At 63.7% G+C, this 104,881-nt stretch overlaps 5 protein-coding genes across 16 annotated transcripts; 2 read left to right on the forward strand and 3 right to left on the reverse strand.

Moving 5' to 3' along the window:
* The first annotated feature begins 7,325 nt into the window (after positions 1-7,325).
* JSRP1 (junctional sarcoplasmic reticulum protein 1) lies at positions 7,326-11,153 on the forward strand. 6 transcript variants are annotated; one of them, XM_080827991.1, is made up of 7 exons: positions 7,326-7,394; positions 8,369-8,532; positions 8,919-8,956; positions 9,116-9,236; positions 9,605-9,781; positions 10,396-10,484; positions 10,608-11,153. In XM_080827991.1, exons 2-7 carry the CDS (start codon positions 8,415-8,417, stop codon positions 11,055-11,057), a joined length of 993 nt encoding a protein of 330 aa, XP_080684117.1. In that variant the 5' UTR covers positions 7,326-7,394; positions 8,369-8,414; the 3' UTR covers positions 11,058-11,153. The 6 variants fall into 6 exon arrangements, with proteins under 6 accessions (XP_080684117.1, XP_080684113.1, XP_080684116.1 ...); XM_080827987.1 differs by having other exon boundaries at positions 7,349-7,394; positions 8,299-8,532; XM_080827990.1 differs by having other exon boundaries at positions 7,357-7,394; positions 9,584-9,781.
* A 249-nt stretch (positions 11,154-11,402) lies between these two features.
* On the reverse strand, positions 11,403-14,164 carry AMH (anti-Mullerian hormone; the record flags this gene model as incomplete). Its single annotated transcript, XM_080825260.1, has 5 exons — positions 11,403-12,266; positions 12,365-12,528; positions 12,618-12,747; positions 13,093-13,235; positions 13,756-14,164. 5 exons carry the CDS (start codon positions 14,162-14,164, stop codon positions 11,403-11,405), a joined length of 1,710 nt encoding a protein of 569 aa, XP_080681386.1.
* A 736-nt stretch (positions 14,165-14,900) lies between these two features.
* On the reverse strand, positions 14,901-24,767 carry SF3A2 (splicing factor 3a subunit 2). 3 transcript variants are annotated; one of them, XM_080820628.1, is made up of 10 exons: positions 24,698-24,767; positions 20,929-21,041; positions 20,523-20,685; positions 19,269-19,340; positions 18,232-18,278; positions 17,664-17,773; positions 16,556-16,605; positions 16,338-16,478; positions 15,884-15,952; positions 14,901-15,787 (listed from the first exon to the last, which is right to left on the reverse strand). In XM_080820628.1, the coding sequence occupies exons 3-10, from the start codon at positions 20,646-20,648 to the stop codon at positions 15,029-15,031; spliced, it is 1,374 nt and encodes a 457-aa protein (XP_080676754.1). In that variant the 5' UTR covers positions 20,649-20,685; positions 20,929-21,041; positions 24,698-24,767; the 3' UTR covers positions 14,901-15,028. The 3 variants fall into 3 exon arrangements, with proteins under 3 accessions (XP_080676754.1, XP_080676755.1, XP_080676756.1); XM_080820629.1 differs by lacking the exon at positions 24,698-24,767 and adding an exon at positions 21,413-21,602; XM_080820630.1 differs by lacking the exon at positions 20,929-21,041 and having other exon boundaries at positions 24,698-24,741.
* A 132-nt stretch (positions 24,768-24,899) lies between these two features.
* PLEKHJ1 (pleckstrin homology domain containing J1) lies at positions 24,900-27,576 on the forward strand. Of its 3 annotated transcripts, XR_013967757.1 has the most exons (7): positions 24,981-25,365; positions 25,459-25,526; positions 25,815-25,881; positions 26,679-26,769; positions 26,856-26,919; positions 27,018-27,154; positions 27,394-27,576. XR_013967757.1 is itself a non-coding variant. In XM_080819991.1 (6 exons), the coding sequence occupies exons 1-6, from the start codon at positions 25,272-25,274 to the stop codon at positions 27,081-27,083; spliced, it is 450 nt and encodes a 149-aa protein (XP_080676117.1). In that variant the 5' UTR covers positions 24,900-25,271; the 3' UTR covers positions 27,084-27,576. The 3 variants fall into 3 exon arrangements, 1 of the variants encoding a protein (XP_080676117.1); XM_080819991.1 differs by having other exon boundaries at positions 24,900-25,365; positions 27,018-27,576; XR_013967756.1 differs by having other exon boundaries at positions 24,974-25,365; positions 25,815-26,203; positions 27,018-27,576.
* A 552-nt stretch (positions 27,577-28,128) lies between these two features.
* Positions 28,129-89,845, reverse strand: DOT1L (DOT1 like histone lysine methyltransferase). Of its 3 annotated transcripts, XM_080819962.1 has the most exons (29): positions 89,739-89,845; positions 75,734-75,777; positions 68,052-68,126; positions 65,201-65,264; positions 63,703-63,931; positions 61,381-61,475; positions 60,803-60,865; positions 54,143-54,198; positions 52,038-52,117; positions 48,389-48,457; positions 47,595-47,701; positions 47,212-47,253; positions 46,202-46,312; positions 45,874-46,108; positions 45,240-45,353; positions 44,567-44,658; positions 44,222-44,323; positions 43,732-43,869; positions 42,896-43,021; positions 41,262-41,746; positions 40,957-41,092; positions 40,438-40,584; positions 39,260-39,374; positions 37,780-38,357; positions 37,269-37,471; positions 34,806-34,870; positions 33,463-34,392; positions 33,234-33,364; positions 32,619-32,754 (listed from the first exon to the last, which is right to left on the reverse strand). In XM_080819962.1, exons 1-28 carry the CDS (start codon positions 89,817-89,819, stop codon positions 33,273-33,275), a joined length of 4,674 nt encoding a protein of 1,557 aa, XP_080676088.1. In that variant the 5' UTR covers positions 89,820-89,845; the 3' UTR covers positions 32,619-32,754; positions 33,234-33,272. The 3 variants fall into 3 exon arrangements, with proteins under 3 accessions (XP_080676089.1, XP_080676090.1, XP_080676088.1); XM_080819963.1 differs by lacking the exons at positions 32,619-32,754; positions 33,234-33,364 and adding an exon at positions 28,129-30,634; XM_080819964.1 differs by lacking the exon at positions 33,234-33,364 and having other exon boundaries at positions 28,129-32,754.
* Between the last annotated feature and the right edge of the window lie 15,036 nt (positions 89,846-104,881).

Genomic DNA, 104,881 nt, shown 5'->3' on the forward strand with positions numbered 1-104,881 from the left:
GGCGACTCTCTGAGGGCGCGGGAGGCGGGGCGCCGTGGCGTCCACAGCGCAGCGTACGCGCCCCGCCCCCATCAGCCGGTCCTGGGGTCGGGGGCGCCGCGCTCTACGCGTCTTCGGGTGCTGGCAGTGGCGGCGTCTCCGCCGTGGCCCTTGTCGCCCTCGCCAGGGTCCCTACCCCAAGCGGGGCCCCCTCTCCCGGGAGGCTCGGGGCGACAGAGACCCCCGTATTCGCGGGCGGGGGTCCCAGAGCCCCCACCCCCCGGGGCGGAATTCCTTTCCGTGGTAACCTCGGAAGGGTCGGTCCCGCGGTGGGTTTCTGGGTTCGGTCTTGCCCGGTTCCGGACGGCCGCGGCTGAAAAGAACCTTCCATGCTCGAGACACTCGCGTTTAATGAAATGGAGCGCGTCGCTTCCGGGCTCAGCCAACAGCCCTCCTGCTCCCAGAGAAACGCAGACCCCTCCCCGGTCAGCGCGGACCCCTCCCCGGTCAACGCGGACCCCTCCCCGGTCAGCGCGGACCGGGTCAACGCGGACCCCTCCCCGGTCAGCGCGGACCGGGTCAACGCGGACCCCTCCCCGGTCAGCGCGGACCCCTCCCTGGTGAACGCGGACCGGGTCAGCGCAGACCCCTCCCCGGTCAACGCGGACCCCTCCCCGGTCAACGCATACCCCTCCCTGGTGAACGCGGACCGGGTCAGCGCGGACCCCTCCCCGGTCAACACGGACCCCTCCCCGGTGAACGCGGACCGGGTCAGCGCGGACCCCTCCCCAGTCAACGCGGACCCCTCCCCGGTCAGCGCGGACCCCTCCCCGGTCAACACGGACCCCTCCCCGGTGAACGCGGACCGGGTCAGCGCGGACCCCTCCCCGGTCAACACGGACCCCTCCCCGGTGAACGCGGACCGGGTCAGCGCGGACCCCTCCCCGGTCAACGCGGACCCCTCCCCGGTCAACGCGGACCCCTCCCCGGTGAACGCGGACCGGGTCAGCGCGGACCCCTCCCCAGTCAACGCGGACCCCTCCCCGGTCAACGCGGACCCCTCCCCAGTCAACGCGGACCCCTCCCCGGTCAACGCGGACCCCTCCCCGGTCAACGCGGACCCCTCCCCGGTCAGCGCGGACCCCTCCCCGGTCAGCGCGGACCCCTCCCCGGTCAACGCGGACCGGGTCAGCGCGGACCCCTCCCCAGTCAACGCGGACCCCTCCCCGGTCAACGCGGACCCCTCCCCGGTCAGCGCGGACCCCTCCCCGGTCAGCGCGGACCCCTCCCCAGTCAACACAGACCTCTCCCAGGTCAGCACAGACCCCTCCCAGTTCCACAAAGACCCCCTCCTGGGTGAGCACCACCAGCCCAGGCAGGAGTCCAGCTCCAGAAGCGGAGGTGGGAGCGGTTCCCGGTGGTCCCAGTGGAGCGCATAGCTTGCAGGTCCTGCTTCCTTTCCTGGTTTTGCTTTTCAGGCACAAAGGGAGGGTCTGGAGAGTTAGACGGAACTGAAGCAACTCTTGTATGTTTCTTTGTCTTCACAATTCATGCCTCTCGTTTTTATCTCCTTTTTATTTCAATCTGCTGTGTCCCTTTGGATTAGAGACACAGGCTTTCCCCAAAGAGACCTTGAATGATTGCAAAACCCACAGGAGCTGAGTCTGCCAAGCAGGTCTGCTGAATCCGTGTGTGTCTTATTAATTCCTTGCCAGGGGGAAATGCGGTATTTATATTCATACAGTAATTCCACGTAAAAATGTCTTATTGGCAGCTTCCGAACACGCATTACGAGAACGCCACCAAAACTCTAAGAATTGCGTGTGTTGGGCCAGCGCCAAGGAATTGTCCTGGGAAAGAATATTTAATCCATGACTTTGTGTAGCATTGAAGCCTGTGGTGAAGCTTAAAAACAAGCGGATTCTCACTTCGCTTTCCAATGGTTTTCAGTCGTTGTGCAGAGGGGCACGCTTTCGTTGCAAAGGCTCCCTCCAGTCCGCTCACGCTGGCAGGGGGCGGCAGTGTCCGTAACGACCTGTGGGACTGGTGTCTTGTTATGTCGCAGGCCCTGTCTTCCTGAGGTTGGAAGAGCTTCTGCGCTTTGAAATCTGGTTGGGTTTTTCGTTTGTTTGTTTTTTGGGTCCTTTGCCTCTTGTGGGCTCTCCAGTGTTTCGCACAGACGAGCGATTCTGGGCCAAGAGTCCAGAATCCAGACTGGCCACTGGTCACTGGGTCACAGGGTGTTTGCCCCACATGCCTGCGGCCAGAAAGTGACAGAGACCCCAGCTGACCCGCAGCACCAGTGGGCTCGAGACCGTCTCTGGTCCACTGCCCAGGAAGCACCTGGAACGGTGAGATGTCCACCAGAGCGCCTCCCCTGCCGGGACGGAGTCTGGAGAACGGGGTGTAGCCCTCCTCAGCCACAGGGAACCAGCAGGAGCCTTGAGAGACCCAAGACTCAGATGGGAAGGGTCCCCTCTTCATCGGCGGGCTTTGCGCTGTTGCTGGCCAATGTGCTCTTTAATTTGGGATCACTGTGGGTGGAAAGGGGCAAAAATGTAGCTTCCTGGTAAAAAAAACAAAAAAAAACAAAAAAAACCAAGTTGAGCAACTTGCAAAGAAGCAGAGGTTGAAGAATAAAAAGGGTGCTTGTGGGGTCAGGTGGGGCAGGGAATCCGAGTCGGGGAGAGTCGCTGGCGGGGTCGGGGACGGCGGAGAGGGCATCCGAGGGCTCTCAGCGCCCGGCAGGGATATGGGAACAGTGTCCCTCGTCTTCTTGAGGAGGGTGGGCTCTGGGTCTGGGGGATGGCCCCCTCTGCCTGCTGTCGGGGAGGTGGGGACAGCCGGCATGAGGAACATGTTCATTAGCTTTGGTGGCTGTGGCAGCGGGGAGGGGACCCAGGCACCTGCCACCACCAGGATGGGAAACCCCAAGGCCGGGTCAAAGTGTCTTTCCAGATTTCATCTGGCATCAAAAGGTTTGCTCGCGGTTGGATCTCGGTGACGGGACACAACATTCAGGTTCTCGGGTGGCAATGGACTCCCACGATGCATGGTCAGGCCGGTCACATCTGGGGGCCCTTCTGGACATGGGGGGGTGGGCACATCTCTGGCCCCCACTCCTCGGGGCCAGGAGCTCCCCACGTCATGGCAACCACGGACGTCCCAAGACATTGCCCCATGTCCCGCCAATGTCACGTTCTCCTTTCTCTGTCTATTCGGGGTGCACCTGTAAATGCTGGGTCTGTGAGGAAGGTCACCTCCACTCTCGGAGGACTGAGGGGTGGAAGGAAGTTTCCGGGTCAGGTGCTCAAGGCAGCCTGCCCTGGCTGGGCTTGCTGGGGACAGAGAGAGAGATCAGACCTGCGGGATGGGCCTTGCTGGGAACAGGAGCCTGTGAGAGGTGAGGGACCCCCTAGACTGCAGGGTAGGAAAGAGGGGTATCAGGGAGGGCTTCTTGGAGGCGGTGAGAGCTGAGCTGCAGGGATGGGACAGAGGAGATGTGGTGGGAGCAGGTCAAGGAGGGAAAGAGCCCATGTCCTGTGTCCTGGTGAATCACTATGGCCACATTAGGTATCCAGGGGCGCCAGGGAGGCTGGGGGCCTCATTCTGATTTTTGAAAAAGGATTTGCAGAGTATAGTTGTCTAGCAGCCCCCCAAAACGTCCATGTCCTAGTTCCAGAGTGGGTGGGTGGATCACGTCACATGGTTAAAGGGACTTTGAGGTGGGGCAGGTCAAGACCCGAGGTGGGGGCGACCCTGGGTTCCCGGGGGCCCAGCGTCCTCACCAGGTCCTCACGAGAGGGAGGCAGAGGGCGGGGGTCCCAGAGACGGGCAGACCCCGCGCTGCCGGCAGGGAGGATGGAGGGGGACCGTGGGCCAGGAAAGGGCAGGAGCCGGGTCTCCCTGGGCCCCCCAGGGCACCCGCCCTGCCCACGCCGGCTTCCGAGCCCGGAACTGTCGGAGAATCAATCCCTGTGGTTTTAAGCCACTAAGTTGGGGGCACTCATCCCAGCGGCCCCGGGGAGCTCCCACGTGGAGGGAAGCGAACCTTCGGCGTCTGGGTCAGCGGCAGCTGGTGGCGTGTGAATTTCAGCCACACGCGGCGGCTCTAGTTCGCGCTGAAGCGCGTCAGAACCTGCGTCCGGCGTTAAAATAAAACGCAGAGCAAGACGACGGCAGCGGGGCCGTGGCCGCGCGGCCGGAGCCAGACGGAGCGAGCTCGGCCGGCGTGCCCGGTGGGATGCGGTGGGAGGAGTGCGGGTGGGCGTGTGTCCGCTGGAAACAGTCTCCGCCATTTGGAAATTTTCATAATGAAATGCCAAAGAGTAAAATTGGAAGAAGGTCGCAGCTCCTCTCATCACGTCCAGCCTGGCCCTTCTGCGACCTCGGCTCCTGGGAACACAGAGGCATCAGGCCTGGGGCCCCGGCCCGATCGGCCGGAAAACGCACGAGGGTTCCGACGGGTGGCAGCCAGCCCGGTGGGCTCCGGGCCCGGGGAGGGCATCGCCGGCCGCAGTCTGGCCTTGAAGCCCCGCACGCTGGTGGCACAGGGAGCCCTTGGCAAACACGGGGACCCAAGCCCCCAAGGGGACGGATGACCCAGAGGCAAGGAGGGCTTATCTCCAGCCGGCAAACTGTTCTTTTTATCTCCTTTGTGGTTTCCAGGTTCGGGCTCCGGGACACGCCCAGGGTGGCGCGTGTCCCCGCGGAGGTTTCGTGATAGAAGGAAAACTGTCCCCAGGAGGTTGTCTGAAGGCGAAGGCGCAGCTGTTGTGGATCCTGCCCCGCCGGGCCCTCTCCTGTGTGTTCACCAAGTGTTATTTTCATTTCTCTAGAATTTCTGTCACTAAACACGAGCCTGGTGGGCTCGGTCCACAGAGCACGCCGCTCGTCGACGCGGGGTTGTGTTAGAGACCCATGTTGGGCGTAGAAATAACTTAAAAAGAAACGTATAAAGCCAAGAGAGTGCACGTTCGCTGAGGACACAAGATATATACGGGCCTGTGTCTCGCCAGACCTTTGCTTTTTTTTTTTTTTTAAGATTTTATTTATTCATTTGACAGAGAGAAACACAGTGAGAGAGGGAACACAAGCAGGGGGAGAGGGAGAGGGAGAAGCAGGCTCCCCGGCGAGCAGGGAGCCTGATGTGGGGCTCGATCCCAGGACCCCGGGATCGTGACCTGAGCAGAAGGCAGAGGCTTCTGCTGAGCCCCCCAGGCGTCCCTGATGTATTTATTTATTTTAGGGAGAGAAAGTGTAGACGCACACACGAGCGGGTGGGGGTGGGGGCAGAGGGAGGGAGAGAGAGCGTCGAGCAGACGCCCCACTGAGCGCAGAGCCTGGTTCGGGGCTTGATCCCACAACTCTGAGAACAGGACCTGGGCTGACACCAAGAATTGGGACACTGAGCCACTCAGGCCCCCTAGAATTTATTATTATGTAACCTTGGGTTATTTTCACACATTTTAATATTAAAAACCACCTTTTCTTACCGGTGACCAGTCTGCTACAGAAGGTCTCATAAAGCCGCTGTTAAGAAAGGAAGGGAGGGCGCCTGGATGGCTCAGTGGGTTTAAGCCTCTGCCTTCGGCTCAGGTCATGATCTCAGGGTCCTGGGATCAAGCCCCTCATTGGGCTCTCTGCTCCGCGGGGAGCCTGCTTCCTCCTCTCTCTCTCTGCCTGCCTCTCTGCCTACTTGTGATCTCTGTCTGTCAAATGAATAAATAAAATCTTAAAAAAAAAAAAGAAAAAAAGAAAGGAAGGAAGGGAAAGGCGGGATTCACCAGCTGTTTGCCCGCCCGTGTGCGCAGCAACGTGATCCGCGCCCAGCGTCCGTCCACAGATGGACACACACGGCGTGGTCCGTCCCCACGCGGGAACACGGTCCAGCCTCAGGAAGGGAGGGACCCTGACCCCTGCCATGATGTGGAGGGACCCCGAGGACACGGGGCTCCGCGAGAGCAGCCAGACCCAGAAGGACCCGTCCCGCAGGTCCCCACTCCCAGGAGGGCCCCAGAGGAGTCCCGTCCACATAGACAGAGAGGAGGGGGTGGGAGCCGGGGCTGGGGCAGGGGTGGGGAGTCCGTGCTTCGTGGGGACAGAGTCTCCGTGGGGGGGGGGGCGGACAGTTCTGGAGACAGAGGGTGGGGGTGGCGGCAGGACGGGGGAGTGTGCTTCCTGCCGCGGAGCCATACGCTGGGAAGGGAAAAGTGATGTTTCACGTTACGTGGATTTACCACAATAAAAAAATTAATGCATAAAAATCCAACGATGAACGAAATATTGACATTTTATATTTTCTTTTTTTTTAAAGATTTTATTTTTATTTATTTGACAGGCAGAGATCAGAAGTAGGCAGAGAGGCAGGCAGAGAGAGAGGAGGAAGCAGGCTCCCCGCTGAGCAGGGAGCCGGATGTGGGGCTCGATCCCAGGACCCCGGGATCATGACCTGAGCCAAAGGCAGAGGCCTTAACCCACTGAGCCACCCAGGCGCCCCGACATTTTATATTTTCTAAAGACAGGATCTGACACTGGGCTTGAGAGGCATTCCCCACACTACACCCCACTGCTCCCAGCCCTATTGGATGCCAAGGAACAGATAACACAGCGTGTCCCCCACATGTGGGAGTGTCCCTTAGCTGTGGGCAGGACCGAGGCCCCCACGCACGGCCCCAGAGACGGACCCCGAGCCCACGGCGCACAGGGAGGGAACCAGACACAGGAGGCCACACGGGGTGTGAGTCCACACATGTGACACGTCCAGACCAGCCTCCTCCACGGACGGGAAGGGGGCTCGCGGGGGCCGGGGGCTGGGGGGGGAGCTGGGGGAGGGGTTAGTGAAAGGGGAGGGGGTTGCTTTCCAGGTGATAGAATGTTCCCGAGCAGCACAGCTGGGCTGGTGGCTATGGAGTGGTCTTGAATTCGGGTTCTAGATGAGGAAACAGGCTTCTCCCATGGGGCCCTCCCTCAGGCTGCTGGTCCCTCGGGCCACCTCTGGCTGCTCCGGGAGCTTGTATCCCGTTGGCTTCACCACAGGGGAGCCCGGCCCAGGCTTCGGGGCTCATAGGCTGGCTGACCGGATTTGAGGGCGAAAGCAAGGTGACCCTTTGTGGTGTCCCCACCTCAGCTTCTCTGAGGCTCAGGGACAGGAAGCGAGCCGCCCGGGCCGCGGTGGCCAGCGGGGCAGTGGCTCTGTGCTGGAGTGGGGGCGGGGTCACCGTCTGGCCGAGGCTCAGTCCTGCGGCAAGGGTGGAGGCCGCCCCAGCCACCATCCCCCGCCGCCCTCCTCCCCTTCCCGCCACCGCCCGCCCCACGGATTGGCCCACGCCCCTGCCTCCACACACCTGTCGCCGTCCGTCTTGGGGCCACGCTCCCCGGGCTCCGTCTGTGCAGCTCACAGTGGCGGCCGTGGAGTAAGTGGGGCAGGGGGAGGCTTGGGCAGGGGACGGTCCCTTGTGTCTGGGGAGGGCATCTCTGAGGTCCACGGGGACCCCCAGCTCTTGCGACTGCCCCCCTACATGCCTAAGGGCACCTGCCCGCTGCCCGGTCGGGCCCCTCGCTCAGTGGCCTGCTCCGGCCCCAGGGAAGGGTCCCTCTTCTGACCAGAGACGTCAGAACACGCTAACGCTGGCAGCCAGGGGCGCGGGGGCCCCAAAACAGGGCTGTGGGAAGCCAGTTCAGCTGGGTTTGACCACAGGCTGCCTACGACCTCTGGCGGATGGCGCTCTGTGGAGACTCAGTTTCCCCATCTGTCCTATGGGAGCGGGGGTCGTGGGAGGAGGCTGGGGCCCCAACGCTGGGATCAGGAAGCCCCTGGGGGCCCGGGCCCCGCCCCTGCCTGTTGTGGCTGGAGTGAGGCCTGTCCCGGGGGGCTACAGCCTGAGCTTCTAGATTTAGGGGCTGGGGGCTGGGTTGCCAGGAACGGCTGGCTGGGACGGTTCAGAGACCCCGGGGCCGAAAGTCCGGGAGGGGCTGGGAGGCAGGTCGGCCTGTTTCCCTGGCCTCCGGCATTGGGTAAAAATAGTGTCTGGTCTCAGAGAACCTGAGCCGACCCTGGGGCCAAGGGTTCTGGTCTGGACCGTCTTAGTTCATCTGTGTGTGACCTTGGGTGGGTCCCAGCCCTCTCGGGGCCCCAGCAGCCTCTGCGTCCTCAGGGAGGGGTCCCAGCACAGGGAGGGGACGGGGGTAGGGGGGTGCTGGGCCACGCCCACCCCAGGGTGAATCTGCCCTGGAAAGGAGGTTCCAGGTGAAAGGACGGGCAAGGGCTGAGCTGAGAGGCAGGGATCCCCTTCATTTACGTACAAGGGGCGCCCCCAGGTCAGGCCCGGCCCACAGCAGGGGCTCAGCCAATGCAAGACACGTCTGACGCGAGATGCCTCCTCTCCAGCCGCTGCCCCCCAACTCCCAAGGATCCCAGGGGCTCAGACGTCTCCATGACGACCAGGGCCCTGCAGGAGCTGGACGGAGGCCTGGGCAGCTGCCAAGCAGGCGAGGACCTCTCCACGCTGGCCGACCCCTGCCCCGAGCAGCCCCAGGAGGACAGGGCTCGAGGTACCCGCAGGGGCTCGGGCAGGACGGAGCCCCGCCCCCGTCTACCTGCTGAGCCAGGTGGCTAACTGGCGGACCCAGGACTAAAACTCCCACGTCGGGCCAGCTCCAAGTCTGCTCCTTGGTTCCGACCCATGTCCACTAGTGCCTTGGGGGTTCTATAAGGAGCCCGAGAGATACAGGTCATGGGCCACGCAGGGCAGGATTCAAATCCTAGCTTGCCAGCGAAGTGCCGTGTGCCTTTGGGCAGGACTGCCTCCGAGCCCATTTGCTTTCTAATCTGTAGAATGGGAGGGATCCCCCACCCCTGGCCCTGCAGAGCCCCGCAGAGGGTGGGATGGGCCTGGGGAGCTCTCACAACCTTGACTCTCCCTCTTTTCCTCCAATAGCGACGCCCAGGCTGGCCGACTCTAGCAGCTGGCCCCATGTGAGTAGCCGGGGCCCTGGGGTTTCCGCCTGGGATGCCCCTGGAGTCAGGGACACGCTGCCCAGAGGGGTGGGTCTCTACAGCCCATGGGAAGGGTTCGGGTTCCCTTGGGGGAAAGAAGGGAAGGAAACACCCCGGGCCACTCGTCACTTCTCACAGGTTTCTCAAGCTGAGGGCAGCCCCCCAGCCAGTGTGGATGCCAGGCCCAAGAAGACAGAAAAGGAGCCTGTGGCCAAAGTGGCCCCAGGACCCGGGAAAGAGAGGCTGAAAGCAGGAGCAGGTAGGTTTGCAGAAGGCAGGGGTGAGGTGGGGGAGTGGGTATGGCCCAGCAAGCGGGGGGGGGGTGGGGGGTGGGGGCAGGCCCCGGGCTGGGTCCTTGGATCTGGGCGGAGGGGAACAGAGTGCAGTGGGGCTGCTGGCTGGCTTCTGTCCCCTGTCACCAGCCGTAACTAACAGGGCTGGAAGCCTCGCGAATTCGTGATAACACAGCGTGAGGCACTCCTGGTCTTCAGCCGGTACCTTCTAGAGTATCCCCCACATCCCAGGGAGGCTCTGAAGCACGCATGGCTTTATCCCCCGCCCAGGGCCGCAGGCAGGGAGGGCAGAGCCCCATGGGGTCGCGCCCAGCCCAGCCCTTGCTCCCCGCAGCGCCCAGGAGCCCCGTGCGCAGGAAGGCGCAGGCCTCGCCACCGCCGCAGCGGCTACCGCCACCCCCGGCTCCGGCCCTGAGTGACGAGCTGCCCTGGGGAAACCTGTCCCTCAACAAGTGTCTGGTGCTGGCCTCACTGGTGGCGCTGCTGGGGTCAGCCTTCCAGCTGTGCCGCGGTGAGCCTGGGCGCAGGCCCTCCCAGGGAAGCTCACGTGCCCCCAAGAGTTGGGCTGGGTACCTCCCCTCCGGAGGGGGGTCTTCTGTACCTGCCTCCCCCAGGCTGGTCCCCTTCTCCCTGGCATGGTCTCTGTGAGGGGTCCTTGGTCCCCCCCGCGCCCCACCTTGTGCACCCCCCATTCAGCCACTGACCTTGTGCGCCCTCCCTCTGTGCTGGCTCGGGGAGAAAGTGCCTCCTCCCCTGTCCCCCACCTGGGACCTTCTCCGGGGGGCCTTCCTCTCCCAGATTGTATCTCGGCGCACCCCTCTCCTCCGTGAGTGAGCAGGTCCTCACCCCTCATGGGCCTTGCCCCCCAGGACTGGCCCTATGAGCCCCCTTTGGGTGGTATGTGCCAGGGAGCTCCCACGGCCTGCGGAGAAACCGGGCCTGCCCTTTTGCAACTGGCACGAGGGAGATGTGGAGGGGAGGGGGCGCCACAGCCCCGGAGGTCAGGAGCCTTCCTCCCGAAGGCTTGGAGGGAGGGGAGACAGGACTCCAGGGTGGAGGGCTGGGCAGCGGGTTTGGTCTGCAGCTCCCCTCCCCCCGCCTGGGCTGACTCCCCTCCCCTCCAAGATGCTGTGGCTGGGGAAGCGGACGTCCCTGCACCAGTCCCTGAGCCATGGGTACCGCCCGGCGCAGTCCCGGAGCCAGCAGCAGCCCCGGTAAGCGCCTCCATTAAGTGACCGTGGGCGGCCGGGCGGGGTGGGGGGGGGCGGGAAGGGGCCTGGACCCCGCGCTGGGCAGGTGTGCGCTGACCGCAGCGCCTCGCACCACCCGCCTGGCAGCTGCAGCCGAAGCCCAAAGCCTGGGCGCCCCCATTAGGCCCGCCGGCACCCCAGGCGGAGGAGGAGGAGGAGGAGGAGGAGGAGGAGGAGGAGGAGGAGGAGGAGGCTGAGGTTCCCGGAGGACGGGAGGGTGCGGAGAGCGCTGCTGGGGAGAAGCGCGGGCACAAGGAGCCTCCGCGCAAGGAGAGGCCTCGCAAGGAGAGGCCGCCGCGGGAGGAGCGGCCGCGGAAGGAGAAGCCGCGGAAGCAGGCGAAGCCACGGGCCGCCAGGGAACCCCGAGGAGCCCTACCCCGGCGCTGGGAGGTGCGCGAAGGGGGCCACCGACACTGGGCGCAGGACTCCCGAGACTCGGGACAGAAAAGGAGACAGGCCTGGGACTCCCTGCGGCGCCCCGACGAGGCCCGGCCTCCAGGCCGCCAGAAGCACCGGGCGGGCAAGGGGCGGGACTGAGCCGGGCCCGGGTCCTGGGACCCAATACTCGGAACCCCCGCCCCTCGCCGTGCGTGGCCCCGAGGTTCCGCGAAATAAATTGAAAGTGGCAGCCCCAGGGTCGCTGGCTCCTTTGACGGGGGCAGCCTGGGCCTGGAGGGCCGAGAAGGGAGGCCCTCCAGCGGGGGGCGGGGGTGCGGGCTGGGGGCGGGAGTGGAGGCCCAGGGCGCTGGGGGAGAGCGGCCAGGTGGGGGCCCCGCCTGTCCCCACGCGCACGTACACACCAGCTGGTGCTCGCCGGTCTTTATTGGGGGTGGGGGGTGGGGGGTGAACCAGCACGGGCGGGCGCCCCGGGCCGCCCGGGGGTCACCGGCAGCCGCACTCCGTGGCCACCATGTTGGGCACGCGGTGCGCGCTGACGCGCTGCCCGGACAGGCGGATGAGCAGTTTGCCGGCGTAGGCGGTGGGCACGCAGCAGGGCGGGCGCGCCAGGGCGGCGCCGCGGGCCTGCATCTTCAGCAGCAGCACCACGTGGTTGCCGTAGCGCGGGTTGCGGTCGGACTGCGGCCAGCCGCACGCGCCCTGGCAGTTGTTGGCCTGGTACGTCTCCGGGATGAGCACGGAGCGCTCGGCGCGCAGGTCCACGCTCAGCTCGCGCAGCGCGCACGGCCCGTCCGCCCCCCCGGCCCCCGCGCTGCGCTGCGCCCGCGGCGCCCCGCTCCGCTCGCGCCCCCGCCACTCGGCGCGCAGCCCCTGCAGCGCCTTGAGCAGCAGCAGCGCGCGCAGTGGGCCGCCCGCACCCCCCGGGGCCCCGGGGCAGAGCGCGAGCAGGCGCTCCAGCAGCGGCGCGGCGGCGCGGGGCAGGCCCGGGAGCCCGCGCAGCTCGGCAGCCGCGGCCCGCAGCTCGGCGGCCACGCGGTGCGCTAGGCCCGCGGCCCAGGGCCCGGACTCGGGGCTCCGAAGCGGCGCGGCGTCCGCAGCCGCGGCCGTGGCCGTGGCGGGAGGCGGCAGCAGCAGCAGCAGCGGCTCCTCGCCATCGAGCAGGCGCTCCTGGGTCGCGGGGTCCGACAGGTTGAGGAGGCCCTGTGGGAAGCCGGCCAGCGCGCCCGGGTCCAGGGCCAGGCGCGGCGGCGAGGCCTGGGCTGGGGGCCCCCGCAGGGCCCGCACCAGGCGCGTGAGCGTCTCCAGGAAGGGGTCTGCGCTGGGCGGCGGCTCCTTGGGCCCCTGCTCCTGAGAGGGCCTGGGAGGCGGAGTTGGGAGGTGTGAGCGGTGCGAGGTCCTTCCCCTACCCGCCGCCCCCACCCCCCCCCCCCCCGCTGGACCTGCACACACCTGGGTGGCGGGAAGGGCACTTGGTCCAGGAGGCCGTGCGCGGGCACTGGAGTGGGCCCGGGCAGCGGCAGCAGGAGCAGGACGGGGGTCCTCCGCGTGAAGCAGCGCGCGTCGCGGCCGAACAGCAGCTCCTGCAGCTGGCCGGTGCTCAGGGGGGCACCTGGAAGGCCTGGCGCGACCCGGGGCGGCTCAGCGTTTGAGGAACTAGGGCGGCCCGCCCTTGCCAGGTCCCCGTCTTTGAGAGCCTACCGTCTCCTCGGGGTTGCAGGGTCAGGGTGACCCCAGGGCTGTGCCAGGCCCCCGCGGGGCGCTCCACAGCCAGCGGCAGGTAGCGCGTGTCCCGGGACCAACAGAGGTTCTGTGGAGAGGGCGGCTCAGCCCGGTTGGCGGGGGCGAGGGTGCCCGCCCTGCTCTGCCCGCTGCCCACCCAGGACACTCGGAACCGTGTTCAGCGCAGCTTAAGAACCCCACTCCCGGGGCGCCCGGGGGGCTCCACTGGCGAACCGTCTGCCTTCGGCTCAGGTCATGGTCCCAGGGGGCCAGCGTGGTGCCCCGCATCCGGCTACCTGCTCCGCGGGGGGCCTGCTTCTCCCTCTTCTCCCCCCAATAAACACGTAAATAAAATCTTAAAAAAAAAACCCAAACCCACCACCTCCATACCCTCTCCTCTGCTGGGCGAGGGCTCCTGGAGGCCCAGGAACTGCCCCATTGGGTGCCCTGGTACCTGGGTGCCTGGCAGCCTGGTCCCCGTGACAGTGACCTCAGGACCAGGCCCGGGGTACAGCACCAGCAGCGCCAGCTCCAGGGGACCGGCTCCTCCGGGTGGGGGCGCCTGGAACTTGAGGGTGACTGCTGGCTCCCAGCTCACTGTGGCCGGGACGGACAGGGAGGAGACGACACCTGAGGCCCTGGAGCCAGGCCCCTCCCCGCACCCGTCCTGCGTTCCTGCGGGGAGAGCCCCTGGCCCAACCGGGAGCCTTGGGGACCTGGCGGGAGAGGTCTGACACCCCAGCACGGGTCGCCCAGAGGAATGAGCAGCGGTGGGGGGGGGGTGAGGCTGCTCACGCTGGGCTCCCTGGGGTCTCCGCCTGGGGCTCTCATTGGGGGCAGCCCATTCCTCCAGTGGCTCCCAGGGACAGGCCAGCTCTCACAGCAGGGCTCCCTCGGCTGGACCAGCCCCCCTCCGCTGGGCTCCTTCCCTGGGAAGGGCGGGAAGGGGCAGGTCTGGGAGCCCAGCTTTAGGGATTTAGAGCCCCCACAGGAGCCCAAGGGCACCCGCCTCTGGGCCACGGGGGAAGCTGGGGCGCGGTCTGGTGTGGACACCTCCCTTCTCAGGAGACCAGGGGCAGGTCCCCTGCTCAGTGGCAGGCCACGGCCCCCCACGTACCTTCCTGCAGGTGCAGCACCGCCAGCCGCCGCCCCCCGGGCTCCCCCAGCCATGCCTGCAGCTGCTGCAGAGGGAGCAGTGCGGGCTGCCCCCCGCCGGCGGTGCAGACCCCGAACGTGGCCAGGTCGCGGGGCCCCCAGTGTGCCCGCTGCACAGCCTCGAGGAAGGCGTGCTCGTAGCCTCTCAGGGCCCCCACCACCCGAAGCGGGGCGCCGCTCCTGTCGCCGCTCTGGTCCAGGGTCACCAGGCACAGGGGGTCTTGTGGGTTCCCGGGCAACCAGTCCCAGTCTTGGTGGAAGATGAGCCCCGCCGTGCCCGGCTCTCCGGGCGAGGCAGGGGCCCCGGCTCCCCGCAGAGGCCCCGTCACCCACAGGACCAGGTCCAGCGGCCAGAGCAGCAGAGCCCGCATCCTGGCTGCCGGGAGGGCCTGGGTGGCTCTGGCTTATATGCACGAGGCCAGGCTGTTTGTGCGGGAGACGAGCCCCTATCTCCTCCTGGACTGTGACCTTGGGGACCAGTGCTTGGCGCCCCGGCACGGGCCAGGGCAGGCCGGGAAGCTCTCAAAGTCTCCTCTGTTCTGGCCACACCGCCTGTCTCCTCACGCTGATAGGAGGCGCAGCCTGTGTCCCTCTTGTCATACGTCTGTCCTTGACAAGCACCCCCCGGAGGCGGGAGTGGGACCAGGAGCAGGGGGTGTCGGCCCAGACTATCAGCAGCTCTGGAATCCGGGGACGGGGGGTGGGGTGGGGGGGGAGGCCTGGACCAGGGCAGAGAGCGATGTCCCACAGGACCGGGCAGTAGGCTCTGCTGGGGACCCCATGTCTTGGGTGTCCAGACCGCCGGGCAGGTGGGCCTGGGCAGCGCGGGTGGTCCCCCTGCTCAGCTGGGGCTCCCCGAGTGCTCGGTCACGCTGTGGGAGAGCGAGAAGCTGCAGCTCTCCCCTCCTCACTAAGGAGACCTGCTGCTGGCTGGGCCTGCCCTCACCCAGCAGCGTCCCATGGGGCACAGGGACACCAAGACGAGGACGCTGACGCCCCAACCCCCAGCGGCCCCTGCGTGCAGCGGGGCAGTGCAGGTGTTCACCCGCAGCGCGTGGCGCGCCTCTGCGCCGTCGCCCCCCAGCCGCCGACACAGCAGTCCAGTCCGGGCATTGGGGCAGACGTTTAATGAGCAGTGAGGACGCGACACGGGCCGTACACGAGGACCACACTCCGCTCCGACAGAGAACACAAGGACACACGACACAGGGCTGGCCTGGAAAAGGGGCCGCTCTTCAGTTGGCTGGGGGAGGGGGTGGAATGTTCCCAGGGCCTTCGGAGGGCAGGGGAGGCCTCAGCATGGGGGGCATGGGAGTTGGGGGATGGACCCCGGGATTTGAGGGGTGAACTCCAGGAGGCTGGGGGTGGACCCCAGGAGCTGGAGGATGGACCCCAGGAGCTGATGGGTGGACCCCAGGAGGCGGGGGGTGGACCCCAGGAGGCTGGGGGTGGATCCCTGGGGCTGGTGGGTGGACCCCAGGAGCCGGTGGGTGGACCCCAGGAGCCGGTGGGTGGACCCCAGGGGCCTGGGGGTGAACCCCAGCAGATGGGGGAGGATGGACGCCTGGAGCCGGTGGGTGGACCCCTGGGGCTGGAGGGTGGACGCCTGGAGCCGGTGGGTGGACCCCAGATGCCGGTGGGTGGACCACTGGTGCCGGGGGATGGACCCCGGGAGCTGGGGGGTGGACCCCTGGTGCCGGGGGGTGGACCCCAGACGTTGCGGGGTGGACCCCTGGTGCCGGGGGGTGGACCCCAGGAGCTGGTGGGGGCAGCTGGGGAGGGCCCGGAGGCCCCGAGGGTGCAGGCCCGCTGGGCGGCATGGGTGGCAGAGGCAGGCCTCCCGGCGGCGGTGGGGGCAAAGCCTCCGGCAGCGGCGGCCGCGGGGGCAGACCATTCATCAGGGGGGGTGGGGGTCTCTTCACTCCCGGCGGCCCCGCAGGGAGGCTGGGCGGGGCCGGCGGCTTCTCCATCTTGAAGTGGAACTGCAGAAAAAACTGGAAGGAAACGAAGAGGCTGAGTGAGGCCTTCGGGGCCCTGGGTGAAGGGACAGGCCGGCCAGGGCAGCCATCAAAGGCCCCAGACTGGCTCACCTGCTTGGTTTCGCGATTCCAGTGAGTCCAGAACTTGCCTTCGGCCTTATCGATCTCCCTGCTCGGCACCTGCGTGGGGAGGGGACAGAGGGGGCCCTTCAGGACCACCGCAGCCGACACGTCCAGGCCCGCAGGGACTTACCCCTTAACCCAGAAAAAGCCCAACTGGGACGGGATTTGGTTCTGGGGTAACAGACTAGCCGCACTACTTAGCAAGGCCGCCGCCCTGGGCAAGGAGCAGCTCGTGCTCTCATCTGCGTGGCTGAAGTTACGGGATCGGGTTATGGGATTCCTGAGCAGCCTGTCCACGAGAGCCTCTTAATGCCAGGAGCACCCGACCTCAGGACACCCAGCTCCCGACCCCCACGTCCTCTCCCACCCCTCCCAGGCAAGCGTGTGCCGAAGGAGCACCCGGGGCGCGGGCAGGAGGGCCGGGGGACCCCGCAGGCACCACCTTGAAGGCGATGGTCTCATAGGGCTCGGCGGCCATGAGCAGGTACTGCCAGCGCCGGTCAGGCGGCTCGATCCTCTGCTCATAGGCGGACATGAAGCGGTGGCGAGGCGTGACGCCCTCGGCGATCTCGGGGTAGTCGATCTGTGGGGACATGGCAGGTGGCAGCACCGCCCTGCGAGGGACACTCCCCCCACGACGGGGCTCGGGCTTCAGCTCACCTGGAAGAGGAGGCTCTGCTGGCCCATCTCCGTGTCCCTCTGCTTGGTCACTGCAACACACGAGGCTCTCAAGTCCAGGCCACCTTGTCCTACCCGAAGCCAAGGCGCCAGCGGAGTAGCCTAGCACCGCCCACGGACGGGGGGCAGGACACTGGGGGACCCGTACTTGGGTGGCTACTGCCCAGGGCCGGAGGGTCCCTGCCTGAGACCACAGGGAGAGGCGTGGGCAGTAGCCCAGGACGGCACGAGCAGGAGCTCTAGAATGGGCACGCTGTGCACAGTGAGGTCTGTACCCCAGCTGCTGGGAGGGTGCCCTCTGCACGAGAGGTCTGCGGCCAAGCTGCCAGGATCCGTGTCCCCACCTCCAGGCTGCCGTCCATACAGCTCCGAGGCACGCCACACTCACGCCCCTTCAGCCCTCAACTGTCCCCTCCTTTACTCAGGACACCAAATACCCTATTACGGCCGAAAGACGTTTAGTAGGCCCCCCCACCCCCCGCCCAAGGATTCTGTCATCCTTAGCTGCTCATGACGCAGACCTGCCCCCAGGCCTTTGCACTGCTGTGTCCTACCTCGAATACCAGTCACCGGCGCGGTTTCCACTTTTATTCGAGACACGCGCCTGAGAGCCGTTCCTCTCTTCCCTCCTACCGCCTGGGAACAAAGTCCCCTGCCTCCCGACCCAACGCTTGACCAACTTCAGGGCAGTTGACACAGGAACCCTCCTCTCCGCCCAAACGGTCCACTGAGTGAGCGGTTTCTTAATGTGGACCTTCCCCCCTCCCGAGGTCAAAGGAAAGGGACCTGTGGGCCCCTCACCCACGGCCACTCATCCCAACAAAAACTGTAAACAATCACCAGCTCCCCAAACGCCAGCGTAAGCCAAGGGAAGCCCTGACGCCGTGACTCGGCGGTCTGAGAAAGCTCTCAGGAAAGATGGGGCTCACGGTGCCAGTGGACCAGAGGGAGAGGGAGGTGAGGGAGGGCCCCCGGTCCGAAGAGAGGGGCAGTCTCCGTGGGGCTCAAGGACGGGCTGGGGGCTGGGGCCAAGGGCTCGTTCACGCCCAGCGCCAGCTGCGGGCCACAGCACACGCCTAGACAGAATCACCTTTGTAGCCGGGGCGGCCGATCTTCACAAACTTCTTCACCTCCACCTTGACCTTCTCTGGCGCCGGCTGGGCGGGGGCCTCCTTGGCCTCCTTGGCGGCTCGCCGGGCCCTGCAGGTGGGACGGATATGGCGCTGTGACCCTCCACACAGGCCGCCAAGGCCAAAGGCCCAAGTGCTGGGAGTCGTCCAACTCCCACACTGACCTTGGACTTTGTCTGAGACGCCAGGGGCGTGGGGGGTTGGCTGCGGGTCCTGGGGCTGCATGAAGTGGGGACGGGACAGGCCCGGGGCACCCTCTCTTCTCGTCACATTTCCCACTGCCCCTTACTAGGGCGTCTTACGCGAACCCCCGCTGCTTTCCTCTTGTGTCCCGGAAGCCTCACGCTCAAGCAAGCTCGGTCAGCTCAACCGCTGTGGACAGAGCTGCTCCCCCCCCCCCGCGTCCCCCCAGCAGCCCCGAGGCACGGCCGGGCTGGCCCGAGACCATCTCGCACCGACGACTCGAGGGACGCCTCGCGTGCCTCGGAGGCCGGGCCCCGGGCACTGGAAGGGGTCTGGGGCACTCACAGGTTGGTCTGATGCTTCTTCCCCTGGGTGTGCGCCAGGTAGCTCCCCTGCGGCGGGAAAAGCACACGGACAGCTCAGGACAAGGCGCGTGGGGCGGGCCAAGAGGAGCCAGCCTCCGCCCACCGGCTGCCACGGAACGGACAAGCTCTCGGGGCTTACACCGCGTGGAAGGAAGCGCACACAGAGCCCGAGAGTAAGTCTGTGAGCGTCAGAGGTCACGGCCTGTGGGACACGGCAAGTCTCGCCGCCTGCCTCGGGTGGGGGGCTCAGTGGACCTGGCCGGAGGTGGAGAGCACGAGGCACCAGCCGGCGGACAAGTGAACTTGCCCCGGAACCCTGTGCGTCTGTTCTGACCACAGCCCGGGGCACCCATCCCCAGAGAGCAGGACGGACTCTATGGATTTCTGGGCCAGTACAGGGACACTGGGCCACGACTGGGGACGTCTGTGGTCATCGTGACTGGGGGATGCTGCTCAGCAACCCCCAGAGAACGGCCCGACTCTGAGGGAGCCATGCCCAGGGGGACAGACGCTGACATACGCGACTGGCCCACTCAGCACTCCTGGTGCACAACTGAAAAGCTGCCAGGACGTGGGACAGTGTGGAGAAGAACGAACCACATCTATCCGTTACTGAATCAGGGCCACGTGAGCGCTCGTTAGACCATCACTGGGAGGACCTCGGGGTCGCTCAAAGAAGCGAGCTGCACCCACACCGACGAGTCCTCGACACCTGGGTCTGGAGCGTCCGGGGTGACGCCTGCCGTGCCTGCAGGCTGGCGCTCACGGGGATCCCCGACGGCGTTCAAGATACGTGGGCCGGACGCAGCCCTGCACGCCCTGGGCGGCGGCGGGCTCTGGGGGCGCAGACTGGGGAGCAAGCAGACCTGAGCCCCACCGCCCCCGCCACGCTCTGAGTGACACCCCAAAACGGGCAGCGCGGTGGGACAGGGATGGGAGCGGCGGGTGCTGCCGGAGCCGGGCCGGGCCGGGGAGCAGCAGGGCCCCGCCGGAGCGGAGAAGCTGCGGAGAACACACCTCGTTGTTGTGCAGCGTCAGACACAGCTTGCACTCGTACGAGCCCAGATGGTTCTTCATGAAGTACGGGTCCTGCACGGGGAGACACACTGTCAGCAGTCGTGCCCCGCGGTGAAGAGCCGAAGCCTCCCCTCTGTCCGGCCGGCAGAGAGGGCGGCTACTCTCCTCCCGGGCAGGCGTCCCGAGGACAGAGGACTAGCGGCGGCCCGCAGCCCAGGGCCCTGCAGGGTCTTCTGCCCGAGGCAGCGCTGTGGGACCAGCCGGGACCCCGCGGACACAGGCCACCTGCCAGGGTTGGGGGCCCACCGTGCTGGTTCCTGGCCCCACCTCTGGGGGCAGTTCCGGGCCTGGATGACAGCAGACGCACAACAGCACTGCTGGGCAGCTGCCTCCGGGGCTGGGACAGGGATCTGTCACCAACCGCACTGGCGTTCCAAGCACCACCGTAGAAGCCAGGTGTGGGAAGACAGAGCCAGAGGGTTACAACAAAGGCCCACGGACACCCCGGTCCGTGTGCAGGAGCTCCCAGGCCAGACAGGTGACTTTCCATAAACCCAGGCCGCAGGGGAGGCGCTTCTGGCCCCAGGCACGGAGCAGACCAGCTGGGGTTTGAACCCTAACCCACCCAGCGGCCGCGTCATCTTCCACAAGGATGGTCCTGCCTCGTCTCCTCAGGAGGCCCTTGGGGGCGGGGCTCGCCACAGGTCAGAGAGGAACCACACACTGGCTGCTGGGGGACGTGCCCAGGGCGACTCCGCCCCCAGGCCGTACTGGGTGATGTCTGGGCACCGCTGTGGTCCTCACAACTGGGACGCTACTCGGCTGCCAACAGCGCCCCAAACGTCCGGAGTGCCGAGGGGTAGACTCCGGGCTCCCCCCAGCTGTGGACGCCCAAGCGAAACGTCACCCTGTGCTGCTCACTGCTGAACCATCAAAACTCCTGTGATGCTATCACCGCCCTCGCCACTGGCAGATCTCACCGCTCCGGGAAGTTGGACAAAAGCAAACCCTTGGTGCAGTCACGGCCCCTCTGCACAGCAGGTGGTCTGTGGGGTGCCTAACTGGAGCCGCTCTAGGTCAAGTTCCCTCGACTGCAGGTCAGGACCCCAAGGCCAAGAAAGCTGGGCAGCAGGGCCAAGGGCACCAGGGACAGGGTATACGGAACTTGGCTCCGCTGACAAAAGTGGGGGGAGGGGCCCCGAGCCGGAGGGAGCCGCGGGGAGCCGCCTGCCCGCTGCCCAAGGCTCAACCCACCTTGTTGATGTCGATGGTCTCCAGGGCCAGCTGCCGGAGGCGCTCCCTGCGGTCTCGGTTGCTCTCCGAGGAGGAGGCCACGCCTCCGCTCCCGGTCTTGCCTCCGGGGCGATGCTGGAAGTCCATGGTGAGGGTGCCGGGCTTCACGCACCAACAGAGGGACCTGCAGGACCAAAGGAGAGGCCGTGAGAGCGCCGGACGGGTCAGGTGAAGACCCCCCTTTCCAGCTTCCTCTTCCCCACGTATCTTCCAGGAGACAAAGGGCCCAGGGTGGCCCAAGGACACACAAACCCGGAATAAGGACGAGCAAGGACAGGTGGCGCGTCTATGAATGTCTGCGGGGAAGGACCGGCAAGGACGCCACTGCAGCCCGAGAAGTGTAAATGCTCAGAGCCCCAACTCTCACCTCCTTCAGGAAGCCTTCCTGGACCACCCAAATGCACGGCGCACGCTCCTCCGAATCCCTTCTGCTCGTCGACGCTCACTTCTTCCGAGCTAAATTCTACCTCCGTGGCTCCCCTGTAAATTTGCTACATTTACCTACCCGCACCTTCTGCCGAATGCACAAGAGATTCAAGACCTCCCTGTGGCCAAGGCAGGCTCTCCCGGGACCTAAAGCAGACTGGTTCCAGCCCCACCACTGTGCTTCCCACGTTCTCTCAGACTTGGGTCAGACCCAACCTCCAGGAACCTCCCTCTGGCCTCCGAACACTATAGCTCTTGACTTTGCCAAACTCAGCCCCAGGCCCCTGGCTTAAACCCACAGCACCTTGTCTCCGCAGAGGTCAGCTCATGGGAACGGGGCCCGGGAGTGAGGATGACCTCACAAAGATGTCCCCATTCGAATCCCCGAAACCCAAGAGTATGGAACCATAAATGGCAAAAAGGACCTTGCAAGGACGGGCAAGTCAAGGCCCCCGAGCTGGTGGTGACCCTGGTTCCCGGGGGGCCCGGCGTCCTCACCAGGTCCTCACGAGAGGGAGGCAGAGGGCGGGGGTCCCAGAGACGGGCAGACCCGGCGCTGCCGGCGGGGAGGATGGAGGGGGCCGTGGGCCAGGAAAGGGCAGGAGCCGGGTCTCCCTGGGGTTCCGCGGGAATACAACCCTCCATTTTATACTTAGAAATAAAGTATTTAATAATTCACACGCTTATTTTAGAGAAAAAGAGAGAGACGGGACGGAGAAGCAGAAGGGCGGGAAGAGAGTCTCAAGCAGCCCCACACCGAGTGCAGAGCCTGGCACAGGGCTCGATCGTACCGCCTGGATGACGCGACCTGAGGCGAAATCAAAGAGTCCAACACTCAGCTGACTGGGCCACCCAGGCGCCCCCCTTCTATGCTTCCGACCTCCAGGACTGCACAGTAAGAAACGTGTCCTGTGAAACATGGGTTTTGTGGCGCCGGCGGCCCAGCTCCGCGGTGGGCCTGCAGCGTGGCTCAGAGCTGCCCCCAGCCCCGCAGGCATCTAGATCTCTCCCTGGTGCAGTCCTGATGCCCCTCACACCTGGGAACCTGCAAAGCGACCCCCGATGGCTGCCGAATCAGACCCGTCGCGGCACCAGACGCTTCATCACACTGTCCGCCCAGAGCCGCCAAGCTCTCATCTCGGGAGACAGAGCGTGAGACGAGCACCACCACCCGGGCGCACCCTCCGCGGGAGAACGCCGCGTCCTGAAAGGAGGAGACTCTACACCTGCGGGTCCTGGCCAGGCACACCTGTGCCCCCCCCCGCCCCCCCGGTGCTCCGCGGTTCCCACTGCCAGACTCGGCCACGGGCTCGTCGGGGGAGGCCGAGCACCCGACCTGCAGGAGACGCGCGGTTTCCAGGTGAAGTGACAGAAGCTCCCACGGGAGAGGGACAGGGACACCACCGGCCCCCTCGCCTCCACCAGCAGCACAGATGCACAGCAGGATGGGGACCTGGGAGGTCTCCCTCCCACAGCTCCCGAGTGACTTACAGACCTCGGTGGAGACGACACCCACGTCTCAAGGCCCTTACAGGAGGGCGCTGGCCTGAACAGCAGGAACTGAGCGCTTCTGGGGGTGCGAGTGTGCTCGGATCACGTCGGCAGCCAGCCGACAGGTGCACAAAGGCCCGCGCACCGTCGCCAGCGACACCACGTCAGGAGGCCTCTTCACTCGGGCCAAGGAGGCAGCTCCCAAAAGGAAGACAAAGGTAGCGCGTGCTCCCCGGTTCAGCCGAGCTCGGGGGGAACAGTCAGCTCCAGAGGTCCGGACAGAGGCGTGCCCTCCCTTCCTGTCCCCTACTGTACTGGCGACTCCAGAACACCCCACGGGCCCTGCGGGAGTGCAGGTGCCACTAGGAAGGCAACAATCCTAACAAAACCAAGAGCCTGCGCCCCCTGTGCGGTGAGGAGCCCAGTTCCTTCCTGAACAGCGGGATAAGCCCCTTGCATGCTGGGGAACAGGCACCAGGGCCTGTGCAAAGACTGATGGGCTCAGGGAGACGGAACGGCAACACTGAACTGGCGACCCAGTTAGAGGGAAACCCGTAAGCTGCCCGCTACTCGTAGCCTACTGCCCACAGCAGCCCCGTCCCCCCAGGAGAGCCCAAGCGCCCAAGAGCAGCTGCGTGGGCGGGCCGGGTTCACTGTCAGACGAACCGGCACGAAGGGCCACTCCACTGGCAGGGGCAGGGACAGTGGGAGGGAGTCAGAGTCGGGAGTGCAATGACGATGAGGCTGAAAAGAGGGAATTCCACCAAAAGCTGCCATTCCCCCACGCCCTGCCCAGAAGGTCCAGCTGGAGGCCTACAGCCCAGCCCAGGGGCACAGCAAGAGCGCCAGAGCCGGTACGGACAGAGCCAGAGCCAGACACGGACAGCTGGGGTCGGCGACCTCCCCGCGTCCTCCCGGGCTCGCTAGCTGAGATGCTGGGACCTCGCACACAGACACGCAGAATTCCACGTACCCCCCCAACTGAGCAAGTCACAGCAGCGAAGCAGAACGGCAGCCAGAGGTCAGCACGACCAGTTAAACCCAGGATGAAAACCCTTGGAAAGGGAACACAGGACCATCCCCACGGAGAGCTGAACGTGAGGGCTGGGGTCCGAGTCCAACAAGCCTTTCAGGAAGGAGAACGAAACCGGGAAACATAAAAGGCAGAACAGAACCCAGATGAGATTTCAGAGCGAGAACAGCAAGAAGCGTGGAAATCATCCAGAAACCTGGGAGCGTCCCCCCAAAGGGTCATAGCGCGGAGCTGAGCAATCTCCTCGCTCCGACGGAGACATGGTCCTGACAACGGAACAAGCACGGAAGCTCAGCCACCGGGGACACTCCCCGATTGTGGCAAGAAAGAAAACGACCAGGAGCAAAGAGTGGGCAACCGGGAGGGAGTCCGACTTCTCCCCAGAGCGCTCCGCGGGCCGCGCACCCCTTTCCCAGTTTCACGGCGGTTGCGCCCGACCTCGGTGCTGCGGGGGCACGGGAAACCAAGGCCACGAAGTCAGTCCCCGTCCCCAAGAGCCGCCGGGGGGCACCGCTGGACAGCCAGCTGAGGACAGAAGCGGACTCGGGAGCGCACGGACGGCTCCGGGAGACGGGTCGGCTGCCCCCCTGCAACCCGAGCTGAGGCCCCTGCGGGGGCGTGTCTGCGGGGACGGCGGGGACAAGAGGCGCAGGAAGCAATCCAGCTGTCTCCGACGATGACGAGTGCGGGGCGCCTGCGGGGCTCAGCCACCGAGCCCCGCGCGCGGCTCCCCGCTCGGCCGGCAGCTGTCCTCCCTCCCGCTCCCGCGCTCTCCGTAACGACAGGATCCTCCCGGCGCAGCTGAGCAGGGACACAGCGGCCGGCACGGCGGGTGCGCAGAGCGGCCAGGGAGACCAACCCCCCGCCCCAGGCCAACCGAGGAGCGACGCCGACAGGCTCGGCGCGGGCGGGGCGGCGGCAGAGCAGCGCACGCGGGACCCCCGCCCCCGCCAGCTCCCGGCGCAGAGGGGAGGAGCGAGCGCGGCGAAGCGGCCCGGCCCGGCCTGGCCCGCGCCCAGCCCCTCCTGGGGGGCCCGCAGCCAGGCCCCCCCCCCAGTGGCGGGCCCCGCGGCTCCCGCGCGCCGCGCCCCCGGCCCGACCCCGCCGGCCTCTCAACCCACGTCCGCTGCGGCCCGGGGAAGCCAGAGCCCCGGGATCGCCGCCCCCAGCCCGCGCCTCTCCTCACCCCGCGCAGTTTCCCTCTCCGCGCCCGCCGCGGCCACGAATACGTAGTGCGCATGCGCACGCGCCCCGCGCGCTAGGGAAGCACTTCCGGAGGCCAACGGGCGGGGGTGGGAGGCACGGTCTCCCGTGTGCGCATGCTCGCTCTGCCTGAAGCGCCGGAGGCGCCAGGGAAGGGGGCGGGGCTGATGAGCGCCGAACTCGAAGTGCGCGTGCGCACCAGGCCCTCAACGCCTAAGGCGCGGGGTCAGGTCTCACCGGCTCCCACTCGTCGGTAAAGGGCGCCACCAGTCGTGAGGGGACCTTCCTCTGTTCCCACCCCGGATCCAGCTTATTTCATGCTTATCTACGAGGACCGTGCGTGTCGTCTAGTATCGCGTGCGCCCCACGCGGGGTTCGCGTAACGCCGAGGCCGCCCGGGCGTCTGCGTCCCTGCAGAATGCGTGGCTCGGGGGCGCGCAAGCGCAGTGGCTGCGGCAGCGCTTCCGGGGCGGCGCTGTGCGACTTTTTTGGCGCGAGTGGGGACGGCGGCCGGGAGGGCGCGGCCCGCGCTCCGCGGAGTGGGTCCCGGCAGCGCCATGCGCTACAACGAGAAGGAGCTACAGGCGCTGTCCCGGCAGCCGGCCGAGCTGGCGGCCGAGCTGGGCATGCGGGGTCCCAAGAAAGGCAGCGGTGAGCGGGCCGGGGCGCCGGGCCGGGGCGGGCCGGGCGGCCGGGCGGGGCTGGGCGGCCGCGAGCCCGAATGAGCCCGCCCTGTGCCCGCAGTGCTGAAAAGGCGGCTTGTGAAGCTGGTGGTTAACTTCCTCTTCTACTTCCGGACGGACGAGGCCGAGGTGGGCCGGCGGGCGGGGGTCCGGAGCCGGGGGGCGGGAGCCGTGGCCCGGCGGGGGGCGGGGCCGGGGGCGGCGGTCCGGGCTGGGGGCGAGGGTCCGGTCGGGTCGGGGTCGGCGCGGGGGCGCGGGGCCGAGTCGGGGAGCGGGAGCGGGGCTGGGGCTGGGATCGGATCTGGCGCTGGGTCGGGGGCCGGGGGGCGGGGCCGAGCTGGGGCCCGGGGGCGGGGCGCGTCGGGGTCCCCGCGGAGGCCCGCCCCCACCCACGCCCTCGCCCCTCTCTGCCCGCAGCCGGTCGGAGCCCTGCTGCTGGAGCGCTGCAGAGTCACCCAGGAGGAGCCCAGCGGCTTCTCCATCAGTGAGTGCCCGGCCCCGCCCCGCCCTGCCCCTCCCGGGCCCCGCCGCCGCGTCCGTCGGCCTGGAGCGAAGTCCACTGCCTCGGGCGGCCGGAGGGCGGGCCCGGCTCCTCCCCTGGGGCACAACCCCTTTCTAGCTGCAGCCGCAATTCCGCTAGGATGGTCTCTTGCTGGGGAGCACTGCACGGTCCCGATGCCCGGCCGGGTTCTGGGTCCTGCGGAGGATTCCCCCGGGGTCGTCTTGAGAGCGGCGGAGTCGGCCGGTTTTCTGGTGTGGCGCTCAGACGAGAGAAACGTGTGCTCGCCCCGTCCCGGAGGGCACAAGTCAGACAACAGGCTGTTTGCAGGGGGGGTTCCTTGCCAGGGGACGCTTCCCCAGGACATGCTGGCTCCGGGGGGTCGCCGGCAGTCCAAGGGGCTCTTTGCCTTTGTGGAGTCATTCCTGGTGGGATCTGGGTTGGGGCACGCCTGCTCCCGGTTGACCTTCTCTAAGTAGCTGTAGCCGTAATCGTCCTGTATGCAGGCAGGGCCGCATTTTTAGGCTTTAGGGGTTAGGACTTGAACGTTCGGACTTGAGGACACAGTTCAGTCCCCAGCACGGCTGGTGAGAAGGGCTGAGCCTGGCCTTGGACTGGAGGAGGGACACGTGGGCAGGCAACAGGAAGCTGAGGCCCGTGGAGGGCTCTGGGTGGGGTCGGGGGGCAGCGAGCGGGAACGGGTGGGGTGGGGGGGCAGCGAGCGGACGGGTGGGGTGGGGGGGGCAGCGAGCGGGAACGGATGGGGGCTGCTCCCTCTGCAGGCTTCCTGGAGGACCCCGAGAGGAAGTATCACTTTGCCTGCTGCAGTGAGGAGCAGTGTCAGGAGTGGATGGGGGCTCTGCGGCGAGCCAGGTGGGGCGTGGGCCTGCCGGGGGGGGGGGGGGGTCTGGGGTTAGGGTTAGCAGGGCTCTGTGAGCATGTGCCACTTGCTTCTCCAGCTACGAGTTCATGCGGAGAAGCCTCATATTCTACAGAAACGAGATCCAGAAGATGACTGGCAAGGTGCGCGGAGGGCCTGGGGGCCAGGGGTGGGAGCCGGGTGTGGGGGCAGGGCAGGGGCCTCTGGGGCCTGGGCTCATGCTGTCCCTTCACCCACACAGGACCCCCTGGAGCAGTTCGGCATATCTGAGGAGGCCAGGTTCCAGCTGGGTGGCTTGAAGGCCTGAGTCTGGAACAAGCCCTCCCCATTCTCTCCACGCCCTGGGTTTCTTGGTCAAGCCTGGATTTCCTGCTACAGGTGCTTGGCTTAAAGACTTCAAAAGTCCAAGATTGGTGGGGGTGGGCAGGGGCGGGTTGCGGAAACCACCCAGTAACACGCCACCCCCGACCTGGACTGGTCTGGCACCTGTTGGGTGCCCCATGCTGCTACCGGGGGACAAGTGTCCACTCCTAGAAGCTGCGGCCAGCCCCTCGGGTCCATCCATCTGGGGCCTGGCAGCTGCTGAGGCTGGTGTAGCCCTCTTCTGCCCTGTGCAGGCTGAATGTACGTAGCTAGACGATGCTGTGAAGGACGTGGGGGCCGCGCCTCCCGGAGCCACTGTGAATTCTACTCCTGCCGCTGGGACAGGCCCTGGCCGACGCCTCCGGGCGCGGCAGGACGCCTTCGCTCTCAGGCCAGTGTGCTTGTTGTCTTCAAATAAAGGGACCTCTTTTCCATGGTGGGATGGTGCTGCCGTGAATGCAGGGCGGGGCTGGTGCCCCGAGGTGGTTGGAGTGAGGCAGGGCTGCTCCAGGAGGGGGACAGAGACCTAGAATCAGAGCAGGGAGAGGCACGGAGTCTGGGACTTTGCTTGGTCCATGGCCCATGGGGCCTGTGGTGCTGACTAGGCCCCAGGAGACAGCAGAAGGGTGGTCTAATTGAACCCAAAGATGACTTGTGACCCCAGTTCCTAGGCCTCTCCTTGAGTACAGGCACAACTCTGGAAAGGGTTCTGCAAATGTTAGAGTCCTAAATCAATTTGTTTAAAAAAGAAAAAAACCGTAAGAGCTATCCTGGGGGGCCTGACCTAATCAGGTGTGAGTGCAGGACGGGCTGGGCCTCCCTGAGGTGAGTGCTTGATGTGGGCCTTGGTCCCAAGACCGCCTGAAGGAGCTTGCCAGGCTCCCACTGGGTCTCTTGTCCTCCTGGCTTGGGGAGTGGGGAGCGTGGCCACCGGCCCTCACGCCTCTCCCTGCATCACAGTCAGAAAGAAATGCTGCGAGCAGACCAGGTTCAAGTGAAAACAAGTATTTTATTACAGCGTCTAGAGGTGGAAACGCAGAATGCATTGGCGTTCTTTTAGAAGAGGGTCAAGCCAGCAGCCCAGCGAGGGTCAATCCAGGCCAGCACCCCCAACTGAAACACAGTCTACCAGAAACACAAAAGCAAAGCCCCGTCAGAGTTACAAATCAAGGTCAAGAGACGTGGGAGACAAACCAGTGTGGCTGGACCGTGGGAATGAGGGCGGGCGGGGTGGGTACAGAGGGGCACGTGAGCCGTGGAGAAATCCCAGTCCGTAGCCGCAAGGCCCGGCGAGCTGCCCGGGAGGGCCGTGTTCATGGTTAGGTTTTCCTGAGCAGAGCCACCTGCGACCCGCAGACTTCCCTGAAGTGGCCCGTGGTCAGCAGCAGCCCCGGGGCTCCGTGCCCCCGCATGCCGCCTGCCTCCCACCAGGGACCATGTCTGCACATGAGCGTCTGTGCTGGGAGACTCAGTACAGCACGTCCGCAGGAGGCCCCTCGAGGTGACGTGCTGTGTGCCTGGACAGGGCTGCTCTGTTCTACCCCGGGGACTCCTGTGTGACCTCTGCCATCCACCCTGTATCTTTTCAGGGAGCCCTGTGCTCCGGATGGGGGGGGGAGCAGACACTGCCCTGTCCTGGGGGGCGGGGGTCCACAGGGGTGAGGCACAGCACCTTCATGCGCCGGGAGCACCAACCCAGAAGGGCAGGAGCCAGGGCAGTCAGTTACGGAAGGACGGGCCAGTTTCGAGAACCCATCACGAGCACCATCTTCTGCCTCAACTATTGCTCTGGGCCACCCCCAGGGCAGGCAGGAAAGCAGAGCTCTGGCAGGCCCCTGCCTGGGGGAACCAGGGAGCCCACCGACGGCCAGACCTGCGCCACACAGATCAGTCTGCTTTCAGGAGGCGGCTGTGGGCAGGAAAGGGCCCTGCGGTGGCCCTCTGGCCTGCGTGCCTCAAGGCGTCTGCCTGCCCCTCAGGAGAGTGGGGATCAGGAGGAAGCAGGGCAGGGCTGGGCCGGCCCGGTGCGCTGACCCTCCCCAGGCAGGAGCTCAGGGCCCACCCGCGATGCACAGCCCACCTCTGGGAAGAGGCAAGTTCCCGGTGTTCCTTGGTGGGTGCAAGCACCTGAGAACAGGGCTCCTACCTCACCAGCTCGGCCCTTCCTAAAGCACCCATCTTGGGGTCCAGGGCCCCCTGCCAGCACCCTTTTGAAGACTGCGCACAGACATGACACTGGTCAGACTGCTACGCTGGAGGGGCTGGAGAACCCAGCTGGCACCATCTGGAAGCATCCGGACAGCTCTCCCGGCTCTGCCCTGGCCGCCCGCCCCTCAGCACCTTCACTCCCAGGCGGGTGGGGCAGCAGCGGAGCAGCACGGTGGGCCGGAGGGCCTCAGGCAGGGCGCGGGGCGAGCACTCCGCCCCAGGAACCGCCAGCATGCGGTCGGGGGCGCAGCGCCGGCCCGGGGCCCGTGCCACTGTGCACTCGAATAAATAGAAAGGTTTTCCCCTCACTTTTTTCTTCTTTAGTTTACTGTGCATTATACAATCTAAAAATATATGAAGTCAAGTCTATGAAATTTATAAATTTTCATCACATCTCTATAAAATACTGTCACTCCTCAGCGTGACTCTCTTCTGTACAGACAGCCCAGGCCCCCGTGACTGCCCAGCGCCCGTGCCGGGAGCTCGCCGCACGCTCCGGCGGAGCGCGGGGGGAGCCCGAGCCGAGCCGAACCAAAGTAAATGCACTTGCTGCACCGGGCCCGCTGCCGCCGGGAGTCGGGTACCAGCCCTTCCTCAAGCACCACTCAGAACGGGGCCGCACACGACCGGGGAGGCTCTGACCGCGCCCGCGCCCGCGCCCGCCGGCCGTTCCTATGCCAAAGGCGCCGATGCCAGGCCCGAGCGGCCGCCAGTCTGCAGGAGCCGTTCACAGTGATGGGGCGGGGGCGGGTGCCCCCTCGGGGACAGGGCCTCTTCTGAGGAATGTCACGACAGAGCCAGCCACCCTCTGCCTGGAGACGGCCGTGCCTTTGGTATAGGAAGAGCGGCGGGAATAAATAGGGCAGGCGCCTCGCGGCCTGGTTTGGCGTTGGTCAACCTCCAGTCAGCACCAAGAGGGCGAGCGGGCCGGGGCCCGCGTGGAGATAGCACCGGGACGGCGGCCGGCGCGGCGGCGGGCAGTCCTTCGGGACGTCGGTAGGTAGGTCCTCTCACACACAGTACTTACACTTCTCAACGGGTCGCCTTACGACTTCGGTGGAGTAAAATAAGTCAGAGTTGTTTATACTTTTTAAAAAACGATAAATACTTTATCTAAAACTATCGACAGCATGAGCCGCAGCCGGGCCCCAGCGCCTCTGCGGGTCTGCACAGCGCGGATTCACAGTAGAGCCTCGTCCCCGTCTGCGGTCCGTCCTCGCCGTCCTGGGGCCGCCGGCCGGGCCGGCCTTGCATAGGTCTCGCGGTTGAGGTAGAAATCCTAGTTACCTGCGGAGACCCGCGAGGGAGGAAAAGGCAACACAGCGTCAGCATCCCACGCAGGGGAGCCCGGACCTTCCCCCAGGCCAGGGAACCAAAGCCTTCTACAGACAGACAGACGGTCGGACAGAACATGGTCGCTGCAGGCCCCGCGTCTCCTGGCGGGGACCCCTGGTGCCACGCCCCTGGTCCCCTCAGAGGCAGCAGGTCCCCGTCCTCCCCTCTCCCCACCAGGAGCCTGGACACCAAGGCCCTCCCTGGCCACATGCCAGGCCCTGCTCGCAGTCCAGCCCACGGAGACCTCCCGTGACAGCCACGGGGCAGGGGAACAGAAGGCGGTGGTCGACCACGGGCCGGGCCCAGGAGCCTGATGCCCATGAGCTTCCACACGCACACCTCGGAGCTCTTCAAAGCCAGTCCCGGCCGCACACCTTCTCTGATGGCGTGAGACCCCCCCACGCGCACCAAAGCCGCTCTGCCTTCTGGGCTTTTCCAAGAGGACTGTGGCACAGCCTGTCCCCAGACCTCAGGTAAGGCTGTCCACCGACCTGCGCCCTGACTGGGAGGCCATCAGACTCCGGCGGCCCCACGCCTGTTTGCACATAAACACCCGGCAGACGGCGGAGAACAGCCCGGCCCCAGTGCCCTATTAGCGCCCAGCTTCCTTTCCTTGAGTCCTTGGCCCCAGGGATGCCCCCAGGGACGCTAAGCAGCAGCTGGCGCCAGGCAGCCCAGCCATACCAGGGCCTCGCTCTCTAACGCCCACACGTGGCCAGCCAAAACCCCCGGAAGGCCTCATGCCAACCTTCCACCCACTTCCAAAGACGGGCCCTTCCTACGCTGCCCTGAGCCGACTCCACGCACGACCAAGCACGGGCCGCACCCCCACAAGTGGCAGGAGCTGTGCATCACGACAAGGCTGTCCCGCTGCGGCCGGCCCCACGCGGCCCTGCGCACGCTGGCTCCCGGGGCCTGCAGGCAGGGGCCGCAAGCTCGGGAGCCCGAGGCACAAGCACCGGGTTTGGACGACCCTCCACGCGCGGCCTTCTCCTAAAGCCCTAATGGTGCGTTCAGGGAGACAGGCCGCGGGGGGCCCTGGAGCAGACCAACGGCAAAGCTGAGCTCTGAGCTGTTCTGGGGGGCCCTGGTCCCCCGCAGCCACAGACATGAAGCCTGAGGGCAACGATCGCAGGCTCCATCCAGCTAGACGGGCCAGGCTACAGGCCTCCTCCACCTCCTCCCGGCCACCTCTGCTGGGCAGGGCCCCGGGCGGGCTTGCCATAAAGGGCTGGGCCGGGTGGCGGGAGCCGGCCATCCCCTGGAGCCCCACAGCGGCTGCTCAGCCGCCCGGTAGGCCAGAACGCACGGCCAGCCCTGCCCGGCCGCCCAGCTTCCCTCGCCTCCCTGCGCTCTGTCTTCCCTCGCACTCTCAGAACCAACCGTCTCCACCCAAGGCAGAACAGCCTGGGTCCCCTGGGCCCATCCACTCTCTGCGGAAGGAAGGACAGACAGTTCAGGGTCTCGTACGGGCCCCCTGGTTGGGCTCTAGCCTTACCTTACAGAATACGAACGGCTAGCTAAGCAAGGTCTTTATCTCGGCTTAACCCCCGCAAGGCGCGCGGCATACGGAGGCGGCATGCCAAGGGAAACCCACACGGCAGACGGCCCCGTGGAGCTGGCCTGCGGGATCACGGGCGCGGCCTGGGCCAGGGCCAGCCCGGGCAGGGGCTGGTGGTGCACCGTGAAGGAGGGGCGGGGGGCCTTGTGCGGGAGGGAGGCGAGCTTGATGGACAGAGAGGCGTTAGCAGGCTGCAGAGAGGCGGCAGAGGAGGCGGGTAAGAAAGCCTGGTTAGCCGGGAGGGATGCGAGGTTCTGCAGAAGCACGGGCTCAGAGTTAGCCGGGAGCAGCGCAGGGGCAGGAGGCAAGGCAGCGTTAGGGGGAGGGGGTGCGGGGAGGGCGGGCTGCCCCTGCGGGGGCGGGGGCGGGGCCTGAAAGGAAGACGCGGGGGCGCCAGCCACCGCCTGCAGCGCGGTTAAGCCCAGCGTGCCGCTGCGACACGCAGCCCCGCTGCCGAAACTGGCTCCAAACGGATGAGCGGAGGCGGAAGGCACCGCGTGGTTAAAGACACCTGCAAACAGGAGAGAAAAACTCAGCTTCAACAGGTGGGCAGTGTCCGGCCAAGCGCAGAGAGACACAACAACGGGGAAGCAGACAGCGGCCGCAGCTCCGTGGGCGTCGCAAGGGCAGGGGCAAAGCAGCAAGCAGCAGGGCGCGGGTGGCCAGGTGCGACTCCCCTGCGGGCCAGTGCCGGGCCACGCCCCCTGCGGGCACGCCCCCCGGGCTCCCAGCCCAGGACCCACCTGCGCCCAGCAAGGAGTCAGCCTCGGAGGCCCGGCCCCCCCTCCACGGTGCCCCCACACAGCAGCTGCTGTGGCCCCTCGCTCTGGCCCAGCGACAGCCCCCAAAGCGGCCCAGAGCCCGTGGGCTGTGTCGGGTGGGACAGACGACCTCCACGGGAAGGAAACCAAGCCCTAGCTGTGGCGCCAGCTCTCCTGAAGGTACAAGGGACGCCGTCACAACCAGAGGGCCTGGCGCAGGCCGACTCACGCGCGAGTGCGCTGCCCACACCACAGGCACATCTGCGTCTCATGAAAAGGAGCAAGGTGGCAGGTGCAAAGTGGCCCCCAGGGGACAGGTGGGCACAGCCTCTCGCCCCTTAGGGGGCCCTGCAAGGGAACCTGTAAAGCAGTTGTCATTAGCCCCACGGTCCGGGACGGCGACGGCGTGCGGCCCGCAGGACCCGTGGTTCAGACGAGGGAGGCGCGCGTCTGCCTACCTCCAACTGCGCCGCCTGCCACCCCAGAGGAGAAGCTGCCCATGGCGTGCGAGTTGGTCAGTCTGGTCGCGGCGGATGAGACGTGCACCAGGCCAGCAGCGGCCGGCACGGAGCTGAACAGGGACTGCAGCACGGACGAGCCCAGGCTGGCCTGCAGGGACATGGGGCCCAGGGCGAACTGTGGGCCGGGGGCAAAGGTGCCCAAGAAGGGGCGGTGCGTCTGCGCGGAGGGAGCCGCGCTGACCGTCGAGGGCGCCGCTGTGGCGAGGCCCGGGCCGCTGAGAAGGCCCCCGGGAGGCACAGCCGCGGCAGAAATGAAGAGGTTGTGGCCGTTCTTCAAGTCGGGCTCACGGTCCCGGCCCTTGCCCGGCTTGCTGTGCGTCAGCGAGGCCTTGTCCGGGGGCCCACACGCCGGCAGGCCCGGCTCACCCGGCTCTCTGCCTTTGGGGCCACTCAGTCCGTCCAGCTGCCTCTTGTTCACAAAGGTGCCGGGCTCTGCGGTGGCGCCCTCCTTGCCCCGAGGGGTGGGAAAGCTCAGGGGGCCGCTCAGGCTGGCCGCCTCCGGGACCTTGTGGGAGAGAGAAGCACCATCGCTGAAGCTGTGTAAACTGAGGTCGGCGGTCAGGCCCCCGCTGAAGGCGAAGCCGTTGGGAGGGTTGCTGCTGGGGCTCAGTCCCCCGGCCCCCGCCAGGGCACCGGGAAAGCCCTTCCTCGGGTGGGCAGCCAGCTTGGCATCGGCCAGGCCAGGCTCCTCTAGGGGCGGCCGGAAAGCGAACAGGGAGTTCTGGCTCAGGGCGGAGCTGGCCTGCAGCGGGCTGTCGGCGCACTTGGCCAGGCCGAGGTCGGAGATGGGCGAGAAGGTGGATTTCCACTTGCTGCTGTGGGCGGGCTCACTGGCAGGCGCCGGCTTCCTCCCGGTCAGGCCACCACCTGACGAGAACCAGAGCCGGTGAGGCCCGGGGCTCAGAGCCACCCCCTCCCACCCGAGGGAAGTGTGCTCCGGTCCACACGTGCCTCTGCTGGGGGATCAGGCGGCTGAGCGGGGCGAGGGTGGGATGGGATGGGGAGCCGGAGACCAGAGCGTCTGCAGGCGGGCCGAGGGGCGTCGGCGTGCTCGCAGAGAGCGTCAGACGCTGGCCCAGTTCGACCAGCAGGGGACGGACCGCAGCCCGGCAGTATGGGCAGTATTGAGACCAGCCGTCATGGGGACACGGGTGGCATTCGACATCACCCAGAAACAATTCTAGAAGCCCAGCGTGGTTGGTCCCGAGGGTTGAGGCCACGCCCTGGGGCCAGGTCACCTTGAGCCTGGGAGTTCCAAGGAAGGGCACGTGGCCACTCACCGCTCTCCAGGGGTTTCGGGGGAGACCTGCTCTCCAAGGAGATGGTGGCGATTCTCCTCTCGATTCTATCAAGGAAACAACAGACGCCGGACGTTTGAAATCCATTTGCACACTCACTGCCCAGCCCACCTGCCCGCAGACCTCTCTAGAGGGGACTGTGGCTGCCGGGCAGAGTCCCCGAGCCCCTGGTGTCAGGATCCTGACCGCAGGAGACGGACGAGGCCGAGCTCGGGAATGGGGGCGTCACATCGCAACACAGAGAGACGCCCAAAGTCCCAGCTGGGGCCACCTCTGTGTCAAGCCCCTGGGGCTCACAATAGCTCCAGGCACCACGTCAACAATGGCGTGTCACCCGTGTGACACGGAGCGCGTGGCACATGCCAGACCACAGAACAGTGCACGCTAGGTGCCCACACTTCCACGGCGTGTCCCAGAGAACACCGTGACCTCCAGAAACACAAGAAAACTGCCCCAAAGAATTTGGAAACAGAGAGGCTGGACATTCCCAACACAAAAGAAAAGCACTCGGGGGCGCCTGGGGGCTCAGTGGGTTGAGGCTCTCTCCCTTTGGCTCACGTCGTGATCCCAGCGTCCTGGGATCGAGTCCCGCATCGGGCTCTCTGCTCAGCGGGGAACCTGCTCCCCCCCCCCCCACTCTGCCTGCCTCTCTGCCTACTTGTGATCTCTGTCTGTCAAATAAATAAATAAAATCTTTAAAAAAAAAAAGAAAAGCACTCGAGTGTGAAACTTTTAAAAACGTAGTTTACGTCTGCAGAAGAGGAACAAGATGCACGAGCCTAGACCAGCCACCAAGGCGCGGGCAATGAAAGACAACGGAGAGAAACGGGACAGGACCAAGACGCAACACTCCTGTCCTTCAGACACCCGCGAGAACGTGAGACGACAGACCCAGAGACCCGAGGACATTCACGGAGCAGACATCAGATAAGAGACAGCCTGTCTGCACGCGAGAGAACTCCTACAGCCCAACCACAGCGCAGGACCGGAACGACATCTCTCCACGGACACACACACGCGGCCGTGAGCCACGAGCAGACGCTCCACACCCCGGCTCAGCGCGCCAGTGAGACCCCCCCAAACCCACGGGAACGGCTGTTACATTACGAAACCAAACCAGAGAGTAATAGAGGCCGGGAGAGCGTGGCAACACCGGCTCCCTCCCGCCGGCGGGGCGCGTGAGGACGGCGGCCGTGGAAGGTTCCTCGGAGCATTAACGTGGCGTCGCCGTCCGGCCCAGCGGCTCCACACCCAGGAGACTGAAAATATTTTTCTCTTTTTTTCAAGACTCACTCGTTTCTTTGAGAAAAGCGAGAGCGCGCAGGCGTGCGTGGCGCATGAGCAGGGGAGGGGCAGAGGGAGGAGAGCTAGCCTTCCCGCAGACCTCACGCCGAGCACAGAGCCTGACGCGGGACCCTGAGACCCTGACCTGAGCCAAAATCAAGTCGGACACCTAACCGACGGAGCCAGCCAGGGGCCCCAACGGAAAACACCTTTAGACAGAGAGCGGTAGAGGGGCGCTCACAGCAGCATTACCCTGTTAGCTAAATACCGGACACCCCAGGCGTCCACCAGCACGTAACGAATGACTACGATGTGTGCAGTCTGTCCCCACGCGGGAACACGGTCCAGCCTCAGGAAGGAAGGGACCCGACCCCTGCCACACACGGAGGGACCCCGAGGACACGGGGCTCAGGGAGAGGAGCCAGACCCAGGAGGACCCGTTCCCGCAGGACCCCACTCCCAGGAGGGCCCCAGAGGGGTCCCATCCGCACAGAGAGGAGGGGGTGGGAGCCGGGGCTGGGGAGTCAGTGTTAAGGGATACGGGCCTTTTTCTGGGGTCATAAGAATGTTCTAGAATTGATACTGATAATGCTTGCACAACTCTGTGAACATACCCAAACCCACTGGGCTGCACTCTTCACACAAGCAACGGGCCCCGCGAGTTCGATGGAGTAACGCTGTCCCACCTTAGGAGGGAACGCTGCTCTCACTCAAACACCCCCACGCGCAGTGTCCGCTCTCTCAAGCCCCTGCCTGCCACGGCTGCCTGCGCGCCCGTCTGCTCCAACCAAGTGACACACGCACCAAGAACGAGGCACCAGGAACGAGGAAACAGAGCAACCCCATGCCCCGGTGGCTCCAGGCCCAGGGTGCTGGCCCGCCCTAGGTGTGACGTCTCAGGCGGGAGGACCGCCAGGCCCTTCCCAACCGGCTTCTCGCCACGTAAAGGTGAGCAATCCGGGGGGGCCACCGACTCGAGCACGGCTGCTCTACGGCACTGCGGACAGCAGCGGACAGCAGCGGACAGGCCACGGGCAGGGCCCCGGCACCCACCGACAGTAGCCAGACGCTGCCCGGGAGGGCGACCTCATCACGAGGGCCTTTCCTTCCAGAAGCCGTGCCCATGGACGCCCCGCGCGCACCCCACCCGGCCCCACTCGCCTGGCGCTGCCCGGCTCGTCCTCGGAGCCCTGCTCCTCGTCTGAGGTCAGTGGGGAGTAGTGGGCCCCGTTGGTCTGGCTCAAGGGCTTCTCTTTCTTGAGAACGGGCGGCTGGTCGTTGTCCTGGTAAGGGACAGGGGAGCTCTTCAGGCTCTCGGGGGACGAGATGGCCGTGATTTCCAAAGGCTGGTTAATGTTGCTGACCTGAGGGACCAGCACAGACACAGCACAAGCCTGTCAATGGGCTCCCTGGGCGCCAGCACCCACGGGCTTTGCTTGGGTTCCCGCCGCCCAGACCTGCCCCGGACCTCAGGCTGCTGGGCAAGGGCAGAGCCCGCCTGCCGCCCTCGGAGGAAGGTGGCCCATGGCCATCCTCCCGGCTGTGCTCCTGGGGCCCTGCCATCCTGGCCAGGCTGGGAACGTGAGGCGCCATGTGAGACACCTGCGTGGGCCAGACGAGCCGGCCCGCCCTCCCCACCACGTCCCTGCCCCCCAGCCGGCCCCGGACTTACCATCGAGTTGAGGTTCAGCGGGGACCCCGAAGACTGTGTGAAGAGGCCGGCAACAGACGGCAGGGCCCGACGCTTGGGCGACACGCCGGAGCTCAGGCCGGGGGTCCCGGCCGCCGCCCGCTTCCTCCTGCCCCGCTTACGGCTGTCTGGCCCGTGACCTTGGCCGCCGTCCCCGCGGGCACCCGTGGGCAGAGGACTGGGTTTGCTAGGAGGCGACTGTCTGGCGCTGCCGCCAGCCGAGATGGTAAAGACGATCCTCCTCTTGGCCTCGCCCTCGGGGTCTGAGACGCCGGCCTCAGAGGGAAGGTCCCCTTTGTTGGCCTCGGGCAGCGGGCCCTGGGCAGCGCCGCTGAGCCGCGGGCTGGCGCAGGGCGGATGGGCGGGGGAGGCCGCACCGGAGCCGCGGGACTGCGGGAGCAGGGGCGGGTGCTGCGGGGTGGAGCCACAGGACCCCAGGCCGGCGAACAGGCCTCCTGAGCTCGAGACCTCATCCAAGGCGCCGGGCTCGGCTCCGGGAGCGAGGGGGGCCGGGCTGCCTGCCAGGGCCCCGCTGACGGCCCCGGGGCCCGTGTGGAAGCCTGCCAGGAAGGACGGGCTCTGTCAGGGGCGGCGCCTCTGTTTCAGGAGCTGCCAGTCACGAAGCTCTGTGCCCGGGGACCCGCCCTCCGTGGGGTTCCGCCAAGCACGGGAGACGAGCACCCGTGAACTGGGCATGGCTGGGCCGGCCCAGGGGCTCCCGAGCAGGCATTTCTGGATGTGTGAGGACCCCTGGTGCTGGCACCCGACAACTCCAAGTGGGCCTGTGCACCGCCCCCTCCCCAAAGGCTCCCTAAGCCGCAAGAAGCCCTACTGAGGTCCCTGTCTCCTGCACAGACCCGGGCCTCCCCGCCCCAGAGGAAGGGCTGTGCTGGACACGAGAGGCGGCCCTGCCCTCCCTGCACTAACAAAGGCGACGACAAACTAGTGACCGGCCCCCAGGCCTGGTGTCACTGGCACGCCCATCCCCCCCCAGGGCCGAGTGGCTGGGACAGAGACCCCCCTGCCGCAGAGGCGCCCCGTGCCACCTGGCCCTGTGTGTAGTCTGTGGGGGCCTCTGCCAGCAATGATCAGGGGTCTCTGAGGGGGACTCAGAGCCCAGATGGAGAGCCGGCTGCTCCCCCAGGACATCACCAGCCAGGTGGGGTTCGCCGCCCACCACAGCTGACCTCCAGGAGGAAACAGCAGCATGCCTCGGGCCAGAAGCTCCTGACGTGAACCAAGGCCCAGCCGAGAGCCCCTAACCCCAGGGCACAGGGGCTGACCCCGTGGCCAGGAGGAGACGGGCCTGCTCAGAGCCTGGCCTGCCAGATCTGGGGGCCTCCCCTCCACCCGGCCTGTCCCAGCTCCTCCTCCTTCCAGCAGCAGCAACAGAGGCTGGGGAGGGCTGGGCCCTGGGAGCAGGGCTGGAGGCAGGACCCAGGTGCAGGAGAAGCTGTCTGACCTGCAGGAGCTGGAGCGAGGCTTTTGCTTCCGGCGCCGTGGGCATTAGCGCCCGTCTGCTTTTCAAGTGTAGACGAGGACTCTCGGGTCTGTGACACAGGGCTGGGGGTGCTTCTCTGTGGAGAAAAAGTCCACACTGTCAGATGAGCCAGGACTGGAGACTAAGGGCAGGGAGGGAGTCCCCGACATGAGCCACAGGATGTGCAAAGGGCCTGAGGAAGGGAGAATGGCAGGTATGTGGGAGCTGGCGCACAGAAGGGGAAGCGACCTGCCCGCAGTTTGAGCACTGCAGGCGGCGGTCAGAAGGTTCTGACAAGGAGAGGGGCAGATATCTGTTCCAAAGGACTGTTCTGCTAACAGCGAATGTCAGGCTGGGGACGAAGGAAGCAGGGACAGCAGCTATGATCCAAACCGTGATTCCACTCCTGTGTGGAATGGGATGGAGACACGCACCCACACAATATCTGTACACGTACATTCACATCACCGTGACTCGTAACAGCCACGGGTGGGAACAACACGTCTGCCCGCAGAACAGATACACACTACGTGGTCTGTGCACATGGGGGAGTGTCCCCGGCCACCAGCAGGAGTCAGGCGCCCCCAGTGCGGCCCCAGGGACGGACTCCCGAGCCCATGACGTGCAGGGTGGGAACCAGACACAGAAGGCCACGCGGGGTGCGAGTCCGTGCGTGTGACACAATCTGTGGACAGGCGTTGGCTGCACAACCCAGTGAACGAACTGAACGCCACTAGAAGGTGCACGTCAGCTGAGCGGACGGAACGTGAATCACGTCCCGACTCGCACAGAGCCGAGCCCGCATCACGCAAGATGGAGCCCCCACGGGGGCCCACATGTGAGACAGGACGAGGAGAGTGGGGCTTCACGCTTCTACCGAATCTGGAGTTCGATTCTGTCTCCACCCAGACATACCACCCTCCACAAAAAAATCGGGAGATGAAAATGGGAAAATTTTACTGTAACCCACCCTGCATTCTGGGGCTCGGTCTCGGGTGTCGCGGTATGCCACACTCATCAGCAGGCCATTCAACAGAAAGTAGGTCTCACAGGGAAAAAACCAGCCGAGACCCCCTCTTTGCCTACACACCACATGCAGAGCCCAAGGGCCCCGGCCAGTCACCCAGGACTGACACCGCCCCCGCCCGGTGCGCACTCACCACCTTCTCGGCGCGGCTGGGCAGCACCACGCTGGCCAGGGGGATGCTGACGGGCAGTTTGCTCGGCTGCACGGTACTGAGCGGGATGCTGACGGGCAGGCTGGTGATGGCCTCCCCGCTGCTGGCATAGGCACGCTCCTTCACACCCTGCACACACAACCACCAGCCCGGACTCGCTCCTGCTGGCCAGTCGCGCCGGGCCACCAGCACCACCCAAAGACCACGGAGACATCCCCACCCCCCACCCCCGTCCCCAGCACAGGAGAGGGTCCCTTGTCCCGAGACACAGTTCCTCCTCCTAAAATCCCAGGGACCTCCCCCCCATTACTTCCCCACAGACTCTCTACTCTCCCTCCCGTCTCTGTGGACAACGGCCCCCCACGGGGGGAGCTCCACTGAGGCACCGCGTCCCAGGCTCATCCCAGGCCCCCCGCCTGGCCCTCGCCTGGAGGGCCTCTCCTAACGGCCTAGCTCAGGACACCCACCAGGCACCCTCCATGACATGGGTCCTGCTCTCACCTTCTCGCTGCCCCTCTCCCCTGTCATCTGTAAGGCCGCGGGGGATGACGGTCGCGGGTCCTGAGGGCTCAGCTTGATACCGTTGGCGACGCCCGGGCTCTGGTATGGAAGGCCGTTCTCCTTGGCGTGCTCAGCTCTGGAACGAGACACAGCCCTGGTTCCTCCTCTGGGGGTGCCCGCGGCCTCGGGTCTGCATCTAGAGCCAGTGGCCCGGGCTCAGCGCACACCCCGGGGTCTCTCCCAGACCACCGAGTGCTGGCTCACCAGACCCCAAGGTGGCCCCCTGGGCACCAGAGCGGACTCACCGTGGGTGCAGCTCGCCGGCCACAGGCTTGCCGCCAGCCGCGTGGTCCTGGCTCAGGTGCCGCCTGAGCACCAGCTTGGCCGGGGAGAGCCGGGTGTAGTCGGGCAAGGCCAGGCCCGCCATCTTCTCGAGCCGCGGCCGGCCACCGTGGCTGGGGGTGCAGGGCACGACATCCTGGTCCAGCGGGGAGGCCAGGTACTGGGGCGTGTTCTGCTTGGACGAGGGCCGGCTCAGCGCACCACACACCTCGTAGCCGGCCACGTGGCCGTTCATGGAGAGCTCCGGGCTAGCACTGCTCAAGTGGGGTAGCGAGAACTTGGGGCCGTCCAGGTCGAGGTGCAGACGGCCGGGCTCAGCCTCCAGCTCCCGGCCCAGGGCGCCCTTCCCGCGCAGGGACGCCGACAGGCCATCGTCGGGCGGCAGGCACGACTTCAGCTGCAGAAGCTCCTGCCGCCGCTGGTTCTTCTCCAGCTCCACGATGCTGATCTGCCGGGCGGGGAGAGGCTCAGGCCTGCTGCTTGGCCCAGGGCCTGAGGCCCGGCCGGACGCGCCACACCCAGCCACCGCGCCCCCGCAAACGGACGCACCCCCGGAGCGCCTGCGAGGACGCAGACCGGCTTTGGGGGTGACGCGGAAGCCAACTGCCCGGCACAGGTCAGGAAGCTCCAGGGCCACCAGACAGAGCGGCTGATGTCCAGGGCGTTCCGACGTGCGCTTGGGGGACGGGAACGGGGAATGGTGACCCCGTCTGTGCTGAAGGAGCCTACGTACAAGCTGGCGGTGAGAAACCCTGGCTCTGGGCTTCCCTCCTGCTGCGCGGGGCACTGGGCATTTTCTCTCTGGTTTCTCTGCTTTGTGGTTCGCTCCCCACGAACGTGCCGTTACTCCACGGAGGGATCAGCAGCCTAATGGCCGCTCACGCACAAGAGCGCAGAAGCGAGGCCTGGCTGGGCCAACGGGGTCGGCAAGCCTCCTCTGAGACGGGCTCCCCTGAGCCACGGCCCTTCAGAGGGCGGGTGGCCTGGACCCCGGGACCGCACACCACTCACAGACCCGCTTTGGGGAGCAGGTCTTTAAGAAACATCCTTAACCGGAGCCTTCCGTGCGGAACAATTCATTGCGGCGTCGTTTTGTAACAAAACAACACTCAGAAGCCCCTGAGGGCTGGTGACCAGGGGAGCTTCTCGTGAGCGGTGAAGCCAGGCTCGGGGGACGCCAGCCCAAGGGGGGCCACAGCCTTGCAAAAAGGGAGCTTGCACGTGCCACTGACGCCCACGTCGCACACCGTGCTATGGTCCTGCGGTCACCAGAAGGCTACACGCCCAGCTGGCCAACTCCGGGAAACTGGGACAGGAGACAGACCCGTCCGTTTCTCCTTCCTTCCTGCCCTGTTTCCCCCCGGACCTACACACACACTACCCTTCTCAGCAGAAGGGGCCAGCTACCGGGATTTCCTGCGCAAACACCGGTCTCCTCACGGCGGCTTCACGAATGACTCACTAAGGGGCACTGGGGAAATGCTGGGTTTCCGAGGAGCCTGAGACACCTCGGAGCAAGCAGGGCCCCTCGGCTGCCGAGCCCTCTGCTCCCCTTCGAGGGCCAGACACAGGGGCCCTCCGCGGCGCTCGCCCCCACCTGCAGCTCCAGACAGTGCCTCTGCTTCTCGGAGATCTGGGTCCTCAGGGCCTGCTTCTCCTTCAGCAGGTTCTCCAGGGACAGCGTGGACCAGTCCAGCTTCAGCTCCTCACACCGAGCCTTGAGCTGTGGGGTTGAGGAGGTCACGGTTGTGAGCCCCGGCCGGGCAGACCCTTGTCGCGGAGCACGCGCCGCTGTTGGGGGGGCCCCTGTCCGCCCGACAGAGGGCAGACCCTGGGCTCCGAAGGGAGACCCGGCCGATGTCTGGGCAGGTGTCTCTGAACACCTGTGTGTCCGGCAAGGGAACCCGCCAAGAGAAGGCCGGGCTGGGAGGCAGCCCAGGGTAGAAACCGGAGCTCCCTGGTAAGCACGCCCACGGGGAGCAAGGCGAGGGTGCCACAGAATGGGACAGAAAGGCCCCATCAGAAGTGATGCTCCTGCACGCCCAGCAAGCGTGCCCTGGTCTTCAGGGCAGTGAGGTCCCAGGAGATGTGCCCCCTGGCCCTAGGGATTGTCAAAGAGACCAGCATGGGGCTGCAGGGGTGCCAGAAGGATATCAAAGTCTGGGTACCTGGAAAGCTCCATCGAGTGAAAGCGTACGAGCCCTTGGAAGGGTCGTGGGCCCCGCGGGCTCCAGGGTGCTCTGAGAGCCCAGGAAAGGAACGCACTGGGGGTGTGGGCAGGCTGGCGGCGGGGGGTCCTGAAACGGCCCGCTGCAGACTAGGGGGTCATGGCAAACTGGTCCTCGAGAAGGATGCCTGGACCCTCTCCATCCAGGTGCCCCGCCCCGCCGCCCGCACGCCCCGCCCCCGCCGCCCGCACGCCCCTGCCCCCACCAGCCGCAGGCTCTGCGTCCGCAGCTCCCCGTTGTCCTTCTGCAGCTGCTCCGTCTGCTCCCGCAGCTGCTGGTTGTGGGCCGAGATCTCCTTCTGCGCCTGGATCAGGTCGTTGTAGGTCAGCGCCTTCACTCCCAGCTGCGGACACACGACAAGCAGAGGTGGGCTCTCAGGCCGGAGCGTGCAGTGGCAGGCTGAGGGCAGGGGACGGGGCTGGGGGCTGTCTGGGGGCGGGAAGGGGCGGGCTGGGCTGGCGGCCGAAGGCAGTCGCAGAGAGGACCTGTGGTGGCCCAGAGAAGGGACAAGGACGACCCCAGGGCACGAACCCACACCAGCAGCGCTCCGACTACGTACACTCCATGCCCTCTATCAGCAGACACGGGAAGTCCAAACACCGGGAAGGAACCTCAGCACCCGGGCCAGCACCCCGCCCCCGCGCCCGCATCCCGCCCCGGGGGGCCCAGCGGCAGGCGTGGTCCCAGCACCCCACCTCGTCCAGCTTCTGCTGGAAGAGCCTCTTGATCTCCTCCTTCTGGGCCTGGCAGTGGCCAAACAGCTGCTGCGCGGCACCCAGCAACCGGGCGTTCTTCTCCTGGGGGACGCAGCAAGGTGATGGCAAGGCCCTGTCCCCGCCACGTCCCCTCCCACAAAGGGCCGGACGTGCCCCAGCCCAGAAGGCTGGTGACCCTCAGCCGTTCTCACTGGTTACGCGAGCCTCCCACAGCCTCTCTGGAGCCAGCAGGGACTGCACAGGCCCGTGAAGGGACCGCCGCTTCTCCTAGGGCCGAGGCGCCTTCTGGGGGCCAGCGGGCGGGGGGCACAGGGCAGGGCTCACCTTCTCCTGGTCCAGCAGCTGCTGCAGGCTGGCCTTATACTGGGCGGTCTTGGTGTAGGCCAAGAACTGCAAGTACTGAATCTTGAAGGACTCTACAAGGGAGGGTCAAGTATGCGGCTTAGCACACACGAGCCCCCGGCCGGCAGGAAGGAGGAGGGCCGCCCTCCAGAAACCCGTCGTGGCGGCTGCCAACCCCAGTGGCTGCTGCAGTGTCTGCCTCACCGCCCACCATCACGCCAGGGCCTTCAGTCCCCACCTGGGCACCCCTCACAGCTCCTGCCAGCGCCGCCCCATGCCTTCTGCCCTCCGACCCCACGTGGGTGCCCGTTTGCTTAGGGAAGCGCAGGTTACTGATGCTGAACTGAGAAAACCGGCAGCTCCCAAAAGGTGAAAAAGGGTTTCTTTCCCCCGATTTTCAGAGATAAGCAGCTGCTTGATCTTTCCCTGCGGGGTGAGTCTGTGCGCACTCGGCTCAGCGACACTGGGCGCCAAGCTCACCTGACACGGCCCTCCCCACCCCATGCAGCAGACACAGGGTGGGGCTGGGTGGTTCTCTGGGGGCGTCCCACGTGCTAGGGAACTCATGCCAGCCCCGAGCCCGTGTGACTCTGGTCTGGGGGCCGGCAGACCTTCCCCCACCCCCGCAGGCCTGCAGGGTCCATGGGCAGCTCACCTAGCAGCTTCTGCAGTGCGGGCGGGGTGGGAGCCAGCAGCAGCTGGTCGGGGGGGTGCCGCTGCACGCTGGGAGGTAGCTGGTAAAACGGGCTATGAGGTGACTTGTACGCATCTGTGGGAGACAGAGCGGCCACGTGTCAGCGGCAGGCCGGCACGCCTGGGGCCTTCCACGGGTCTGCTCCGGGGAACCGGCCAGCTTGCTCACACAAAGACTAAACGGGGGACCAGACACCGCGTCGCAGTGCTTTGAGAAGTGGTGTCAAAGCCCCGCGGGATCCAAAATGTCCCCGTGAGCCGTGTCCCTCGTGTGCAGTCTGTCATTAGAGCCCAGGATGGGAGGCCAGGGGAGCCCAGAGCCTGGGGGTAGGATGATGGGAAGGCCCCCCACCGGGGCGCGCTCTCGGGGAACCCACCCCAGTGCACATGGCCGTGAGGATGCTGTGTGCCCCTAGCAGGATCTGGAAGGCAGGCACCAGCCACACGGCACCTGACGCCATCATGGCGACCTCTGCCCCTCTCACTGCCTCAGCGGACAGGAGAGGGACCCCACTTGCCGCACCGAGGCGGAGAGACACAGGGGCGCCGGGACTGGCCGACGGCACGCCCCAGGGGTCCGCCCACGGCCGGCTCACCCTGCGGCGAGGGCGCTGCCGTCTGCGGCGCGGCCTGGGCGTGCAGGAGGTCCAGTGCGGTTTGGCTCTTCTTGGGCTTGCGCTCGGGGTTCGCGGCGCTCATCTTCTTGGGGCGCCCGCGCTTCCGGCCGGCCATCTTCCGCCCCTTCTTGTTCAGCTTCTTCTTCCGGGCTTTGGAGGGGGACGGCTTTTTGATGGTGGCTGCCCCAGCTTTTTCTTCCTCGGCCCCCGAATCCTGGCAGATGGGGGCAGGGCCGTCAGGGGAGCACCGGCGGGCCCATCGGGCCACGTGAGCCCTCCCTCTGCGGGGCGCAGGGCGCACACTCACCATCGGGGCGTCCGCAGGCGCGGCAGCCTTGCCCTCAGGCCCCTTGGTGGGAGTGGTCGTGGCGCTCTTGCTTTCCCGCTGCTGCCGCCGCCGAGCTGCCTCTTGCTCCTCCTGGAAAACAAGTGTGGCTGTGTCTGCGGCAGGGCCGGCTCGCGGCGTTCGCCAGCCCGAGCTCTGCCCGCCTCCGCACACGCAAGGACACAGAGGTGCAGAGGAGCCCGATGGCATGCGTGGGCACGTGCCCCCCAGGGCTCCGTCAGAAAGCAGGTGGCCTTCCAACCGTGGACGGCGCAGGACCCTGGTGCTAGGGTGGGAGAAGCCTCCCGGCCGTGGCTTCCCTCCTGCTGGGGGCACGCTCCGCACACCGAGGGGGTGTGTGCACTACAGCATGGTCCTCCCCGGTGAGGACTCCTGGCCGCACCGCGTTAAGAGGAAGGATGGTGACCACCTGTTCCAGGGGCCGAGGGCACTGGTCAGCACGTTACGACCCAAGTGCCCTCAATACAGTAGGCAGGGCGCGGAGCCCCCGGCGGCTGGAGCGGCCATCTTCGGAGCCGGGGGCTCTCCTGCTTGGATACTTATCTGAGTCACCAAATAGAAAAACTCGTGCCCAGACAGCACCGACTCTGCAGGCAGATGAACAGCGGCCGCGAGGGCACGGGAGGGACGTGGGCACAAGGATCCCGGCACCCCTCGGATGGCAGCTCGGAACGTTCCGGCCCCTCTGTGGCTCGGGCCTCAGACTGGGACAGCGTGAGGGCCGCTCTCCGCCCTGCACTTGGGCACAGCCCACCATGCTGCCAAACCCCATTTCAAGACTCATTTGACCCATTCCCCAGACACGTGCGCAAGAACTGTGGCCGTGGGGCTGCTGAGGATGAGGCAGGCGCGCGCGGCCCCTGGTCCCCGGCACTGAGACCCGCCCCCGCCCCGACGGCCCCTCCGAGCCGGCACACCCCCCACCAGCAGCGCACACACATTGTGAAGGCAAACAGAAAACACACACTTACCCTGAGTTTTGGATTTTTCAGACTAGAAAAATAGTTTTCAAGCTGAAAACACACAAAAAAAAGACAAGACAAAGTCTCATGAGAAGCCGGTCCCAATCCCTGTCAAGGGTGAGAGCAACAGCCTGGGCACGCAGACACCGCGCCCGCCGCCCGGCAAAGCGCGGCAGGGCATCTCCCAGATGGGTGGCTAGCAGGGCACCCGCCGGGCTCAGGGCTCCAAGGCAGAGCCGCTGTTCGGCGAGTCCTCGTGGACGAGGTCTGCCCCCCACGAGGGCTGAGGACAAAGGCGAGACAGACCAGGGTCTCCAGCCACCGGACCCACCTCCACCCGTACTGAGGGCCGGCTGGCCAGGCCTCCCACCCCAGCCCCACGGGGCACTCACTATGGTGCGGTCGATGGTGTGCAGGTAGTAGGAGACCGGCTTCCCCGTCCAGGACACTGAGCCCTTCAGGGGCGAGAGTTCCACAACCCGCATGATGGTGCCAATGTCTGCGCACAAGGGGCTACGGTTAGGGCCCCTCCTGCGCCTGGGGTGATGCCCTCGGTGCATCTCCCTCCGGTCCAGAGAGACCCCAGTGAGGCAGGAAGGGGCAGAGCCTGTCCCAACCGCCCGCCAGGGGGCGGCTGGCTGCCGGCACGCGGCTGAGTGAGGGAGGCTGCAGAGCCACGCCAGGGGCTTGTCCGAGGGAAACAGCGACAAGCTCGGGGCGGGTGGCATCGGACAGCACTTGCAGGATGACTCAGAACAACGTGGAGCCAGGAGCTCCCACCAGCCCCCCAGGAGTCCCAAGCCCCCGAGGCCCATGCAGCCCGACCCAGGAGCTTTCCGCCACCAGTCCCTCCTGAGCAGGGACAGGGCAGCCACTGCCTGCTCGGGCCAGTCACAACAGGAACTCAAAGGGCTCGGCACACCTGCCCCTCTGAGGTCCACACAGAGCCACTCTCCCCGCTGGGGACACAGGGCCGTGTCGGGGAATGCCTGCGGCTGTCAGGACTGGGGGGCTCGTGGCACCGAGGGGGTGTGGCTGGGGCTGCTGCTGAGCCCCCATCCCCCCAGGACTGGACGCCCACAGAGAACGACCAGCCCGATGTGAGGAGCACCAGGGTACAGACCCCACACCGACACAGATGCTTAAAGTCACATATGTTAACGACTCAGCAGCGCGAGCTTCTTACCGCTCAAGTTTCTGCTGTTTATTCTAAAGTTCAGAGGTGCGAAGGGCTTCGAGGACACGATTCTGCCACCTGCAACACAAGACTAGTCACCACGGCTCGTGGGGTGGCCGCAGGGCGCAGGGTGGCGCAGCAGGGCGCAGCCACAGCAGGCGCGGGGACAGCAGCACCACCGAGTCCTGTCCACGTCCCACAAGTCAAAGCAAAGCCAGGAGGCGCCTTCCCCGTGGAAGTCTGTCCCACAAGTGGATCACGTAGACGATGGTGCTCTGGGCACAGCTCCCAGCCGGGGCTCAGGCTGGCCACAGGTGGACACCAGCTGCGAGGACACGCGCCCCCTCCGCTGGCTCCGTACTTGAGCAGACGAGTCCAGTCACAGCCGAGGCTGAGTGACCAAGGCAAACCCTGAACTCGCCCCACCGGGCCGCCCGGCGAGGTGGCAGGCAGCCCGCAGTGGCTCCGCGTGCCAAGTTCTAGGGAGAGAGAGACGCGCAGAGGAACCCACAGGTGCACGCACGCCCTCGGAAGCCATGCTTCTGGGTGTGGGGGAGAAAGAGCCAAATGGAAAAGTCAAAGAAAACACTAAGGTCACACTGAAGTCGGAGGAGTCCGTCTGAGCCCGTTGCCACGTACGCACACAGTCCTGCGTGCCCGCCGCAGCACGTCCCGCACGAGGAGCACCCGGCCACCCAGCCCTCATCCTAAGAACCAACCCTGGCGGGAGCAGGCCCCGACAAACCCAGTGCTGGGCCAGGTGCAAGGTCGGGGGCAGCCAGGGTCGGAGACGGCGGGGCCCTATCAGAGGTCTCAGCGGACCTTTCCAGCCCCGCAGGGCGCCTGGAACCCAGAGGGCCTCTGCAAGAGCGCGGCGCCGAGTGGACTGCGTCCCGGGCCCCCCAGGGGCTCCTGCCAGGAACACAGCACCCTACACGGCCCACATGGCAAGGGAGCCGGGAGGGGCCCGAGGGCGTGTCACTACAGGATCACGCGTCAGGTGGCTGGGGACCACAGGGCTCCGCAGGCTGGATGGGCCCCATCAGGTCCCCCAAGCCCACCCACAGGACACCACAAGAGGAACCAGAGCAGCAACACCGCGTGAGACGACGAGCCCGGACGCCCAGTAGGGTTTGTCAACAAACGCGGAGGAGCCCTGTTCCCACAAAAGCCCACCTGACCCCTTGCCCAGGACAAACCCACCAGAGGGCAGGCCCTTGGGCGGGCAGCAGGACAGCGACAGGTGGAGAGGCCCTCTGCTCTCTCCTGGGGGAGGCACACGGCCCCTACAAAATGACGGGGAGCACCCCAGGCCTCGTGCACACGCTCCCCGCACACAGGCCCATGCGCAACGGCCAATGCAGCTGTCAAGGCTGAGGGTGGCTGGCGGCCACCTGCGCGGGTGCGGGGCAGCCCTCCACTTCCTCGAAACATCTTGTAATGGGACGTGGGGGGACCCATCCCATCCCTCTCTCATAGGAACAGGGATGTGGAAGGCGCTTGGCCTTCCTCAGAACTAGAGCCCGAAGCCACTGGGACGGGGCAGGGAAGGCGGCATGCACAGGTCTCCTGAGTTGGGAGCGCCAAGGTCACACTCAGGCCATCTCAGAATCTGGAAAACCAGCAGCGGCTTCAGCAGCTGTGTTAGAAGCTACAGGGATTGGCGAAGGACGAGGGCACGTCCTGAGGCTTCCCGTCCAGGCCCCGGGAAGAGTACTGCTGACCACAGGGCCCAGGTGGGCGACGCCCACACTGAGGCCACAGCCCGCAGCCCACTCCTCCAACAGGGCACGCCACACTGGGGGCCAAGGAGGCCAGTCATGTTCATGCCAGGAGGGCCTTGAGAAGGACGGGCACCCGAGGCCAGAGCTCTAATGAGGACAGCAGCACCCCCTGCTATGACCCAGAGCCTGGCCGCCCTAAACCCGGGCACGTGTGAGGAGGGGAGCCCATGGGCTCTGGGCCGTTGGCTGGGAGACTCGGCCCGCAGGCAGTGGGCTCCTCTTGATCCTGAAACACAGTGGGCCATGACCAAGAACTTCGGATTCAGTGTGTCCCCAAGCTCAGCCAGACAGAGGCCCCCGCTGTTCCAAGACTGTGTCCGCATGGGGAGAAAATGAAGAAACACCCAGAACCTTGACTCTCGGCTCAGGGAGGACACATGCCAGAGGCACAGCAGACAACTGGGTGACGCGGCCCTCGTCCACGGGAGAGCCACAGGAGGCCCCATCGTGGCCCGGCCCGTGTGCCCCAGACGGCGGCCAGGGTGACCCACACCGGGAGGGAGCTGCTCGTGTTTCTCTTTCCTCCAGGAGCCCACCGGGCTCGCTCTGCTGCGCTCGGACACAGAGCACATGAGCGCTCCCCTGCACTGACACAGGCCTCAACCAGCGCTCACGTGACGCTGGCTCCCTCCCACGTCCTCAGAAGCTTCCAGACTGGATGGTCTCCCCTGCCTGACATTCCAACTACACAAAGGCTCCCGGCACAGCGCAGGGAAAGGTGACACCTGACCTGTGCTGCCTAAGACAGAGCTGGAGGGAGCGCCTCCCGTAGGCAGCATCGGCAGGGCAGCTGCGGGCGCGGGGTGCGGGGCCCACACACCCCTGGTGCAGAGGGCTTGTCGGTCCACGGCCCTCAGGTGCACCCCGGGCCGTGGGAGGAGCGAGGGAGCAGAGGGCTCCCCCGGAAGGAGTCCAGTCGGGAAGCGGCCCCCAGCACGACAGCCGCCAGTCTCTACTTGCCAAGATTCAAAAGTTTTCCCTAGAAGGTTCAGGTCAGACAGAGTAGAGGACCTCACTCCACACGTGCACCCACACAATTCCAAATCTGGAAGCCTCCATGAGCACAAAGAAAACGCAACCCTGGGGTGCCTGGGTGGCTCAGTGGTTGGGCATCTGCCTTCGGCTCAGGTCATGATCTCGGGGTCCTGGGATCGAGCCCCGCATCGGGCTCCCTGCTCGGCGGGGAGCCTGCTTCTCCCTCTCTCTCTCTGCCTGCTCATGTTCTCTCTCTTGCTATCTCTCTCTGTCAGATAGTCTTAAAAAGAAATTCTTTAAAAAAAGAAAATGCAACCCCACCTACACGCCAACCAACTCGAGCAAGAGCACAGACCGTCGAGTCCGAGACACGCGCGCAGCAAGGGGGCCTTCCCCCCTCCCCACCAGGGACGGGAAGGCAGACGAGGGCAACCAGGACCCAAACGCAGTTTGGAAAACCCAGAGAGCCAAAGAGGCCTGTCGGGATGAGCCCAGTGGCCTCACTGCCCCCAGGTTGGGGTCACAGGTCGAGCCCGAACTTCAGACCCTCAGCGAGTAACCCTTCGGCATGAGCGCGCACCGAGAAGTTACTCGTCGCCTCCAGGACACATGAGCGTGACTGTATAGTTCGCAGCCCGCTGGCAAGCCGGGCCCCCACCCCAAGGCCCCTGGGCCCGCCAGCCCCATCCGCCCGGGGGAGGCCCAGTCCGCCCCCCATGCCTGCCGTCCGCAGAGCCCCAGGGCCGGGACCTTGCGCGCAGCCCACACGTGGGGGCAGTGAGCACAGACCCGGCCGCACCCGCGGTCACAGCCAGCTCCACAGACGGACCGAGCGGGCCTCGGGCGCCGCGAGCACACGGAGACCGCGACAGGGCAGGGTTAAGGGGAGAGTGCGTTACCTTCCTTCATGTTGGCAAACCGCTCCTTCAGCTGGTGATCCACCTCAGGACCAAAGGCAAAGTTATTCACAAATATAACACTGCAAAACAATGTTCCAGTTGAGTGAGGCGAAGGCTCCGTCTGCGCGCGAGCAGCGCCCCGGCGCGCGCCACGCCTACTGCCTCCACCGCCGGCCCCCCCAGCCCAGGGACGGGACCCGCGGCCCGCAGGGCGCAGAGGACAAGCAGGCCGGCTGGTGGGGGGGGGCGGGCCCCGCCCACCCCCGGGACGCCCCTGGGGTGGGAATGCGGACCGCACACGCGTCACCTGGGGATGGAGGTGTGAGGACACCCGGGCAGGAGGGCGCACGGACAGCATCCGCCCGAGGAGCGGCGGGACCAGAGGCAGAGTCCTCCTCTGCCCAAGCACGCGCTCTGGCTCCGGACCACCCGGGGCCCTGGTCCGGACACGCCAGCCGGGGCGGCCGGGGACGCCGCCGCCTCACACTGCGCGTGCAGAGACGCACCCCAGCCCGCCTGCCTGGGCCCAGGTCATGCCCACTCGAGGCACTCTCCGAATGGCCACGAGCAGCCGAGCGCTGGCTCACGTCCAGCCCTGAAGGTGAAAACAGCTCCCGACTCAGCCCGGCGGCTCTCCTCTCCCACGGAAGAGCCTCCAGATAAAATCTGAGCCCGGGGCAGACGGACGTTTACTTTCTCTCTCGAAAGGGACAGAAGACACACTGGGCCGATCCCAGCCAACCCCTCGCTGCTTGTTTTGAGGCTCAACAATTTAAAATCAAGATGTCTGGAAGCAGTCAGAGCACCCAGGTAATAGAACAGTCCCGGAAGACCCGAGCACAGCGAGAACAGACACTGGGTGCCAACGGGCAGAGCGGCAGGGAAGAAACCGTACAGACTCGGAGCAAGCCCGGTGCGCTCTCCCTAAGCCCCGTGCAGAACAGACAAGGACAGGAGGCTTTAGGCTGGAGTCCAGGTGTCCTTGGGAGCCAAGGGACAGGGCCCTGACAAGACAGCCAGGGAGAACAGGCTCTCACAGGGAGCGAGACTGGCCTGTCCCAGTCCCTGGTTGGGGATGGAGCCTGGGAAGGCAGGACGTGAGCCAGCAAAGGCCCTGGGGACAGCTCGGATGGAAGAAGGGTGCCCTGAAGGCAGCCGCTCCCTCCCATCCCATGCACGAGAAGTCAGAAGCAGGGACGGATGTCCCTAACAAGAAAGGGGCTGGGAGGGGAGGGGCTACCCCTGCGAGGAAGCAGAGCACCTGGGGGACATCAAGGGGTCACTCTCCCGTCACCAAGGGGCAGACAGGGCCCTCCCCATGACCGCAACACAGGACACCTCGGCCCAGATGCTGCTGGCCAGCACCCAGCACTGGAGAGCCCCCAGGCCCCCATGGATGGGGGTGCCCACGGAGTCAGCACGAGTCTCTCAGGAAGAGGGGAAGACCCGGCCAGCAGGGGAGAGCAGAGCAGACCCCTCCGATGAGAACTTCTCGTGGGACAGCCACAAAGGGAGACCCTCTGGAAAGAGCGGCACCCAGCTTCTACCAGTCCCCAGGACTCAGATGGTGGGGACTGTGGGGCAACAGGCAGTATGCGCCTGAAGGAAAGACAGGGAGAGGCCAGATAGCAGGGTCCCCCAAAACAGTGGGCCACCATCAACAAGGCTGACTTGTCCCCAGGAAGACAGCTCTGGGTGTGCAACACCCCTCGGGTCCCGGGCTCCCAGCTGACTTCCGCGCCCCAGCCTGAGGCCCGGGGCAGGCTAGAGGGAGGTGCGGGCAAAACCACAGCAGCCCAGCTGTGGGGGACAGGAAGCCGCTGTGCAGTGGGTGCAGAGAAGCCCGGCCCGCGCCCAGCTCGGGGAGGTGTGGACACAGCAAGAGCCTGCGCGCTAAGCACAGGGCCGAGACAGCAGGGAAGGGCCCTTCCTGACGGGCAGCCAGGAGACTGGCACGTGCAGGCCTTGAGCCACACCTGGCCCTGCCCTGTGGCCCCGGGTCCAGCTCCCGGACCACCTGCTCGGCTGCAGGCAGGGACGGGGAGAGAAGGAGCTCCGCCAGCCACACACCCTCCCCGGGGGGCACCCGCCCGGCCGGGCCCTACCTTGTGTTGGCAATCCGCTCTCTCCACTCTTCTGAGAGGAAGTCGCCTCTTTCCAGCTGAAAGGAAGAGAACAGGGGAGAGGCTGACTCGGGAGGCCTCGGCCGGCTTCGCGCCCTGCACCGCCCACCCCCCCCTCCCCCCGGCACAGAGATGAAATGAGCGCAGTCATGGACGTGGGGAGGATATGGGACCAGGGCGGCGACGGCTCAGGGAGGGTCCAGCCCCAGCAGAGGACGCACCACGGAGCCACACAGAGCCAGCTGGGGACGTAGCCACACGTGGTTCCCAGCCTGCCGGCCGTTCTGGATAGGAGTGGGCTGGCCGGCCGGGGTTACCACAGGGAACAGTGGTCGTGCCCTCAGGAGGCACCTATGCACCGAGCGACGCCAGGGCAGCGCACCGGCCTAGCACACAGCAGAGGCCGGGCCTGCTTTCTGTACCACGGACGTGCGGGCATGGCGGGAGGCCCCGGCCTCCTGCGGCTCGCTCACTTTCCACGCCTCCTCTCTGCATGGCGTGGCCCAGCACACTAACGCGGGGCCTCCAAGAGCACGCGGTTCTTAGCGGCCGAGGTGTCCCGAGCTGGGGCATTCAGCAAACGAACACATCTGATTTTCTCATTCTTTAAAGACATGATCACACCGCACTTCAGCGTATGCCGAGAAGCGAGACCACGTGTCCCTGCAAAGCCTGCACCCGCCCGGTCTTGGCGGCTGGATTCAGAAGAGCAGACAACAGAGACGCCCATCAGCGCGTCCCCCAGGTGCGGGAGCGACCCCCAGCCGCAGACCGGAGCCAGGAGCCCACACGCTACCCCAGAGACGGACACCGAGCCCATAACACGCAGGGAAGGAACCAGACACAGAACACCACACGGGGTGTGAGTCCACACAGGTGACACGTCCAGACCAGGCTCCTCCATGGACGGGAAGGGGGTCTCGTGGGGGCCGGGGGCCGGGGGAGGGTGGGGCCAGTGACTGGCCTCACCTGCACCCTTACGCATGCCTCAAGGTGACCAGGAACCCCCGCTTCCCTCACGAAGACAGCAGGAGCCCATCAGGGCACTAGGCCTGCTGTCGCTCAAAAACGGACAGAAGACCCTGAGCAGAGACGACCCAGTCTCCAGCGAGTGCCGCTGACCCAGGGCAGAAGCCGGGAGCCCATCCCACGAACCCCAGCACAGGTGCAGACCATCCAGGGTATCCCGAGGTGGACACAACGTGACCGCACAGGGCGCAGGGGCAGGGAGGGGGGCGGTCCACCCGAGTGTGCTTGGGCATTGTGGGGGGCTACCCACACCCCAGCTGTCCCAACTCGGAATCCTCTCCCCACCTGTGGAACTTCCTAAATCTGCCACACTCCTGAGAACAGTCCTGCCAGGCCGCAGGAGTGGCCTGAGTCTGCAGCGTGCGTGAGAGCGAGCTCGCACGGAGGGCGGGAGCCCTCCCTCCCCACCGGCCGGCTCGCGAGGCTGGCCCTCCACGGTGTCTGGAACCGGACTGCGGGCTCCGGCCAGCCTCGCTGCTGGGGGCTCGGGTCCCTGAAGCGTCCGTGCAGACGCGAGGCTCAGGCTGAGCACCTGCTCTCCTCCCCGAGTCGGGGTTCCCGGCCTGAGCCAGGAAGACGGGCCTGCGAGACTGACCCCGTGGAGAACCCGGCGCTGGGTCTCTGCCAGCCCCCGGAGACCACACCACATACGTACCGTGCTGTCTCGTTTGGGGGGAACTAAGCGGTCCTGTGGGACACCCCGGGAGAGGGCTCTGGACGCTCCCGCCTGGTGTCCCTGCCCCCCACGCCCCCAACCTGAGCTCATTTTGCTTCCTGTCCTCTGTCTGTATAAACCACGGCCCTGGGGATGACCGCCTGCTGGGCCCTGGGGTCCTCCCAGCACGTCCCCGAACCTGGGCCTGGGATAGACACAGATGCCTTCAGGCACTGCTCCAGGCGGCCTCCCTCTCCTTGGCAGCTCCCTGTCCAGGCCACGCAGTCTCAGGCCAGAGCAGCATTGCTGGGCTGAGGCCAGAGAACGGCCGCTGGCTCGGGCTCTGCTTGACCGGCCCCACGGTGGCTCTGCTCTGGGCACAGGAGGGCTGTGACCCTCAGAAGAAGGGGGCTGGCTGCAGTGGCCGTGCTGCTGGAAAGGTGTGTGTGGCCTTCCTGTGCCCCTGCCCTGGGACTCTGTGAATGGCCCCAGGATCAGGCAGACCTCCACGTGTGAAGGAGTGGGAAGACACGGAGAAGGGCACGCACTGGCGCAGAGGGTGTCAGAGCCCATGACCACCCCTGCCGGAGACCCCGGGCCGGCAGGCAGGTGCCTGGGCCCCTCAGCCCCCACAGCTCGCCCCAGACATGCTCCTGGAGGCCGCGCACACCCCCGCACCAAGCACACACGCTCTCGTCGCGGGAAAAGAACACAGTGTCTGAGCATGAAGAGACCGAGGCCTGCCCCGGCCAGAGTCAGAGGGGCAACGGGCAGGCCCCGGCACTCGGTGCACCCGCCCAGGAGCAGCCCCAAGTCCACAGATGCAGCGCGGCTCGGCCGAACCACCAGGCCCCGTCTCCTGGCAACGCCAGCCTGACGGTGACCCAACCTAGCCCAAGACCAAAGACGTGGGCCAGCACGTCTGAGATGCAGGGGGCCCCAGTGGACGTGGCCCAGCCACCCCAAGGGCCACGAGCGCACCGTCGTGACATCGACAAAGCTGTAGGGGTGGCAGGTGCCCAGGGGGAGGCCCCACACATGTCCTGGAGAGAGAGGCCCGAGTGCAGGAAGCACCTTGGCCCAGGCCGGTCTGCAGACACCCTCCCTGCTGCGGCACCTCCGTGAGGCCACAGCCACCCCAGGTGACACACTCTCGATGCTTGCGATCGCGGTGGGCCAAGCCCACTGCCAGGTGCCCACAGCATACGGGGCTCATCGTGAACAGCCCGGCTACTGAGTTAAGGGGGCTCTGGGGGCCTGGACGTCCGCCTGGGCAGGGAGCCGGACAGAGCGTCTCCCAGGTGGAGGGGGCACCCTGCGCTGAGCCAGACCCGCAGGCAGAAGCCAAGGGAAGGAGGGCACGGGGTTTCTGACAGGAGGCGGAACATGGGTGGCAGGGAGGGCCTGGCGCCGGGCACCACCGGGCTGCAGGACGGGGAGGCGGGGCCGAGGCGGGTAGGTGGAGCCTGGGGGGGCCTCTGCGGAGGCGGGAGGGGACAGAGGAGGCGGTGGCCACACGGGGAGCCTTGGCCCGCAGAAGCAGGCTCTGGGGCTTGGAAAAGCACACGGAGCTATTTTTAGACGCCTGTTGGCTGCTTCCTCTTAGGTTCTCAAGCAACGGGAGCAGGACTGTCCGTCCGCCAATGAGGACGCCTGGTCAAAGCCATAGAAAGTGGCTGGGAAGGCCTCACAGACCCGGGACACGAGTTCCCGCCAAAGGTGGGCACTCCCCGTCACCACACGCCCCCACAGCCGCGGGGCCAGCGCCACAGGATGCCCTCTGGAAAGAGACAACGAACAGCAGAGCCTCAGCCAGCTTCCTCCACGCACCCACGGCCAAGGTCGTGCCTGAGTGTCCTCTGAGCCAAATTCCATTCACAGCCACCCAGCAGGGGCCGCGGTGGGGCCAGCGAGCACTCTGCCCCACGCCGGACCCGAGGAATGACACGGTTTCCACAAGGGGAGCCCCTCCTGTCCGCCCGCGTGCCAGCCACCGAACCTGCACCGAGCCAAGAAAGGGAAGGAGGCGGCGGGAGGAGAAGCGGGCGGGCAGCAGGCAGCGGCCCAGCCTGGCCCGGCCCCGGCCCCCACTCCCAGGAGCCGCCCGAGGCTGCGAGCGGGCCACGCTGACCACGCCGGAGGCCACTCCTGAGGACGCGGCGCCCTCACCGGAAACGAGAAGCCCTTGAAAACACGAAATCCCGCGCGCGCCTCAGGAAGTCCGCCCAGGGCTGCAGTCCGCAGAAGAGACGTGGGAAGAAGTTCCTGGAAATGGAAACCCACTGGACTGCCTCAGGCTCAGCCCAAACGGCTGACCCCGGGAGCCGCAGGTGCGGGGCAGGGAGTTCGAGAAGAAACTGCACCAGGAGGCAGGGAAGAGAAGCCAGGCCCCACCATGCCTGCGCACGTCCTGGCCCCAGAAACGCAGAACAGAAGCAGAGGGCGCACCTCCGCCACCATGGGGCCAGCCCCCCGCACCCGAGGACATCACAGGGAAGGAGAGCTCCCGGCCGGGACCTCTGGGGGACACCGACACAAGTGCTCCCCACAACGCAGGTGCGGAGTGGAAATCTGGCACCGTGTGAAAACCACCCATGCCACGACCGGGCAGGACCCCCCCCAGCCATGGAAGGACACCTGCGCTCACCACACCAACAGGGATGCGTCAACACACTCGGGAAAGGCATTTCACAGACTCCAATGTCATTCATGGTGAGGATTCTCAGCCAAACAAGAACGGAGGGGAAACGTGTCTGCTTGGTCAGGAGCGCCCACGAAACACTTGCCAACTCACGTCCCCTCCGTGATGGGAAAGTCGCCGCTTTCCAGGAAGCTCAGGAACAGGCCACGGTGTCCCTCTCAAGCGTCCCGGCCACACCAATGTTACACCGACTTGTGCAACAGACAGGAAAAAAACACACACGCAGACCGGGAAGGAGACATGACACGACCTCTGTTCGCAAATGACATGATCGTCTGCGCAGAAAATTTGAACGAAGTCAGAAAAGCACACCGGGAGCTGATAAGCTACTACAGCGCCACTCCGAGGCAGAGGCGCTGTCGTATGTACACGGCAGAAGCCGACTGCCTTCCTACAAACCAGCAACCGACACGCGGATTTGAAATTAAAAAGCCAGTATTGTTCATACAGGCACCAACACAGACAGACACACAGACTTCTAGTTAACGCTAACAAAACGTGTACGAGATCTACAGGAGGCAGACTACAAAAGCCTGGCGACCGAAGTCGGTGAGGGAGGGCAGGCCGCGTCAGAGGCAGGAGGACGCGACCCTGTCCGGACGACGTGAGCTCTCCCCGCGCGCCGGCACAGGCTCCAGCCGGCCGCCCCCCGCCCTGCCCTCTGAGGCGGACCCCACGCACTGACCGCACACCGACTCCACGGCTTATCTGGGGACAGGAAAGCCCCAGAGTGGGCGACACGGTGCAGAAGGAGAGCCAGCTCAGAAGACAGGTGGACGGCGCCCAAGTGAAGACTCACTACAGAGCCACGGCAGCAGAGACGGCACAGACGGACAGACAGAGCCACGGCACCGGAGACGGCACAGACGGACAGAGCCACGGCAGCGGAGACGGCACAGACGGACAGACAGAGCCATGGCAGCGGAGACAGCACAGACGGACAGAGCCACGGCAGCGGAGACGGCACAGATGGACAGACAGAGCCACAGCAGCGGAGACAGCACAGACGGACAGACAGGCGCGAGGGCGGAGCCCGCAAGCACAGGGCTGAAACTGCGGGGCCTCCACATGCAAAAGGAAAGGATCCAGGTGCCGACCTCACAGCCTCGCGGCCCTACTCATAAAACAGCCACCAGAAGACACCAAGGAACAAACGCGGGTGACCTCGGGTCTGGCGACGACTTTGGAACACTACAGCGCAGGGACGACCCATGGGAGGAAAAGCCATCAGGCTGGCCTTAAGAAGGGGAAAGCTCCCCTTCCCCTTCTCCCCACACCCCAACCGAGCTCCAGCCCATGGTCACATGGCACGACCAGGACACCAGTCTCAGCGCAGCAGTCAACACCCGTGAGAGGGCGTTCTCTGGGCTGGGGACAATGGAGGGCCAAGACGTGAACACTCACAAGAGACCCCGGGAGGGAGAGCAACGGGGCCGGCCGTGGAGCCGAGCGCAGGCTCGGGGGTCTAGGTGGCACATGGGACCCAGGATGGGAGGAGGAGTTAAACACACACTCTGTCCACGGTGTCCCCACAGTGGCCACGCGGCTGCAGGCTACACGGCTACAGTGTGTCCACAGTGAAAGAGGGAGCAAGGGACGAGTCCCAGGCCCACCCACGTGTTTCAGGGCGTGATGCAGGAGCCCCGGACAGGGGCAGACAGAGGCCAGGGCTCTAGAACCCTGGCCAGCCAAGAAACGTGGGCCTCGCAAGCCTGGGCCAAGCCACGGAGGCCAAGGTGCAGGAGTGGCCCAGGCAGCTGGGCGTGTGCGGCCCAACCCTGAGCCTTGCCAAGAGGAGGGACTCACCAGCGGGGTCACATGCTGCCAGGAAGGCAACAGAGAGGACACCATGGAGCCAGCCAGCGGACCAGGGAAGAGGCCTTCTTGTCCACACCCCGCTGCCCAGACCCACACCATGGCCGTGACACACATGTGCACGACACCAACAAGGGCTCCCTGAGACCCGCCAGGTGCCCGGGGACACGATGCCCGCAACTGCCTTCGCGCGGCTGAGGGCTACGGGAGCGGGGCCACCTGCCGCCAGTTCTCAGAGCGCCCTGGGCAGGAGCAGCGGCAGCCCCCAAGGAAGCCTGGAGAGGGCGGAGGAGGCAGGCCCTCGTGAGGCCAGGCGGCCCTCCCCCAGCACCACACGCCAGGCGAGGACAGGCAGGGCAGAACGGCGGGTCAGGGGAGGAGGAGGAGGCACAGGAACGGAGCTGGACCGTTAGCCGCAGCGGCACGGGGCGATGGCACTCACTGTGTATTCTGCATGCTTTTTTCCATACCATTTCATCCACTTCCTGAACTCTCGGTCCATGGTCTGCAAGGGAATGATCCGACAGCCCGTCAGCGGCTCCCCGCCGCCCCTCCTACCTGCCTCCCCCAGGACAAGCTGGGACTGCCCCTCTACCAGCCCACAACCCAGCCCCCTCTGAGAAGCAGCCCGGGTGACTCTGGGGGCTGCAGGGGAGGACAGACCGCAGGACCTGTGGAGTCCACCAGACATGTGGGCCACACACTCTAAAGGCGCTTCTGGAGACGCACCTATGCCCCAAACCCCACTGACACCACCCCAGGCGGACACGGGCACCTAGGGGATGCCTGCTGACCCAGGGTGTGTCTGGAGGAGACAGGCCCAGCCTGGGGTAGACAAGGCTGTGGCCCTCGCTGGCGACACACACACTGGGCCCAGATGTGCAGACAGAGACCAAGCAGCCCCTCGGAACGCCCACCTCCTGCTGTCCTTCCCTCCTTACACCCTGTGAGTCACGGCAAAGGTTGGAAAGCAAAGAGAGGCGAACACACACGCCTGCGCACCACTCCAGAGGCACTCACCTCCGCGTACTTGGCTGGGATGTCCGCTTTCTCCACGCCGTAGTGATGTTTGCAGTTGGTGGCCGCGGCGACCTGCAGCACGACCTGGCCCACGCCTTCAGAGAGAGGGGGGTACGGTCGGACCCAGGCCCTGCGACGGAGGCGCCGCCCACCCAGAGCCGAGGCCCAGGCCACACAGGTGCTGGCCAAGGGGGTGAAGAGGCAGAGGCCACCGGCTCTCCGAGAAGGTGCGAGCACCTCCAAGGTCACCAGGATAGGCCACCGACCCAGGCCGTAAGCCGAGGCCCCGCTAGGGGGACGGCCGTCTGGCCTACACTGCCTCCTACAGATAGCACAGCAGGGCTCCCGCGAGGGGAACCTGCACTGTGTCTCCCTCTGGAAGGTTCCCCAGTCACCACCACAGCGCGGCAGGGCTGGCCCCATCTGAAACCGCCGAGAACACCCATCAACACTCGGCGTCGACCGGGGCTTGATGCGCCGTGGGAGAAGCAGAGCAGCCTCCGCGCACCAGAAACGGGGTCTGCAAACCACGGCCGCGCGCTGGCCAAACGCACCACCGAGCCCAGCTGGGCAGCACATGGCGCTCAGACCTCACGCGCGCCCGGAAGCCCGGCCCACGGTCCCCTCCTACTTGGGTCAGTTGTGCCTCTCAGCCAGCGTGTCGGGAGCCTTCTGAGATCATGCTTTGAATGGAATATATTTGGATAATGCAAAGAAGCAACCGAGTGCCCGGCTGGCTTGCGCGGTAGAGCGCGTGACTCTCAATCTCAGGGTCAGGTGTTCAAGCCCCACGTTGGGGATAGAAATTACTTAAGTAAAAAATCTTTTTTATTTTATTTTATTTTATTTATTTATTTGACAGAGATCGCAAGTAGGCGGAGAGGCAGGCGGGCGGGGGGGGGGGCAGGTCCCCTGCGGAGCAGAGAGCCCGATGTGGGGCTCGATCCCAGGACCCTAAGATCATGACCGGAGCCGAAGGCAGAGGCTTTAACCCACTGAGCCGCCCAGGCGCCCCAGGTGAAAAACCTTAAAGAAAGAAAAATAAGAAAATAGACCGACTACTTAGAAACACAGGTAAATGGCAAGGCCCACGGCAAGAGGACACACGGGTCGTGGCCAGGGGTAAGAGCTGGGCACGAGGAGCCAGGAAGGGGTTTTCCAAAACTCCCAAACCTTTTCACACACACAGGTAAGTTCTGTGGCCTTTTAGATAACTGACTTTTGAAGCCTACGCATTTTTTTTTTTTTTTTTTTTTGGGAGAGACAGCCTGTCCACGTGCACGAGCAAGAAGGGCAGAGGGACAGAGGGGACAGTCTCAAGCGGACCCGTGGTCAGCACAGAAGCTGCGGTGGGGCTCGCTCTCACGACCCTGAGGTCAGGACCTGAGCCAAAACCAGAGTCGGATACTCGACTGAGTGAGCTGCCCAGGAGCCCCTGAAAGTACACGTGGTCTTAATAAAATATGAATCGTGGGGGCGCCTGGGCGCCTCAGTTGGTTAAAGAGCTGCCTTCAGCTCAGGTGGGATCGAGTCCTATGTAGGGCTCCCTGCTCAGCGGGGAGCCCGCTTCTCCCTCTCCCTCTGCCGGCCGCTCTGCTGCTCCTGCTCTGTGTCAAATAAAACCTTCAAATAAGTAAGTAAAACGTGAACTGTGTGCTTAAAAAGGTTCACACTAATGACGAGGTGAAAAAAGTCGTCCTCGCCCGGGGCGCTGGGCCCTCTGCAAGCGCCGAGGCCGCGCCAGTCTGAGACGGGACATTAGGTCTGTGGCACAAGGCTCTGTGTCCAAACGAGGTCACACCCAGGCGGCTGGCCGACCCGGAGGAGGGCTGTGCACGGGGTTCCCATGCAGGCTGACAGCCAGCCCCATTGCCAGCCCTGACACCGAACACGTCCCATCTGGATTCAGTCAACCCGAGGTGTGCATTCGTCCCGCTCCGTCCACGGCTCTCCACGTGGACACCTGCTAGGCCACGCTGAGGACAGGCCCCTGCCCTCAGGACCCTCCCTGCTGATGCCGGGGGGCTAGCAAGAGCTGGGGGGCGTGGGGAAGGGGTGAGGACACCCAGCCACGTGGGGGGCTGGTCTGCGGTGGTCACTGGGGTCCCCTCTGAACAGGTCCCAAGAACAGGTTCCCCAGGGCGAGGAGGGGTGAGGGAGGGAGGGGCCCTTGGGAGCACGGCGACCCGGCCTCTCCTCGGTGCAGAGCACCGGCCGGCCGCAGAGAGGGGCGGCCCCCCGCGAGGGGCTGCGGGTGGCCCGGGGTGCTCCATCTCCGGGGACCAGGGAGGCCGGCGGCACTGGCGGCCCGGCCACACTCACCACTGCCCAGGTCCACAAACAGGTCATCCTCAGTCATCTTGATCTCGTCGATCATCTGCGCGACCAAGTCAAAGGAGGTCTCCCCGTACACCTCCGGGGAGAAGGGCTCGTAGTTGTTGAGCTTCTCGGGGTCCGTCACCGAGTGGTTGTAGACCTGCTGCAGGATGTGCCGCAGGAGTCCGTTGGACGGCCGCGTGTTCAGCTTCATGGGCTGCGTGGTCCCCTTCCACTAGGACGGCACAGAAAGCCCCACGTGCGTGACATGGGTGGCCCCCACCCCGCCTGACAACCATGCGTCCCGGCCCCAGCCCCGCCGCCTCCCCAGACAGCAGAGGTCATCGGCCTCAGAGCCGCACCTTCACCTGAAAGCCCATCTGGGAAAAGAAATGGGCCGAGGCCACGGAAAGAGCCAGCGCCTGGTGGGTCCACGTCAGGGGCCTCAGGGGCCAGAACTGGGCCTGCACCCCGTCCAGCTCCTGCTGGCCCGAGGAGGGAGTCCTCAGGCTCCCAGCCCCAGGGAACCACTGAGCCCTGACCCCTCATGGTCCGCCCCCTTGGGCTATCTGTGGCCCGTGACTGCGGAACCAACCGCTCCCGAGGGCCTTCCCAATCCGGGGCCAAGCCACCGTCACGCAGCCCACTAGAGGCCACATGCCCGCCATGAGTGGCCCAGGTCCGCCCCAAGCCTCAGGCCCCACCTCCTGCCCAGGACAAAACTGAGGGGAGAGCTCTGGGCCGAGGCAGTGGGAGGGCGCCCACACAGCTGACACAGAACTTCTCCGGACCCCGGTCCTTACAAGGTGACTGGGACAGACTTGTGTGATCTAGCAGTCCCCTCCCCTCCCGGCAGCAACAGTGAGGGGGTCGGCAGCCCAGAGCCCCCGCCAGCCCGTGCTAGGCCCTCGGAGCTGCGGGCCCGACAGCCCACCACAGCCTCCCCAACCGCAAGGCTCCTGCACGAGAACCCGCACCCCGCCAGGAGCCCACACCGCCTGGACAGCGAGCGGCCGCAGACACAGGGGGACGCACTTTCTAGAACCGCTCTGGCAGCCTGGCCTGGCCCCACTGTCTGTTCTTCACCAGGCAAGGGCGCCACAGGCCGCAGCACGGCGGCACGGGGAGGTGAGGACAGAGCCCCAGGCCTCTCCGTGATCGGAAGAGCCCAGAAGGACGGCAGGAGCGCGCTCACGACATAGCCGGCTGACGGCGCCCGTGGGGCCAGGGCGCTGACGTGAAGGTCTGTCCGCACGGGAGACCCCGAGGGGGGCCCCAGCATGCAGGGGGACAGGAGCTGAGGACGCACCCCACCCCCAGCCCAGTCCCAGCAGAGGCCGGCCCCACACCGCACGCGTGCACCCCTGCACTCCAGGGCGGCCTGCAGGGGTCTGCAAGGCGTGTGTGACAACCACCCAGGAAATGGGAGGGGCAGTGGGTCGAACACCCCCGCACGGGTCCCCGGCGAGCAGACGCACATGAGGGGAGGGCAGAGGCCACCTACCAGCTGGTGGATGCTGTCGATGGCGCGGTTGTACTTGTCGCAGAGCCTCTGCATGCTCTCGAAGCTGAAAGACAAGGGCAGGCAGGACGCGGTCGCTGTAGAGCCCGGCACACACCCCAGGGGCCCGGCGGGCCTCTCGCGAGACACAGCTTCTGGACAAGGTGGCACCAGCCGTCCCTGGTGAGGAGGCACGGTCACAGGACGCCAAGGAGAACCACGTGTGGCCAACGAGGCTGGGCCCAGGGTCGCACTGAGGCGGTCTTTGGCTACGTGGCAGCCTCCGGAGGTCAGGGCTCACAGGTCAAAGCCGAGGTCAGCGGTGTGCCCGGCAGGTGTTAGGTGAGAGAAGGGGCTCCACACGGCCTTCGTCAAGTGCCACGGCTGGGAGCTGGTCAGACGCACACCCCACCTGCTCCCCAAGCTGGGCCCGCTGCCCCAGGGCGGTGCACACGGGCCTTACTTCCTTCCCGGGCTGGAGGGAGTCTCCATCTCAGCCCCAGCTTGATGGGCATGGGGGACGCCCGGCGGCAGAAGGGCCCTCTGGCTCTCCCGGCAGCAGAGGACCCCAACACTTTCAAAGATGGAAGCAGAACCCGTCAGGTGCCCACCGAGAGCCTGCCCGGGGTTGTTCAACGAGACTGCACCCTCCCAAGCCCCAGCGCTCACTCCAGGTAGGACTCTCAATGATCCCCTGACCCGGGAGGTCCCGTCAGGACGGACTCTGCCTCCAGGGGCCACAGTACAATGTCTGGGGACATCCTGGGGTGCTCCTGGCATTCAAAGGGGCGGGTCCAGGGATGCTGCCCGGACACTCCGCAGAGAATGGCCTGATGCGAGCGGTGTGGGGATCAGGGGGCAGGGGACTTCCGCGTCTGTGCTGCCCTGGAGGGGGCGTCAGCAGGGGGCTCCGTCCGTAACACCTGCGCACACACACAGCAGCAAGGGGCCTTCCTCCCTAAGCCAGACACCAGGAGCCTAGGAGAGGTCCCTCTGCACACGGGCCACGACCACGCCGTGTGCACCCCACGCCGCCCACCCCGCTGCCCCCCACATCCTCGCAGACTGCCAGATTCACCCCAAGAGCTCGCACACACCCTTCCTTAAGGACAGAAATTAAACAATTCAACGGAGCTGGTTCCCCGACGTCAAGGCCGAGGTCCCCCGTAGGACAGCCGCGATGGACGAGTGAGAGAAATGGAGAACAAGCGGCAAGACCAGACCCTACCCAGGCCTGAGGCGTCCTCAGGAAGGACAGTGACCACGCCGCCCCCAGGCTAACGCGGCGAACTCAGGAGCCCAAGAGCAACAACCGGCTCTGCCCCTCTTCAGAGCGGCGGGCCACGGACCAGACACTCTACCCCCTCCCCCGCTAAGTGCCGGGCCAGGTGGGGTCACAGGGAACCAGGACCTGGCGGTCCGCAGCCCCAGGGTCTGAGTGACACTCCTTCGCCCTCCTAATTTGCAAAATGAAAGATCCGTGACCTCTGGCTCCTAGTTTCTCGTGCTGCCCTCACAGGAAAACCCAGGCACCCCTTTGTCATTTTACTTCCTGGGGTTCGCCTGCCCCTCAACAGCTTTGAGACCCCAGGTCCAGCCTGCCCCAGAGGAGGCCCATCCCTGGGACGGTGCACAGGCACCCGGCTACCACCTTGCTTGGGAGAGAAACGAGGGTCCCCCATCGCGAGCCTGACCCCGCAGCCACACCGGCCCCTCAGCTGGATACCCTCAGCCTGGCCCCCCCCAGCCATGCCCGGTCTTTCCTGAGCCATCTGAGTACGGAGGGGAAGGGCCTCCAACAGCCCCTGCAAACATCTTGCAGCAACGCTGTCGTGAGGAGCGCGGGCTGCTCTGGACCCGCACAGAGCACTCAACCCATCACCGAAGGCGAGCTCCCCTGACCAACCGGCTAACGTCCACGGCTAGGCCCCTGTGCGCAACGCACCCTGGGGGCAAGAGAGCCGCACCCCAGCCCTCCCTGTGGGCCCTCGATGCCCACCGCACCGACACCACCGGAGCCCACGGGGCCAGCCCATGGCCCAGGGGCCGGCTGCTCTAGATGGAAGAGCGAGCGCGGTTCACTGCCTTCCCTGCGCTCCGCGAACCATCAGATGCCGAGCAAGGCAGGAGGCCGGGCCAAAGGCATCAGGGCTGACGAGCAGACCAAGAAGCCCTTCAAACACAGAAGTGAGACTGGGTCAGCACCACCTGGGTGCCGGGGCCTGTGAGGGGCCCCAGGGCTCCTCTGGACTGGGCTCCTGATCGAGAGCAAGCCAGCAAAGCCCACAGAAGACACGCTCCTTCCGGGAAGACTGGGGAGCCGGGTCTACGCCTGCCGAGAGCTACGACGGCGGGAGCAGGGAACGTCAGCCCGCCTTCTCCGAGAGAAACAAAACTCCAGGCAGGCATTCCAGACACGGCCTCGCCCTTCCCCGCCCACCCGACTCTGCTCCGAGATCCAGGACGCGCCTGCAGGAAACCACGAGAAGGGGCCAAAGGGGCTGGAGGGGCAGTGAGGCCCGAGCCCCCGAGACCCGGACGGGCCCCGCGAGGCCCGGCAGAGGCACTGTCCCCGGGCTGGAGCGCTGGCCGCTGGCAGGCGGCCGCGGGGAGAGCAGCCCCCGACGGCCGGTGAGGCTGACTTCACACATACCGGGCGCCGTTTCCGCAATGTGGCATTTCCAATCACGTCCCTGCTCGGACAGCCTCTGCCCGTTTTTTATCAACATTTCCTACCGAAATAACTCCATGGGTCGGCAGCCAACTCTAAAGGAAACTGTAGACCAGCTCCCGCCGTCGAAGAGCCGACCAGCGGCCGCGTCCCCAGCAGACACGGAGAGGCGGCTCGGCTCACCTTTTGGTGTCGTAGTCGATGAGAACGTAATTCTCCATAGCAAGCTTGAGGTCCGGGATCTCCTCACAGACCCACCTGAAACACAAGAGCGGAGCCAACAGTGACGACTGGTCTCATGCTCTACTTTTCACTCTCGACTCTCAAACGTTAAAAAAAAAAAATCCTCATTATTCAACTCAACAAGCACAAGAGAAGAGGGAGGCATCGCTTGGGAACAAGTCGCATGAAGCCGCGCAGTCGGCTCCTGGGGCCAACGGGTCACACGGGACGAGCTGGGGGAAGGAGCCCGCTCCTGGCAGAGAGCCCGGAACGCGCCGTGTGCCCAGGGCCGGCGGCCAGTGCGGCCGCACGAGCTCCCCGCGTCCCAGACACGCGGGCCGCTTCACAGGCGTGCGGCGAGAAGCAGACGAGGGGAGCCGACAGAGCAGAGGGACAGAGACACAGGCCAGCCAGCCTGTCCCGAGGCCGAACCCTCGCTGGATCCTGATCCCACCTCGACAAAGAGCCCAAGAAAAGAGTCAACGCTCCACACGTTCAAGAGAACACCTGGGACGTTGCGGAAAATGCCCCGCCGAGAGATCTGACAACTTAGACGAAATGAGCGACTTCCTGGAAAGACACGAACACGCAAAACCGAGCCCGGGAGAAAGGGGACGTCTCAACAGCCTGGACCCTGCTGAAGACTGCGATTCCCTGATCAAGCGCCCTCCCGCCAGGAGAGCCCCGGGTCCGGCTGGCCTCGCCGGGGAATCCTGCCGCACATTCAGGGAAGCAGGACACGAACGTGTTCAGTCGCACGAGGCCGGCATTACCCTGATGCCGAGACCAGAGGGAGACAAAGCCTCGGAAAGACAAAGTCGGCATAGAACAGGCAGTCTACCCACCGACACCCCTCACGAGGGCCGGCACGACAACCCCCTAAAAGCACGCATGAACCGAAGCCCGCCCGCCCACGCTCACCATGCGGAGTTTACCGCAGCAACGAACCACTGTCCTTCGCTCATCAACAGAAAGTCGTATGATCGCCTCAGCAGACAGAAAACGCCCAAGCCAAACCCAAGCCCCACGCAGGGTAAAAACCCTGAGAAGCAAGAGGTGGAAAGAGGCGTTGGGGGGGCACCGCCCGCACGCCCGCTGTCTCTGTTCTGCCAGCGGGCTCCCTACCAGCTCCACTCGGCGGGGACGGGAGGTACTGTCCCTGTGTCCCTGTGTCCCTGCGTCCTCAAGCCCGACTCCCTCGCTGGAGCAGGAAGCCGCAGCTGCCACCCCCAAACACACACACACAGAGCGGCACTCCCGGCCCAGACCCTGCGGCCCCCTCCCCACAAGACCCCTCTGCTCTCTGTCGCCAGGGCCAACTGGGCAGGGCCCACCTCCAAGCATCCACCCGCCCAAGGGTCCTGCAGTGCATCAGAGTCCTCCCCACCTCCCCGCCCCACGAGCACTTCTCTCCGCTTGGCAGCACACACAGCATCCGTCAGGAACCCCGACGGGACAGGAGGGTACAGTTCCTGCGGATGCCGGCGGACTACCGGCACAGACAGACCGCTCCCAGACGGGGGACAGGTGAGGACGCCGGCCACCACACCTCCTTCAACACTCTACCATGGGCCCTGGCCAGAACCACGTGGCAGACAGCATAAAGACTAGAAAAGCAGCATCATTCACAGACACACAATTTAACACATGGGCTATCCTAAGGAACTTACATAGAAGCTTCTAGAAGTTACACAAATTGAGCAAGGTCACAAGACACGAGGTCAGTGAGCAAAAATGAGCTTTGTCTGCATATACCAGCAACAGAGAATTTTTAAACGGATTTTTTAAATGCTATTTAAAATGTCAGTAAAACATAAATATCTAGGGATTTTTTTTTTTTTTTTAAGATTTATTTACTTGAGGGGCGCCTGGGTGGCTCTGCGGGCTGAGCCTCTGCCTTCGGCTCAGGTCGTGATCCCGGGGTCCTGGGATCGAGCCCCACATCGGGCTCTCTGCTCGGCAGGGAGCCTGCTTCCTCCTCTCTCTCTGCCTGCCTCTCTGCCTACTTGTGATCTCTGTCTGTCAAATAAATAAACAAAATCTTAAAAAAAAAAAAGATTTATTTACTTGAGAGAGAAAGTAGCACGTGCGTGCAGGGCTGGGGCAGGGGGAGAGGGAGAGAGAGAACCCTAACCAGGGTCCCTGCCCAGTATGGAGCCCAACCTGGGGCACAACTTCACGACCCTGAGATCATGACCTGAGCCCAAATCAAGAGCTGGACACTTACCTGACTCAGCCACACGGGCGCCCCTTTAGTGATAATTTTAATGAAAAGTTTGTAAGACCTCTATATTGAAAACTGTAAAACACTGCTGAGAAAACCTGAAAACGAAAGAAACCAAGGGCAACTATGTTCACAGAACAGAAGACTCAAACAGCCCTTTCCCCGGACCGAGCTGCCACCTCAAAGCAACACTAGAACACGCCCAGGAGGCTCTGGGAGAAACGGATAAGCTGATTCTAAGCCTGGCGCGCGAAGACGGAGCACCCAGCCCACGTAAGCTTCACAACGAGCACCGCTAGAAGAGTTGACGGCCTCATCCTGGCCTTATCCTGAGACCCACCGGAAGTTTACGGCAACCAGATCTGGTGCTGGCGCAGGGACGGGGAGACACGCTCACCCAGTGCACAGGACAGAGGCCGGTGAACGTCTACATGGCTTTTGGATAAAAGCACCAAGACAATGTGATGGGAAAACAGTCTTTTTAATTAATCTCGACCCCACAAGTATAAACCCCAGCTGACACACGCGAACATCCGCCCACAACTGATCTTAACCCTAACACAAAGGCTGAAACCACGGAGCTTCTCGAAGACAAAAGAGAACACCTTTGTGACTCGGGCAGGCAACGATTTCCTGGACGTGACCCAGAGGAGTCACCGCCGAAGCGGACGGACACACTCCAGACCTCCAGTCCTGAAGGTGCGCTGAGAGCACAGCCCGCTGTGCGGCGCGTCCCACGTGCCCCACGGCCCTCGCGGCTGGAAGGCGTCAGGCGTTGTCACAGCTCCGCACCGACCGACGGCACGAACTCCTCTCCGCTAGAAGAAACCGGAGCGGCGGAGAGCCGCGGCCGACACACAGGTCGGCAGCACGGGAACCGCGAGGTGACGCTGAGCGATGAGCGCTGCGGCTCGAGAACACACGGGCCTGCTCAGGGAGGCGGGCGCGCCAAAGGGACAGGGCGCGCACAGGGAGCCCCAAAGAGCCAGCACAGGAACGGCGGGCGCGACACGGCGCAGCAGTGGGTCACAGCTCACGGAAGCAGGAAGGAGGTGGGAGAGCACAGCTCTCGGCGGAGAAGAGCGCCAGCTGAGAACGTCACTTCGAGAACACAGCCGTAACCAGTCGCGGCAGGTGAGACCCACCTCTGGGCGCCAAAATCAGGGGGTGAGAGCCCAAGGAGAAATGGGTTACTTGCAAGGTCTCCAAGGATCTCCCCCAAGATATTTATTAATAAAAAGGGGGAAAGAGCGCCTATACTTCAGAGAAACGTGATGGACCAGGTGGGCAAGGTTCACGTCACCACAGTAAGAGAAAACGATAGGCCGTGTGCCTCCTGCTGCCCCGAGAGCCCTTATCACGAGCAGACACCTCCGTCAGACGCTGCGTCGGCACCCAGTCCCTGACACTCAGGAGCAGACCGCAGCAGACACTGCGCTCCTTCATTCATAAGCACTTCAGCTTTTGCCTGTAAAAGTTACCCCTTCTTTTAATACAACTGCAATGCCATGGTCACACGTAGGACAAACATCAGGGATGCCAGGGAATCTCCTCAAACTCGCACAGGCCATCTGCGAAAAACCCAGAGCTTTTACCACTTCTACGCAAAATTGTACTGAAGGTCCCAGCCGATTTGGTAAGGCCGCGGAGAAGAACTAAGATCATGAAGACCGAAAGGAAGAAATAAAGCTGTCCCTAGTCACAGACGATGTACTTACTTCTACGAGTCCTAAGAAATCTACAAATCACGTACTAGAATCAATAAATTTATCAACAGGTCATGGTTAACACGTGAAAAGTCAACTGCGTTCTTACTTATAAGCAGTAGGCAAGCGGAAAGTAAAACTTAACACAGAATCCTAGCTACAGGCCTGCCAAGAGCTCAACTCTGAGAATGAATCCAACCAACGGGTCCAAGACCCCCCCAGGACAACAGAGCGCCGCTGAGGGAAGTGCGGAAAGACCTAAGCGAGCGCGAAGACACACACCATGTTCATGGACCGAAAGACCCAGTACCGGAAGCCTCAATGGCAAATCTCTCCGAGTGACCTGCTGGCTCAGTGCAATTCCTAACAAAATCATGCAAAAAACCAACAAGCTAATTCCAAAATTTACATGGAAATGCACAGGAGGTAGAATAACCAAAACAACATTATTTATTTATTTATTTTTAAGGCGGTTCTACACCCAGCACGGGGCCTGACCTCACAACCCTGAGATCAAGAGCCGAGCTGAGAGCAAGAGTCCGACATTGAACTGAGCCCCCCAGGCACTCCCCCAAAGTGATTTTTTTTTTAAGATTTTATTTATTTATTTGACAGAGAGAGAGATCACAAGTAGGCGGAGAGGCAGGCAGAGAGAGGAGGAAGCAGGCTCCCCTCTGAGCAGAGAGCCCAGTGCAGGGCTCGATCCCAGGACCCTGAGATCATGACCTGAGCCGAAGGCAGAGGCTCAGCCCACTGAGCCCCCCAGGCGCCCCCAAAGCAGTATTTTAAAGAAAGAACAAAGGTGGAGAAGCTCCTCGGCTTGGTGTAACACCTGCTCTGCAGGTGAGGCCACCAAGGTTTTCTCTGGTGAAAGGAGACAGACATGGGTCAGTGGGACAAAACCAACCCTAGAAATAAGCCAACTCCTGTACCGTCACCTGACTTTTGACAAAGGAGACGCGGGAACTGCACACAGAAGGGACAGTCTCGTTCACCAGTGGAGCTGAGCTAGCGGCCATCCGCACACACGACAGTCAACTTCAACTCATACCCTGTATCATATGGAACGACTTGCTCAGAATGGATGGAAAAACTCAGTAGAAAGCCTAAACTGTAAAACTTCCAGAAAGCATAGGAGAAAAGCCCTGTGACCTCAGATTAGGCAAATATTTCTTAGGAGGCAAAAACCCCACAAATTATAAAAGAAAAATGTGGACAAACCGGACTTCATTCAAAGTTAATGCTCCAAAGACACTGTGAAGAGCGTGAGGAGGTAGGGCGCCCGGGCTCAGGCGTCTGCCTTCAGCTCAGGTCGCGTGGGATCGAGCCCCACGTCGGGCTCCTTGCACAGCCTCTGCCCCTCCCCCTGCTCGTACTCATTCTCCCTCTCAGACAAATAAATAAAATCTTTAAAAAAAGACACAAAGAGGTACGCCAAAGACCGGAAGAAAACATCTGCAGAACAAACACCTGGTACAGGATTGGTAATGACAATATGTAAAGATCAGTGAAAATTCAACAGTAAAATCGGTTCTTGAAAATAGGCAAAGGATGGGGAGCATCACGAGTTATCAGGATAAGCAAATCAGAGCCGCGGTGGACTGGCACTGCACAGCTCAGACTCAACCCGCAAACCCCGCCGTGTCAGCGCTCCACGCTGGTGGGCGGGGGAGCTGCGGGGACGGTCCCCCACGGCGCGCGGGGCACAGACCGCCACCTGGTAGCTCCTCTTAAAGTAAGTTGTCACCAAACCCAGCAAGCCCACTCCCGGGTATTGACCCAAAAGAAACAAAAGGCAAGTCTGCGGAAAACTCCCACGTGAACATTCCTAACAGCTCTATCTCGAATCGCCAAAGTCGAAAACAGCCCAGACACGGCCACCGGCCGGTGGGATGAACAAGGCGTCGTGGACCCCACAGCAGAACAGTCCTCAGGAGGGAGAGGAGCAGTGACTGACCCGCACGACAACAGGGAGAGGCTCGACACCGCACGGGACTGAAAGAGGTCAGGAAAAGGAAAGGACGTGCCAAACGAGTCCTTGCCGGAAAACTTCCGGAGCAGGCAGTCACCTGCCGCGCCCGAAAGTGGGTCAGGGGCTGGCTGGGGACAGTGGCGGAGGGCAGGCAGACCACAGAGGACATGAGGACCCGGGCGCAGCTGGTGGAGGCGTCTGCTGGGGGGCTGCCTTGCACCCCTATCCGTGTGGTTCCGTCTCCACTGCCTCCTCTAAAGCTACGACTGTGGCGAAGACTAAAGTCGAAGGAGGTACCGATGACACCTGCGTGGGGACGCGCTGGTCACCGTGAGGCTGGCGCGTGGGTACGTGGGTTCAGGACACCCTCTGTCTACCACTGTATCTGCTGGAAATTCTCCATGATTGAAAGTAAAGAAAGAGAAAGGACAAAATGAGGTGACCGGCCACTTTGCTGGTGAACAGACCTCGTCTGCAGGGACAACAGGGAAGAAGGTGACGTGCTTTGGGGACCCGGGACGTGAGGATCAGGCCCGCAGAGGAGCAGCCCTGGGCAGCCCCCAGAGAGGACGAGGCCACGGCAAAGGGCTGGCTCGGCAGCGGGGCAGGACGCCGACCCCCAGCTGCACAGGGACAAGCGCCCCGCTCCGCACGTGAGAAGCTGGCGCAGAGGCCGCCGGCGCACGCCAGGCCGCCTGACTCCCAGCCCTCCCTGCTGACCTCCACGCCCCCACGTCCCAACCAGCAGCCCTCGTCAAAAATACCATAAACCAAACTACGGCAACTAACACTACCGACTGCTTTCGGGCCCACGCTGCAACGCCTGCGCCCATCAGTTCACTTAAATTTGAAAACAGTCTTGCAAGGAGGCATCGGAGGGCCCCCAAGCCAATCAAATAGGCTCGGGCAGCGGGAGCGCCCGGGTTCGTGGCCCCGCTACCACGTGGCGGGAAAGGGACTCCCATCACAGCCGGCCCTCCCGTCCTGGCTATTTCACGGGGCACCACCAGCCGAGCCCGGGCTCCGGCCACGACCGCTTCCTGCAGGCATCATGGCAGGGGCCCGAGGTGGTGGCCACGCGGTTAAGGATGCTGAGGAACAACACGGCAACAGAGACCACAGCCGCGCAGACACACGAGGACAACAGGGTCCCTGACCACAGACTGTAGAGCCAGAAGCAGGTACAGAACGGCACCCAGCGGCCAGGGCTGGCGCTCTGCAGCTCCTTCCAGACCCCAGGCCAGCACGGGAGAGAGCCCACTAGAAACAGAAGGGCGGGCAGCCTTCCTGTGGGCTCTGTCAAGGTCGCCCGCCAGGGGTGGGGGGGCCGGCACTTCTCCGCACGCCCCGGGAACACGCTGGTGAGAGGCCTTCTGGGGCACTGAGAGAAGGAGCAGCCCGCGGAAGGCTGAGTCAGCACCAAATCCCAGGGGGAGGAGAAGGAAGCAAGGTGGGGAGTGGAGGCGGGGGAGCCCCCCGCACCCTGCCAGCTCGGCACTCCCCAACCCTTCCGCAGGAAGATCCCAGGCTCAGAGAAGCACGGAGACCTGATCGGGGCCACACGCAGATGGCCCGGCCTCCTCTGACCCGTCACTGCTTCCCAAGTCTCCGAGCTGCTCACCGAGAGGAGCCGTGCAGGGCAAAGCAGGCTCAGAGGGCCCGGTGAGCCCAGGTGGGGTGGCTGGCGCAGGGGTGGCCCACCCCGTGAGACCCTGCCCACCCCGGCAGGCGCCACACTCACCGGATGGTCTCGATGATTTCATGAGCAGCATCGTGGTGTTTGTCCTGAAAGACAAAGGGACAGGGTTTACACCCTCCAGTGACGCAAGGTGCAGGGACCGGGACGCCCGACCAGACAGCCCTGGCCTGGGCCAGGAGGTGCTGCTCTGGGACCCCTGCCCAGGCTGGACGTGCCGCCCTTGGGAAGACCTGCTCCTGCAGCACTGCCCCCCCTCAACCAGCGGGCAGCGGGGCAGGGGCCTGGGATGGAGTCTCCGCCCTGACCCTCCCCTCCCTGCCCCGCACCCCCCCTTCTGCTGACGCCTCACCCCACCCCCCAGGTGCTGCTGTAGCCTGGGAGCCACAGGCCTGGTTCGGACTCACGGGCCTTCTGCAGGCCTCTGTTTTCCCGTCTGTGAAACGGGGTAACAGCAGTAACACAACCATGGGAAAAACCCACATGGCTGTCCTCCTGCCAGAGCACAGACACCCCTAACCCCACAGCTGATCTCAGCGGGTCCCCACGGCGCCCACCGCACAGGGGCTCACCGCTGCTCCTTCCTCAAAGAGGAGGCTGAGGGCTCACTCCGGCCTCTCACTGGGGTCTACGCAGCCAACTGACCCCAGACCTTGCAGAACCCAGGACCAGACACATCGAGTCCTCTTCCCGGCCCTGTCCCGATGCGAGCACGGTGCGGGCTGCCCCCCGGGGAGGCTGTGCACACACCCTGGCCGCTTGCACCACTTCACAACAGACGCCTGGGGGCAAGCGCCGGGGGTCAGGGTCATCACAAGTCCAAGGACTGCGTACCCTGACCTTGCTTCCCTAGGGATAGCTCCGTGAGGACGGGGTTCTCACAGAACGGAGCTCGCCCGCTTTGCGCGCACAACTCGGCGGCTTTTCAGCACTTCCAGAGTCGCGCGAGGAACGCACTAACCCCAGAACACTCTCGTCACCCCATACGGGTACCCAACCCCACCAGCCATCACCCCTTCCTCCCCTGGCAATCGCTAGTCCACTTTCGTCTCTGTGGGCTTGTTTGTCTCTGGACATTACACGTGAACGGAACCACACACCGCGTGGCATTTTGTGCCAAATCTTAACTCTTTTAAGGCAAATGAAGAGCCAACTTTTCGTGTTCTCAGTAACATCCTCCCACTGACAAAGGATCAAACTACACACATCACTTGCGGTCCTGTGACGGGGACGCGGCGCGGGCAGGGCGAGACGGAAGGCAGCCCCGGGGGCCCAAGCGCCGGGAACCGACCAGCAGCACCAGCTGCCGACTCAGAGACTGGGGGTGGGGCCGCTGCTGGGCACATGGGGGCAGCTTTAGCCCAACTTCAAAAGGACTTAAAGGAATAATGGGGATTGGCCGCGAGGGGAGCCTCCTGGCAGGCGGCGGGCACAGCAGTCCCCGCACTACCTGCCCCCGCGTCCTGAGGAAGGAACACGGAGCCGGCAGACACCCCCGGCCTCTGACACGGGAGCCCAGGCTCTGTCGGCGAGCCACGCCAGCCTGGGTCCCAAGGACGTGGGGACACACTGGAGTGCTCCGATTCGCCAGGAGGGCGCGCGGAGGGAGGAGCTGGGGGACCCCCACAAGGAAACCGCTCCTCCGCTCGCCAGCACGGAGCCCCTCTCACCCGCGCACCCGAGCAACCCGGCTGCTACCTTCAGAGCCCCCCACGCTCCCCGGGGCATCTCCCTGACCTGGCCAGAGCCTCGGAAACAAGAGGGAAGCCACAGTTCCTTCTGCCAGACCACTCGCCCGAGAGCCCGCACCGCGGAACGCCCTGTGCCCGCGTCCACTGCCGTCCGCCACGTGCCTCGACCGGAGTCCTCGGGCCCGTCACCCGGCGAGCCTGTCCGCTCGGCGCTCCAGGTCCACACCTGCCACGCGGGCACCAGTGAGGCAGAGACCTGACAGCGACAGTGAGGCGGCAACCACAGAGCTCGGGAGAGTGCACGACACACACAGGGGAGTGTGTCACACGACTGTGGAGCTCAGGTGGTGCCAAGCCCTCCACGGGCACGGCCAGCAGTCCATCCTGCAGACGGAGATGCTGAGCGCCAACCTGCCCCAAGCATCTCTCACGAGGCAGCGGGGGCCTGGGGCAAGGCCAGGAGACACGGCAGCACCCACCACTGCGGCGAGGAGCGAGCAGGGTGGAGGGGAGGGCAATCAGGGTGCCTGCCTGGCGTGACGCTTCCCACAATGATCACATAAACCTCGGGACGGGGGGCAGAGGGCACAGGTAAGCTGCACGTCATCAGAATGAAATGCTGACGCTTCCAAGGACAGCATCACGAAAGCCGAAAGACAAACCACAGAACAAGAGGAAAATTTTGCAAGTCATTCTCTGGGGCAGCGTCTGTATCCGCCGCAGGCACACCTCGCCGGGCCGTGCTGTGCAGACAGGGTGCTTTTCCAAGCCCAGGGCCGGCGCCCACCCGGGATGAGCCCATCCATCGGCACCGCGTTTCCCACGGCGGTGGCTCCCGTGGTGTCCGTGCGTCCCATTTCGGGAATTCTTGCGACATTTCCAACGTCACTACGTTTGCTGCAGTGATGCTACCTCGCTGAAACCGAGGGGACGTTAGCACCTCCAGCAGAGCGTCTTCTCTTTAAGGAGTCCACACGGCCTTCCTCAGCCATCATGACACGGTACACTGAACAGACCACGGTACGTAGCTGGGAAACCACACAATCCCTGTTTTACTGCGACACCTGCTTCACTGCGGGGTCCAGGACCCGCAGGACCCCCCGTGTGTGCCTGCGAGTACCCAGAACGCGAACCACTCCAAATGAAAACACAAGGAGGGCCATCAAAACATGACCTGACACGGTCACTGCTACAAAGAAAATACCCCCGTGGCCAGCCAGTAAGACCAGTAAGGACACGAAAAGACGCTCCACCCCAAGCCAGGAACGGACACGAGGCAAAACCACAAGGATGGCCAGAGCCCGAACAACGGACACTGAGCGTTGGGGCGGGAATGAGAACCTTCACACCCGGCTGGTGGGCACGGAAAGCAGTCTGGCGGTTCCTCAAATGTTTACGGGAGACTCTCCACGCGGCTCAGCGGATCCACCCGTACGCGCCCCCAAAAGAAACCTCACGCATCCACACGAGGATCCGCGCACACGTTCACGGCAGCAGCGCTCCTCACAGCCAAAAGCTGGAAACAGCCCCAGTGTCCACCAGCAGATGAATGAGCACAACCTGCCCCCCGCACATGGAGCGTCCCCGGCCACGAGCGGGAGCAAGGCGCCCCCATGCGCCGTCCCGGGACGGACCCCGAGCCCACGACGCGCAGGGAGGAAGCCAGACACAGAAGGGCACCAGGGTGCGAGTCCATGTATGTGACACACCCAGACCGGGCTCCTCCACGCACGGGAAGGGGGCTCGCGGGGGCCGGGGATGGGGGGGAGATGGGGGATGACTGCTGATGGGGGTGGGGTTTCTTTGGAGAGATGGAAGGTTCTGGAATTGACAGTCGTGAGGATTGCACAACTCTGTGAATACGGCACATTCTCAACGGGTGAGTTATCTGGTACGTGACTTTCACTCCAACAGAGCTGCTGACGGACCCCCACACAAGCAGTGGTGCCCAGAAAAGCACCCCCAGCCCAGGAGAGAAGCACAGAGCCGAGGAAACATTCGTCCGATGGCCTCTCCTGCTGCCACCCCACGACCCTGCGGGGGACCCAGACTCACAGCCTTGGCAGGAGCTCACCTGATGGCTGCATTGACCGCCCCGCAGAGCCCAGCAGGCCCCACGCTGTGTCACAGGGTCTCCAGAAGAGACCATCAGACCCACACAGCACAAGGACAGGCAGCTACAGAGGGGAAGGTAGTCAGTCTGCAACTTTCCACCAAATCTCTCCCTCCCTCTCTCTCTGTCTCTCTCTCTCTCTCAGGTCACTCGCCCCAGGGAAGCCAGCTGCCGAGCCATGAGCAGCCCCACGGAGAGGCCCACGTGGTGAGGAGGGGAGGCCTCCCTCCCGCCAGCAGCCCAGCAAGGGCGCCAACATGAATGGCTCCTCCCGCCCCGGCCCAGCCTTCGGATGAGGCAGCCCCGGGGGCTTATGTGCTGACCACAACCTCATGAGAGACCCCGTGCCAGGACCCCCCGGCTATGTCTGCCCCGGGATTCCCGAGCACAGCCCACAAGATAATAAATGCATGTTGCTTTAAGCTGCTACTGGGGATGAATTTGTTACGCAGCCACAGCTAACAGACACACAATTTGTGTGAAAGCTGACGGGCCAGCCCGGAGCACTGCCCACAAGAAAAGGTTCTGCGGCAGCGGGACTTGACGGGAATTCCGGCAACGCCCCGAGCACGAGGGTGTGACTCTAGTCGGCCGGCAGTCACGAGAGGAGAGTCATGGCCCCATGCACGGCAGGGCGGGGACAAACGGCAGCCTGAGGCGCCCCAGCAGGGCACGTGCACATGCGGGGCTCCCACCCCACCCCCGGCCTCACAGGAACCCGCACAGCCGGCCCGGATGACTTGTCTCACACCAGATCCACAGACCCGGAAAGGCAGAGGTGCCTGGAATTTGATCTCAGCTGGTGAGAAGATGAAATCCAGCTTTCCCAATGCTTTAATTTTTATTTATTTATTTGACAGATAGAAATCACAAGTAGAGAGAGAGAGAGAGGAGGAAACGGCTCCCCGCTGAGCAGAGAGCCCGACGTGGGGCTCGATCCCAGGACCCCGAGACCACGACCCGAGCCGAAGGCAGAAGCTTCAACCCACTGAGCCACTCAGGAGCCCCTTCCCAATGCTTTAAAAGCAGGAAAAAGGAAGCACGACATTTACAACTGGGCTTCTAAAGGTCTCAGAATGACCCTTCCGGGGACAGGCCAGCTGCCACTAGCGGCCCTGAGGTATGTAATTTAAAATGCGCCGATCGCCATGAATGATTCAGGAACGTCGGGGCTGCGGCCTCTCCTACTGCCCCACAGGCTTCTGGAGAAAGAGGCCAGAAGCCGCCCGGAAAAGTTAAACTGAACGTGGCCCCTTGGCAGCCCGCATTCACGAACGCCCCTGTCTTGTGACCCAGGAATACCCCTGTCCTCCTGGTGTCCTTATAGGGACCCCGCTGCGCACACACACAGCCCATGTCCCCAGCCTGCCGCTGGCCACAGGAGGGACGTCCACCTGCAGAGGACTGTCTCCCTCCCTCGCCACGAACAGCATCAGAGCGCCCACGCGGAGCTGGGGACAGGCCCTCCCACGCGAAGCCCGTTCAGCGAATGCAGCTAACTGGGCACCGGGCACCGGGCGTCGCTAGGCTAGGCCCCGCACCATGGGGAGCTCATGGAAACGTCCATGACAACCACGACCTGTTCCTGCCTTACACTGCACACCACACGGGGCAGTCGTCACACCTGGAGATGACACGAAACTCTGTCCCTGCCGCTACCACTTGGCTCCTCAACCCCGGTGGCGGTGTGACTGCCCGGCACGGACGGTGCGTGGAGGGCACACGCACCGAGGGACGGAGCGCGTGGGGAGCCCCAGCTGCCTCACTGGCCCAGGCCCAGCCCCTTCTTATACCCTGAGGACAAGCATCCGGACAAGAGCTCAAGGTCTGGCTCCACCACCAGCCTGTCCCTGGCAGGTGTGCAGGTCCCCCCACAAACCCAGGAAGCATGGACAGGAGGGTCTTCGAGACCTCCGCAAAGGCATGAGCGCAGGCTGCCAAGCGCTCAGACCTCCTTCACTGCAAACAGTCCAGTCCGCACGACTGGAGGGCGCTGGGGCTGAGGGTGTACAGTGAGAGGCGGGATGCAGAGGCCAGGGAAGACCAAGAGGTGAACACAGGGGTGTGCGCGGGGGCACCCACCCGCCAGCTCCACGCTCCTGACTGCCGCTGGCAACAAGAACGACACCCAGGGAGTGCCCTCGGCTTCCCTTAGGAATCACAGCCGGAGGCCAAACCCGAGGCCCTCCGAGGCGGGCTCGCACGCTGCGCCAAGCATGGAATCCCCCGCAGGGCTCCTGAGCACAGACGCCCCCCCCACCGCCCCCCCCCACCAGCCGCCGGTGCAGCAGCTCTGCGGGTCCGGGAACCTGCATCTCTAACAGGATCCCGGGTGATGCGAAGGCTGCGGCCCCGGGATCCTGCCCAGAGCCACTGCCCAGAGGAACTGCCACCGACAGGATGGTGATGTGCAAACAGAGCTCTAGGGGGCAGAGCACAAGGAATGAAGGTGGGGGATGGGACGGGCAGGAGGCCTGCCGTCTGCTGTCTGCTCACCTCAGCAGCAGGGCTCTGACGGCAGAGATCTGGTGGGGGTGGAGAAGGACACAGTGCAAAGTCAACAGGCGTCCAGAACACTCAGTCTGGAAGGGAGCCCTGCGGTGTGGAGAGCACAGGGCCCGGGGCCAGGCTGGGGAGCTCAGCCTCATCCATCCGCCCGTATGCGCGTGCACCTGGGAGCAGGGGCAGGGAGCAGCGTGAGGACGGCCGACCCCAAGGACCTGAGCATCAAGAGGGCAAAGGCTTTCGTGTGAAAATGAGCAAATTCACGCAGGGCAGCAGGGATCCCAGGCTGCAGAGAATCAGGCCAGCCGCATCCCTAGCCCGCCCAGATGTCCGCACCCCAGCAAGGGCAGAGCCGGGTGGCAGCAATGGGGAGTCTGCCCCGTGGGCTCCAGAACGTCGGTGGACGCCAGCCCGCCAACCACACCTGAGGACAGGCCGAGCCACAGCCGAGGTGTGCGCGACAGACACAGGCCTCCAAAGGGAGCACAAACACGGAGCACGGCGCCCAGACGGGGCCGTCACGCCGGGCGGGGTTGGGGGGGGCGCGGGCTCACCCAAGCCAGCTGGGTCTGCCGCCAAGACGCCCAGGCAGCAGTGGCAGAACGCGGACACCGACAGGGAAGCGCTCCCGGCTGCCACAGGGCTAGATACTGAGGCCCAGGGAGACTGTAAGGATAGAATGTTTGGGTCGCCCCGGTCCACTCACTGGAGCCCTGCCGCCGTGGAACGGTATCAGGAGACGGGGCCTCGGGGAGATGTTAGGGTTAGGGGAGGGCACGAACGCGGGAACCCCCGTGGGACTAGTGCCCTTGAAAGGGGATGAAAGGACAGAGAACTCTCTCGGTCGCGTGAGGACACAGCGAGAAGCAGGAAGTGGGCCCTCCCCAGGTGCCAACCCCGCCGCCCCCCGTGGTACCCCGTTACCGCAGGCCAAGCAACGGCCCCCAGGGCACAGACTGCGCACGGCCAGGGTTCGCAGGGTGACCCAGGAGGAAAGGAGGGGACAAGGAGCTGGCGGAGGAGGAGCAGGCCCCGGGGCCGAGGCAGGGGGGATCCAGGTGGAAAAGCAGAAGCGTAAGCAGCAGCAGCAGCAGCACAGTCGTCGCAGACAAAATGCACTTCTGCAGCCGCCGGGGACCCTGGAGCGGGCCAGGTGACCACGCTCTGAACCGGGGGGCCAGGCACTCTCCACGGCAGCTGCCCACACCTGGCGGAAAACCGAGCGCTGCCAGGAGGCCCCCGCCCCAGCGAACCCATGTGGAGAGACGGGACCTCGGAGCAGGGGCGAGGGCTGGGCGGGACACAGCTCCTTGGCGGATTTAAATCCAATCCGGGTTTGCACGACCGTTCCTCAGCCCTGGTTCTCTCCTCCGCAGGGCTCTGAAAAGGAACCAGGCTCCTTGGAGGAATGGTGGGTTCCAGGGCCGGGGCACAGAAAACACAAGATAAGCGGGGACACCCTGAACACCAGGCTGGAAAGATGCGTCCCCTGAGAGGCACCAGCAGGCCTCGAGCCCAGGAGAAAGCCTGGAGGCACTCACGGGGGCCAGTCCCAGAACGTGAGCGACAAGGTCCTCGCAGACTGGACTACCAGCCGGAGAATGCAGTCCCCACGAGGCTGGACCGGCCTGAGTGAGGGGGGCTGATGCAGGGCTTCGGGAGGGGAACTGCAGTCCGGCGGGAGCACGGTGGAGGGAAGGGGGAGGTCCCCCATGTGTAGACAAGCCCCCCCCCCCAGGGTCCCGGACAGCATCACAGGCCCCTTCCCCTCTCTGGGTGCACAGCAGCAACCTGACCGTGGTTGGGGGAGGGACCCGGCAGTGCCACCCAGACCAGGGCTCGAGGTCAGCACCGTCCAAGGAAGGGGACAGTGGCCTCGGACATGGTGCCTGAGGAGACCCAGCGTCCACCCGCGGAACTCCTGCCAAGAGCGCAGAAGCGCCTCCAACCGCACACTCGGGCCCCCTGCAGGGTGGGCAGGTCGCCTCAGGGGCCAGTCTCGGGAGGGACAGCCGCAGGTTACAGCTGGGAACAACGGACAACTAAACACGACGGGGGTCCTGGGCTGGACCTGAGCAGACAGGGACATGGGGAGGCAGGGTCCTGAGTCTCAGCGCGGAGCCCCGGCTGGGGTCCTGGTGCCACGAGCAGCTGAGCAAGGGGCATGGGAACTCAGGTCTCTGCGCACGACGGGCTCTCCTGTCCGAAATCCCTTCCGGGGGCGCCTGCGGGGCTCAGACGGTGAAGCGACTGCTTTCAGCTCAGGGCATGATCCCGGGGTCGTGTCAGGCTCCCTGCTCAGTGGGGAGTCTGCTTCTCCCTCCCCTCCCCACTTGTGCACTCTCGCACACGCGCTCTCTCTCTCAAATAAATAAAAACCTTTAAAAAAATAAATAGATAAAAATAAATAAAATCCTTTCCAAGTGTAAAAATGCTGCCCAGAAAGGTCAGACGCAGAAGGTCCTCCAGAGGCCGACAAACCAGAAAGGTGCTATCAGGGTCTGCGTGTGCTCTGGGCCCACGCACGGCCCTCGGCCCACCCCGCCCCCACCCCAAGGCCTTCCCATGCACCTGCTGGAGACACCGCCGGCTGCCTTCTTACTTGGCAGGAGTGCTATAAAGATAACACACTTAGGAGTGCCTGGCCGGCTCAGTGGGACCAGCACGCAACCCTTGATTTCTGGGTTGTGAGTTCAAGCCCTACATTGGGCCTACAGCTTACTTTAAAAAAAAGGCGGGGGGACAGGATACTTCAAGTCTTCTGAATACGTTAATAATTCCATGAATTTTACAGTATCTTTCCCCCGCTGAAATTTTGTATTTCTCAACTCAGAAATAAGGAAAATGCGTAACATAACACCCACAGTGAGGAATGTAACAGATTAGTCTGAATCTGTTTAAACATCTCAAAACTCAACATGGTTAACTTGCTATCTTTACAATCACCTTAAACTTCATCCAGAAGCTGCCCTCTCACAGATATTACGACACGGGCCTGTGACAAAGTAAACGCGCACTCCTAATCGCTCTGAAACAGAGCGCGTCACTTCTGAGTACATGGTTAAGCTGAGCCGGGGGAGCAAAACACCAATTCAAATATTTACAGTGACAGCACCTTTTCTGGTTCAAATAAGCAAGAATCCAAAAAGACAGCCCATGTGTTCAAGTAAGTAACGAGCAAAAAACAATCGTGAGAAGGCTGGGGCGGGAGGGCACTGATCCATCCTGGAGGTCAGCCTGGAGGGGGAGGAAGGTCAACGTGCGGGGCCCAGAGCGGGCAGGAAGAGTCTGGGAGCTCCCCTGAGGCAGAGGGCAGCTCCTGATGGTACTCTGGGAGGTGAACAAGGGGTCAGGTCTGCGGTTCACACTTAGCCCTCAGGAGAGACTGCAAAGCAGGGCAGGGCCAGAGGCTGGGGACCAGGGTCAGGCTGCCACGAGCCTGGGCAGGCCGAGGGCACTCCCGCTCAAACCAGGTTGGCCACCTCGCAGTGTTAAACCACGCGTGGGGCCTGCACCCGAGGCCATGCAGTCTGCAAGGAGCGAGACTCGGGCCAGGTCTCGCCATGTCTGTGCGGGGCTCCCTCCTCTGCACGCCGGACCCTGCGGGGACATGTGCTGGTCCTCCTCCCGGACGTCCGCTCGCAACTGGCTGGGTCTTCAGACAGCACGCACCCACACAGGGAGAGACGCGCAGGGGCGACCACCTCCCAGCTCCCAGTCCTGGTGTCCGTGCGGCAACGGGCAACCCCGGGGCTCCAGGCCTGCTGTCCGCGGTAGGGGGTGGCACAGGGAGAGAGGGGGACTTAAAGACCCACACGGCGACTATGGTCACACTGGGGGCTCGCACATCGGTTCTTGGTGATCATTTGCCAACGGTCATACCGCAGGCCTGGGCGCTGCTGGGATGGCGTTGCCTGGGGCTCCCCCGCCCTGAAGGGTCGGGGGCTGCAGTTCTGGCGGGCCCTGTCCTCTGAGCAGCCCCGTCCGAGCTGGCGCTGGGCAGCGTGGCCCCTGAAGAGGGGTGCGGCGGAGGTGGCGGCAGGAGCCAAGCCCTCCTTCCTGGTGAGTCATTGCTGGCTGGCGTCAGAGCCGAGACATTCCCTGCGAGCCGGGATGCGTCACAGGTGAGCGGCTGGCTCGGCACCGTCCTCCCCGGGGGGTGCGGTGGCGGGGGGAGGTTCTCCGAGCAACGCCGGCTACCCTCGTTCTCACCCCTTCACAGTGGGACAGTATTTTGGGGGCCATGCGAAGCCCACAAGCAGGGATGGGGGGACTTGACTCTGCAGCTCCCAGGAGCGCATTTGCTGTTCCCATGGAAACCGTACTTCCTCCCGGGGTAGTGACTTGTTCCCTGTCCCTCAGCCCCAGCAGGTGGCCCCAGTGTGTCTCCCAGATGCAGAAGCTGGGCAGCCCACAGGTCCCCATATTCAAAAGAGGACCCCAAAATGCTTTGTAGCTTGACTGTACCAATGCCAACGATATACTCGTGGCTCTCTGGGAGAAGCTGGATAAGAACATAGGATCTCTTCTCTTTTCTTTTCTTTCTCTTTTAAAACTTATTTATTTAAGAGAAACAGCATGGGGCAGAGGGAGAGGGAGAGAAGCAGACCCCCTGCTGAGCGCAGAGCCCACTTCTGGGGCTCAATCTCACCACCGTGAGATCATGACCTGAGCCAAAACCACAAGTTAGGCACTTAACCAACTGAGCCGTCTAGGCGCCCCCTTATTTCTTATGGGTTTGAGGGAATCTGCGATTATCTCAATATTAACAGTTTAAGAAAAAAAGGCAGAGCTCCCAGAGGGAGACTAGACGGGCCGATCCCCAGCAGCCTACCACGACCTTCCTAGAGAACATCCCAAGTTCCTGCTCCGTCCGTGCCCTACGCACCCGAGACAGAGCCCTGGCAGGCACGTGGATCCTAGAGACCAGACTATGAAAACTAACAGCCACACACGACAGCCGGGCTTTTCTGAGAGTCCCTCTCCCCTTCCCAGCGGCTGCTCCGCCCACATGGAGTTGTCTCGGGGTTAATCTGCCTTCCACCCAAGTGCGATTACACAGAAGGCTCACGGGAGACCAGGTCAGCATCAGAAAATATTTTCTGAGTCACGGGGAGGGATGGCTCACTCTGCCCACCCACTCATCCCCCTGCATAAAGGGCATGACTGCTCAGAGGGCATTCATGGGAGAATCGTGGGCTCCCGGGAGGAAGCTGGAGGCGGGGACAGTCACGCTGGGGCTGCTCCCCCGCCCACAGGCTTAATAAGTCATGGAGGGGACGAGCCACTCCACCCCCTCGCGGTTTCTTGCCCTGCCGCCTGGCAGCCAAAAATACCACGACCTCCCTTCCAGATGGGACCCGGTTTTCCCAGTAAGACAAGAGCCACCTTGAACAGCGGGTGGGTGCCCGAGAACTCTAAGTCAGGAAAGGAACAAAACTCAGCCTGCCCCTCCCCCCACCTTCCCTCTTATTTGTCAATGTCCCAAAAAGCCTGTTTCTGAGGGGGACATTTCCCAGTGTGGGTGGTTGTGGCTGTTGGCACTTTGTCCTACAGATGCCCCCCCCAAGAAGCCACCCACATGTCCCCCAGGGCAAAAGCAGCAGCCCCTCCCTCCAGGACCACCTCAGCCCGCAGCTATCTACGCCACACACCACCGCTGAACCTGTGGGTTTATAGAGCTCCTACATCCCTACACTCACACATATCCCGAGGATGCGAACACCGTCCACCGTCCTCTGCACCCCCAGGGACATGGGAAGCATCCAGTAGGTGCTGGCAGAATGAATGGGTCCATGAACAAGCGGGCCCAGTCATCTCACACATGCAGGCAAGGGACAGTCCGACCTTCTCAGAAGCTGACTTATGAAGTCATCCGTTTTCTCAACACAGTCACCATCGAATCGCCACAAAATAGGACCTCTTCCGAGAGCACCGCGCCACTTCCCACCAGAAAGCCGGCCCCGTCAGCAGGGTTACGGAAAGCGAACAGACCTCACTACAAAGCTGTACCAAGAGTGTTGCCTCCCGCGGCGGCGGGCTGAAAACGGCGCGGGGCCGGGCCGGGCAGTGGGACCACCACACCAGGAGGGCCTGCTGATGTCAGGCAGAGCGCCCGGCCAGGCGGGCAGCACGGCCCTGTTCCCCTGCCAAGGGAGGTCCCGACCAGAGGGAAAGACACTCCACAGGTCAGAACCAGTAACTGGTGGGAAGCCGGTCCCGCCAGGCCCCGCACGGAAGGCCCCATTTACCCCGGGGACGAATCGCTGCGGGCCCTGCTCCACTCCAGATAGGACGGCGGGGACGGGGATGCCGCGGCTGTCTCTGCGTGTCCCGGGCCCAGACAGCGGGTCACAGTGCATCTCCTCACTCTTCTGATGCCCAACAGTGCCAATCTGGGAGACGTGCAAGTGTCACACACGGCGACACAGGCCCCACCGTCCTCCCCCGGGGCGTGTCCCAAGGTGAAAAGTCAAGCTGCGTAGAAACCCGACCCCCAGGCTCAGAGCGGCTTTATTCCGAACCCCCGCCCCCGCCCCCCAAGGCCACCGCCAGCCAGCGGAACAGGGCAATGACCAGACGGAGCAGGACGGGCCACAGACAGGGACTTCTGATACCCACAGCAACATGGGTCTCAGCAGGGCCTCGCGGGGCCAGAAAGCTGCCCGCTGTCCACTCCACCTTCCTGACTTTCGGGACAAGGCAGGCCTGCAGGGGCGGGGAGGACAGAGCCGCGCTGGTGGAAAGGCGCTCGCAGGGCTGACAGCCGCCTGGTCGGACGGACCGGTCAGCGCTCCCGCAGCTGCACCGCGCCGCGAACAGTGAGGCCGCGCGCGCGAGCGGAGGAAAACTAACTCCATTTTCCAGAAGGCTCTGGCCAGCCGGCGGGTGCACGCGGGGCGCTGTCACAGGCTGGGGACAGGCGGGGGCCGCGAACGGTCGCAGTTCTGAAGGTTCTCCCCGCTTTCGTCACCTCGGACGCCGGTCCCCCGCCCTGCCCCCTGCCCGGGCGGCCGGACACACACACGGCCCGGCGCTGCCAGCCGGAAAAGCCGGGCCCGGGCTCGACCTCGCCTCCGGCCGCAGGATGAGCAAAAATAGCAGGCTCCGGCGCGCGCGGCGGCTGGAAACCGCGGAGAGGCCGGGGCCCGCGGCCAACACCCGCTCCCGGGCGGTCGCCGCGCCCCGACCCCGCCCCCGGCCGCGACGTTTCCAAAAACTGACACACACGGAGCGCGCGTGAGGGGCGGGGCGCGCGGGCTTCCCCGCCGGGTCCCCCGGAGGGCCCCGTCCCCCCCGCCGGGCGTGCGCGCCAAAGGGCGCCCCGAAGACGCCCGCCCACGGCGCCCGCCGCGCTCCCGCTCGCAACGGCAGCCTGCCCGGCCCGAGCGGCCCCGGGGACGCGGACACCGCGCCGCGCCGCCCACCCGCGGCCCCGCAGCACCCCGGGGCCGCCCCGGTAAATTTCCGCCCGGCCTGTCATCTTCCGAGGGGCGCCGGGGTCCCGGGTCCGGCCGCCCCGCCGCCCGCCCTCGACAGCGCCCGCCGCGACCGCCTGTCAGCGCGCCCGGCCCGCAGCCCCCGGCCCCCGCGCCCGGCCCGGCCACGGCGGCGCCGCAAACGGCCGCAGGACGGCCGGAGGGGGCTTCCCGGGACCCCGGCGACCCCGTCCGCGGGCGGGCGGGCGCGGCGCGGGGCCGGGGCCGGGGGCCGGGGCGCGGGGCGCGGGGGCGGCACTCACGTAGACCGGCAGCGGCCACGGGTAGACGGCGGGCTCGGCCCCCACGGGCGACTTGAGCCTCAGCTCCAGCTTCTCCCCCATGTCGGCGCGCGCGGCCGCCGCACCATGCTAGGCGGGCGGCTGGGGGAGGGGCGGGCGCCGCCGGCGGGGGGCGGGGCGGCGGGCGGAGGAGGGCGGGCGGGAGGGCGGGAGGCGGAGGGAGGGGGGTGGGCCCGGCCTGGGCCTCGGCCGCCGCCGCCGCCGCCGCCGCCGCCGCCGCCGCGGCGCTCCCGTCCGGGCCCGGCTCCTCTTTGTGGTCACAGGCCCGGGGCCTGCAGCGCCGCCGCCATCTTGGGCCGGCGTGAGGCGAGCACAATGAGCCGGGGCCGGGCCGAACCATTCGCCGCGCGCGCGCGGGGGGGGCCGGCGCGAGGAGGCGGCGCGCGCCCGCTGCCCCGCCCGCCGCGCCGCGCGCCGCGCCCCCGCCGCCCCGCCCCGTGGGCTCGCCCGCACGCACGCACGCACGCACGTCCTCGGCTGCCCTCGGCCGCCGCCGGCGGCCGGCCGCGGGGACCCGGGGAGACCCCGCGGCTCTGGGACGACGGGTTCGCGCCCCGCCCCCGGAGCGGCGGGGCGCGTCCTCCCCCCGCAACGCCGTCGTGCCTCGTGAAAGGGGACGCCCGGCGTCGGGGCGGCCCGCGCTCCCGCTCCCAGCGCGCGCCGCGCCGGCCGAGAGCGTCTGCTCGGCGCGGGGGAGGCCAAGAGGGTGGCGAGGGCCGCTGTCCCGGGGGGCGTGCAGGCCTTGCTCGGGCTGCGGCCGGGGGCTGGCGTTCCCGCGAGGTCGGGGTCGAATCGCTGGACTTGAGGCTGAGGACGTTGTCGCCGGCGGGCTGCGGGTGGGCCTCGTCCAATCAGGGGACGGCCTTAAGAGGACCAAACCGGGTTCCCTCCAGGGAGGGACCTCTGGCGGCACCCTCGGCTCTTCCTGGGGTCCCGCCTGGAGATTTCCGACTGGACGGCCACGCTCCCACGGCCCGGGCCCTGCGGGGGAAGTGCGCTGCATCTGTACCGGTCTACACAGCGTCGCGTGTGCGTCCGCGTGTGCGCGGCGTCTCTGCACGCGCGTCCGCTCACGGGTGGGCGCGCGTGGCACGGTGCGCGGTACCTGTGCTGCCCCTGGGGCTGTGGCACGGGGGCACGTGCGCATGCACACCGCGGCGGGGCCCCTTGTGCGTGTGGGCGCGCGCGTCCCGTGGGTTCCGCTTGCGTGGGGAGGCCTCACGCGGGGCCTGTGGTCACTGCCCGCGGGGAGCCAGCCGCCGGCCTTCGCGGTCCCTCCCCGAGGTGTCGCAGCCCCGGGAGGGCGGCGGGGGCGTCCGCACTGGCCGGTGAGGGCCTGACGGCGGGGACCCGCTCCGGGTCGCGCGGGTGGGAGGTGGAGTCCCGCGGCAGTGCCCACGCCCCCCCGCGTGCGCCTTCCCGGCGGTGGGGACAGGACGAGGCAGGGTCCGAAAGCCAGGGCGGTGGCTTCCCCTTGTCGGAGCCCGAGACCGCCGCGCGCCGACCAAGGGCGTTAGAAGTCAGGGCACTGGTTAGCTCAGGTCAGCGGGGAGGCGCCGGGACTTTCACCTGTGGAAGAGGATCCGTCCAGCGCTTCTCGTGTGTCTGTCAATAAAAAGCTTTCTGGGAACAGGTTCCCGGGTTGCTGTGCAGAGAACGCACGGGCGGGCCTGGGGGTAAAGGAAGAAGCAGGAGAGTGAGGGGGCCAGGCGGTCACCTGGGGACAGGGAAGGAGGGCTCCGAAGAGGGACAAACCCCCCACGGGTCACGCAGCCAGCCAGCCTGGACTTTGTGAGCTGAGGACAGCCCGAGACAGGGTTAGGGTCCCCAGCCTGAGGAGCCTGAAGCTCGGAGCTTCAGGAGAGCCTGTCGGCCACCTCTGGCTGTCCGGCTCTCAGGCTGTTTGCAGTTTCCATCCCATAGGGCACAGAGGCAGCCAAAGCTCGGGCCTCAGGAAACCCCCTCCCTCCCTGTCCAGCCTCCTCCCTCCTCCTCCAGCCCTTCCCCGGTCCCCCATCTGTCCTCTCCCTTCTGCGGAGAGACCCCGAGGGACCTCTCAGACCCTGGCTCAGGCAGCCAACCGGAGAGTGCCTACAGACAGCTGCTTCCCAGCCCTCCCCTCCCCTGCCTGTCCCCCACCATCTGAGGGATGTCAAGACAGGCCCTGGAGGACGGTGACCTTGGCCCCGGGCCCTCAGCATGTGCCTCCTCCTACTTGGAATACGCTCCCGGAGACGCCTCCCTCTGTCATCAGTATTGTTCCCTGCTCACTTCTCCAGAACCCTCCCGGACTGCACAGACAAGGTGGGGCCCCAGAGTCTACTTTACCCACACCATGGACCCACAGAATCCCGGTCCTGGCCCACCCTTCCCTGCTGGGTTCGTCCCTCAACCTCTGCCGGTTTTCTCCTGTGAGCAGCTGATGCCGGCAGTCCCTGCCTCGGGAGGTTTGAGAGTGTCAAGTCAGTTCCCATAGAAAGTGCTGGAACGGTGCCTGCTATGTAGAAGTTATTTGCCACCAGCAACGCTGCTGGTACTGTTAGGGTGGTTTGTAGGGTGACCCGCCGTCCGGTTTGCCCGGGACTGTCTTGGTCTTGGCTCTGGAAACCCAGGGAATCCCTCTGTTCTGGACACACAGGGATGGTTGGTCACCCTATTTAGGATTTATCTGCCATCCCCCTGCAGCCGGAAAGGAGATCTCCCCGCACCTGCCTTCCTTCCTGTTACCCCTTCATTCATCCATTCATCTCTGCTCAGCGCCTTTATTCGGCAAGTATTGTGTAAGCATCTACGACCCCGCAGGCCCCCTTCCAGGAGCGGGGACCATAGCAGCCAGGACGGCGGATGGAAATCCGTGTCCTCGTAGAGCTGACATTCCAGGAGCGGCGAGGAACAGTAAGCGGGTAAGATGTCATTTATTATGCGGGAAGGGGGTCCGGGAGACGGGAGATGGCTAAAGTAAGGGAAGGGGGGGGCAGCTTTAAATGCAGGCCGTGAAACGAGAGGGGACCACTGCTGTCACCCCGAGCTATCCTGCCCCTAGGGGACACAGGGCCATGTCTGGGGACATCTGTGCTTGTCACGGCTGGGGTGAGGCCGGCATTGAGGGGGTGGGGCCAGGGATGCTGATCAGCGCCCGGAGAGCCCAGAAGACGCCCACAGAGAAGGTCAGCAGCGCCGAGGGGCAGAGACCCTGCTCCAACATTATTCGGACTAGCTGGCTCCCCCAGAATCCTGCGAAGGCAGGGACTCCATCCCAGCCACTTGTCACCCTCAGAAGTGACACGGAGCGAGGCAGGGCTGAGACAAGTCTTGGGGATGAAATTACAAGCGTGGGGGCGCCTGGGGAGCTCAGTGGGTTAAAGCCTCTGCTTTCGGCTCAGGTCATGATCCCAGGGTCCTGGGATCGAGCCCCACATCGGGCTCTCTGCTCCACGGGGAGCCTGCTTCCTCCTCTCTCTCTACCTGCCTCTCTGCCTACTTGTGATCTCTGTCAAATAAATAAATAAAATATTTAAAAAAAAAAAAAATTACAAGCGTGTATCCCCATCCACCGGGTGCTCAGAGCTGGGGGGGAGGGGCTGTCCCCTGCACACTCTGGCTTCTATCACCCACCTTGTGCAGCTGGCTCTTTCCAGAGTCACCTCTGGTCCCTACCCTGGGTTGAGTGGACTCTGAGAACAAGGACTTGAGGGCAGACTGATGGTTCGAGAGGTGCAGAGAACAGCGTGGGAAGAGGAGATGAGACGGGTGGGCTGACCCCGGCTGCCTCAGTGGGACCTCCCCCATCCCAGAGACTCTGGGCACATGCAAACACATACCTTGGCACGAGCCCACCCAGGGTGTCCAAGGAGTGGGGTACTTATGCACGAGCTCCTGCTATTGGGGGAGGCGTGGCGGGCGTGTGAACTCCCTGGCACTATAGCCCACCACAGTCCTCGACATGCAGACGCTGGCTGTTTGAGTCTGCAAACGGTCAGGCCAAGCAGAGTCGGGTCCCATCCCAGCCTCTCCCGTGGTCCTAAATACTTGTGGAGCCTTCCGAGGGCAGCCAGCACTTTCGTCTTCAGCTCTGGAGTGAGCCACCTGCGGACGGGCCGCCCGCCTCTCGGGGACCAGCAGCAATACTTTATTGTTGTAAGATGCTCCAGATACCAAAATCATAAAGACCAGAGGAGACTCAGGCCTACCCGAATCAAGGGAAGACACTACTATCTTTGTTAAAGTGCTTAATTTTAATAGTTAAGATTTACCAAAAAAGTAGGGGCGCCTGGGTGGCCCAGTGGGTTAAAGCCTCTGCCTTTGGCTCAGGTCATGATCTCAGGGGCCTGGGATCCAGCCCCGCATCAGGCTCTCTGCTCGGCGGGGAGCCTGCTTCCCCCCCCATCTCTGCCTGCCTCTCTGCCTACTTGGGATCTCTGTCTGTCAAATAAATAAATAAAATCTTAAAAAAAAAAAAAAAAAGATTTACCAAAAAAGTAGCAAAGACGGTACAGAATGTTCCTTTGCCCCCCAGCCCCGGACCCAGTCCCCGCCACCATTTTTCACATGTTACATTAGTGTGGCCTGTTGGCTACAGCTAAGGAACCACCTCAACACATTTTTTTTAATATTTTTATTTATTTATTTGACAGACAGAGATCACAAGTAGGCAGAGAGGCAGGCAGAGAGAGAGGGGGAAGTAGGGTCCCCGCCGAGCAGAGAGCCCGATGCGGGGCTCGATCCCAGAACCCTGAGATCACGACCCGAGCCGAAGGCAGAGGCCCAACCCACTGAGCCACCCAGGCGCCCCCCACCTCAGCACATTATCACAAACGGGAAGTCCAGGCTCCATTTGTGTTTCCTTCATTCTTCCCTAACGTCGCTCTTCCGGTCCCAGTGTTCTCTGGACTGTGATGGGTTTGGTACCTTGAAGATTTTGAGGAGGACTCAGCAGGCATTTTGTCTGTTCATTTGTTTTTCTGATGTTTTTCTTATGATTAATGCGGGGTTATGGGGCTTGGGGGGGGAAGACCCAGAGATAAGCGCCGTTGTCATCAGACGCCGTGGAGGACGCCTCCCGCCAGCAGGATGCAGGACCGAGCTGGTAACTTTGATCACCTGACTATGCTACTATCTTTTAAACCACAGTGGACATTTCCCTTCCCCAAGTAACCAAAAGTGAAGAGACTGACAACATCTCATGTTGGTGAGGACGGGGGTCCCTAGAACTCCCGTGGGCTGAGGCTGGTAGCAGGGACTGTGTCTGTGGGTCTCACAGACTCAGCTCAGGGAAGGGCAGTGAAGCGACGCCAAAGAAATTGAATCAAATTTCCTTCCTTCCTTCCTTCCTTCCTTCCTTCCTTCCTTCCTTCCTCCTTTTTCTTTTTTGAGAGTGTTTGTCCTTTATTTGGGAGCTTTTTCTTTTTTATTTCACTAAGTTTTTCACTTTAATTCCAATGTAGTTAGCGAGCGGCGTCATTTTCAGGGCCCGGCATCGTGACTCAGCGACTCCGTGCGCTGCTCCGTGCTCGTCAGAAGCGCGCCCCGCCACGGCTTCGCCCTTACCCGGCCACGAGAGGGACTTACTTCCTAACTCCAGTTGTATGACGTACGAAGCCAGGAGAATGAACAAACGGTGTTGGAAGCGGGATACGGTTGCCGCTGGGGGTTGAGGCATCGTCTAAGAAGGGTCTGGATGTGTTCTACGTTGTGCTCTGGAGGGGGGTTACTTGGAGTTGGAGGTGAAGAGCCAGTGGGGGAGAACTGATCGAGCCCGTCCCTTGAGATTAGTGCACGCGTGTCCTTTTTGCATGTGGCTCTCTCTCACATTAGAAGAAGAAAGAGGGAAAGATAAATAATTTTTAAAAAGAAGAAAGAATAGAGTAAATTAAGAAAATAGAATAAATAAAGAAAATAGAATAAAACCAGGTCTGGGCTGGTGGGAATATAAAATGGGGCCACTTCTGTGGGTAACTGTTTTAGAGGACCTCAAAAAATTAAACATGCAGGTGGTGTGTGACCCAGCAATTTCATTCCTAGGTCTACACTCAAAAATTGGAAATCTGGTATTTGCACACCTGTGTCCACAGCATTACTAAAGATACCCAAAAGGTAGAAACAACCCAAGTATCCATTGGTGGTTGAACAGACAAGCCAAATGTGGTCCACCCATAGGATAGGACATTGCTCAGCCTCAGAAAGGAAAGAAGTCCTGAGACTTGCTGCAGCGTGGATAGACTTTGAAGACCTTGGGCTTGGAAATAAGCCAGAAGGACCCATCCCGCAGGTCCCCACTCCCAGGAGGGCCCCAGAGGAGTCCCCTTCGCAGAGAGACAGACAAGAGAGGGTGGGAGCCGGGGCTGGGGCAGGGGTGGCGAGTCTGTGCTTCGTGGGGACAGAGTCTCCGTGTGGGGAGATGGAAAGTTCTGGAGATGGGGGGTGGGGGTGGTCACACAGCAGTGTGAGTGTGCTTCATGCCCTGAGGGGTGCACTTGGAAATGGCTAACACAGTAACCAAACTTACAGTGGTGAGCGTTCCCTAATGTATATAATTTTTCAAACCACACGCATCCCTGAAATTAACATTATGTTGTATTTAACGATGCTGCAAGAAAAAGATAACATAGTAACACTTACCATCACAATCGTTTACAATTTTTGCGTGCGCTTTATCACGGTTTTTTAAAAGTGGTAGCAACTATAATCATGACGACCATCTTTGCAGACAAGGGTAGGCTCCCCCCAGAAACGTGGAACCCTCGGAGAGTCCTCTTCCTGCATTCCCGCTGCGTCGTTTGCTTTGTCCTGGGGTCAGTGAGATCATTCTTGGCAAGACTGGAGAGACAGTTGCACCTGTGTTGCAGGGAAGGAGGATTGCAAATCCGTATGCCAAGTTGAAGTTCCTTCCAAACCGTGGAAAGACATCCTCGTTGAGAAAGATGTGCATGACGCGTTGTATTAAAAGGAGCAAGGTGCGGATTAGCAAGCTCACGTTTGTACTTAAATACGTGTGTCCGTACATACGCGTGCTTGCATACAAGTAGGCTCTTTCTGGCTCACAAGAAACACGCTACAGTGGTTGTAGCTGGGAGGGACGAACAGTAGATTGTTGGAGTCTCTCCAAAACTGGGAGATCCCCTCGTGCATATACATCCACACTCTCTGCCACGTGCGTCTGCAGGGTCTCCTGGTAGAGCTGTTGAAACACATCCCTGCTCCCTTCACAAGAGGCTTAACAATACGTTATCATTTACCCGCTGCTGTGTAACCAGCCACTTCCAGAACTCCGGCTTCAAACAAAGATCATGGAGTTCACGCCTTGCTCTGTAGTCAGCAATTTGGACTGACCTCAGCTGGACAGTTCTCCTGCCGGTCTTGCCTGCGGTTTTTCACATAGGAGTGTCATTCAGTGGGTCGGCGGTGGGCTGGTTGGTCTAAAAGGCTTCAGCTCGGGGGCGGGGGGGCTCGCCTCTACTCTCTGGTCTTGTCCTCCAGTAGACCAGCCTCATGGTGTTCTAATGTCAGTAAGAGCAGAAGAACCAAAGTTTCCAGGGCTGCCTGGGGGGCTCAGTCGTTTAAGAACCTGCCTTCGGCTCAGGTTATGATCCCAGGGTCCTGGGATGGAACCCCGCCTTGGGCTCCCTGCTTGGCGGGAAGCCTACTTATCCCTCTGCCTCTGCCTCTGCCACACACCCCGTTCATGATCTGTCTCTCTCAAATAAATAAGTAAAATTAAAAAAAAAAAAAAAAGGAAGGTTGGTTCGGGATAGGGTCTAATCCAGCCTTACCGCTTATTTTTGTAAATAAAGTTTTACTGAAACCCAACCACATGCGTTCATTAACATATCATCCACGACTGCTTTCCCACCACCACGCTGCACAGTTGCGCTGTGATCGCAGAGCCACGCATTTACTCCCTTGTCCTTTACGGAAAGCGTCCCAGCCCCGATACGAGATGACAGAACACGGGCCTCTTGGAAGCAGCTGCCTTGCGGTGCCCGCCGTGCTTGCAGGGGGCCGGGGCAAAGCGTGACATGAACCTCCCGACATTCTCCTGCTGGATTTGGCCCCCCCTGGGGTTTTCGGACCCCCTGATTAAGCTTACAGGCGCTCAAAGCACAACGCGCAGTGGATTGCCTCTCGGTCCTTCACCCCACACAGAATCCCAGACCCTCCCGCACCCCAGCCCCACGTCTCCACAACACGAGTATTTTCTCCCAGTGGAAATGGAGCTCGTGACCATTTCAACCACACTGACGCCTTCTATGCCACCCCCGCAGGGCCCACAAATAGGAATCTTTTGTCATGGGGAAGTCCGACAAGCACAGGATAGCATCTGATCGCCAGATGCTCTGGAAAATCTCAGTGGATTCACCAGATCTCCCCCAGTGGGGAGCGGTGGTGCCTCCAGCTCTTGGGGCCCGCTTTAAAGTCTCGGGAGTGACTGCAGCGACAGCAGAGAACCAAGAAACCACCGGCTCCTTCTGCTCCAGGCGGCAGCCACCGTCACCTCTGAAGCCCAGGCTTTCCTGAGTTCCCTGCAATGGGACTGTTGGGCAACTCAGCCAGTCATTTCCAATTACTGAGTGCCGAATGTACGCCTGGGCTAAGCCAAGCACTTGGTACACACAATCTCACTTGGTCCTGCAAGGACGCAGGAGGGACATTCTTTCTGTACCCGTTTCCTACGGCTGCTGTGCCCAAGTATCACAAATGAAAACAACACAAATTTACTCTCATACGTGCATCGTCACTCCGGAGCAGCCTGACTCCCACACTGGGCTTCATTCACTCCCTTCTGGAGCCTCTAGGGGAGGATTCATTTCCTCGCCTTTTGCAGCTTCAAGAAGCTGCCTGCCTTCCTGGGTCATGGTCCTTCCTCCGTCCTCAGCGCCAGCAGCATCTCAAGCTGCTGCCTCCCCGGCCATCTTCCACTGTTAAGGAGCCTCGGGTCCCCCCAGACAATCGAGGATAAACTCCTCATTTTAAGGTCAGCTCATTCAAACTTCAATTCCATCTACAACCTTCATTCCCTTTTGTCATGTGACCCAACATAGCCGTTGAGTTCCAGTGATTAGGAGGTGGACGTCTTTGAGGGGCATCTACCTACCTACCATACTCTACCAACATCCCATTTTGCAGGTGAAAAAAGCACCCAGGCATAGATGGGCTCAGCGATTATCTGAGTCACTGGCAGCCAGTGAGTGGTTAAGCTGAGTTGATCTAACTCCCGACCCCAGCCTGTTAGCCAGTGCTGTCCCAGGCGGGATGCCAAGTGCCTGGGGGCAGGAGGAAGGCAATGCAGAGCAGAATATAAGGATTTACTTGTTTAAAGATTTTCTTTATTTATTTGTCTGAGAAAGAGAGAGAGAAGAGAACGAGAGGGGGAGCGCACAAGCAGGGGGAGCCGCAGGCAGAGGGAGAAGCAGGCTCCCCGCTGAGCAGGGAGCCCGATGAGGGGCTCGATCCCAGGACCCCGGGATCATGACCTGCGCTGAAGGCAGACATTTAACGGACTGAGCCACCCAGGCGCCCCTGAATATAGGCTTTAGAAAAGCAAGAACCCAGTCTCTCACTAAGTGAAGTAGGTAGATCTATTGGAGGGCACTCCACGCCGCCCCCCAGATCTATTGGAGGGCACTCCACGCCGCCCCCCCCCACCACAATAAAGTCCCTGGAGTGTGAGGTTACATCCCTCTCATCCCCTTTGACCAGGCTGCTGTATCTTACGCCCCCACCCCCCACCCCTGCCCCTCCAAACACGCACTTTGGCAGGATCTGGACGTCTCTCTTTCTCCAGTCAGCCAAGAGCTCTCCGTGGTACTGAAACCGCCCCCCACACCCGCTCCCACTCCCACCCCCACCACCGCCAGGGGTCTGGGTCTCTGGCGTCCTAACTCTGGCTATGTTTTGCTGTCTACACCCCAGGACTCCTTTTTCCCCCCGCCAGGTCCTCATGGGCCTCGAGTTGGTGGGGAGTTCTAGGGCAGCCCAAGAGCTTAGAGCTTTCCTGGAATCTCTAAATATTTTCACATTTGGAGAGACCCAATGGGTGTGCGGTAAGCAGATCTTTGAAGAAAGCCCTCCCTTTACGGACGTATCTCTTAGGAATTATGCAAAGTCACTCCTGGACAACCTCAAGTGTCCAACTTTTGGCTTCAAATTATACCAGTTGTTTTGAGCATGCTGATTAAACACAAAGGACAAACAAAAAAGAAACTCTCTTCTGGTGTTTTTCTTTTTTTTGACCACATGGCAGCTTCCAGAAGCCTCTGGTCAAGAAAACAGGGCTCTTGGAGTCTGTTGTTGTTGTTGTTAATTGTGGAAAAATACGTGTAACATCAAATTTACCATTTTTAAGTGTATATTTTCATGGCATTAAGTACATTCACAATGTTGTGTAACCATCACCAGCCTCTATCCCCAAAACTTTCCATCTTCCCAAGTTGAAATCCTGTCCCCATTGCACACCTAACTCCCCTTCCACTCCCCCCAGCCCCCCGACCCCCCAGCTCCCACCATCGACTTCCTGTCTCCGGGACGTTTCAGATTCTTTGCCATTTTTATGTTCCAGGATCCCACCCAGGGGACTGCATGGTATTTAGTGGTCATTTCTCCTTGAGCTCCTCTTGGCTGAGACAGCTTCTCAGATTTTCTCATTCTTCATGACTTTGACAGTTTTGAGGAGTGCTGATCAGACGTTTTATAGAATGTTTCTCAACTGGGGCTTGTCTGGTGTTCTTCTCATGACTAGCCTGGAGTTATGGGTTTTAGGGAAGAAGATCCCAGAGGTGAGGGGTCATCCCACATCAAGGGTCCATGCTATCAATATGACATCACTACTGATCTTCTTCACCTGGTTGAGGTGTGCATGTCAGGTGTCTCCACTATAAGCCACTCTCTACTACACCCTTTCCATCCTGTTTCCATCCAGGCAATGGTTATGTGTAGCTCACATTTTTAAAAAAGATTTTATTTATTCAACAGAGAGAGACACAGCAAGAGAGGGAGCAAAAGCATGGGGGGATGGGAGAGGGAGAAGCGGGCTTCCTGCCGAGCACGGGGCTCGATCCCAGGACCCCAGGACCATGACCTGAGCGGAAGGCAGATGCTTATCGACTGAACCCCCCAGATGCCCCTATATAGTTCACATTTATAAGTTGGAAGTCATGCTCCCCCTCCTTGAGGGTTGAGTATTTATGGGAATGGTTTTTTAATTTTTCTTCCTGGGAGGTCTGTCTATTTCCCACGTATTTCTTCATCACTTATTTACATCAATATGGAGTCATAGATATTTATGTTATATTTGGGGTTCAATCCAATATTGCTTTATTTTGCTGCAAAAAAACTGTTTCAGCTTTGGGCACTGGGAGTCCTTTCAGCTGGCTTCTGTGTCCTGCTGATTCAACCCCATCTTTGCCGTGGGCTATTTTTAAACTTCTTTTAAAGATTTTATTTATTTATTTGATAGACAGAGATGTCAAGTAGGGGGAGAGGCAGGCAGAGAGAGAGGGGGAAGCAGGCTCCCCGCTGAGTGGAGAGCCCGATGTGGGGCTCGATTCCAGGACCCTGGGACCCTGACCGGAGCCGAAGGCAGAGGCTTTAACCCACTGAGCCACCCAGGTGCCCCAGAACTGCACCCTTTAAATGGGTATATTGTATGGTATGTGAATTCAGTCTCAATACACCTGTTTCTGTAAGAGGCAGCCCAGGGCTAGAAATCTTTTTTTTTTAAATATTTTTATTTATTTATTTGACAGAGGGAGAGAGATCACAAGTAGGCAGAGAGAGAGAGGGGGAAGCAGGCTGTCCGCTGAGCAGAGAGCCCGATGCGGGGCTCGACCCCAGGACCCTGGGACCCTGACCGGAGCCGAAGGCAGAGGCTGAACCCACTGAGCCACCCCGGCGCCCTGCGGTGGCTTTTTTTTGGACACTTACTTACTGGTACCACCACATGCTCCAAGCTCCCTTGAGTGTATTTCCTCAGCCTAGAATCAGCCGCCTCTCCGCGGACCTATGGACCCGGGCTAAGCGTCTGCATCCGGCTCAGCCCTTGACCGCAGGGTCACCGTTCACACTTCGGGCGGACGCCGGGAGAACCAGACAGAACGGACCCACATTTCAACAGCCCTGCTCGTGGGCGGGAGGACGGGAAGGGCCCTGAGCGGCCGCGGGGCTGCTCTTGCGCGGGGGCAAAGGGCCGGGCCCCACCTCCCCGCTTCAGCCCCCGCGCGGGGACCGAGGCCCTCGGGAACGTGTCCCCCTCCGTCACGCCCCCCCCCCGTGCGCCGTCCGCGGCGAGGGTCTCGGAGCTCGGGTCGCCGGACCCAACGACCGCCGCTCCCGGGTGCGCGGTTAGACGCGGACTCGGGACGAGCGAGTCCGTGTTGGGACGTGTGTCCCAAATACTCAATGGGACACGCTTACAACCAGGCCGAATTCACCCTTCGCCGGAAATTCCAACTCAACGGGCGTCCTGTATCTTCAGTGGGACCCCCGCCCCGCCCCCGCCCCGCCCCGCCCCGCCCCCAACCCGAACAGCCGCCCGACACAGCAGCCTACTGGGGAAACGGCCCCCAGCCCTCCCGCGGCCCGAGCAGCCCTCTTCCTCGTCACGTGATGCTGTCATGGGCCCACCCTCCCCCGGGATTGGCTCCCTAGCCAAAGCCCGCCCGCTGTGGTTGGAGAGCGGCCTATCAGGTGGGTGGGCGTTCTGGCCAATAGGGCCTTCGGACGGTGACTCGATGGCCCAATCAGCGCTTCCGCCCGTGGGATTGTGTCAGCCGGCGGACGCCTGGGTGGGCGTGTGAGTTCGAATCCTGCCTCCGCCCTTAGCCGCGGTCTGGGTCATCAGAGGTCATCAGCCTCTGACTTTTCCAAAAGATTTCTGTCTTTATTTACTCACCTACTTATCTGAGAGAGGGGGAGGGGGAGCAGGAGCGGCAGCAGGGGGGAGGGGGGCAGGGGCGGCAGGCGGGGGGGAGGGGGGGCAGGCTCCCCGCTGAGCGGGCAGCCCCACGCGGGGCGCGGTCGCAGGACCCGGAGACCGTGAACGCAGCCGAAGGCAGAGGCTTCCCCGGCGGAGCCCCCGGGCGCCCGCCTCCGATCCGTCTGTGGACCCCGGGTGGGCATGGACGGACCGCGGGCGCGATGCCGCGGACCGAGCTCGGTAAGCCCCGTGGCGCGCCGGCCCCGCGATCACGTCCCCGTTGCCCTCCCTCCTCCCGTGGGGTCGGACCGACGGCGGCCGCCGGGACCCCGCTTCACAGCCGGGGAAAGCGGGGGCTGGGATCGCGCTGTTGGGCTGAGCGCCCGGCGAGGCGCGGGCGGGGACCGGGCCCCTCCAGGGTCCCCTGCCTCCTCCCTGGAGGCCTGAGCCCCGCTCGCGCGGCCTCCGCGCCTCTCCGTCCTCCCAGCAAACCTGGTGTCGGCGGTTTCCAGGACCACGCGTGATGCAAGATGATGGCTTCATTGCTGGGACCTCCTCGCCAGCCCCCTGGGGACTGAAGCAGCCTGGCCGGTGCCCCTGGGGGCAGTGGAGGTGCCAAACTGCTCACCCAGGAGCCGGGCCCAGCCCCAGGGACTCCACCACGCACAGGCAGAGGGAAAGCTGTTTTCTCACTCCAAGCCAGGGGACTCATGCGCTGTCAGGGACCAGGACGCTGGGTAACCGGGGCAGGCCACCGCGGTCTGTAGTATCCAGGTTCCTGGTCCGCCGGGTGGGCACGGTAGCACTCACACAGGTGCGCAGTGAATGAACATCGTTGACAAAACCAAGTGTTGGTGGGACTAGATAATGCTGGGGTCCTGGAAGTCGCAGCCGCTGTCGGGCACCATCTGGTGAGACTAAACATAAGCTTAGCCCGTGGCCCAGAGGTTCCACTTCTGGGTGTGCGGCCGGGAGCCACGAGAGCACACACCCGCTAAAAACATACACGAGCATGTGCGTAACCTAGATAAATCACACATCATCCGAATGAAAACCTTTTGTGCCTAGTGGAACACCATCAAGAAGATGAGAAGACAACTCACAGAACGGGAAAAAAATAGTATCTCCATAGCAGGCACCTGGCATGGGACTTGTGACTAGTATGTGTAACGAACTCTTAAAGCTCAACGACTTAAAAATAGCCCAACAGGAAAATAAGCCAAGAATCTAACAGACAGTTCTCCAAAGAAGAAAAAGAAATGGTCGATGAGCTCCTGAGAAGGTGCTCAGTGTCATTAGCCATCGGGGAATGCAGATCGAAAGCACAACAAGCCGTTGTTTCACACCTGCTAAGGTGTCTAGAGTCAACAAGAGAGAAGATATCAAGTGTTGGAGAGGATGTGCGGAAACTGGGACGCAAGTAGGCAGAGAGACGGGCGGGGGGTGGGGGTGGGGGAGGGAAGCAGGCTCCCCGCCGAGCAGAGAGCCCGACGCGGGGCTCGATCCCAGGAAGCTGAGACCATGACCTGAGCCAAATCAGAGGCATAACCCACTGAGCCATCCAGGTGCCCTAGGGCAGTTGCTTTTTAAAACAGTCTGGCAGTTCCTCGAAGATTAGGCATAAAGTCATCGTATGACCCGGCAGTTCTGCTCCTATTAAATGCCTAAAAGAAATGAAAACGTGTCCACACAAAAACGTATACATGGAGCAGCATTTTCCATAATTGCCCCAACGTGGAAACAATAAAAATATCCAGGAACAGATGACGAGGTAGTCACACACAGGAACGTCACTCCGCCACGGACAGGAGTGAGACATCCACCCGCACTGCCCCAGGGGAGAACCCCGAGCCCACGACGCTTGGGGAGGGAACAAGACACAGAAGGCCACATGGAGCGTGAGTCCACGTGGTGACACGTCCAGAGTTGGCTTCTCCCTCTGCCCCTCCCTGCACTTGCTCTCTTTCTCTGACAAATAAAATCTTTAAAAACAAACAAAAAACCCCACTGAGGTGTACATTTAAAGGGGTGCATTTTATGGTGTGTTAAATCATATCTTCTGAGATAATAACAAATACACAGAGAGGTGTCTATCCACAGTTCCTGTCTAGAGCCCCTACAACTCTGGAATTTCCTAAGTGATAAGAGCATTAGGAACATCTTTTGTTCTACCATTGGGTCTCTGTCCCCAGTT

Source organism: Martes martes, assembly GCF_963455335.1.
Source record: "Martes martes genome assembly, chromosome: 1".
Taxonomy (NCBI): Eukaryota; Metazoa; Chordata; class Mammalia; order Carnivora; family Mustelidae; genus Martes; species Martes martes.

Bases quoted from the DNA above. Each gene is read 5' to 3' on its own strand.
- JSRP1 (XM_080827986.1), top strand. From the start codon at position 8,331: ATGCAAGACACGTCTGACGCGAGATGCCTCCTCTCCAGCCGCTGCCCC. The intron at 8,533-8,918 runs GTACCCGCAGGG...TTCCTCCAATAG, and splicing joins CCAGGAGGACAGGGCTCGAG to CGACGCCCAGGCTGGCCGAC. The intron at 9,026-9,115 runs GTGGGTCTCTAC...CACTTCTCACAG, and splicing joins GGGACACGCTGCCCAGAGGG to GTTTCTCAAGCTGAGGGCAG.
- SF3A2 (XM_080820628.1), bottom strand. From the start codon at position 20,648: ATGGACTTCCAGCATCGCCCCGGAGGCAAGACCGGGAGCGGAGGCGTG. The intron at 16,479-16,555 runs GTGAGCTGAAGC...ATGTCCCCACAG, and splicing joins AGCAGAGCCTCCTCTTCCAG to ATCGACTACCCCGAGATCGC. The intron at 15,953-16,337 runs GTGGTGCCTGCG...CTCCCCACGCAG, and splicing joins ATGAGACCATCGCCTTCAAG to GTGCCGAGCAGGGAGATCGA.
- PLEKHJ1 (XM_080819991.1), top strand. From the start codon at position 25,272: ATGCGCTACAACGAGAAGGAGCTACAGGCGCTGTCCCGGCAGCCGGCC. The intron at 25,527-25,814 runs GTGGGCCGGCGG...CTCTGCCCGCAG, and splicing joins TCCGGACGGACGAGGCCGAG to CCGGTCGGAGCCCTGCTGCT. The intron at 26,920-27,017 runs GTGCGCGGAGGG...TCACCCACACAG, and splicing joins TCCAGAAGATGACTGGCAAG to GACCCCCTGGAGCAGTTCGG.
- DOT1L (XM_080819964.1), bottom strand. From the start codon at position 89,819: ATGGGGGAGAAGCTGGAGCTGAGGCTCAAGTCGCCCGTGGGGGCCGAG. The intron at 75,778-89,738 runs GTGAGTGCCGCC...TTTGTCTTTCAG, and splicing joins CGTGGCCGCTGCCGGTCTAC to GACAAACACCACGATGCTGC. The intron at 44,324-44,566 runs GTGAGCCCTGCC...TGCGTCCCCCAG, and splicing joins AGCTGCTGGACCAGGAGAAG to GAGAAGAACGCCCGGTTGCT.